The 124,206-nt window shown below is 49.5% G+C and overlaps 5 protein-coding genes, 2 long non-coding RNA genes and 3 pseudogenes across 29 annotated transcripts; 8 read left to right on the top strand and 2 right to left on the bottom strand.

The window, feature by feature from the left end:
- The first annotated feature begins 2,669 nt into the window (after nucleotides 1–2,669).
- On the top strand, nucleotides 2,670–3,608 carry LOC127487424 (olfactory receptor 6C2-like; annotated as a pseudogene).
- An 11,109-nt stretch (nucleotides 3,609–14,717) lies between these two features.
- LOC100345228 (olfactory receptor 6C4) lies at nucleotides 14,718–20,528 on the top strand. Of its 2 annotated transcripts, XM_089307420.1 has the most exons (2): nucleotides 14,718–15,635; nucleotides 17,673–20,528. In XM_089307420.1, the coding sequence occupies exons 1-2, from the start codon at nucleotides 14,718–14,720 to the stop codon at nucleotides 17,691–17,693; spliced, it is 939 nt and encodes a 312-aa protein (XP_089163546.1). In that variant the 3' UTR covers nucleotides 17,694–20,528. The 2 variants fall into 2 exon arrangements, with proteins under 2 accessions (XP_089163546.1, XP_008254937.1); XM_008256715.5 differs by lacking the exon at nucleotides 17,673–20,528 and having other exon boundaries at nucleotides 14,718–15,684.
- Nucleotides 20,529–22,695: 2,167 nt separating this feature from the next.
- On the bottom strand, nucleotides 22,696–44,969 carry LOC149123485 (uncharacterized). Of its 5 annotated transcripts, XR_016216782.1 has the most exons (4): nucleotides 44,836–44,958; nucleotides 33,044–33,188; nucleotides 24,579–24,857; nucleotides 22,696–23,048 (listed from the first exon to the last, which is right to left on the bottom strand). It is a non-coding gene; the product is annotated as an uncharacterized LOC149123485 (long non-coding RNA). The 5 variants fall into 5 exon arrangements; XR_016216781.1 differs by lacking the exon at nucleotides 24,579–24,857; XR_016216779.1 differs by lacking the exon at nucleotides 22,696–23,048 and having other exon boundaries at nucleotides 24,250–24,857.
- Nucleotides 26,270–27,903, top strand: LOC100339975 (selenoprotein T pseudogene; annotated as a pseudogene).
- LOC127491031 (olfactory receptor 6C4) lies at nucleotides 37,583–43,612 on the top strand. Its single transcript, XM_089308453.1, has one exon. It carries the CDS (start codon nucleotides 38,868–38,870, stop codon nucleotides 39,795–39,797), a length of 930 nt encoding a protein of 309 aa, XP_089164579.1. The 5' UTR covers nucleotides 37,583–38,867; the 3' UTR covers nucleotides 39,798–43,612.
- LOC149123486 (uncharacterized) lies at nucleotides 44,766–48,956 on the top strand. Its single transcript, XR_016216784.1, has 2 exons — nucleotides 44,766–44,905; nucleotides 48,137–48,956. It is a non-coding gene; the product is annotated as an uncharacterized LOC149123486 (long non-coding RNA).
- Nucleotides 48,957–49,317: 361 nt separating this feature from the next.
- On the top strand, nucleotides 49,318–51,504 carry LOC127491026 (large ribosomal subunit protein uL3 pseudogene; annotated as a pseudogene).
- A 7,931-nt stretch (nucleotides 51,505–59,435) lies between these two features.
- OR10P1 (olfactory receptor family 10 subfamily P member 1) lies at nucleotides 59,436–60,390 on the top strand. The gene has a single exon (XM_051845628.3). It carries the CDS (start codon nucleotides 59,449–59,451, stop codon nucleotides 60,388–60,390), a length of 942 nt encoding a protein of 313 aa, XP_051701588.1. The 5' UTR covers nucleotides 59,436–59,448.
- Nucleotides 60,391–90,691: 30,301 nt separating this feature from the next.
- TMT1B (thiol methyltransferase 1B) lies at nucleotides 90,692–97,990 on the top strand. Its single transcript, XM_002711054.6, has 2 exons — nucleotides 90,692–91,235; nucleotides 96,861–97,990. The coding sequence occupies exons 1-2, from the start codon at nucleotides 90,738–90,740 to the stop codon at nucleotides 97,095–97,097; spliced, it is 735 nt and encodes a 244-aa protein (XP_002711100.1). The 5' UTR covers nucleotides 90,692–90,737; the 3' UTR covers nucleotides 97,098–97,990.
- ITGA7 (integrin subunit alpha 7) lies at nucleotides 97,583–121,115 on the bottom strand. Of its 18 annotated transcripts, none has more exons than XR_016216785.1 (27): nucleotides 117,534–118,696; nucleotides 112,883–113,010; nucleotides 112,705–112,784; nucleotides 110,488–110,743; nucleotides 109,920–109,997; nucleotides 109,470–109,589; nucleotides 108,554–108,761; nucleotides 108,253–108,446; nucleotides 107,855–107,943; nucleotides 107,638–107,765; nucleotides 107,439–107,534; nucleotides 107,212–107,273; nucleotides 106,882–107,051; nucleotides 106,350–106,499; nucleotides 105,675–105,790; nucleotides 104,312–104,504; nucleotides 104,148–104,231; nucleotides 103,978–104,057; nucleotides 103,804–103,878; nucleotides 103,568–103,670; nucleotides 102,872–103,048; nucleotides 102,559–102,690; nucleotides 100,823–100,936; nucleotides 100,526–100,624; nucleotides 100,316–100,441; nucleotides 98,363–99,526; nucleotides 97,583–98,246 (listed from the first exon to the last, which is right to left on the bottom strand). XR_016216785.1 is itself a non-coding variant. In XM_008256601.5 (27 exons), exons 1-27 carry the CDS (start codon nucleotides 117,737–117,739, stop codon nucleotides 98,186–98,188), a joined length of 3,435 nt encoding a protein of 1,144 aa, XP_008254823.1. In that variant the 5' UTR covers nucleotides 117,740–118,696; the 3' UTR covers nucleotides 97,583–98,185. The 18 variants fall into 18 exon arrangements, 16 of the variants coding, with proteins under 16 accessions (XP_008254823.1, XP_008254822.1, XP_089164580.1 ...); XM_008256601.5 differs by having other exon boundaries at nucleotides 99,414–99,526; nucleotides 104,148–104,228; XM_008256600.5 differs by having other exon boundaries at nucleotides 99,414–99,526.
- Between the last annotated feature and the right edge of the window lie 3,091 nt (nucleotides 121,116–124,206).

A 124,206-nucleotide genomic window follows, 5' to 3' on the forward strand; every position in this document is an offset into this window, starting at 1 on the left:
ACAGACAATGCCATGGCTGAGAAAGAACTTCTAGGATAAATCCCATTAACAATAGCTACAAAAAAATAGATTTCTTGGAAAAAAATTAATCAAGGATGTCAACGATCTCTGTGACAAAAATTATGAAACATTAAAGAAGTAAAAGACATAAAAATGGAAAAAATCTTCCATGTCCATTATTAGAAGAATCAATATAATAAAAAATGTCCATACTACCAAGAGCAATACAGATTCAGTGCAGACCCAATCAAAATATCAAGGACATCCTTCTCTGATCTAGAAAAAATGAGGATGAAATTCATATGGAAACACAGGAGGACCCGAATAACTAAAGCAATCTTATACAATAAAAACAAAGCCAGAAGCATCACAATACCAGATTTCAATTCATACTACAGGGCAGTTACAAGCAAAACAGCCTGAAATTTGCAAAAAAATGAGACATGTAGATCAATGGAACAGAACAGAAACTCCAGAACCCAATCTACTCATCTACAACCATCTAATCTTGGACAAAGGAGCTGAAATCAATCTCTGGGGAAAGGACAGCCTCTTCAACAAACGGTGCCTGGAAAACTGGATTTCTGCATGCAGAAGTATGAAACAAGACCCGACCTTACACTTTACACAAAAATCCACTCGACATGGATCAAAGACCAAATCTACAACCTGGTACCATCAAATTACTAGAGAATATTGGGGAAACTCTACAAGACATTGGCATAGGCAAAGACTTCTTGGAAAACACCCCGGAAGCACAGGCAATCAAAGCCAGCATTGACAAATTGGATTACATCAAGCTGAGAAGCTTATGCACTGTGAAAGAAACACTCAGCAAAAAGTGAAGAGGCAAATATTTACAAACTATGCAACTGATGAAGGAATCAAAATAAACTGATGAAGGAATCCAAAATAAAGAGCTCAAGAAACTCAGCAACAACAAAACAAACAATCCAGTTAAGAAAAGGGAAAAGGACTTGAACAGGATTTTTCAAGAGAGAAAAATTCAGCTGCCCAAAAGGAGAATGAAAAAACACTCAGGACCACTAGCCATCAGAGAAATGCAACTCAAAACCACAATGAGGTTTCACCTCACCCCAATTAGAATGGCTCACATACAGAAATCAACAAACAAAAATTGCTGTTGAGGATGTGAGGAAAATGTACCTAAATCTACTGTTGGTGGATTGTAAACTGGTACTGACACCATGGAAGATAGAATGGAGAGACCTCAGAAATCTGAATATAAACCTACCATAAGACTAAGCCATCCCACTCCTGGGTATTTACCCAAACAAAAAGAAATCAGCATATGAAACAGTTATCTGTACCCCCATGTTAACTGCAGCTTAATTTGCAATAGCTAAATATAGAAACAACCCAGATGTCCATTTCTGAAGATCAGATAAAGAAACTATGGTGTGTGTGTGTGTGTGTGTGTGTGTACACTATGGAATACTACACAGCAACAAAAATCCTGTCATTTGCAACAAAATGGATGCAACTGAAACCTTTACACTTGGTGAAATAAGCCAATCCTGAAAAAGTAAATACCATATGTTTTCCCTGTTCTTTGGTAACTAAAAGAGTACCTAAAGGGTAGTCTATAGGAATGAAGCTGACACTTTGGAGAAATGACAATTTTGAACAGCCCTTGTCTCTACTGTTGAGGAACAGTGCATTTTTTTTCTTCATACTATTTGTTGAACTCTTTACTTAGTTTAGGGTTAATCTTATGCATATAAGATTAACTGAAAATAGATATTTCAAAAAAAAATGGGAATAGGAGAGGGAGGAGGAAGAAGGTTGGAAGTGCAGGCTGGAGGGAGCATGGTGTGGGAAGAATCACTGTTTCTAATTTTCTATATGTGAAATGTATAAAGTTTGTATACCTTAAATAAAATTTTTAAAAAAAGAGAAAAAAGAACATAGCGTCTTCATGGAACAGAAGACTAGCACAGCTGGACAGATGAGAGACAAATTAGTAGCATTACACAGAAATGTGATCACCAACGACCTCACAAGGCAAAGTGGGTAGTCTGCATGTTATTTCAAGGGAAACAGAACCATGGCTTTCACAGAGTAGTCATCTCACATGTGATTAAAAGATCACTCTAGTTCTGCATTTACATTGACTTGGGAGAGTGTTTTGCATACTTTAGAAAAGGAAGAAAGAAAAAAGACAGGAGATGCTCTATATTTCGATATGGAGTTATCATAGAGAGTGTGGAAAGAGCTGAGAGCAATTTTCTTTAAACTTCACAACCTTAACTAAGTCAGCCCTGTTTACTTTGCGTGAAACCAAGACAATGAAAGAGTGTTTTTCTGTACATTAACACAGATTATGTAAAATAGCTTCATTTCCAAGGAGGTGTTAATCAATAAATGCCTTTCCTCTTAGATGAATACTACGTCAAGACACTGGCAAAGAGGCATTAAAAAGGACCTCTGCTTGATCTTTAGCGTAGCACTCAGCAGTGGCAGTCCTGGAACATCACTGATTAACCTAACACTCCACTAGCATTCTTGATTAACAGGTAACAAAATAAAATGGTGGCTTGACTAACATGTTCACTCACCCTTCACCCACACTAACTCATGTTGACATTTCCTTTCCCCAGTCTAAGTTATCTCATATTTTTATAGAGAGACATACTCAAGAATCTGTGATGAGAAATTACACAACATTAACAACATTCATCTTGGCGGATCTAACAGATGATCCAGATCTTTAGATACCAGTTGCTATCTTTTTCCTTCTAACCTACTTGCTGAGTATTTTCAGGAACCTGGCCATCATCGTTCTCACCTTGGTGGATTCTCACCTCCAAACACCCATGTACTTTTTCCTCCGGAATTTCTCTGTGCTGAAGGTCTCTTTTACAACTCTCTCCATTCCCAGATTCCTGTATGCAATGACAACTGGGAACAATACTATAAGCTATAATGCATGCTTCACTCAACTGTTTTTTGTCTTCTTCTTCAGTGTGACTGAGTTCCTTCTCCTGACAGCCATGTCCTATGACCGCTACGTGGCCATCTGCAAACCCCTGCATTACATGACCATCATGAGCAACAGAGTCTGCATCAGGATCCTCATGGGGTGTGTCATGCTCACTCTAATCATCGTCATCCCACCATTTACTCTGGTCTTTGATCTCGAGTTTTGTGACTCTAACATCATAGATCACTTTGGCTGTGATGTAGGGCCCATGCTGAAGATCACCTGCAACGACACAGAGTTTTTGGAGCACTTTGTCTTCATCTTGGCTGTGCTGACGCTTCTGTTCACATTAGGGTGTGTGACTATGTCCTACACACACATCATCAGGACCATTCTCAGATTCCCTTCCGCTCAGCAGAGGACAAAGGCTTTTTCCACTTGTTCTTCTCACATAATTGTGGTTTCCATCACTTACGGAAGCTGCATCTTCATCTACATGAAGCCATCGGCAAAAGAAGGGGTGGCTATGAATAAGGTGGCAGCAGTGCTCATCACCTCAGTTGCCCCAGTTATGAATCCTTTCATTTACAGCCTGAGGAACAAGCAGGTGATACAAGGTTTCAAAGACATGACCAAAAGGATTGAGGCCATCTCAAAGAAGTAAAGGCCTACCAGATGCAAAAGGACAAATCACAAAATAAATCTTTATCTCTATTTTATTTCTCCCTAGTTCTATATTAGTCATGTTTTTTATGTATCACTCCCCAGTTTGGTTAAACCCAGAGTACACTTTGAAACAGACGTTAATCTTCCTTGGTGCATTATATTCCTTGAAATTCATACAAATGAATCTTCATTAAACACATATAATAATATACCTGTTACTACTTACATAACCAAGAAACGTAAACAGCATCACTTTACTCTCATATTGGTTCTCATTGACTTCTCTTGCACTGACTGATACGGCCTGATTTGAGTCCCAGTTTTCACAGGAACAACAGCAATGATGATCTGTGTCTACAGGAATGACCTTGTGGTCACCCTGTTTGATAAAATTCATTATTCTATGTCTCCTGCTTTCCAGGGAAGTACAAAAGTCATCTAAAATTTTCCTTGACTTCATTTCCTTAGAAGTTGTACAACTTATTTTGATAAAAGCCCAATTCTGTGTAAATAGAATTTCATTTTCCCTTCATCTGTGCGTGTACCTGTGTATGCCTGTGCATTTGTTGCTCTTTTTGTATCTATTTTCAATTTACTTCATATTCAAAAGATTAACCCTAAACTAAGTAAAGAGTTCAATAAACAGTATGAAGACAAATAAAAGCACCGTTCCTTAACTGTAGAGATGGTGCTGCAAACTGTCATCAAATCTCAAAATGTCATTTTTCACCCCAATGCCTTACTTTTTAGGTACTCTATTAGTTACCAGAGATCAGGGGAAACATATGATACCTGTCTTCTTGGGACTGGCTTATATCATTAAGTATAATGGCTTTCATTTGCAACCAACTTGTTGCAAATGATAGGATTTCATTCTTTTTTGGAATAATAATACATCATGGTGTATATATACAATATTTTTTTCTGTTTTGAATTCTTTTTATTACTGTGATGTCTATAATTCTTTTTCACATCCATAAATTTTTATCTATGACATAATTTATGAACACTATAATACTAATGTAAGAAAAGTTAAACAGAAAAAGCATCCAGAGAATGATGCCACTATACAATTAAAGATAAATATTACAATCTAAAGAAGAGATAAGTTATTTAATACTGATTTTGAGACTTTTACAAGTACATGGAAACATATATTTTAATCTTGGACTCTTTGATCTTTTATATCCCACAGGTTTCCAAAATTATGAATGGCTGTTTTTATGCATTTGTATCTACAAACTGGAGTACAATTTATTGAAAAACATATTGAGATGGGGGCTGGCGCTGTGGCGTAGCAGATAAAGCCACTGCCTGCAATACCAGCATCCCATGTGGGCTACAGTTTGAGGCCCGGCTGCTCCACTTCCAATCCAGCTCTCTGCTATGGCCTGGGAAAGCAGTGGAAAATGGCCCAAGTCCTTGGGCCCCTGTACCCATGTGGAAGATCCGGAAGAAGCACCTGGCTCCTGGCTTCGGATCTGCGCAGCTCCAGCCGTTGTGGCTGTGAACCAGAGGATGGAAGACCTCTCTCTGACTCTACCTCTCTCTGTAACTCTGTCTTTCAAATAAATAAAATAAATCTTTAAAAAAATATATTGAAATGAAATAGATATGAACTTTTCAGAGAGAAAATTTTAAAAATGCCCCAATCACTCAAATAAATAATAAACAAGTTCTATTTCCTGACTTTAATGATAGCATAAATATAATATTATATGAACATTCAAAAGATAATTATAAACATACAACACAGTTAACAGCTAAGGAATTTATATAGAATCAGCTTATATAAGATAATGGAGAAACTCCTAATATTCAAATGGAATATGCTGTAAAAAGTCATGAGTATGCAATATTCCTAGAAGAGTTAAATTCAACTGTAAATTAAGAAACAAAATTAAAACACAAAGCAATACTGCTTCATCTGAATACTCTCTCACTGTGTGCTATGACACACAGCCACTGATTGACAAAAGGATCCTTATCTATAGTGATGTTTCTCTTCTTATTCCTGCTACACAAAATCAAGCTCGCTTCTCTTTTTTTCTAGTGCTAACTTTATTTTGATTTTTTAAATTTTATTTAAGTTACACACGTTTCATGTATTTCAGATATACAGATTTAGGAACATGATGATACTCCCCACCCTATCCTCCCTCCAGCACACGCTCCAACCCTTTTACTCCTCTATCATTTCTACTCTTAATTTTTTTTTATTAAAGACTTACTTATTTTACTTGAAAGAGTTACACAAAGAGAGAAGGAGATGCAGAGAGAGACGGTGTTCCATCTGCTGGTTCACTCCCCAATAGGCCACAACAGCCGGATCTGCGCTGATCCGAAGCCAGGAGCCAGGAGCTTCTTCTGGGTCTCCCATGCAGGCGCAGGGTCCCAAGGGCTTGGGCTATCTTCTACTGTTTTCCCAGGCCACAGCAGAGAGCTGGACAGGAAGTGGAGCAGCCAAGACTTGAACCAGTGCCCATATGGAATGCTGGAACTGCAAGCGGCAGCTTTACCTGCTACGCCACAATGCTGGTCCCTCCACTCTTAATTTTTACATACATCTACTTTCAGCTTACTTAATTATCGTAAAGTTAACCCTACTCTAAGTAAAAGGGTTCAACAAATAGTATGAACAAAAAACCCTGTCCTCAACTGAATAGACAAGGGCTGTAAACAATTATTGAATCTCAAAATGTCCATTTCACTCCAATTTTAGGTACCCTATTAGTTATCTTGGATCATGGAAAACATATGGTATCTGTCTTTTTCATATTGGCTTATTTCACTAAGTATAATGGTTTCCAGTTCTGTCCATTTTGTTGCAAATGAGAAGATTTCATTTTTTACAGTTGAGTAGAACTCCATAGTGTATACATATATGTATCATAACTTATTTATCCAGTAAACAGTTGATGGACATCTGGGTTGATTCCATATCTTAATTGTGAATTGAGCAGCAATGAACATAGGGTACAGATAACTCTTTCATATGCTGATTTATTTTGTTCTGGGTAAATTCCCAGGAATGGGATGGCTGGGTCGTATAGTAGGTCTATATTCAGATTTCTGAGGTATCTTTATACTGTCTTCCACAGTGGCTGCACCAGTTAATATTCTCACCAACAGTGGATTAAGGCACCTTTTGTCCCATATCCTTGCGAGCATTTGTTGTTTGTTGATTTCTGTACGAGAGCCATTCTAACTTAGGTGAGGTGAAACCTCACTGTGCTTTCATTTGCATTTCCCTGACTAGTGATTCTGAACATTTTTTTTTCTTGTGTCTGTTGGCCATATTAATTTCCTCTTTGAAAATTACCTATTCAAGTCCTTTGCCCATTTGTTAACTGGATTTTTTTTGTTTTGTTGTTTTTGTTGAGTTTCTTGAGCTCTTCATAGATTCTGGATACTAATCCTTTACCAGTTGAATAGTTTGCAAATATTTTCTCCCATTTTGGTAGTTGCCTCATCACTTTGCTGAGTGTTTCTTTTGCAGTGCGGAATCTTCTCAGCTTGAAGTAAACCCATTTGTCAATTTTGGCTTTGATTGCCTGTGCTTCCAGGGTCTTTTCCAAGAAGTCTTTGCCTATGCCAATGTTTTGCAGAGTTTCCCCAATGTTCTCTAGTAATTTGATGGTATAGGTCCTTGATACATTTTGAGTGGATTTTTGTGTAATGTGTAAAGTAAGGGTCTTTTTTTAACTTTTATTTAATGAATATAAATTTCCAAAGTACAGTTTATGGATTACAATGGCTTTTTCCCCCATAACTTCCCTCCCACCCACAACCCTCCCCTCTCCCACTACCTCTCCCCTTCCATTCACATCAAGATTCATTTTCAATTCTCTTTATATACAGAAGATCAATTTAGCAAATATTAAGTAAAGATTTCAACAGTTTGCTCCCACACAGAAACACAAAGTGTAAAGTACTGTTTGAGTACTAGTTATAGCATTAAATCACAATGTACAGCACATTAAGGACAGAGATTCTACATGAGGAGTAAATGCACAGTGACTCCTGTTGTTGACTTAACAAATTGACACTCTTGTTTATGGCGTCAGTAATCACCCTAGGCTCTTGTCATGAGTTGCCAAGGCTATGGAGGCCTTTTGAGTTCACCAACTCTGATCATATTTAGACAAGGTCATAGTCAAAGTGGAAGTTCTCTCCTCCCTTCAGAGAAAGGTACCTCCTTCTTTGATGACCTATTCTTTCCACTGGGATCTCACTCGCAGAGATCTTTCATATAGGGTGTTTTTTTGTTTTTGTTTTTGTTTTTTTGTTTTTTTTGTTTTGTTTTGTTTTGTTTTTGCCACAGTGTCTTGGCTTTCCATGCCTAAAATACTCTCATGGGCTCTTCAGCCAGATCTGAATGCCTTAAGGGCTGATTCTGAGGCCAGAGTGCTGTTTAGGACATCTGTCATTCTATGAGTCTGCTGTGTATCCTGCTTCCCATGTTGGATCGTTCTCTCCATTTTTTATTCTATCAGTTAGTGTTTGCAGACACTAGTCTTGTTTATGTGATCCCTTTGACTCTTAGTCCTATCATTATGATCAATTGTGAACAGAAATTGATCCCTTTGACTAGTGAGATGGCATTGGTACATGCCACCTTGATGGGATTGTATTGGAATCCCCTGGCACGTTTCTAACTCTACCATTTGGGGCAAGTCTGATTGAGCATGTCCCAAATTGTACATGTCCTCTCTCTCTTATTCAAAGTAAGGGTCTTGTTTCATACTTCTGCATACAGAGATACACCATTGGTTGAAGAGGCTGTCCTTGCTCCAGGGATTCGTGGATTGATTTTAGCTACTTTGTCAAAGATAGCTTGGTTGTAGATGCATGGAAGGGAAAGGAGAAGGGAAAAGGAAGGAAGGGAGGAAGGAAGGAAAAGAAACATCAGCAGAGGTCTAGTTCTCTCCAAGTCACCTCCATTCAGTAACCTCTCCCAGGACTGCTCCCCAGATGGAATGAGTGAGATGCAAGTACAAACTTCCCTAGGAGGCAAAAAGCAAGGGCAACCGCAGCTAGTGAATCACAAACTGAAATAATGTTTTTGGATCATCTTGGGTATAGAAACGTATAGAGACAAATCAGGAGCAGGGGCTTGCAAAGTCGGCGCTCTGCACTAAGCCGGAGAGTTATCAGCTGCAGAGTGTGAATTGCCCTGCTCACAGCAGTGTGCAGGCAGTGATGCCCACTGAGTAATTGCAGCAATTAATAACAGGTAGTGACTGAGGTTATAGTAGTGTAGCATTGATTGATAAGCATTGCTCAAAATCCCATCATTTGACAGAAGAGAACAGAGAATCTATTAGCATTATAACCATAAGTCATTACCAAATCCAGCCCTTTCACAAATTAATTCCTAATCATAACATTTTGATGACATTTCATTTTTGTTTAGGTGTCCTTGATGCGATTTCTGACCATTGGCAGAAGGATTCATTTTCTTTATGTTTGGAAAACTTTTGATTAATTTTTTTCTCCAGCTTTCTGACACTGCTTTTGATTCTTGCTTCCCTTTTATGCTTTTCCAATTTTTGACAGACTCAACATTTCTTTTGTTTTCCATTTCTCTTCAATCTGTTTGCAGAGATCAAGTTTTCTTCTTCTGTGGTCCCAATGTCATCTTTCTTATTTCTTCATACAAATTACATTCTGCTTTTCTGCTGTGTGTTTAGCCTGGCCTAATGTCCTGCAAATCATACATGCACATCTGTGTTGTAGTAACAGTAACAGCTCCTGTTCCAAGGTTTTTGTTTTTTTTTTTTTTTTTTTTTTTTTTTTTTTTTGGACAGGCAGAGTGGATAGTGAGAGAGAGACAGAGAGAAAGGTCTTCCTTTGCCATTGGTTCACCCTCCAATGGCCGCCGCGGCCGGCACACTGTTCTGATCCGATGGCAGGAGCCAGGTGCTTCTCCTGGTCTCCCATGGGGTGCAGGGCCCAAGGACTTGGGCCATCCTCCACTGCACTCCCTGGCCACAGCAGAGAACTGGCCTGGAAGAGGGGCAACCGGGACAGAATCCGGCGCCCCGACAGGTACTAGAACCCTGTGTACCGGTGCCGCAAGGCAGAGGATTAGCCTAGTGAGCCGCAGCGTCGGCCTGTGTATCTTCTTGAAATGGCCATTCTTGGACTTGGGCAGCCTTATCGAATGCTCTGCTTTCATGCAACTTATATACTTCTTTTTCAGTCACTTTTTGTTCTCTTGTAGTGTTTCTTTTAAATTCTATCTTTAAACTGAGCAGATACTCCTGTACTTACTCATTGCCTTCAAGAATATAACGTCTTTCCACATAAATGTGTGGTGTAGAATGCAATGCGACTTCCAGGGATATTAGGCAGCTTGGCCCCAAGAGGCCGGTGCTCCTGCCGCTGGAACGAGGTTTCCCTGAAGGACGCTACCACGCTCGGAGCATGGCCGTCTCACGGCAGCTGGTGGGGTACAGCGCCACGGCGGCCACCGTCGGCCCTCAAGGGGCTGGCTCCTGGTGTAGAAGGCAGTCCTAATTTCTTCTCTTCACAAACTACCTGTGGATCAAGTCTGCATCCAAGACAGTGGTCGCCGGGCGTAACTCGTCCTCCAGGCCACGCCCCCTCATAGTACTGAATTCTGCACTGCAGAGCTGATGTCATAAGGGTGTACCTGTAGCAGGCATCACCCCAGATCTTGAGCTATTTCTTATAAATGCCTATATCAAAGAAAACCAGAACTTAACCAATCAGAAGCAGCCAACACATTTCTATAACTGGGGACTTTCCAATGGGATATAAAAAATAAAGCATCTGCATAACTGACCAATAAAATACTGGCTTTGGTTTACTTCTGTGTTTACCCTTTGAAAGTCTCCCCTTGGCATTTCCTCTGTGAAGTTTCAAAACCACTTCTGATTTAGAGCAGCCAATCCATGAATCACTGCTCAAATAAACATTTTCTTGTGCCTTAGTGCAAGAGAGAGAAGTTTACTTTGGTGTAAAAGAATTTTGAAATCTACACAGGCTTTTTCATAACATACATTTCCATGAAGTTTTTTAAGACCTTGTCTTATGAAGGGTTTAAATATTTTTACACCAAAATAAACATCTTTTAATTCTATTTTTCACAAATTTTTGGAAGTACCTTCATATTAGTCTGCTGTTACTATAACAACAAAAACAAAAAAAATTTTTTGAGGCAGGTTAACTTTATAAAGAAAAGAGGTTTCTTTATCTTTCATTTCTTGAGACTCAAAGGCCTGGCCCTGGTACTAAGTTGGCTCTGGAGAGGATCTCATGGAAGCTGTCACCACAAACGTGGACACACACATAGCAGGAAGAGACCACATCTTGAGGCAGGAAACTAGACAGGGCTTTAAGGAACAGGCTTGCTTTTATAAAAACTCACTCTCACAAGAATTCATTCAGGCTCCCATTAGAACTAAGGTTAGTGCCCACACGACCCAGGGAACTCCCTCTGGGCCCACCTTCTAAGGTCCACATCCACTCGCAACATCACTAAACGAGGAACCAAGCTTCCAACACAGGAACCCTTGGTGGACAAATCACATCCAAAGCATAGCAAGCCTGAGTAGGCATTTCTCAAAACAAAATTATAAATGGCTAACAGTATGTGACAAAACAGTCAATATTTCAGTCATCAAAGAAATGCAAATTAAAACCACAATGAGATATCATCCCACTCCAATTGGAATAGCTAGCTGTTGGAGGCATTTGGAGAATGAACCAACAGATGGGATATATAGAGAGAGATAGATATAGAGATAGATATATATCTTTCTCTATGTCCTTTACTAAGACAATAAAATGTTTATTTGAGCAGTGATTCATGAATTGAGCAATCATTCATGAACGGTTTAGAAGCTTCACAGAGGAAATACAATGCAGAGACTTTTACAGGGTGAACACAGAAGTAAAGCAAAGCAAATATTTTATGGGTTACAGTTATGCCATTGCTTTGTTTGTTATATCCTCTCCATAGCCCCTAGTTATGTAATTGTGTTGGCTGCTTCTGGGTGATTGACCTTCAGTTCACTAAGCTTGGGTTTATTAATATCCACATTCTTAATTACTTATTCCACCCAGTTACCAACTGGAAAATTGAAAGTAAGCAATTTAGACAGATTCTGTCATTGAAAGGTCCATTCTTAGTGAGACGCACACAGATCTAAATAAAATTTGTCAACGCGGAACATATTACCTTTGGAATTCAAATAAACACCATAAATGTTGATCCCTCTATTTAGTGAGTGCTGATGAAAGTAGGGAATTCATTCCTTACCGCATGAGGTCCAACTCATCCCTGGGCTGATTAGTAATATCCAGGAATTTTTCTGAAGTGACAAGGCCTTGAATTTTATGCAATGCAATGACCCAATCCCAGTTGAAAAATCCTATGACAAATCTTTGTATATCCTTCAAATTTGCTCACATGAGGATATTATCAATACAATGTCATATCTGTGTTCCTGAAGAAAGAGTTGGATGTAGTTAAGATTTAGTCTGCAAAGACTTCGTACACTGACATAGTTCTTAAGATATCCCAAGGGATACTTTCAATATCCCATGAAAGTGTATTGTTCCTTCAAAGGTAATGGCATGGTCAGAAGCATACATTAGGGGCTGGTGCTGTGGCACAGAGGGTTAAAGCCCCGGTCTTCAGTGCCAGTAGCACATATGGACACCGGTTCAAGTCCCAGCTACTCCACTTCTGATCCAACACCCTGCTAATGTGCCTGGGAAAGCAGCAGAGGATGTCCCAAGTCCCTGGGCCCCTGCACCTATGTGGTAGACCCAGAAGAAACTCCCAGCTCCTGCTTGGCTCCAGCCGCTGTGGCCATTTAAGGAATGAACCAGTGGATGGAAGATTCTCTCTCTCTCTCTCTGTCTCTACCTCTCTCTGTAACTCTTTCAAATAAATAAAATCTTTTTAAAAAATCAGCATACATTAAATAGGACAAATTACTTGAATCTATAACAGCCAACTATTTTCCAGTTGGAAATCGGATGGATTAAGCAATTAGGAATGTGGACCTTGATGAAGGATACGTTGACCTTAAGGTTGGCATATTTCACTATGAAGTGTCATTCATTTATATTAGATATGAGCACAAATCAAACAGCATTATTAAAGGGAGAGACAATGACTAGGCCAGGCACATCCATTCCCAGGAGTCTCACTGCTCAAACCCATCCACAAACCACAGGCTAGGGCATATTCTCATGGAATTTTTATCTCGTGTTATCCGTGGGGATTTCTCTTTGAAGGCCTCTAATTTATTCTCTTTGGAGGCCTCTCTTCTCAACCATATGTTTTCATTTTGGTCTCAAAGTTGTCAACAATTGAGGTTCATTAGTACCATTTGAACTTGAATTTGTAGGGCATCTTTAGTTTCTTAAGAAAATTGATCCCCATGTGCCTGCTCTAAAAAGAGCAGATAAAAAAACATGTCACTCTAGCTAACACAGAAACTGCAAGAAAGCCCGTGCACTGCCATCTTAAAGATTTCCACGTAATTTCTCTTAGAGCAAAAATATTATAGAATTTTCAGTGTATTGAAGTGTCTTCTAATTCTGTAGCTGTTGGGTGGGGTATCCCTTTTTCTTTTTTATTGCACATGTAAAGGATTTGTATCTCTCAAGAACTGTGATTTCTTTCTACTTGGATTCTTATAACAGAAGATATTGTACTTTTTTCCTAGTTAAGTCCTACAATCTTGGATATTTCTGTTAAGAAAAGGAAAGAATGTGAATAGGAAGCCAACAATAAATGTTAAACTTTATACTTCTTGGCGATTCACATAGTACATCTCATTTTTTATTTATCCCTTAGAAACAACAAGGTACACAGCCCACCACAGCCTTTGTGGTTGTCCAAATGTGAGTACTGCGTTTTTAAAATCACTGAGGTTCTAAAAATATGGATCATTAAACCAATCAGCTGCAAAATCTGGAGGAAAATGCAGTTCCTGGAAGAGACCACAGGTTAGTACAAGCAGGGAAGTGAGGGAGGGCTGTGGGACATCCAGGTCAACGTTTCACATCACCTAGTACCCCCAAAAGGTACCTGGAAAAATGGGGCAGTTGACAAGCATGATTATAGTTATGTGATTTCTCTAACTCATGTCCATGTGAATTAGAAAAGCCCTTCTATACGACCTTTACCTCCTCATCAGAAAAATGCAAAGATTCACACGGGATACCATCACTTTAGTTTTTTCCAGGAATTACCAAGTCATCTACAAAGAGCTGGTACTGAGTAACATGTAGGTGCTTCTCTTCTGGGTTCCTCTAAGCCAGGAATTGAGAACAAGAAAGTTTGGGTCATGATGAGCTGTTATTTTTCATTACCATTGAGGACTCTTTAACACTTGGAGCAAAATCCTCCTATGGCTCTCTCAGGGATATATCCCAACTCAGTGCCTTACAAACCCTAAATGTGGCAGAGAAACATATGAGAAAATACTAGTTAATATGACTTATCAGTGTCTGCAGTTTTTTTTATGTAGAGGAAAAAGCCACAATATAAAATGAGACTGTCTTTGGCATTGCCTTCATGGGGTAATTTCTCCTTGCTTGTGAGTCAAAGATGTTAGATGTGTGGGCAGTGACAGAGATGGGAACCTGCAGCAGGCATCCATGAAGCATTGCATAGTACAGGAAAAGAAAGAAAGAGATAGGAGAGCACAGAAAACAGAATCATGCAGAGATATTCCCACCAAGAGCAGAGAAGCAGGAGCGATTAATAGAAGAAGCATTTTAAACGTAGAGATTTCAGGAAATTTTGAGAGGAAAGAATAGAGTTCGATACGTATTCTTCTGGCAAAAATGTTGAGTAATTATTGTATATTACATTTTGCTAAATGCCAAGGAATAGATCAACTTGAGGAGTTGGAGAAACCTTAGGAATGAGGTCACTTTCGATGCAGGCTCCCATGGAGTCAGGTGCAGCCCAACAGGACACTGTTTGGGCTAATTGAAAAAAGTGTAATATATGACCTGATTCTGTTGATTAAAATAAGATTGATCTCTTCTACTATGAGAAATTCTCAGTTTTCACTGTTTTCACCTTTCTCTTTAGATCTACTGGAGGCAAACAATGAAAAACAGGACCATGCTTTCCGAGTTTATTCTGTTGGGGCTCACGAATCAGCCTGAACTCCAGGTAGTGATATTCATCTTTCTGTTCCTCACTTACATGCTAAGCATCCTGGGAAATCTGGCTATTATCACCCTCACCCTTCTAGACCCCCACCTCCAGACCCCCATGTATTTCTTCCTCCGGAATTTCTCCTTCTTAGAAATTTCCTTCACATCCATTTTTATTCCCAGATTTCTGACCAGTATGACAACAGGTAATAAAGTCATCAGCTTTTCTGGCTGCTTGACTCAGTATTTTTTTGCTATATTTCTCGGGGCAACTGAATTCTACCTGCTGGCATCCATGTCCTATGACCGCTATGTGGCCATCTGCAAACCCCTGCATTACCTGACCATCATGAGCAGCAGAGTCTGCATACAACTCGTGTTCTGCTCCTGGCTGGGGGGGTTCCTAGCCATATTACCACCCATCATCCTGATGAGCCAGGTAGATTTCTGTGCCTCCAACGTGCTGAACCACTATTACTGTGACTATGGGCCCCTCATGGAGCTCGCCTGCTCAGACACCAGCCTCTTAGAACTGCTGGTCATCCTGTTGGCTGTTGTGACTCTGGTGCTTACGCTGGTGCTCGTGACGCTTTCTTACACACACATCATCAGGACCATTCTGAGGCTCCCGTCTGCCCAGCAAAGGACAAAGGCATTTTCCACCTGCTCCTCCCATATGATTGTCATCTCCCTCTCTTATGGCAGCTGCATGTTTATGTACATTAACCCCTCTGCAAAAGAAGGGGGTGCTTTCAACAAAGGAATAGCTGTCCTCATTACCTCCGTTACCCCCTTGTTGAACCCTTTCATTTATACGCTAAGAAATCAGCAAGTAAAGCAAGCCTTCAAGGACACTGTCAAAAAGATGGTGAAGTTTTAAAAAAAAAAAAAACACAGAATACATTTCGATGAGAAATACTTTTTTATTTAATAAGCCTGAATTGAATGTCTGCTATATCTCAAATGCCAAACTGGCCTGTGAGGAAACAAATGAAAACCATATGCCCTAATTTCAAGGAACCTATAATCTAGGGTGAAAGAGAAAAAAGTAAACTATAATTTTTATGTGATAAATTTATCAAAAAATAAAATAACATGGCAAGTATTATTACATAGGGTGAATGAAAATCCATAAAGAGCAGCTGGAAACAATTAACTCTTCTTTCCTGAAAGGATTTGAAATTTAAGAAGCAAAACATATCACTTATTGAGGAGAGTGGTAGGGTAAGAATTGAGAGTGGAAAAGGAGGCCAAAGTATGGAATGACAAACTGTGGAGTTTGTTGTGCATTCGCTAGTCGAGAGAAGTTCTGAGAAGGGCAGTGTTGCAGGGAATACAGTATTGGTGTTGCTCCAGGGCTCTGTCTCCAAGGAGCCATCAGCAGAGTAACCTACACTGGTCACCAGGCTTCCATCAAGGTGTCAGCAGTTGTAATTCTCCACCCTGTCTCCACTTCCATTTCAAATGGAACCATCACAACTTTCATCATTCAGTAAGAAGAAATTAAAAGAATACAGTCGTGTAGTCCACTTTTCTCCAAATGAGGAGAAAATTCTCAAGAGTTTGCTTACAACTGCATTTTCTACAGGTTATTATTAGACAAGGTCTCCAGAGGCAAGGCTGGAAGCCACTCACATCCACAGGCAGGATCTTTGGTTTATTTTCTTAGCCAACATCTGTTTACGATAATGGCGTGAGATCTGCTTTCTCTCTCCCTTTGGTGGGTTCTGATGACTTTTTTCTTCCTCTTGTAATTCTCTTTTCATCTTTTTGTTTGCTGTCATTGGATATTAGAAAAGACAAATTCTATGACCTGACTCCACTCCTTTAACTTTTACCCCAAACTTTTGCTTTTGGTTTTAATATAAACTATGGATGACTATCTGTAAAGTAAAAATGAATGGAAAGTATCAACACAGTTTTATGTCTGAGATGATCCAAATTATGAGTCTTGGAAACCATGTGGGAGTAGGTTACCCCACCAAAAACTCTACACAGGTGGATTCAAGGTTGCAGAAACTTGGATTTGAACAGGTAATGATAGAGCTCAACTTCAACTCAAGCAAAGGCACCTGTTAACGTCTGACTTGTACATAGTTTAATAATATCATAATGCATTGTAGGATGTTGTTTTTTACTTGAATTCCAAGTGAAACATAACCTAATTTGTATACAGTAATGAGTTGGGTGAAATAGTGGTTCTCAAACACATAAGGAACAAACTAGATTGTACGAAAAATGAGAGAAAATTTTCAGAACAAGAGAAAAATATTGAGATTGTATAGTATTTTTAAATAAAGACTCTTTTATGTAAACCTGCTGCTTTTTGGAATATTTGATTGTCTCTGATGACCAGCTAGAGATTAGTGATCAGTTTCAATTTATTCCAAATTCACTGAGATATTTTGGATACTTTTCAATTAGTAGAAAAATGTTCTTGAACAGCCACAGCTAAATTATTATGTTCCTCCACATCCACATTTCTACCAAACCTTATTGCAAAGTGGAAGCAAAGACAGAATCACAGAGGAGGGGCCGGCACTGTGGCCCAGTAGGTTAAAGCCACAGCCTGCAGTGCCAGCATCTCATGTGGGTGCCGGTTCAAGTCCTGACTGCTTCACTTCCGATCCAGCTCCCTGCTGATGTGCCTGAGAAAGCAGAGGAGGATGGTCCAAGTTCCTGGGCCGCTGCACTCACATGGGAAACATGGAAAAAGCTCTGGGCTCCTGGTTTCAGCCTGGCCCAGCTCCAGCCTTGCAGCCATCTGGGAAGTGAACCAGCAGGCAGAAGATTCTCTCTCTCTCTCTCTCTCATCACTCCCCATGTGTCTCTCTGTAACTCCAACTTTCCAATAAATAAATAAATCTTCAAAAAAAATCACAGAGGAACAGTTATTTACCCTGAGGCTTACCTTTCTCAACTCTAAAATAGGATAATAATAATAATAATATCTCTCTTATAGGGTAATTTTGAGCATTGCATGAGATCATAGATGTTAAATATTAAAAGCCAGCCAGTACTTATTAAGCTTTAAATGATGATCTCCTTTACAGCCACACAACAATTGTAAGTAGTATCCTTTTCAAGGAACTAACTATAGCTTAACTAGATTGAATATTTATAAAATGATTGATTTAATATAACTGGGACTGCAAAAATATGGCTATGTTATCTGGGATCAATTGGCAACAACACCAGCATATTTCCACACCCCTTGTGTCCGGTTGCTTCCTTGAACAACTAGGTCAGTGACGGTCTTACCTAAACTTCAGATGAAGCCCTCAGAATACTTGGCACCAGTATCAGAATTAGAATTGGTAGTTAGAACGGGGTCAACATCACCTTCACGTGCCCTGGAGATGAAGGACTGTGCTGAAACAGAGGTCAACGCCTTGTATAAGCCAAAGTTTAAGGGCACTAATTAAGACTTCACCCATCCTTCTTAACCTTAGCATTTAAAAATGAATTTGGGGCCGGCGCCGCAGCTCACTAGACTAATCCTCCGCCTGCAGCGCCGGCACACCGGGTTCTAGTCCTGGTCGGGGTGCCAGATTCTGTCCCGGTTGCCCCTCTTCCAGGCCAGCTCTCTGCTGTGGCCCGGGAGTGCAGTGGAGGATGGCCCAGGTGCTTGGGCCCTGCATCCGCATGGGAGACCAGGAGAAGCACCTGGATCCTAGCTTCGGATCAGTGCGGTGCGCCAGCCGCAGCGCGCTGGACACGGCAGCCATTGGTAGGTGAACCAACAGCAAAAGGAAGACCTTTCTCTCTCTCTCTCACTGTCCACTCTGCCTGTCAAAAATAAAAAAAAAAATAAAAAATAAATTGAACTATTTGATATTTTAATTACTAAATAATTCATTAGATATTCCATCTATATCTAACAGTAAATAAGAATGTGTCATTTAAAAGCCATTGAAGCAGCCGGCGCCGTGGCTCACTAGGCTAATCCTCTGCCTTGCGGCGCCGGCACACCAGGTTCTAGTCCCGGTCGGGGCGCCGGATTCTGTCCCGGTTGCCCCTCTTCCAGGCCAGCTCTCTGCTGTGGCCAAGGAGTGCAGTGGAGGATGGCCCAGGTGCTTGGGCCCTGCACCCCATGGGAGACCAGGAGAAGCACCTGGCTCCTGCCATCGGATCAGCGCAGTGCGCTGGCCGCGGCAGCCATTGGAGGGTGAACCAACGGCAAAAGGAAGACCTTTCTTTCTGTCTCTCTCTCTCTCTCTGTCCACTCTGCCTGTCAAAAAAAATTTTTTAATGAATTTGGGGGGGCTGGCATTGTGGCACCAGCACACTAAGCTGCCACCAGCAGTGCCAGCATCCAGTACCAGTTTGAGTCCCAGCTGCTCCACTTCTGATCCAACTCCGTGTTAATGTACCTGGAAAAGCAGAAGAAGATGGCACAAATGCTTGGGCCCCTGATGCCCACATAGGAGACCCAGATGAAGCTCCTGGCTTCTAGCTTCAGCGTGTCCCAGCCCTGGCTGTTGTGGCCATTTGGGAAGTAAACCAATGGATGGAAAATCAATCAATCTCCCAACCTCAATCTCTTCTCTCTCTCTCTCCCCCCGCACCCCGCCTCCTATAACTCTGCCTTTCAAATAAAGAAATAAACCTTTTTAAACAAAGAAGAAGAAAAAATTGACTTGGAAAGGAACATATCGCCTTCTAAAGAGCTCATTCCAAAAGAAAAAAGGAGATAAGTCATAGGCTTTTGAAACTGTCCCTCCAGCTGACGTTACATTAATGCAAACTTACAATATGACCTAAAGCATAAACAATCAAAAGGAATGGCTTCTGTCATTGTGAGGCTCAGCTTCTATAGTGTTCCACAGCTAAATACATGAACTGGGGAGTTTATTCTTCCTGTCACTATCATATAGACAAGTCAAAAGACACGCCTTTAGCAACCTAATATCATAGCAGTGCAAACATGAAATGTGAAATCATGAAAATGAGTGAGCCCTTTAGGCCACACCTGGTGTTCCTTTTTCCATTGCTTCTCCTTGAAGCAATGAAGCTTGTGGAATTATAGATTTCAAATCCAAAGAGGTTAGTCTTCTCCCAAGACCACTTTCTTACAAAGTGTTTAAAACAAAATTCGAAAGAAAAAAAGTGGGGTGGGGGCCTATTTTTAAGAAGTGAAGTATGTCGTTACAAAGAGGAGCAATTCTGCAATGGCCTGGGCTCTCTGGCCTGAGGATCATTTCTTTAAATTTATTCAGGTCATAAACCAGGACGCAGGCTTTCTCCCCGTCACTAGACAGCATAGTTCTGGATCTAAAACAACCACCCATGTGAGCAACTAACCCACTAGGACACACTGGACAATTTATTAATAAAAGGTACTTTGAAAGTTTGGGTGGCAGGAAAGGCATCTGTCTGTCTCCCAGTGGCTAGGAAGCCTGTGTCCCACATCAGAATACCAGGGTTCAATTCCCAACTCCAGCTCCTGATTTCAGATTCCTGCTAACATTGATCCTGGGATGCAATAGTGATGACACTAGTAATTTTGTTCCTGCCACCCACATGGGAGACCTGATACTGCTCTTAACAGCCCCAGCCACTGTGCATATTTCAGAAATGAACCAGCAGATGGGAGCACTCTCTCTCAAACAAATAAGCAAATAAATCATTAAAAATATAATTGGGAGATAACTATTAAATAAAAGAGAAAACATTAAAAGTAATGAGGTATGCTCTGGTTAGAATGGTTGTCATATAGAAACGAACAAGCAATAAATGCTGGCAAAAATGTGGGGGAAAAGGTACCCTAATCCACTGTTGATGGGAATGTAAACTGGTGCAGCCCCTGTGGAAGACAGGATGGCGATCTCTTAGAAATCTAAATATAGACCTTCCATATGACCCAGCCGTCCCACTCCTGGGAATTTACCCAAGCAAAATGAAATCAGCATATTAAAGAGTTATCTGTACCCCCAAGTTGATTGCAGCTCAATTCACAACAGCTAAGATATGGAATCAACCCAGATGTCCATCAACTGATGACTGGATAAAGAAATTATAGTGTATATACACTATGGAATACTACTCCGTGATTTTTTTAAAAGTGAAATCCTGTCTTCTGCAACAAAATGGACACAACTGGAAAGCATTATACTTAGTGAAATAAGCCAGTCCCAAAAAGACAGACATCGTATGTTTCCCCTGATCTGGAGTAACTAATAGAGTACTTAAAATGTAAATATGTTGGAATGAAATCGACATTTTGAGATTCAATGATTATTTACAGCCCTTGTCTCAACTATTGAGGAGTAGTGGTGTTTTTTTATTTCATACTATTTGCTGAACTCATTATTTAGTGTAGGGTTAACCTTATGAGTATAAAGTAAACTGAAAATAGATCTTTGTAAAAATTAGGAGTAGGAACAGGAAAGGGAGGAGGAAGAGTTGGAGCATGGGTGGAAGGGAGGGTAGGGTGGAGAGTATCACTGTGTTCCTAAATCTGTATATATGAAATACAAGAAATTTGTATACCTTAAATAAAATTGTTTTTAAAAAGTAATGAGGTTTTTAAATGTTTTAAAAAGTAATGTTAAAAATACAATAAAGAATAGGCCGGCGCCGTGGCTCACTAGGCTAATCCTCCGCCTAGCGGCGCCGGCACACCGGGTTCTAGTCCCGGTCGGGGCGCCGGATTCTATCCCGGTTGCCCCTCTTCCAGGCCAGCTCTCTGCTGTGGCCAGGGAGTGCAGTGGAGGATGGCCCAGGTGCTTAGGCCCTGCACCCCATGGGAGACCAGGAAAAGCACCTGGCTCCTGGCTCCTGCCATCATCGGATCAGCGCGGTGCGCCGGCCGCAGCGCGCCAGCCACGGCGGCCATTGGAGGGTGAACCAACGGCAAAAGGAAGACCTTTCTCTCTGTCTCTCTCTCACTGTCCACTCTGCCTGTCAAAAAATTAAAAAAAAAAAAAATACAATAAAGAATAAAGCAAAGGAGACTAATAGCAGGAGATATAAATCAAAGCAAAAATAATAAACTGGAAAATTAGATCTGATGAACTTTCCTATAACACAATAGAGAACTATAAAGAGTTCAGATGGGCCGGCGCTGCGGCACACTAGGCTAATCTTCCACCTTGCGGTGCCAGCACACAGGGTTCTAGTCCCGGTCGGGGCGTCGGATTCTGTCCTGGTTGCCCCTCATCCAGGCCAGCTCTCTGCTGTGGCCAGGGAGTGCAGTGGAGGATGGCCCAAGTCCTTGGGCCCTGCACCCCATGGGAGACCAGGAGAAGCACCTGGCTCCTGCCATCGGATCAGCACGGTGCACCGGCCTAGGCAGCCATTGGAGGGTGAACCAACAGCAAAGGAAGAACTTTCTCTCTGTCTCTCTCTCTCACTATCCACTCTGCCTGTCAAAAAAAAAAAAAAAAAAGAGTTCAGATGGATAGGAAAAGAATAAATAATAATGATTGGTTGATTGATAGCTAAACTACAACTTCAGATACTAAAGTAAATCTAGATAATCAAAATCACAGGTGAAAAGAAAGGGAAAAAAGAAAAAGAAGTAATGTTTCCTATAATGTGGAAAATGGCAATTGAAAACTTACAGCACACGGGATTTATTAAATATACACCTTAAAAATCAGGCATTTCCACTTGAAGTGAAACTAGTCCAAAAAAAGGTGTAAAATACTTATACATAGCAGATTACAATGATCACATGTTAATACTTTGGATACATTTTGGATACATTGGGTTAAGATAAATTTAATCTGTTCTTTCTTAAAGAAAAAAATTAGGCATTTAAATATGATAGTAAAACAAAGGAATACCTCAGAATGCTTGTAACACAAAGTATGCATTTGAAAACATTTTTAAAGGAATTATTCAAATAAGAAGAGAAGAAAACCCAGAAAATGATGCAAATAATATGAAACATTAAAATAATAATATAATTTGTATTAACTATATAAAGTATATTTTTGTCTTTTTATTTTTTAAGATTTATTTATTTACTTGAAAGTCAGAGTTACACAGAGAGAGAAGGAGAACCAGAGAGAGAGAGGTCTTTCATCCGCTGGTTCATCACCAAAATGGCTGCAATGGATGGAGCTGCACCGATCTGAAACCAGGAACCAGGAGCTTCCTCCAGGTCTCCCACGTGGGGGCTGAGGCCCAAGGACTTGAACAATCTTCCACTGCTTTCCCAGGCCACAGCAGAGAGCTGGATTGGAAGAGGAGCAGCCAGGACTAGAACCAGAGCCCATATGGGATGCCAGCAGAGCAGGCAGCGGCTTTACCCACTATGCAACAGCACTGGCCCCTTTTAAAAAAAAAAAAAGTAAGACTCAAAGAAGAAAAAAAAAAGAAAATCTACATCCATATCCAAAATAAAATTTATAAAAAATATATTCATGGTTTCATAGGGAGATCAAAGAAGCACACAAGAAAGATAATGACTTATGGTTGAAGGAAGAAATAAAAATTTATAAATTTAAGAAATTAACAGATTAAAATAGACAAGCATGAGTGTCAAGTTTAGGTATCCATTGTGAAAATATGTCAAGTTTAGGTATCCATTGTGAAAATAAAATAAAATGGAATTTTTTTTTCCCTGTACTATTTATTGAACTCTTTAGTTACTGTAGGGTTAATCTTATGAGTATAAAGGAAACTGAAAATAGATCTTTGTAAAAATTAAGAGTGGGAATAGGAGAGAGATGAGGAAGAAGGTTGGGAATGTGGGTGGGAGGGAAGGTAGGGTGGGAAGAATCACCATGTTCCTAAATTTGAATATATGATATGCATGAAGTTTGTATTCCTTAAATAAAATTTAAAAAAAAGAAAAAATTCAAAATCTGTATTTGGAAATAGTTTATTTTTTCAAATATGTCTACAGAGAAGAAAACCAAAGTTACTAGTGGAAACTATTAGTAGAAGACAAATTATAAATGCCATTTGTTTAAAGACCTCTCTTTCCCCAAGATTATTTAAAATTTCATAGATATATAAAATTTATTTATGGGATCCTACATGCTATTTAATGTTGAATCAGGGTAAATACATTTATTTCTTCAAACATTTAACATTTCTTATGGTAAAAAATTAAAACTCCAATATTTTTGCTTTTTTTTTTTTGGTAGAGAAATATATATAAATAAATAAACATTTTTTAAAGATTTATTTTATTTATTTGAAAGACAGAGTTACAGGGAGAGGTAGAGACAGAGAGAGAGAGATCTTCCATCCTTTGGTCCACTCCCCAATTGGCCACAATGGCCAGAGCTGCACCGATCTGAAGCCAGGAGCCAGGAGCTTCCTTCAGGTCTCCCATGTGGGGGCTGGGGCCCAAGGACTTGGACTATCTTCTACTGCCATCCCAGGCCATAGCAGAGAGCTGGATCGGAAGAGGAGCAGCCAGGACTAGAACCAGCACCCATATGGGATGCAGGCACTTCAGGCCAGTGCTTTAACCTGCTGCACCACAGCGCCAGCCCCATAAACATGTTTTTTTTAAAAAAAAAAAAAAAAAAAGTATTTAATCCTAACTTAAAGTAACTAGGCACAACTTTATAAAACTAAATTTGAGACACTAAAAACCATTTTTTCACAAAACATCTTGGAGTTTGCCCCTTCAGTCTTTTCTCCTAACTTCCCACTTCATTCCTGCAACAGTATGAGTCATAGTAATTTCAATTTATCATCTGCTCCCAGAATAGCTCTTGCGCATGAAAAGAGAATTGGTTTTCCAATTATGACTTCATCTCTGTTCTCTTAGATCTAATTTTTATCGAGTTTCTACACAAAATGTCATATCCAGCCCCAGACCACTCTAAGAGACAAATACCATTACCCCAACGTTGGGAACCATCCCTTGGGGGTGCTCCTGCCACATTCTTCTCCATTCTCCCTGGAACTTCTCTCCCCTGGCAACTGTTTTAGTTTATTCCTAAACAGTCATCAAAGGAATGTCATTAGAGTTCTCTGTCGCTAGATCACAGAAAATCCGCTGTTCATTTAATTACTCTCTTGTGCTTTCTCTGAGCAAAGCAGATGGGAACGGTGTCACTGTGGAGTTGCATCCAGGCTCCAGTGGGGAGAGTGTTCCTGTGGTGGCTCAGCCTCCACTGCTCTGTAAACGAAACCGAGACAGCAAAAGTGGGAAATTGTATAATTCTGGACTCCTCTCTGTGTTTCTAACACCAAGGAAAATGACTAAATCACGACAGAGACTAGAAGAGACCCATGTGTGCTGTTTCTTGTCACGTGGTGCCCTGGGCCACCTCAGCATGCTGCCAAAGGCGGCCCTCAGCACATGTCACTCCTCACGCTTTGACCAGAAGCATGGTTGAGAGAACACACTGTGAGATTTCCAACTTGAGACTGGCACTGTGGCTCAGCACATGTTCTCTCACAGTGTTGGGGGCATTTGAGGACGTGGCTGTGAACTTCATGTGGGAGCACTGGCAGGACCTGGACAGTGCTCTAAGGCTGTGCGGGGCTGTGGTGCTGGAGGGCTATAGCAGCCTGCTGGCCTGTGAGCACTGCATTACCAGACCTGAGGCGATCTTCAAGTTGGAGCAAGGCACGGAGCTGGGATGCTAGAAGGATCCCTAAATCAGAGGCTCCCACATCAGTATGCTCCCACTAAGCAGGAGACAAGAACAGTCTCTTCAACAGATGTTATTGGGAAAACTGGATCTCTGCATGCAGAAGTATGAAACAAGATCCCTACCTTACACCTTTCACAAAAATCCACTCAACATAGATCAAAGACCTAAACCTATGACCCGATACCATCAAATTATTAGAGAACATTGGGGAAACCCTGCAAGACATTGGCACAGGCAAAGACTTCTTGGAAAAGACCCCAGAACACAGGCTCTCAAAGCCAAAATGGATAAATGAGATTATTCAAATTGAGAAGTTTCTACACTGCAAAAGAAACACTCAGCAAAGAGGCAACTGACAGAATGAGAGGAAATATTTCCAAACTATGCAACTGATGAAGGATTAATCTCCAGAATCTTTAAAGAGTTCATGAAACTCAACAACAACAAAACAAAGAATCCAGTTAAGAAACAGACAAAGGGCTTTAACAGGCATTTTTCAAAGAGGAAATCCAAATAGCCAACAGACACTTGGAAAAAATGTTCAGGATCACTAGCCATCAGGGAAATGCAAATCAAAACCACAATGAAGGTTTCACCTCACCCCAGTTGGAATGGCTTTCATACAGAAATCAACAAACAACAAAGGCTGGTAAGAATGTGGGGGAAAAGGTACCCTAATTCACTTTTGGTGGGTATGTAAACTGGTCCAACCCCTGTGAAAGACAGTATGAAGATACCTCAGAAATCTGAATACAGACCTACCATATGACCCAGCCATCCCCCTCCTGGAAATTTACCCAAACCAAAAGAAATTAGCATATGAAAGAGTGATCTATACCCCCATGTTTATTGCCGCTCAATTCACAATAGCTAAGATATGGAATCAACCCTGATGTCCATCAACTGCAGACCGGATAAAGAAATTATGGGAGCTGGCTGCAGTCTGTCTGAGGGCGGCCAGAGCAGCTGGCTTAATTAACATGAGGCTTCTGGCTGGCACCGCGGCTCACTAGGCTAATCCTCTGCCTTGTGGCGCTGGCACACCAGGTTCTAGTCCCGGTCGGGGTGCCGGATTCTGTCCTGGTTGCCCCTCTTCCAAGCCAGCTCTCTGCTATGGCCAGGGAGTGCAGTGGAGGATGGCCCAAGTCCTTGGGCCCTGCACCCCATGGGAGACCAGGAGAAGCACCTGGCTCCTGGCTTCGGATCAGCCGCGGCGGCCATTGGAGGGTGAACCAACGGCAAAAGGAAGACCTTTCTCTCTGTCTCTCTCTCTCACTGTCCACTCTGCCTGTCAAAAAAAAAAAAAAAAAAAAAAAAGAAGAGAGATGAGGCTTCTGCTTCTTCTCCTGGTGGTGGCGTCGGCAGTGGCCCAAAGCAAGGCCTCGGCCAACCAGGGCGGTATGCCCAGCAAGAGATTGAAGCTGCAGTTTGCTGCTGAAGTTCCAGATCTGTGTTTCCTGAGGGTATAGGCCTGAGGGTGTTTGAGGAGTACCTGCGGGTTATTAGCCAGCGGTACCCAGACATCCAAATTGAAGGAGAGAATTACCTCCCTCAACCAATATACAGACACATAGCATCTTTCCTGTCTGTCTTCAGACAACTATTAATAGGCTTAATAATTGTTGGCAAAGATACTTTTGCTTTCTTTGGCATGCAAGCTCCTAGCATCTGGCAGTGGGACCAGGAAAATAAGGTCTATGCATGTATGATGCTTTTCTTCTTGAGCAACATGATTGAGAACCAGTGTATGTCAGCAGGTACATTTGAGGTAACTTTAGATGATGTACCTGTATGGTCTAAACTGGAATCTGGTAACCTTCCATCCATGCAACAACTTGTTCAAAGTCTTGACAATTAAATGAAGCTCAATGTGCATATGGATTCAATCCCACACCATGGGTCACAGCCCCACCTATCAGCACTGAAAACTCTTTTACACTAAGGGATTTTGCAAGAGCAGCGTGACTGACGTTATGAAGGCCTGTACTAAAGACAGTTAGTACAGACCAGATGCTTTTTTGGCAGGCTCTTTGTACCACTTGGAAAACCTCAATGCAAGATGGTTTTTCAGTGCTAGCACATTTTGGAATTCTGCACATTTCGTGGAGTGCAATAATACTGTATAGTTTCCTCCCCCTCCCAAATTCACCCAGTTGAGTTTTTTTTTTTTTTAATGTAGACATTGCTTGTAACTTTCTTAGTCATACTTGAAAAAGTAGAAAATTGAGTTGCAATTTGATTTATTTTAAAGATGTCTGTTAAATCTGTTGTGCTTTTACATGAATTTTCATTTTTTATGGTTTAAAAAGCAGTCTTTTGGGGAATGTAGCTGAAGTTCCCAAATACTTTATAAGACTTCAGTCAGACATCTCTAATTTGGCCATGTCCAATTTACGTAGTGTTCAAAACACTGCAAATTGTGAATGGTGCATTATACAAGATTACAGGGAGAAATCTAATATCCAGAGTACTCTACCAATTTGTGTGTATGTGTGTGTGCATATGTGTGCGTGATTACCTGAGAACCACTATAACACCAACTGCTTTTAAAGTCCTATGATATAGCTGGCGCCGCGGCTCATAAGCTAATCCTCCACCTTGCGGCGCCGGCACACCGGGTTCTAGTCCCTGTCAGGGCGCCGGATTCTGTCCCAGTTGCCCCTCTTCCAGGCCAGCTCTCTGCTGTGGCCAGGGAGTGCAGTGGAGGATGGCCCAAGTGCTTGGGCCCTGCACCCCATGGGAGACCAGGAGAAGCACCTGGCTCCTGCCATCGGATCAAAGCAGTGTGCTGGCCACAGCGCACCGGCCGCAGCAGCCATTGGAGGGTGAACCAATGGCAAAGGAAGACCTTTCTCTCTGTCTCTCTCTCACTGTCCACTCTGCCTGTCAAAAAAAAAAAAAAAATCCTATGATGTAGTTCAAGTGTCTTGCCTTGACCGGTCTAATGACTTGATTGATTGGGCCCTTGTACTTAACTAAATAAAAAACTAAGCAGATATCAGTTAAATAAAAAGTTTCAATTTATTGTTCAGTATACCTATTAACTTTGTATTTAACTATTGTCTCTCCAAATTTTTGCTTCCCACTCTCAGATAACTTCATAAGGTACACCCTTTAGGTTCACTTACATTTTTAGGATAATTGAAACTCACTCAATTGAATCTCTTTACAACACTGATATTAGTTGTCTAATAGTTTAGTTTGTCTAATGCATCAGAATTGTATTTGAGGAACAGAATTAGAAACATTTTAAATTTAATAGCATTTTAGAGTTCTATAAAGACAGTTAAAACAACTTAAACTGATAAAGACTGTAAGAATGACTTAGCAGAAATAAGACCATAGTGTGGAAAAATAGCCATATCACATCAGTGATAAGATACCTCAGCTTCTAAATAGGAATAAAGTGGTAGAGCCAGTGGTAGATAGGCCTAGATTTGTTAGTGGAAATAAAGGGACTTAAGGAAAAATTATGAGGTAATTTTGGCATTGGTTTCACCTAACACTTAGGTATTTTTAAGAGCTTATGTGAGGACACTTTCAAAAGGTTCATGGAAAGTGGAATTAAAAAGCTGTTTACTTTGATGCAAAAAATTGAAATACAAAATATGTATCCATGAAGGGTCTGCAAAAATTCATGAAAATGCATATTATGAAAAACCTATGCAGATATTATGAATTTTTTTGCACCAAAAAAAACACTTTTAATTCTATTTTCCATGAACTTTTGAAATATTCTTATACTTACTTACATGTTGTATAATACTTTATGTTATAATTTGTCATTGAATATTTGTTGAGGGTATATCACTTAATGTTCCTGATTGTGACAGCCTGAAGTTGGAACATGCTAGAACTTCCAGATGATAGGAAATTAGTCTAATAACTCACTCCACAAAATTAAGGATTATCCTTTTTATTAACCACATAGACCATTTATTAACAATGTAGACTTCTTCATATAGTGATAAGAAATATTACGATTTAAGCTAAAATTTCATTAGAGATTATTATTTGGGTATAATACCAATTTATATTTGAGAAGGTTTAACACTTTGTTAATTTGATCGTGTACCACTCCAGACTTCTCATCTTCAGCAAGTTGAAATGTCCTGTTGAATGTTTCCAGAGGTCTTTCATCAGCTAACACACATTCCACTAGTGACACAGTTAACTTTATAGCATGTAAGTGTTCACAACTTGGACTTTTGACATCCCATCGTCCTGACAGGCCAAACTGTGAAGAACCTAAGATTCAAATACAACTTTCTTCATGTTTGCCTTCGGTTGAGTAATATGTCTTTTGAAGAATAGCTTTAAGAGACTTACACACTGACAAAACTCAGCTGTTTTGTTGACACCCATCTCTTATGTTTAGCCATACTTAAATCTAGAGTTTAGTGAAGAAAATGTAGTGGGAGACATGAATAAAAAATAATGCTGAGGAAACATGGAAAGTAAACTATTTATAATATAGTTTTATTATATTCCTAACATTTTAAATTTATTGCTTATAAATTGATATAATATTTGAATTTATATTCCTAATAATTTGAATTTGTTGCTTATAAATTGATATGGATGTATGGTTTATACATGTCTATGCACTAGTATATTAATTAGAAGACCATAGAACATGCCAGCAAGTTGGCTGATGGTATTTGACCTTTTTTTTTAAGATTTTATTTATTTATTTGAGAGGTAGAGTTACAGACAGTGAGAGAAAGAGACAGAGAGAAAGGTCTTCCCTCTGTTGGTTCACTCCCCAGATGAATGCAATAACTGGAGCTGTGCCAACCCGAAGCCAGGATCCAGGTGTCTCTTCTGGGTCTCCCATGCAGGTGCAGGGGCCCAAGCACCTGGGCCATCTTCTACTGCTTTCCCAAGCCACAGCAGAGAGCTGGATTGGAAGAGGGGCAGCCAGGACTAGAACCGGCACCCACCTGGGATGCCGGTGCCGCAGGTGGAGGATTAACCTACTGTGCAACGAAGCCGACCCTGGTATTTGACTTTTTACTACAATAGCCATTATGGAAGAAAGTATTCATTATATTAATAAAAAATGTTAGTAAAGCATGGCTTAATACCTCAATGCATAAGGTGTGCAAGACAAGTATATTTTTAGAATAAAAATGGTATTATATGCATTATTAGTGATATCAACTAATCAGCCTTTACAGTGTTTTAAAATGTAACAGGATCCCAGCGATAGTTCTTTCTTATTTTGAATGTTAGTTTGGAACCTTGACTAACTGGCAAACATTCCACCCTTGTCATAATTTAAAGTAATTCGGATTTTAAAATTAGCCCAAAGGATTTTTTTTTTTTTTTTTGACAGGCAGAGTGGACAGTGAGAGAGAGAGAGACAAAGAGAAAGGTCTTCCTTTTTGCTGTTGGTTCACCCTCCAATGGCCGCCACAGCCAGCGCGCTGCGGCCAGCGCACCGCGCTGATCCGATGGCAGGAGCCAGGAGCCAGGTGCTTTTCCTGGTCTCCCATGGGGTGCAGGGCCCAAGCACCTGGGCCATCCTCCACTGCACTCCCTGGCCACAGCAGAGAGCTGGCCTGGGAGGGGGGCAACCGGCACAGAATCCGGCGCCCTGACAGGGACTAGAACCCGGTGTGCCGGCACCGCTAGGTGGAGGATTAGCCTATTGAGCCCCGGCGCTGGCCAGCCCACAGGATTTTTAAACATAGTTTTTTATTCTGACACTTTTTATTATTTACCTTTTAATGTGTTTTGGGAGAAATAAATGAGGAATTTAAGTTTGGGAATTTACCTCGTTAGAATTGTGAAAATAAACTTTTATAATGCTGATATGAAAAAAAAGAAATTATGGTATGTGCACACCATGGAATATTACACAGCAGTAAAAAATGAAATCCTGTCATTTACAACAAAATGGATACAACTAGAAAACATTATACTTAGTAAAATAAACCAGTATCAAAAAGACAAATACTATATATTCTCTCTGATCTGTAGTAACTAATAGAGTACCTAAAAGGTAATTTATAGGAGTGAAATTGACACTTTGAGATGTGATGATTCTGAACAGCCCTAATCTTGACTGTTGAGGAACAGAGATTTTTTCATACTATGTGTTTAATTCTTTACTTAGTGTAGTGTTAATATTATGAGCATAAAGTTAATTTAAAATAGATCTTTGTAAAAAAAAATAAGAATGGGAATAGGAGAGGGAGGAGGAAGGAAGGTGGGAGGGTGGGAGTGTGGGAGGGAGGGGAGGGGAGGGAAGAATCACTATGTTCCTAAATTTGTACATATGAAATGGATGAAATTTGTATACCTTAAATAAAACATTTCCAGGAAAGAAAGAAAGAAAGAAAGAAAGAAAGAAAGAAAGAAAGAAAGAAAGAAAGAAAGAAAGAAAGAAAGAAAGAAAGAAAGAAAGAAAGAAAGAGAGAGAGAGAGAGAGAGAGAGAGAGAGAGAGAGAGAGAGAAAGAAAGAAAGAGAAAAAAGGAAGGAAGGAAGGAAGGAAGGAAGGAAGGAAGGAAGGAAGGAAGGAAGGAAGGAAGGAAGGGAGAAAAAGCAATCCTAAAAGTCATATGGCAGGGCCAGCGCTGTGGCATAGTAAGCTAAGGCTCTTCCTGCAGCACTGGCATCCCATATGGGCGCTGATTCATGTCCTGGTTGCTTCTTTTCCAATCCAGCTCTCTGCTAACGACCTGGGAAAGCAGTGGAAAATGGCCAAAGAGCTTGGGGCCTCAGGCCCACCGCCCTCTGCTCTCTTCAGCCACTGATGTGTCCTTCCAGCTCAGCTTCTGATTTGGTGACAGGAACGCCAACAGCATTGGGGTCGCCCTGTGGTATAGCTAAGCTGCTGCCTGAGGTGCAGGCAGGCTGGAGTCCCAGCGGCTCCACTTCCTATCCAGCTCTGTGCTGTGACCTGGGAGGGCAGTGGAAGATGGCCCAAGTCCTTGGGCCACTGCACCCGCATGGGAAAACCCGGAAGAAGCTCCTGGCTCCTGGCTTTGGATGGTGCGGTCATTTGGGGAGTGAACCAGCGGATGGGAGACCTCAAATAAATAAATAAAATTAAAAAATTTTTAAAGATGTATTTATCTGAAAGTCAGAGTTACACAGAGAGAGAAGGAAAGACAGAGAGAGAGAGGTCTTCCATCCAATGGTTCACTCCCCATTCAGCCACAAAGGCCGGAGCTGCTCTGATCCGAAGCCAGGAGCTTCTTCTGGGTCTCCCACGTGGGTGCAGGGGCCCAAGGACTTGGGCCATCTTCTACTGCTTTCCCAGGCCACAACAGAGAGCTGGATTGGAAGTGGAGCAGCCGGGACTCAAACCAGCACCCAGATGGGATGGCAGCATTGCAGGCAGCGGCTTTACCCACTATGCCACAGCGCCAGTCCCAATAAAATTAAATTTTAAAAAATGAGACAGATGGACACCCTGGCCACCAAAAAATTAAAAAAAGAACCTGGGATCCCTGCGCCAAAAGTGGTGCTGCTCTCTCGGTCGTCTGCAGGGACTGAGAAAGAACTCGGTGTGCACGGCAGATCCCCGAAGCTGGAGGGTTTGGTTCCCTGCAGGCTGCTGCACTTTCCCACTCTCCGTCAGGACCACTAAATGCTGAAATGTGGATATATACTAAAATAGAAAGCAAGTCAGGGTGTCCTAAAGGTGTTTTTTTTAATTTAGTATTTATGTAAAAAAAAAAAAAAAAAACCTACCTTTTGAAACAGCAAGTCTGAAAAGCAATTGTTTCCATTCACATTTTTCTGGGGCAAACCTTTGTTCTAAGGAGGTAATATCGTGCCAGTACAGTCTAACAGAGCAGTGCTCCATAAGCAGACTTTCCGTTGTCAGACCACTGCCCTATTTTAATATAATAAAATGTGCGTTAATATTTGAAAAGAAAAAATAGCCTGCTGTAGATGTATTGAATTTTGACTTCCTCCTGCAGTCGTCATGGCAGGGTGAGGCCAAATGATTTAGCCACAGATGGGACATTCCCCACCCCTGCAAAACAGGTCAGGTGATACTCTTTCCCACTGGGGAAGGTGATCTGCTCCACTTACTCTTCACTTTAAGTTTTTTTATTTTAATTTTTAATTAGTGCTTAACAGATTCAACATAGTTCATAGATACAATTCTTTTACTTTTTTTTTTTTTTTTTTTTTTTTTTTTTTTTTTTTTTTTTTTTGACAGGCAGAGTGGACAGTGAGAGAGAGACAGAGAGAAAGGTCTTCCTTTGCCGTTGGTTCACCCTCCAATGGCCGCCGCGGCCGGCGCACTGCGCTGATCCGATGGCAGGAGCCAGGAGCCAGGTGCTTTTCCTGGTCTCCCATGGGGTGCAGGGCCCAAGCACCTGGGCCATCCTCCACTGCACTCCCTGGCCACAGCAGAGAGCTGGCCTGGAAGAGGAGCAACCGGGACAGAATCCGGTGCCCCAACCGGGACTAGAACCCGGTGTGCCGGCGCCGCTACGCGGAGGATTAGCCTAGTGAGCCGCGGCGCCAGCCTACTTTGTTTTGTTTTGATTGAGAGGTAGAGTTATAGTGAGCAGGAGAGGCAGAGAGAGAGGTCTTCCTTCCGTTGGTTCACCCCCCAAATGGCCACAATGGCCAGAGCTGAGCTGATCTGAAGCCAGGAGCCAGGCGCTTCTTCCAGGTCTCCTACATGGGTGCAGGGGCCCAAGGACTTGGGCCATCTGCTACTGCTTTCCCAGGCCATAGCAGAGAGCCAGATTGGAAGAGGAACAGCCAGGACTAGAACATATGGAAACAAGTGCCCATATGGGATGCCGGCACTGCAGATGGGGGCTTTACCCACTACACCGCACCCACTACACCGCAGCGCCGACCCCCATAGATACAATTCTAAGAACATGATAGTCCCTTCCTCCCTCCCCCTCCACTCAGTCTTCTGATACAAATGCTGATCTCATCCAGAGACATCCTCACAGACACACCAAGAAATCGTGTTTAGCTAAATACCTGGGAGCCACATGACCAAGCCAAGTTGATCCACACGGCTGACCAGCCTATCCAGGAGGCCTGGGCAGGGCTGTTGCTTCCTCTCACCTACAGCACTGCTCTTTGACCACAGTGAAGCTCGGGGTTAACTTTGGACAAACCCCCTTTCCTCCACACTCACCCATTTTCCTGGGGTTTCTACTCCTTGTCCCTCAACACATTTCCTCTACAGACCTGAACTGCATCCCCCTGAGGACCTCTCCCAATTCTTTCTGATTGTACATCTGCAAGCTCCCCATATCCATGCACTTTGCAATCCCTGAATCGTTTATGTGTAAATGTCAACGGATCTCCAAGGGCCCTGGGGTCTTTGGAAGGGAAATCCACAGTTTTGTGTCAAGATGGGCTTTTTGCCAAGAAAGTGATGGTTCTTAGGGTTCCTCTTGCAGGGTAAGTTCAATGTTTCAGGTATCAGGATGGATCCAAGGTAGATCAGTGCATTCATGAAGCTTATCTTGAATTTCCTACGGTGAACAAATTTTTACTCTTTATCCTCACGCATACAGACCTACAGAATGAAAGCTGTGAATACAGGTTTCCAGAGGCATGACGTGTCATTAGCCAAGACAAAACTCTCAAGTTCACAGTAGAAAAGACAAAACAAGTCCATGGAGATGCCTCATATGTTCTTAGTTTAACATCGTAAAAGGAATGAAAATTGAAAAAAATCTGCACAGCTCAAATAAAACCTTCAAGAAAGTGATGGCGCGAGCCGGCGCCGCGGCTCACTAGGCTAATCCTCTGCCTTGTGGCGCGGCACACTGGGTTCTAGTCCCTGTCGGGGCGCCGGATTCTGTCCCGGTTGCCCCTCTTCCAGGCCAGCTCTCTGCTGTGGACCGGGACTGCAGTGGAGGATGGCCCAAGTGCTTGGGCCCTGCACCCCATGGGAGACCAGGAGAAGTACCTGGCTCCTGCCATCGGATCAGCGCGGTGCGCCGGCCACGTTGGCCATTGGAGGGTAAACCATCGGCAAAGGAAGACCTTTATCTCTGTCTCTCTCTCTCACTGTCCACTCTGCCTGTAAAAAAAATAAAAAAAAAAAAAAACTGATGGCGCTGCATTTTTACTCTCACCATTACTGCATCAGGCCCCAGTGGACTTTCATCCTGTCACTGAGGCGCTTTGGCTGCTTTCTCATGGGTCTGTTGGGAACATCTCCTTTAGTCACCTGCTGAAAGTCAATTCCCAACATCAATTTCAGAAAGGGAAAGGGACTAATTAACTCCTCACTATACTAAGCGCCAGGGAATAACTTGTTCCCCAGTGTCTCTGTGGAGTAAACTACACAAACTCAAACTGCAGTCAGATTGCAAAGACTCCCTTAACCGCCTTCAGAGAAACCTGAAGAGTCCGTGGTCCTCTCCCTCTTCTCTCAGTTTAAATAAGGCAGCTTCCCGGGCAGTAATGAGCTCAGCCCCACTTTGGGCCCATTGGAGAAAGGACGCTGACCAGCAGTCGGTTAAGGCAGGGAGAGCTGGAGATCTTTTCAAAGCACTGCCCCAGAAGCCTGCAGGCGGTGCGAGCAAGAAAACGCGAATTAGTGCTAGAAAAGAAGTTCCGTGACCTTGTATTCCACCTTCTCATCCCTGCCTGACTCCTTGGTGCTGACGCACCACACATGGCATCCCGAGGTAAAACCCCACATCGTTTTCTTCTAAGGGCCAGATAGTAAGTATGAATAGCTTATCAGTGTCACCCTTCCATGATGACAGATTCTGAAATACACCCAAATGTTAATTTCTACTAGCCTTTGTGTTTTTTGTTAAATTCTTTCAGCAATTTTTATTCCTTTCACTATTTTATGGCTATACCATGTGAGGCACTTATAATTACTAGGTGCTCAGCTCATCCGTTATTAGATTGAAATGGACACTATTGGAAACGGTGACTTGATCAGCATAGCCCTGACTGTTAATGAACAACTTAATACATTATCCCTCTTAGTAGTTTTTTTGTCTGCTCTACTTAATATGACTGGTTTAATTCTGTAATTAATACACAGTTATTCTTAAGTGTTGAAATTTAACTGAAATGTGATCCCTGTTAAACATAAGAGTGGGAATAAGAGAGGGAAGAGATGTACAATTTGGGACATGCTCAGGCTGACTTGCCCCAAATGGTAGAGTTAGAAACATACCAGGGGACTCCTATTCAATCCCATCAAGGTGGCATGTACCAATGCCATCTCACTAGTCCAAGTGATCAATTTCAGTTCACAATTGATCATAATGAAAGGACTAAGAGTCAAAGGGAGCACATAAACAAGTCTGGTACCTGCCAAAACTAACCGATAGAATAAATAAAGGGGAGAGTGATCCAACATGGGAAGCGAGATACACAGCAGACTCATAGAATGGCGGATGTCCTAAACAGCACTCTGGCCTCAGAATCAGCCCTAAAGGCATTCCGATCTAGCTGAAAAGCCCATGAGAGTATTTCAGGCATGGAAAGCCAAGACACTCTGGCAAAAGATCTCTGCGAGTGAGATCCCAGTGGAAAGAACAGGTCTTCAAAGAAGGAGATACCTTTCTCTGAAGGGAGGAGAGAACCTCCACTTTGACTATGAGCTTGTCTAAACAAGATAAGAATCGGAGAACTCAGAGGGCTTCCATAGCCTTGGAAACTCATGACCGGAGCATAGGGAGACTACTGATGCCATAGACAGGAGTGTCAATTGGTAAAGTCAACAACAGGAGTCACTGTGCACTTACTCCTCATGTAGGATCTCTGTCCTTAATGTGCTGTGTATTGAGATTTAATGCTATAACGAGTACTCAAACAATATATTTCACTTTGTGTTTTTATGGGGGTGCAAACTGTTGAAATCTTTACTTAATATATACTAAACTGATCCTCTGTAAAAAAAAAAAAAAAAAAGAAATTATCAACTCCCAACTTGACTCTCACTGGGATTAAACATGACAATAGGTCTGATCTGATTTCATCATCATTTAAAAAAAAATCATCTATTATTTTTCACTTTATGTTTCTGTGTGAGAGCAAACTGTTGAAATCCTTACTTAATGTATACTAAGCTGATCTTCTGTATATTAAGATAATCGAAAATGAATCTTGATGTGAATGGAAGGGGAGAGGGAGTGGGAAAGGGGAGGGTAGTGGGTGGGAGGGACGGTATGTGGGGGAAGCCATTGTAATCCATAAATCGTACTTTGGAAATTTAAAAAAAATAATAATATTTTATAAGCAAAGATTTTCAAAATATGTTTAATTAGGGAATCTTTTTTGTTTGATAGTTTTCTTCTCTTGTTGAAAGTATATAAAAAAAAAACACCATTCAACTCATTGCAACCCAAAAAAATATATATTTTTTTTTAATTTTTAAATAATCAAGATAGGCATGAACTCATATAATTCCAGGAATAAGTTAACAGGCACTAAAAGGTCAGTTCTCCCCTGCATCGGTGGATTGGGGATTATTATCAGCCCCCAAAAATGGGGCAGTTGTCCAACATGTTGGAGAGAGCAATAGTGAAGCTGATAGGAACCAGGATCCGAGGGGAGGGTTTTCCTAGATCCAAGAGGAGAACAACGGGCTGGCGCTGTGGTGCAGTAGGTTAATCCTCCGCCTGCAGTGTCGGCATCCCATATGGGTGCCAGTTCTATTCCCAGCTACTCCACTTCCGATCCAGCTCTCTGCTGTGGCCTGGGATAGCAGTGGAAGATGACCCAAGTCCTCGGGCCCCGGCACCGGTGTGGGAGACCTAGAAGAAGCTCCTGGCTCCTGGCTTTGGATTGGCCCAACTCCAGCCATTGCAGCCACCTAGGGAATGAACCAGCGGGTGGAAGACCTTTCTCTCTGTCTCTCCCTCTCACTGTCAGTAACTCTACCCTTCAAATAAATCTTTTTAAAAAGAGAACAAAGCAAAGTGAGGAGAAAGAGATGAGAATAAAAATACAGAAGATGATTTAAGGAGATCTAGGGACCATTATGCTCTTCTGAGAAAAACACCTCAGAGGGGCAGGCACTGTGGCATAGTAGGCTAAGCATCTGCCTGCAGTGCTGGCAACCAGTTTGATTCCTGGCTGCTCCACTTCCAATCCAGCTCTCTGCTGTGGCCTGGGAAAGCAGCTGAAGATGGCCCAAGTGCTTGGGCCCCTGCACCAGCATGAGAGACCCAGAACAAGCTCCTGGCTCCTGGCTTTGGATCAGCCCAGCTCCAGCTGTTGCAGTCATCTGGGGAGTGAATCAACAGATGGAAGACTTCTCTGTCTCTTCCTCTCTCTTTCTATAACTCTGCCTCTCAAATAACTAAATAAATCTAAAAAAAAAAAAAAAAAACTTGAGAAACAAAGGCTCCCATGTAGGGATGTAAACAGATTTTGTGAAGGGCCAGATTAAGACAAAAAGACAGTTCTTTTTGGGTCAAGTAGCCAAAGGAATTCCAATGAACACATTTCAGGGGACTGCTACAGCTCACTCTCAACATTCCCCAGCTCTGTTCCCCTTCTCATCACTCACTTTTCTCTTCCTCAGCTTCGCAATCAGCCAGCGTCAGCGATGAGAAACAACACTTTGAGTGAATTCATCCTGCTGGGGCTCACAGACACCCCAGGGATTCAGATGTTCATGTTCATATTTCTCTTCCTCGCCTACGTCTTCAGCATCATTGGAAACCTCTTCATCATGGCCCTCACGCTCCTGGACGCCCGCCTCCAGACGCCCATGTACTTCTTCCTCAGGAATTTCTCCTTCCTGGAGATTGCTTTCACAACCACGTTCACGCCTAGGCTGCTGTTCAGTATCTCAACGGGAAATAAGACCATCAGCTTTGCTGGGTGCTTCACTCAGTACTTTTTTGCCATTTTCATCGGGGCCACTGAGTATTACCTGCTGGCCGCCATGTCCTACGACCGCTATGTGGCCATCTGCAGACCTCTGCACTACACGGCCATCATGAGCCCCAGGGTGTGTGTCCAGTTGGTTCTCTGCTCTTGGCTGGGGGGATTCCTCATCATCTTGTGCCCAATCATCCTCACCAGTCAGCTGGACTTTTGTGCATCCAATAGACTCAATCACCATTTTTGTGACTATGGTCCCCTCATAGAGATAGCCTGCTCAGATACAAGACTCCTGGAACTAATTGACTTTATCTTAGCCGTCGTGACCTTGGAGGTCACGCTGGTGCTGGTCATTATCTCCTACACACACATCATCAGGACCATTCTGAAGATCCCGTCTGCCCAGCATAGGAAAAAGGCCTTTTCCACCTGCTCTTCCCACATGATTGTCATCTCCCTGTCTTACGGAAGCTGCATCTTCATGTACGCAAAACCCTCAGCAAAAGAAGGAGTTGCCTTCAACAAGGGGGTGTCTGTACTCAATACCTCGGTTGCTCCTCTGCTGAACCCATTCATTTACACCATAAGGAACAAACAAGTAATACAAGCCTTCAAGGATGTAGTCAGAAAAGCAGCAAAACTTCATTAGTTTTAATGGGCTCTGAATAAATGGAAATTTTGAGTGACGGTCATGAAGCTGCTCCAACGGACACGTGAGCTTCTGCCCTGTTCTTCTGTTCGGGAATTTCTCAGACAAATGGAATGTGAGCCCACGTCAAAACTTTGTTTCGAATTTGCTGCAAAGGAGGGCATTTGCATAGTAGCTAAGACGATCACTCAGATGCCTCAGTCCCCTATTAGAGTGTACGTTTGATTCGTGGTCCTGGCTCCTGAGTCCACATTCCTGCTAACACAGAACCTGGGAATAAGCAGTGATGCCTCAGATGATTGGGTTCCTGACACCCACATGGGCAGCCAGATTGAATTCCCTCCTCCTGGCTTCTGCCCTGCCCACCCCCCTCCCACAGCAGTTGTGGGCATTTGAGGAGTAAACCAGCATGGAGGAGTTCCTTCTCAGGGGCTGGCGCCATGGCACACAAGGTTAATCCTCTGCCTGCAGTGACGGCATCCCATATGGGTGCCGGTTCTAGTCCCGGTTGCTCCTCTTCCGGTCCAATAGTTGTGGTCTGGGATGTGGAGATGGCCCAAGTGCTTGGGCCCCTGCACCTGCATGGGAGACCCGGAGAAAGCTCCTGGCTCCTGGTTTCAGATCGGCACAGCTCCAGCCGTTGCAGCCATTTGGGGAGTGAGCCAACAGAGGGAAGACCTTTCTCTCTCTGTCTCTCCCTCTCACTGTCTGCAACTCTACCTGTCAAATAAATAAATAAAATCTTTAAAAAAAAAAGATTTTCTTCTCTGTATCTGTGTTTTAGTGTGGATGTGGGGGTATGGGGGTGTGTCTGTCTTCCTGACTCTAGAAAAAAAATCTGGCAATAGAAATGTATCAAAAGGCAGCCAGCGGGCTGGTGCTGTGGTGTAGCAAATAAAGCCACCACCTGCAGTGCCAACATCCAATATGCATGCAGGTTTGAGTCCCAGCTGCTCCACTTCCAATCCAGTTCTCTGCTATGGCCTGGGAAAGCAGTAGAAGATGGCCCACATTCTTGGGCCCCTGCACCCATGTAGGAGGCCTGGAAGAAGCTCCTGGCTCCTGGCTTTGGATCGGCGCAGCTCTGGCAGTTGCGGCCATTTGGGGAGTGAACCAGCAGATAGTAGACCTCACTCTCTCTCTCCGTCTCTCTCTCTCTCTTCCCTCCTCCCTCTCTCTCTCTGTAACTCTGCCCTTCAAATAAATACATATATCTTTTAAAAACATATTTATTTTAGTGCAAAAAAAGTCTTAAATCACCCATATGAGGGATCTTCAAAAACTCAAGGAAAATGTATATTTTGGAAAAACTGCATGGATTTCAAAAAAATGGCACCAAGATCAACATCTTTTAATTCCATTTTTGCATGAGCTTTTTGAAGTCCACACGTGTAACTGACTCTATAGAAACACAACAGAGGGGTAAACTGTGTGTTATAGGGGCCAGGAGGAAGAGGCTAATCTAGCCAGATCCTGAAGAATAAACAAGTATTTCCCAGCTCTCAGGAGGACTGGGGAGGGCAGCAGAGGATTATCTGTAGGAGAAAAGGGGAAAGAATAAAAGAAAGGCAGAGAGAGGATGGGTGTCTGGCCTCTGGTTAAGCCACCAGTTTGGACGCTTGCATCCCATATCGGAGTGCCTGGTTTAAATCCCAGCTCTGCTCCTGATTCCAGCTTCCTGCTGATCACCCTGGGGGGCATCAAATGATGGTTCAAGTAGCTAGGTTCCTAACCCCACAGGGGAGACCCACTGAATGTCTGGCTGCAGGCTGGCCCAGCCCTAGCTGTTAAGGGCATTTGGGGAATGAACCAGTGAATGTAAAATCTATGTATCTCTCTCCCTCTCAAGTAAATAAATAGATAAATTTTTTAAAAAGTAGAAAGAAGTGTGGGGAGAGCAAAATCACCCACACTCAGTAATTCTGTAGAGATTCTAGATGTAGTGACTGCTGGCCAAGGGAGAGCGACTGCAGTGTCTGCTATGCTCCCTGCATCCATGAGGGGGCAGCAGAGGTAAAGCAATGCTGGGCTGCAGGAGCCCTATTCCCTCTCCCCACCCTCACGTCTGGAGGTCCTTTGGGCCCAGGCTTGTGCATTTCTGCAGAGGGCCTGAGGTCTGAACAGCCAGTCAGACCTCCGAGGCCTGACAGATACCGAAGGGCTCCCTGCAGGTGGCCATCTTCCGGCTCCTGCTGCTCCCGCGCCTGACGACAGTCGACAGTCGCTGCAGACCTGTCGTTCATCTGCCTGACCTGGCCCGACACTCGCCGCTCACCCCCGCATGCTCCTCCATCCGCAATGTGTCCTGCTTAGAGATTCTCTCCCACACCATCGCTGTGCCCCAGACGCTGCTCAACATCGCCCTGGGTATCCAGCTTTGCCGGCTGCACCACCCAAGACTCGTCCCACATCTTCCTGGGAGCCACAGGGTTCTTCCTCCTCGCAGCCACAGCCTGCGACAGGCACACTGCCACGGGCAAGCCCCTCCTTTACCCTGTGCAGTTTGTGCATGCACACGGCTCATCCTCAGCTGCTGGCTGGCAGGGATCTCCTTCATCTCCACCATCAACCCTTTGTTCTGTAGCTACACACCTCTGATGGAGCTGGCTGCTTGTGGGCCTCTGATGGAGCTGGCTGCTTGTGGGCCAAAGGTGCTGGAGATGGTGAATTTCACCCCAGCCTTGGTGGCCTTGCTCAGCACCTTGGTCCTGATCATCCTGCCTCATATGTCCAAATCTGTTGTGAGGTCCTCCCATTTATACACAGCAAGGTGCAGGCTTCCCACAGGCCACGAAGACACCTTGTCATCACAGGTGCTTTGCACCTGTTGTCAGCACTCTCCCAACCGCAGAAATGACAACAGGAACTGCCTATGCCCCCAAGCACCCTCACCTACGCCCATGACAGCTGAGATCCATCATCACGCCATGGTCATTCCACCGCTAGAACGACTGTAGAGCGACTCATTTCATCTTCACTGAATCCATCTACTCTTCACAATAACCCTGTGAAATAGCTGGGAAAGTTATTGTTTGCATTTTACCTAAAGAAACGGATGCTCAAGCAGACTAAGTGCATTGCTGAAAAACAGGATTTGAACGCAGGACTTCTGGATCTAAATTCACTGATACAATGTTTCCCACACACATGAAACACAGGATTTTACTTGTCATCTATTATTGCATGTAAACTATTCCAAAACCTGGCAGTTTGAAACAGCAAGTATTTCTTTTCCCAGTTTCTGTGAACCAGCAAGCTGGGTGCCGCTTTGCTGGGTGTCTCTAGTTCAAGGCTTCTCAAGAGGTTGCAGTGAACCTTTCAGAGCTGTCAGAGCTGTGAGCTAGGGGGAGCAGTCACTCCCGAGCTCACTCCAGTGCCTGCTGGAGGCCCTGGTTCCTCAGTGGCTGCTGCCCCGGGGGCCACCCCACAGGACAGCTCACAGCACGCAGACTGGCATTCCACAGGGCAAGCAAATGAAAGGATGCCAACACATGAGTGGTTTTGTAACCTAGTGTCAGAAGGGACATCACATCGTCTTGTCAGATTTTATCTGTTAGAACCAAGTCATCCACCGCTTCTCCTTGGCACCACCCAATACGGTGAGCGGGGCAAAATTCAGGTGGAGAAAACTTCCTACAGCACAGACAGCTTCCTGCCGGCCTGAGGACTCGATCATGACCTTGGGATTCGAAAAGGACGGCCTGTCGGAGCTCACGAAGCCTCAAGCAGGAGCTTCAGATCCCGAAGGCAGCCTCCTGTTTCCCGGGAGCGAGGGGAAGCAGGGGTAGGGGGAAAAGAGATGACGCTTCAAGCACCTGCTGGGAGAGAGGAACTTGAGTTACCCAACTGTATTTTGTCTTGTTTCCCAAGTGCAGACAACTGGGGAGAATAAAGGATTAATTAACTCAGTTCACGGGAGAGCAAGAGGAACACGTATTATTTCAGTAGGTCTTCAGGTTGCTGATTTGCCAGTGTCATTGAACTCTAGTTGTTTTGGGGGTGTTACCCAGTCTGAAGGCTGATGTGGGGGTTCGGTTTTGAGCATGTTGAGGAGCTGCGATCTTGGGTGCACCAGCGTGAGGTTTGGAGAAGAGTCATACACTTGAGTTCCTGGGCTTTGTAAGCAAGACACTGTGCTGTCCCCTCAGGTCTGGAGGGACACGGTGTGTGCCAAAGAAGAGTTATCGGGGCTGGCATTGTGGCACAGCAGGTTAAGCTGTCAACTGGGACGCTGGCATCCCAGATGGGTGCCAATTTGAACCCTGGCTGCTTTGCTTCTGATCCAGCTCCCTGCTAATCCGCCTGGGAAAGCAGAAGAACATGGCCCAAGGACTTGGGTACCTGCCACCCACATAGGAGACCCAGATGGAGTTCCAGACTCTTGGTGTCGGCCTGGCCCAGTCCTGGCTCTTGTAGCCATTTGAGGGGTGAACCACTAAATGGCAGATCTTTCTCTTTCTCCTCCCCCCCCCAACCCTGCACCCGTCACTCTACATTTCAAAGAAATAAATTAAGTCTTAAAAAAAAAAAAAAAAAAGCAGCAGCAAGGCTGGCGCCGTGGTGCAGTAGGTTAATCCTCCACCTGTGGCGCTCGCATCCCGTATGGGCGCTGGTTCTAGTCCTGCCTGCTCCACTTCCAATCCAGCTCTCTGCTGTGGCCTGGGAAAGCAGTGGAACATGACCCAGATGCTTAGGCCCATGCATCCACATGGGAGACTGGGAAGAAGCACCTGGCTCCTGGCTTCAGATCAGCTCAGCTCCGGCCATTGCGGCCATCTTGGGAGTGAACCAACGAAAGGAAGAGCTTTCTCTCGGTCTCTTCCTCTCACTGTCTGTAACTCCACTTCTCAAATAAATAATTTTTTTAAAAAAATGTTGTTAAAAAAAAAAGCAAAGCAAGTCTTCAAGTCCCACCCATTAGGGAGGAGATTATACATGAACAGCAGGAGGCAGGGCGCTTCAGGCTGTGTTGCATGGTCTGCCTGCTGCCCTAATGATGCAGGCCCCTCCCGCAGACATTCACCCGGCTCAAGCTCACCAAAGGTTTCCTGCGGTTACGGCTTCCACTCGGACTCCACAGGGTCATCATGTGCACCGGCTGCACCAGGGTAAGCACAGCCCCTCAACTGCCGCTCCTCGCAGTCCACACAGCTGTGACACGGGCCAACAACGGGGCAGCAGCTACAGCCACGGAAACCGCGAAGCAATCACTACTCCCAAATTCTGAAATTCAGATGGGGATTATAACTCCCAGATTAGTTCTCAAGGCCCAAGAATGAGCCGACGCCGGTGTCCAGCCCAGCGTCTGGCCCTTGGTTCTGCCCCCTCGGTCATTCTTCCGTCCTCATGAGCGGCAGATTGTGGGTGCGGCTGGAGCACGTCCTCAGCCTCCTCCCTTCTAGCAGTGTTTCGGTGAGCCAGCTGCCTTTCTTTATCTTGTGCCGCCTCCCTTGTAAACCCAGCTGACAAAACTTCTGTGGATAGAACTCACCTGAGAACCTTGTGCATCCCTCACGTAGCTTGACGTTTGCTTCATTAGAAAGACTCCATAGTCACAGGTCTCGTTTTGATAAGCTCTGCTCTGCCGTGAGCTCCTGCCCAAGGCCTGAAGACCCATTATTTTATTACAAGGATCTGCGGAGCACATTCTGACCTTAGGTCACGGGCCTCTTGTGTAACTGAAGAGTCCTCTGGAACACCACCTTGGTATTTCTGAGATCTTAAAGTTATTACCCTCATACCCATGATTCCATCTTTCACTAAGTGTTCCTGACAGTGCTCTGATTTCAATCCTTGCTCCAAATCTATTCCTGAATTTTGGCATCATTTGCCACTAGGAGAGAATTTCCAACATCATAATCAAGGCCCGGATCTTTTCTGTTTAACAGTCCTCACTTCAACCCACCTCTCTCCTCTTTCTTTAAACTTCAAGAAGAAATCAGGGGCACCTTTGACATTTTGTTTAGAAACCTCTCTAGCAGGCTGGCACTGTGGCGCAGTGGGTTAAGCCACCGCCTGTGTTGCCAGCATCCCATATGAGCAGCAGTTTGAGTCCCCGCTGCTCCACTTCTGATCCAGCTTCCTGCTAATGCACCTGGGAAAACAGTGGAAAATGGTCCAAGAGTTTGGGCATCCATGTGGGAGATCCAGATGTAGCTCCTGGCTCCTGGCTTCAGCCTGACCCAGCCCCAGCCACTGTGGCTATTTGGGGAGTGAACCAGCAGATGGAAGACCTCTCTCTCTTTCTGTAACCCTGCCTTTCAATAAATAAATAAATCTTTTTAAAAAGCCCTCCCTAGCTAGATTACCGAGTTCACTGGGCACATTTCCCATTTCATGAATAACTGCAGGAGACAGCTGTGCTACCCTTCTCCAGTACATAACTAAGATCCGCCTCCCAGTTTCCCATAAGATTCTCCTCGCTTTCGTGAAAGAGAGCGTGGGCTGTGCTCATCCATGGTCCTAGGCCGTAGGAAGCTGCAAGGAATCAGGCCCTAAACAGCAGGCATATGGGGCAGGGTTATTTCCTCTCCTCTGAATCCCTCAGTGGTCTCTTCACTGGGCATCTGGTCTCGGAGGCAAATCTCAGATGGGCAGACTGACCTGGCAAAATGTTCACTGTTGTCCCTGTGCGATCTGTCTTGAGTGTTTCTTCTCCAGGAAACAGGCTGTAAAGGCTCCCACAAAGCCCCGCAGCATTTCTAGGCCCCCCTTCTCCCTCACTGTGTCCCCTGAGCATAAAGTCTCAGATGATGGTGCAGCCCGCTCTTTTTTTTTTTTTTTTTTAAATATTTATTTGAGAAGTAGAGCTATAGACATACAGACAGACAGAAAAGTCTTCCATCTACTGGCTCCAAAAGGCCACAACGGCCGGAGCTGGGCCAATCTAAAGCCAGGAGCTTCTTCCGGGTCTCCCATGTGGGTGCAGGGGCCCAAGCACCTGGGCCATTTTCTGCTGCTCTCCCAGGCCACAGCAGAGAGCTGGATTGGAAGAGGAACAGCCGGGACTAGAACTGGCACCCATATGGGATGCCAGCGCTGTAGGCAGGTGGAGGCTTAGCCCACCACGCTGCAGCACCAGCTCCAGTCACTTTTCTTTTTAATCTTTTAATTTATTTGAAAGGCATAAAGACAAATAGACTTCTTCCATCTGCTGATTCATTCCCCAAATGCTGCAACAGCCAAGGCTGGGCCAGGTCAAAGCCAGGAGCCAAGGATTTCATCCAGTTCTCCCAGGTGGGTGGCAGGGTCACAACTGCATGAGCCGTCACCACTGCCTCTGCTGGTGCACATTAACAGGAAGCTGGGGTCAGCACCGGGGCAGGACCCCGGGTCAGGCACGCCAGTGTGGAATGTGGGCACCGCAAGCAGCGCCTTCAGCCAAGCGCCCAACCTGAATCAGTCCCTGATTGAATGTTTCTCCTCCCTCTCCCCACCCTGGGAAGATACACAACTTATGAGCCAGGTTAAAGTAAACAAATGCCATTTGCATCAACAACTTCCAGTTTGCCACTAAGGACTAGCAAGCCACGTTAGTAGCTAGAAAATTCATTCTATCTTGCGTTTCAAAGTTATTATGGTGTGAAAAAAATTTCTGTGTGAGGTCCCTGTGGGATCAGTGGCATGAGGACCTAGGATATGGCGTTTAGCCCCTGTTCCTGTAGAAAAGACTCAATTCCCAAGGCATGCACTTGAAAGCCTGAGGAAATACATAAGTAAATGGCTCCCTCTAGTGGAATATTATGTTTTTACACTGTCACATGCACCGAGTTAGGAAACTACTGCAAGGATCTAAAATTCTCACACAATGGAATCAATGTCCCAGGAATGATCTAAGCTAACACTTCCCTCTAATGGAGTGTTTGTTTGTTTATAAAATATCAAGCACTGAAGAGGACTACTCACAGATTAAAGGAGTCTGCTTGGATGCAATTCTCAAATAAAAGCCTTACAGTCTTGATAAATATTAATAAAAGACCAGAGACAGGCATTTGGCCTAGCAGTTAAGCTGCCAGATGCGATGCTTGCACCCCATATCAGAGTGCGTGAGTTCAAGTCCTGGCTCTGGCTCCTGAATCCTGCTTCCTGGGAGGTAGCAGACGATGGCTCTGGGCTCTGGGTTCCTGCCACTCATGTTAGGAGACCCAGATCCAGCTCCAGTCCAGGGCATTTACAGATATTTGGGGAATGAACCAGAAGATGCAATCTCCCCCCCCCCCCCCGTCTCTCCCTCTATGTCAAACAAATAAATGAATCATGTTTTAATCCAAAGGCCAGGAATTTTATTGGGTATCAGTGAGACGCTGACTGAAAGCCCCTTGCCCTTACCCCATACACAGACACAGGAATGAACACCATGTTCTGATGGAGACGGCTAAAGGAGACCACCGGAGTCCATCAGGGGAGTAGCAGAGCGCCCGTCATGCACAGAAACCTCGGATGGGCGGAGAACAGAAGGAAACGCCTCACCACAGTACAGAAGGAGCAGGGACCCTTCCCTGCAGAAGAAAGGGAAGCAAGAGGACCCCAGTCCCCTTGCCTCGGGCACCTGCAGTCCTCTCCACTGGAGACCCGGGGTCCACAGGCACTGAGCTCAGTGGAGGGGCTGCAGGAGTCCACACAGCTGCATTTCCCGCAAGGAAGGCGGCGACACGGTGCCCCTGCCCCATGTGGCCTTTGTGACCACTGCCCTGGGACTGCTGCCAGGGTGTGTCCTGCTCCAGGGCTTCTGGTACCCACCATCACTGTTCCACTCTCTGAAATCTCAAGGAAACGTGCAATCAAAAGGCAAGTGCTTTTCGGTGAGTACAGAGAGAGGCTCGCTAGTTTGCGGGTAGGGACAGAATGTGTTGCCTTGAGAGTCGTGGTCCCATGTCGCTGGGACCACAGAACAGGGCTCCCGTGTATGCTATGCACACCCTGAAATGCATTTTTCATGAACTTTCTGAAGTATTTTCATACAGTGTACCGTAACTTATTGTATACTTCAAAATAGCTAGAAGAGAGGCTCTTGAGCTTTCCCAATACAGGGAACAATAAATGTCTGGAGTGATGATAGAAATGCTAATTGCCCTGATTTGGCCATTATATTTTGCATACATTTATCAAAATACCACCGGGTACTCCATAAGTATGTACAAGTATTATCTGCCAATTTTTTTTTTTTTTTTTTTTTTTTGGACAGGCAGAGTGGACAGTGAGAGAGAGAGACAGAGAGAAAGGTCTTCCTTTGCCGTTGGTTCACCCTCCAATGGCCGCCGCGGCCAGCGCGCTGCGGCCGGCGCACCGCGCTGATCCGATGGCAGGAGCCAGGAGCCAGGTGCTTTTCCTGGTCTCCCATGGGGTGCAGGGCCCAAGCACCTGGGCCATCCTCCACTGCACTCCCTGGCCACAGCAGAGGGCTGGCCTGGAAGAGGGGCAACCGGGACAGAATCCGGCGCCCCGACCGGGACTAGAACCCGGTGTGCCGGCGCTGCTAGGCGGAGGATTAGCCTAGTGAGCCGCGGCGCCGGCCTTATCTGCCAATTTTTAAAAATTAAATCTTACCTATGCGATGATAACTGCGTAGAGATAATAATATGTTAACTAGCTAGATTGTGGTGATCCTTACAAAATGCATACACAGACTCCACCGGCAGATTCGGCATCGAGATGTCTCACCGGAAGTTCCCCCAGACACGGGTCCCTGGGCTTTCTGCCAGGAAAACGCAGCTTCCCCAGGGATGACTCATGCAAGCCCGGACACCTCACTGCCTTCCTGGGCCACGAGGACGGCCTGACTCACATCATGCCGGACGACGCCAGCCGGGCTCCAAGGGGAGCAACAAGGAACTTGGAGAGGCTCCGACCACCGTGGAGACACCGCTCACAGTGCTCATAAGCATCGTGGGCTGCGTGGAAACCCCTCGAGGCCTTCACACCTTCGAGACCCTCTTTGCTGACCATATCAGCCTGAGTGCAAAAGGTGCTTTTACAAGAACTGGCAGAAGTGGAAGAAGAAAGGCCTTCAGACAGCTTTGGCAGCATGAAGGAGGACTGCCTGGTCATCCCCATCACAGCCCATGTGCAGATGCACCTGCTGCCTCCACAGCAGGGGACGGCCCACCTGACGGAGATCCAGGTGAATGGCAGCACCATGGCTGGGCCAGCGAATGGCTGGAGCAGCAGATCCCGGAGAGCCAAGTGGTCAGGACGAGACGACTGATGTCATTGGCGTGACCAAGGGCAAAGGCTACAAAGAGTTCACCAAGAAGCTGCAGCACCAGACCCAGCTAGGGCTGTGCAGAGTCACCTGTACTGAGGAGTGGCACCCTGCACTGGGGGCCTTCTCCATGGTGTGGGCTAGGCAGGAAGGCTACCATCAGTGCACAGAAATCAACAAGATCTACAAAATCGGGCAGGGCTACCCCGCTGTGGACAGCAGGCCGATCAAGAACACCCTCCACCCACCACGACCTGTCCGACAGGGGCATCGATCCTCCGGGTGGCTTTGTGCATTACAGTGAAGTGACCAGTGACTTTGTCGTGCTGAAAGGCTGTGTGGTGGGACCAAGAAGCGAGTGCTCACCCTCCGCAAGTCCCTGCTGGTGCAGACCAGGTGGCAGGCCCAGGAGAAGATTGACCTTAAGCCCAACGACACCACCTCCAAGTTTGGCCATGGCTGCTTCCCGACTGTAGAGGAGAAGAAGGCATTCATGGGACCACTTAAGAAAAATAGGATCTTGGGGCCGGCACTGTGGAGCAGCAGATTAAAGCCCTGGCCAGAAGCATCGGCATCCCATATGGGTGCCAGTTCTATTCCCAGCTACTCCACTTCTGATCCAGCTCTCTGCTGTGGCCTGGGATAGTAGTGGAAGATGGCCCAGGTTCTTGGGCCTCTGCACCCACACGGGAGGCCTAGGGGAGGCTTCTGGCTCCTGGCTTTAGTTTGGCGCAGCTCCAGCTGTTGCAGCCATCTGGGGAGTGGACCAGAGGATGGAAGACCTCTCTCTCTCTCTGTTTCTACCTCTCTCTGTAACTCTGTCTTTCAAATAAATAAAATAAATTTAAAAAAAAAGAAAGATAGGATCTTAAAGGAAGAAGGAGGGTAATATTGGGAACAGATTGTGCTGCTGGTGGCATTGCAATAAAGTGACTTTCCAGTGACTATACACACACACACACACACATAGATAAAAATATCAAGTTGTGGGGCTAGCATTGTGGCATGGCAGATTAAGACACTGCCTTATTTCGTATGGGCACCAGTTTGAGTCCTGGCTGCTCCACTTTCAGTCCAGCTCCCTGCTAGTGCACCTGGGAAAGGAACAGCTAATGGCCCCAGTGCTTGGGCCCCACACCCATGTGGGAGACCCAGATGGAGTTCCAGGCTCATGGCTTCCACCTGGTCCACCCCAGCCAATGAAAACATTTCAGAAGTGAACCAGCAGATGAAAAATAAATCTCCCTCTCTCTCTTTCTTTCTCTCTCTCTATCTCTGTAATTTTGTCTTTCAAAAAAACTAAATAAATCCTTTTAAAAATATATCAAGTTGTACCCCTTGGTACCCCTTGTACCCCTGGATAGGAAGTAGAGCAGCCAGAACTTGAACTGGATGTCTGTGGTGCTGGCATCCCATACAGATGCTGGTTTGAGTCCCAGCCGCCCCACTTCCCATCCAGCTCTTTGCTATGGCCTGGGAAAACAATAGAAGACGGCCCAAGTCCTTGGGCCCCTGTACCTGCTTTGCAGTCCTGGAAGAAGCTCTTGGTTCCTGGCTTCAGATGGGCCCAGCTGCAGCCATTGTGGCCATTTGGGGAGTGAACCAGTGTATGGAAGACCTTTCTCTCTCTCGCTCTCGCTCTCTGCCTCTTTGTAACTCTGCCTTTCAAATAAATAATTAAATCTTTTTTAAAAAATTTTTAACATGTAAACATAAAGTGAGTTGTGTTGAAATCACTAACCTTTGATTCCAGGCTTGATATCCTTTCTCAATAAACAGAAAAAGTACTCTCTGTATGCAATGGCTCTGGCAGGTTAAAGCAATCACCGGTCAAAGTCAAAGACATTTAAGTTACCATGGGCCAATAATCAATAGCCATTGAATGTTCTTAGAAGAATATTTCAAGTCTCTAAAACCAATGTACTTTGAGGCCTTAGCCCTTCTGTTCTATATATTCTAGAAATTTAGTCTTAGAAACACTAAACTCTGGATATTTCTGTTCATCAGATTTGACCCAGTATCAGTCTTCTGGCTGCTCAGACCACATCCATGTGTTCATCTACTAAACAGAAGTTTCTAAAAAGATTTTTGAACTTTTATAAATGAAACTCATGCATCAATAAAGTACTTTTAAAAATATAAACTTAGAGGCAGAGGTTTGGCCCAGCAGTTAAGAAACCAGGTAAATGGCCAGCATTGTGGCATGGTGGATTAAGCCACACCTGCCACACCAGCATCCCATATGAATACCAGTTCACAACCCAGCTGCTCCACTTTCAATCCAGCTGCCTGCTAAAATGCCTGGGAAAGCAGAAGATGGCCCAAGTACTTGTGCCCCTGCCACCCACATCAGCAAACCAGGTCTGGCTTTTGGCCCAACTCCAGTGGTTTTGGCCATTTAGAAAATGAACCAGTGGATGGAAGATCTTTCTCTATCTTTCCCTCTCTCTCTCTCTCTCTCTCTTTCTCCCCCCCCCCGCCCCTTTTAAAATAAATTTTAAAAGACACTAGTCTCCATATCAGACTACCTGGATTCAATACGCACCTCGAGCTGCGACTACGTTTTCTGCTAAGGCAGAGCCTGGGAGGCAGCAGGTGATGGCTCACATAGCTGAATTCCTTCTACCCACGTGGGCGACTCAGACTGAGCTGCTGGCACCTGTCAGGGGCTGCTGCAGGCATTCATGGAGTGCTTGCCTCTCTCTCTCTCTCTCTCTCTCTCTCCCTCATAAGCCATTAAATATTAATAATAATAATAATAATAATAATCTTTAAAGAAAATAAAAATGTAAACTTAGAAATTTCCTGAGAACCCATCCTTTGAAGAACTTAAAATTTATTTGCACACAAGCAGTTTAAAAATTACAGCTCCTCTCTCTCGCTCTCTCTCTCGCTCTCTCTCCCTCCCTCCCTCCCTCCTTCTCCTGAGAAATTTTTCAACAGTTTCTAAGGTGAAAAGGGACAAGAAATTTCTGCTTGTCTCTGATAAAAGCAATGTGAGTGCGTTCGAAATGACACGTTAGAAACGTTCCTACGTGTGTGCCGTGCTCAGCTGGTGTTTGTGTAAGAAAACTTCATATTTACATTCCAAGAGCTCCAAATATTAACAGCACACTGTGTGGTAAAAGTCTTGGGTGACTTCCTAAATACACAGAGAGACGTTTGAAGTGGGCGTCGCGAGAAGGAATGTGGCCGTTGGGTGCTGCTGTGCAGAAGAGAGGCTGTGTTGCTGCACACAGGGCACTTCCTTGTTCACAGCCACATTGGTGGATGATCCCAGTGATGTTGTAAGCATTTTATATCCTAATATGATAGCATGTTGTTTATAGATAACATCTTACTGTGTTTGTCATGTTTTAGGCAAATTTGTTAGAGGTTTAGAGGGGATATGTATCATATAATACTTTTTCCCATTTAAACTGACTTTCACAAGCAGATTATTGAACTTAAACAAAAAATGTCAGTGTAAAAATTCAAGCAGGAGCCAGCATTGTGGTGCAGTAGGTTAATCCTCTGCCTGCAGTGCCAGCATGCCATATGGGCACCACTTTGAGTCCCAGCTGCTCCACTTCCAATCCAGCTCTCTGCTATGGCCTGGGAAAGCAGAAGAAGATGGTCCAAGTCCTTTGGTCCCTGTACCCAAGTGGAAGACCTGGAAGAAGCTCCTGGCTCTTGGCTCCTGGCTTCGGATCATCTCCAGCTGTTACAGCCATTTGGGGAGTGAACCAGCAGATGGAAGACCTTTCTCTCTCTCTCTCTCTCTCTCTCTCTCTGTAACTCTACCTCTCAAATAAATAAATAAAGTCTTTTTTTAAAAATAATAATTCAAACACCTCAGGGCCACGTTATGACACAATGGGTTATCCAGTCCCTCTCTAATGTTCCTGGGAAGGCTGCAGAAGACAGCGCAGGTGCTTGGACCCCTGCCACCCGCATGGGTGACCCAAAATGGAATACCACATTCCTGGTTGTGGCCTGGTCCAGCCACAGCTGTTGCAGCCATTTGGGGAGTAAACCACTGGGTGAAAGATTTCTCTCCCTCTGTCTCACTCTCCCTCTCTTTCTGTAACTCTGCCTTTCAAATAAATAAAATAAATCTTTAAAAAAATAATCCAGAGGCCAGCACTGTCGTGCAGAAGGTTAAAGCCCCAATCTGCAGCTCCAGCAACCCATATGGGTGCCGGTTTGAGTCTCAGCTGCTACACTTCCGATCCAGCTCCCTGCTAATGCGCCTGGGAAAGCAGCAGAGGATGGCCCAAGTCCTTGGGCTCCTGCACCCACATGAAAAACCCAGAGGAGGCCCCTGGTTCCTGGCTTCAGATCGGCTCACCTTCAGCCGTTGTGGCCATTTGGGGAACTGGCGCCCATATGGGATGTCGGCACTGCAGGCGGCAGCATTACCTGCTACGCCACAGTGCTGGCCTCTCCTAATTGTATTTTTCACCTGTTATCAGACCTCTCTATCCTCCCTGCTCCCTACCTTTCCTAGTTTCTGGCGATCGCTATTCTGTTTTCTGTCTTTACGAGCTCAACGGTTTTGGCTTCCACAAATGAGGGAGGACATGCAAATATTTCTCTGTCTGTGCCTGATGTATTTCACTGAACATGATGTCCTCCAGTTCCATCTACATTCCTGTAAACCACCGTTTCATTCTTTTTCAGGGCTGAATTTTATATATATATATATATATATACACATATATATTTATAATTACATATATACATATATATATATAATGGAATTCGTGTGGGCTCGGCAACACAGCTTTAGCAGTCAGAGAGAGCTGGGGCACAAAGGGCCATGCAGGTTCCATTCTCACATGGTATCCCGTGGTCAGATGTTTAGCCCCTGCCAGAGTCCGAATAACAAACGAGGAACCATTTCTCGAAGTTGCGGTGGTTGTTAACGGAGGAGGACGTGGATTTCCTCTGACTCCATCGGGACTTCCACCATCGCTTCCCCAGGCCCCAGCAGCACCAGTTGGGCCACCGCCCTCCAGCACCTTCAGATCCCGTAGCAGCAGAGCTATCTGTGTGGCAGGCAGGATCCACCCAAAGCCCCCTTTTACTCCAAGCTCTTAGCAAAGCTGATGGTTTTATGTATTTATCTGAAAATCTAAAAATCCTAACCTGTCCATTTTTTTAAATCTGTTCAGAGAAGTTAAGGAGCAGCAGCCAACCCCACTCTAACTGAACCTCTGTCCCCATAATACTATTTTCAAGTTCAGTGGCACTTCATATAATAATAATGATTATTATAATCATTCATGCAACTGTTTCATGACCGAAAGCCAAAGCCCACCCGTTTTCCATCCCCTTGTGGCACCTGGATCATCAACATCTTTCAACGCAATGAGAAAAAATGATCAACTATGGATTCTCACCCTTTCAGTCATTTCTGGTACTAAATACCACATCAGTGTGGCAGCCAGAATCCAATTGCAAATAACAGATGCCACCCTAGTTCGTTCAAGCAGAAATATGTTTCAAATAATTAGGAACTTACAAGACAAAATTAATGAGATGACTGGAATAGCAAATACTCAGCTAAGTCTCTTGGAATGAGTTTTTGAACAACACTGTGAATCAGGCCTGCCAAGGAATCTGGTATCACGGCCAAGATCAAGAGTGGGGCATTAGGGGGCCGGCGCTGTGGCATAGCAGGTAAGGCCGCTGCCTGCAATGCCGGCATCCCATATGGGTGCCAGTTCGAGTCCCGGCTGCTCCACTTCCAATCCAGCTCTCTGCTACAGCCTGGGAGAGCAGTAGAAGATGGCCCAAGTCCTTGGGCCCCTGCACCTGCGTGGGAGACCCGGAAGAAGACCCAGAAGGAGACTCCTGGCTTCTGACTTCGGATCGGCCCAACTCCAGCTGTTGTAGCCGATTAGGGAGTGAACCAGCAAATGGAAGACCTCTCTCTCTCTCTCTCTCTCTCTCTCTCTGCCTCTCCTTCTCTCTGTGTGTAACTCTTTCAAATAAATAAATAAATCTTAAGGGGGTGGGGGGGCACTGGGAAGTCATTTCCTTAACAGTGACTCCAAAACCACCTCTCTTCCACCTCTATCCGTGCTTTGTAAAATGGATGGGTCACACTTCATTATTACCACCAATGCTGTCCAGAATTCCACTGTATGCATCAACTGTAGTTGCCTAATTGCTTCCTATTCCCTACTATTAGAAACAGAACTATTAAAAAAAAAAAGCCTTCACTGAAAAAAAATGTTAAGTATGTGAGGTAATGAGTTTGTTAATTAGCTTTATATAATCATCCCATAATGAAAACATATATTACGATATTATATTTTATCCCATAAATGCATAATATACACAAGTATTATCTGACAACAAAAATCTTAAATTCAAATATTTTTTAAAAAATGGATGCTTCAGAAGTGCTGAGACTGCTGCAGCCACTGGCGTGGAAAAGCAGACTGACCTTGTCGGGAGAGACAGGAAGCAGGAGAACCACAGCTTCTGCGCCCTTCCTCTCCCGCCGCTTCCTACCCCGGGGCCAGCAGCTTGCAGAAACTAGCTTATGTCAGGGAGTTTGAGAAATGCTGTCTTATCTTTCCAGATGACAGGAGATGGACAGGCACACTCTGACAGAGTGAGAATGGAATTAAATGAGCAATGTGTAAGACTTATCCAAGCATCTGCGACAAGGAGACCCCCATGAGTGGGATGGTGACAGTGACTCAGGAAAGGCAGCGCAGTGCAGGAAATGAGGAGGCATTAGTGGACCGTGAGAAATGAGCTTAGGGAAAAGAAGTGGATACAGCAGACTCTGGGGAACCAGCAAGATTATCTGGCCCATAGCACTACCTGAGTTCAGGGTTACACAGGGAAACCCCAAGAGTCAGGCCTCCCCGGTGCCTGGCGGAGGCGGAGGCTCAGGCTCCACCCCGGCTGCAGAATAAATGTGGGTGCCACAGAGAGTGGGACTTCCGGGAGACAGGGGAGCAGCAGAGCCTTGCCTGTGCCCCACAGCCCCTGCCCCGGCTGGGTGACCACCGCCGTCTCTCCTCCAAGTAAGTGCCCTACCCAGTGCTGGGCAGCCTTGAGCCAAGGGCAGCTGCCAAGGACAAGGAGCACTGAGGAGCAGGGGCAGATCGGGTCCACGCAGGGTCCTGGAGCCTCTGTGAGTGTCGGCAGCTGGTTCCTGGCCCTGGGCGTAGCAGGAAAGAGTCCAAGGATGTCCACTGCTGCCTTTGCAGAGACGGGATCCCGACGCAGCCAGCCCAGCTGGACAGGGAGAAGGGCTGGGGAGGGGACAGGGGACAGGCGACAGCTTCTGCCTCAGGGAAGAGCCAGGCTGGTGTGCGAGTAGCTTTGCTGTGAGGGCTGTGGGGATGGTACCGCATGCATGTTTACAATGTGTCTGACAGGACGGGTGTGTGGGGAGAAGTGTTAGAGTGAGGGGTGGGTGGCGTGTGCATCAGTGTGTCCGCGTGTGGGGTGTGAACAGGTGGACGTCACTGTGGTCAGGGCCTCTCAGGTTCACGTCTATGTGGTCCCCATCCCAGAACACACAGGTGCAGCTACCAGCATCCTCCTTTATGGCTGCCGTCTGCCCGGCGCCCACACACAACATATAACACACATACACACGCACACTCACGCACAGGCACACACACTCTAATCAAAAACAATAATAAACCATTTCTGGAAGGCCAAGGTGAGCTGTCTGGCCACAGTCCCAAACCTCCGTGACTCAAAAGACTGCCCTCCTAACTTCCCCAGCCCCCACTGGGCACCAGCCGTGTCTTGGGGGAGCACAGACAAAGACGCCTTCTCATGCGGTGCGCGAGAGGTTAGAAATTCTGAGAAACATGCACACACTTACCAAGACCAAGATCATCAAGGCTTTTCCTATGAACAGAGGAGGCCAAAGCTGGGAGGGGCTACCTCAACAGGTGGTGAGTTCCCCATCACTGCAGCTACTCAGACTGCCCAGCACCCTTCTAAAATGTCAGCCGTAAGACCCAATCCTTGTCATATCCACATGTTGGTCACTGTCCCACCCTAAATGTCACTTTGAATCCTGACTCACCACAAGTTTCTCTGAGCAAGGGCAGCACAGGGAAATGTCATAGAAGGAATTCAAGCTGAGGCTTGCAAAATACAACATGGTTTGTTTTTAACTTTTTATTTATTTTCAATTCATTTCAAAGGCAGACAGACTATCTGCTGGTTCACCTCGCAAATGTCCCCAACAACCAGGGCTGGGCCAGGCTGAAGCAGGAAGACCAGAACTCCATTCAGGGATGCTACATGGGTAGCAGGGGTCCAAGTGCTTGAGCATCACCTGCTGCCTCCCCGGGTGTGCATTAGCAGGAGGCAGAGTAGCCAGGACTCAAATCAGGCATTCTGATACGAGCTGCAGGCATCCCAAGTGGCATGTTAGCCACTGCATTCGGCACCTACCCCTGAACGAGGCTGTAATAGAATGAGTAGAAACATCCCCTACAGCGGTGCCCCATGGCCACACACGGAAGCCAAGGGAACAGGGTGTACAGAGGCAAGCCAGCTGGGGTACCCAATCACAGGTGCCCAGGTTAGGGAAAAGAAAGCAACTGGTGCAGGTGCCAGGATCCCAAAGCATGATGCACGTAGGCAGTATTATCACGAGTAGCCCTGTCACTCTGTGGCATTCCAGCCCCACCACTCACCGTACTCACCGTTACACAGCAGCTCGAGACAGTCCCTGGTGCTGCCCGGTCTCCATCTAGAGGGTACAGAGGGGTCCACGTCCCAGCAGCTGCTCAACCCCTCACTCTGGAGAACAACCCAAAGTGCAGACCTGGTGTCTCTGCATGGGAGGGAGGCTCCAGAGACAGGGCCAGAGCATTGGAAATAGTAGGGAACCCATAGAATTTGGAGTCAAGAGCCAAGTCCCTCAAGTCCAGGGACTCAGTCCTGCCACTACCTCAGTATTACTTTAAACAGATTACTTCATCTCCCCGAGCTTCAGGCTCATCTGTAAGAAGAAGATTCAGGGCTGGCGCTGTGGCATAGAAGGTAAAGCCACCGCCTGCAGTGCCTGCATCCCATATGGGTGTTGTTTTGAGTCCTGGCTGCTCCATTTCTGATCCAGCTCTCTGTTATGGCCTGGGAAAGCAGTGGAAAATAACCCAAGTCCTTGGGCCCCTGTACCCATGTGGGAGACCCAGAAGAAGCTCCTGGTTCCTGGTTTTGGATCGGCACAGCTCCAGCCATTGTGGCCATCCAGGGAGTGAACCAGCAAATAGAAGACTTTCTCTCTCTCTCTCCCTCCCTCCCTCTCTGTAATTCTGCCTTTCAAAAAAATAAATCCTTAAAAATAAAAAATATACTCTCTCCCTTGATTTTAGTATAGGCTGCACAAAAAGTGTTTTGCTTGACTACAGAAATGTTGGCTATTCCTAAGTAATTTTTCTGTCTTGGCTGTGCCACTGGATCCAGCTTGGAGTGATGACTCTGGACAACCAAACCGCCCTGCCTGAATTCCTCCTCCTGGGGTTCTCCGACCTCAGGTTGTTGCAGGGCCCCCTGTTCTGGGTGGTGCTTCTGGTCTACCTGGTCACCTTGCTGGGCAACTCCCTGATCATCCTGCTGACTGGGGCCAGTCCTGCCCTGCGGGCGCCCATGTACTTCTTCCTACGCCACCTCTCGCTGGTGGAGCTCCTCTATACCACAGACATTGTGCCCAGGACTCTGGCTGATCTGGCCTCCCCGAAGCCCCGAGCCATCTCCTTCCAGGGCTGTGCAGCCCAGATGTATGTCTTCATCGTCCTGGGCATAGCAGAGTGCTGCCTGCTCACGGCCATGGCCTACGACCGCTACGCCGCCATCTGCCGGCCCCTGCACTATGCCACCCTCATGAGCCAGCAGGCCTGTGTGGCCATGGTGGGCATCTCCTGGCTCATGGGCATCATCACGGCCACCACCCACTCCTCCCTCATCTTCACTCTGCCTTTCCCTGGGCACCCGGTCATCCCACACTTCCTCTGCGACATCCTGCCAGTACTGAGGCTGGCGAGTGCCGGCAAGCACAGGAGCGAGATCTCCGTGATGACAGCCACTGTGGTCTTCATCATGGTCCCCTTCTCTCTCATTGTCACCTCCTATGCCCGCATCCTGAGAGCCATCCTGGCCATGGCCTCCCCCCGGAGCCGCCGCAAGGTCTTCTCCACCTGCTCCTCCCACCTGCTTGTGGTCTCCCTCTTCTTCGGGACAGCCAGCATCACCTACATCCGGCCCGGGGCAGGGTCCTCCGTGACCACAGACCGCGTGCTCAGTCTCTTCTACACAGTCATCACACCCATGCTCAACCCTGTCATCTACACACTCCGGAACAAGGAGGTGACAGGGGCCCTGCGCCACATAGTGATGAGGCCGACCCCCCTACCCTGATAGGCTCCAGGGTGTCTCCTCACTCCCTGACCACTCCTCCTCCCAGCCTTCTGGTGCTGGACTTAACCTCAGCCTAATAGAAACCATGCAGAAAGTGCTGGAGTTAAAACAAATACTCTGTATCTTACTCCATAGTCCACACCTCAGAGCATGGATTATTAGGACAGGAGTGGAAGCAATGCTGCTTTGGGGAAAGGACATGCAGTACCTTCTAGATTGTTCTGGATTCCTGAGAGAGGTGGCTCCCATGACTACTCCAAGGTGGTAGCTAGAAGACCACATCTGTCAGGAAGGCAGATGACTGTGACCTTACAAACCAACTAGGTGACCTACCCAGAGCCTCTGGGGAGTTCTGCCTGGCCCTGCTCTCCCACTTTCTTCACCTGCGCCTGAGTCTTGCTCTGCCCAGTGGCACATCTGGTCAGCTCTTAGGCTTCAGGAAAGGCAGTGCCTGAGGGTTCTGATCAGAAGGTTCTCTCTTCCTGACAACTCCCATGCAAAAGGATCCGGGTTAGACATGAGGGAAAACTGTCAGGAGATCCTATGACCTGTCTCCCAGAAGCCAGCAGCAAGAAAGCGTGAGAGCAAAGCACGCTCACCCTCTGCACTGAGCTGCCTGCCCCTTGCCCACAGCTCCTCCACCGAGGTTTCTGCTCCCGGATTTCCACGAGCATCTTCCTCTTCCGTAACTGGTGAGCAGCAGGTGGGTGGTGTGAAAGGACAGTTCTTCGCGGCCATGCCCCTCTGGGCACACCGCACACCGTTATCACCTCCCCGTTCTCCAGATAAGCACTCTCAGAAGCTCTGGCTCCCAGTGAGGATCCACAACACCCCACCAATGACATGAGCCACTCAGGAATCAGTGGAGACCCAGTCTTCTTCCCCACATTCCCTCTGACCTCAGGCAGTTCTCATCCCTCAGACACACTGCTCTTGTGCTCAGGAGTGACTCAGTCATAGGAACCAACGTGTCCCCTCTAGCCCACCTCTGCCTCCCCTTCTCAGCTCAGTTCCCCGCCCCCAGGCCTGCCTTTTCACAAGCTGTTCTGCCAGAAACTCCCCATGCATCTTACCCAACATGCCCACAGGCAAACTCCTACTCATCCTGTAAGACCTAACTCAAGAAAATCCTCTGAAATGTGTTGTCTGATACATCCCATTACTCCTCCTTTATGCCACCACTGTTACGAGGAATTACAATTCTTCCAGAGTCATAATTCTCCAGGTGTCTTCACTCACCTGAAGGTGGGGAAAGAGGCCCCCGCTCCCATCATTCCCGATGTAATTTCTTTGACGTGTCACTAAGTAGGATCATGGTCAGAGTCATTTCATAAGCCCTTGTTCTGACTCCTGGTGAGCTTCAGAAATACCAGTCCAGCCAAGGCTGCCTAAGCCATGGAGCCTGCTCCTCCTTTGAAATGGTCTTCAGGAATCCTCTTCCCTGCACTCCCACCTCTGAGTTCTGATGGCGCCACCGTGGCTGAGTAGACAGGAGGGCTCCTGGGGCATCACCGTCCTCCTCCCAACCTGTGCCATCAGCATGGTTCCCTACAGCCTTCACCACACCCCAGACCAGGCGAAGCCCTCAGCCATCTGAGTAGGATGGGTGAGTCCTGGAGAATGGACACTTGACCCTCACTGTGGCCACCCCGCCTCTGACCCTCTTTCAATGTTTGGAGAACTCCCCACTTTAGGAGGATGGTGTGGGGGCAGGAAATTGGCCTAGCAGTTAATTCTCTAGGTGGGACAGCCATAACCCATACCCGAGTGTCTGAGTTTATTACCAGCTCCAGCTCCTGACTCCAGCTTCCTTCTAATGTAGACCCTGGGAAGCAGCACAATGGCTCCGCTAGCTGGTCTCTTACCCATGCCCGGATGTACTTCTTGTTCTTCACTCCTGCCCAGCCCAGTCCCAACCATTGCAAGCACTTGGAGCATGAACCAGTGGATGGAAGATATTTCCCCCTCTCCCCTCTCCCCTCTCCCCTCTCCCCTCTCCCCTTCCCCTCTGCCTCTGCCTCTCTCAAAAAAATGTTTAAAAGAACAGGGAAAGGGAGGAGGAGAAAGAAAAATGGAAGAAGCACCATGCCCTGGAGAGAGACCACATTACCTGGAGGGGCTAGGAGTGCTTCCCAGCTCCCCAGATCTGTGCCTGACTGAGGGGCTGGTGCCCAGGTGTGGCAAGGGGCAGCAGGCTCCCTCAGGCCACAGCAGAGAAAGCTGCAAGGACAAGGTGCTGGCCTAGCAGTGGCGTCTAATCCTGCTGGCTGCACTAGTGTCCTCCTGACTACCCAGCCACATTGAGGAGTTACTCCTGGAAATTCAGCCCCTGAATAGTCTCCAGCCCTCCCAACCACTCAGTGAGCTACCCCATATCTAATTATTTTTCTGCTTCGTCATCTAGGCAAGGATTCTGCTGCTGACCAGAACTTTGACTGATCTAGGTGTGGTGGCTGGGGTCCCCAGAGGAAAATCCTAACCCTGGTGTACAAGGAATGAAGTGGTCTAGGCCCTGTTTGGAGAGATGAGCTAAAGGGAACTTGGGGTCAGAGAGCATCCCCAGACCACACAGACAGGGTCAGGCAGCCCAGAGCTGCATGGGTCTCCACACTCAGAAAATAACTGGTAACATCCTTGTCCCCATGGGACTCACGGTCTGCGGCAGGTGGGGGTGAGGGAATGGCATGGAGAGAAAACCAACCAGTAGAAAACAGATGCGAGCAACGATAAAGATGGGTAGACATGGATTTGGAAAGTTAATAATACCAATTCGAGGGACCCCTGAGTTACAGCCCAGCAGGTTAAGCCACCACCTGTCATCCCAACATTCCATATGGGCCCCTGCATCCAGGTGGGAGACCTGGGGGAAGCTCCTGGCTCCTGGCTTCAGCCAGGCCCAGCCCTAGTTATTGCAGCCATTTGGGGAGTTGACCAGCATATGGAAGACTTCTCTATGTCTCTCCTCTCTCTGTAACTCTTTCAAATAAATAAGTAAATCTTTTTAAAAATATATTTTTATCGATAATTGGCACACAGTTTTTTCTGTATTCATAATGTGTACACAGTATTAGGTTGTGTGTTTGAATAATGGCTCAACACCTCTTGATCAAGACCTTTAGTACTGGGGCCCACGCTGTGGTACAGCAGGTTAAGCTACCGCATGCAATGCAGCATCCCACATCAGAGCACCAGTTCAGGTCCCAGCTGCTCTGCTTCAGATCCAGCGCCCTGCTACTGAGCCTGGGAAAGCAGCAGAAGATGGCCCAAGTGCTTGGGCCCCTGCCACCCACAGCAGAGACCCTGACAGAGTTCCAGGCTCTAGGGTATAACCTGGCCCAGAACCAGCTATCGTGGCCTTTTTGAGAATGAATGAGCAGATGGAAGATCTCTCCATCACTCTGCCTTTCAAATAACTTAAAAAAATCTTTAGCACTGATTTCTTAAAATGACTCATGGTTAATATTTTTTTTTGACAAGCAGGCAGAGTGGACAGAGATAAGAGTCAGAAAGAAAGGTCTTCCTTCCGTTGGTTCACCCTCCAATGGCCGCTGCAGCCGGCGCACCACGCTGATCCGAAGCCAGGAGCTTTTTTGAAGAAGGGGATTCTATCATTTGGGACAACATGAATGAACCTAGAGGACATTATGTTTAGTGAAATAAACTGGATACAGAAAGACCACATGGTCTTCCTTATATAAGGAATTGGAAAAAGTTGAACTCATAAAAGCATACAGTAGAATGGCGGTTACCAGAGACTGTGGAGGGAAGTGGGGGAATTGAGGAGATTTTGGCCAAAGAATACAACACTTCAGTTAGAAGTGTTGGGGTGCAGGGCCCAAGCACTTGGGCCATCCTCCACTGCACTCCCGGGCCACAGCAGAGAGCTGGACTGGAAGAGGGGCAACCGGGACAGAACCCGGTGTGCCAGCACCACAGGTGGAGGATTAGCCTAGCGAGCTGCGGTGCTGGCCTCATGGTTAATATTAAGAGAACTACTCATAGAAGTAAGCAACAAACATGTAAAACTTTTAAGATTTATTTATTTGAGACCTTTCTGTCTCTCACTGTCCACTCTGCCTGTCAAAAATAAAAATAATAATAAAAGATTTATTTATTTGAAAGAGTAACACAGAGAGAGGAGAGGCGGGGGCGGGGGGAGTCTTCCATCCACTGGTTGGTTCACTCTCCAACTGGCTGCAACAGCCAGAGCTGCGCCCATCTGAAGTCAGGAGCTTCCCATAAAATCTGTTTCAAAGTCGTTCAGTTTTCTAACAGTTGAAATGATATATAGGAGCCAGCGCTGTGGCACAGCAGGTAAAGCTGCCGCCTGCAGTGCCAGCATCCCATATGGGGACCAGTTGGAGTCCTGGTTGCTCCTCTTCCAATCCAGCTCTCTACTATGGCCTGAGAAAGCACTAGAATATGGCCCAAGTCCCTGGGCCCTTGCACCCACATGGGAGACCTGGAAGAAGCTCCTGGCTCTTGGCTTCGAATCAATGCAGCTCCAGCCATTGCAGCCAATTGGAGAGGGAACCAGCGGATGGAAGATCTCTCTCTTTCTCTCTCTCTCTCTCTCTCTCTCTCTGCCTCTGCAACTCTGCCTTTCGAATAAATAATCTTTTAAAAAATGATACGTAAATAATCCACCAGTTCTTCCTTTTCTCTCCCTTAGACAATGGTGCTGTTTAAAACTCTTGAATTAGTGAAAGGATTTCATATCCAGTCTGAATTTTCATGTCAAGTATTTCATAATACAGTACTCCTTCCTGGAGCTGTAAAGTGCAGGTCTTGCCAGAGCAGTCAGCAGCTAGGGCTAGGCCAGGCCATAGCAGGAGCCAGGAACTCCACCCACATCTCCCACATGGGTGGCAGGGACCCAATTACTTGAGCCATCACTCCTGTCTCCCAGTGGGGCACATCAGCAGGAAGCTGGATCGGATGCAGAGGTGGGGCCCTATTCCAGGCACTTACGTGAGCTGCAGGTGTCCTGAGTGTGGTTTACCCCAGGGCACCACAGTGCCTACCCCTAGACTCCATCTCTTGATAGAGGTGAATAGCAAGAGCATATTGTCAAGTGCATGTGGGATGGGAGGGATCGTGGCAGAAACCTTTGGATAATACTATCAGAGACAGACTGTCACATTCACATGTCCGAGTGCCTGGTTCAAGTCCCAGCTCTGCTTCTGATCCAGCTTCCTCATTCCCCAGTTCTTTCCTAACAGCCTGTGGATCAAGTGTATGGAGTGGCAGGAAAGGAGACTGCGCACAAACCAAACAACAGGGGCTTCCGCTCACCGCTCACAGTCAACCTGGAACTGACTCTGCCATGTGGTTAAGGGCTCTGTCGGGGAGAAAGCTTCTCCCCCTGCTCCAGCGGCCACGCGGCCCACATAACTAGCTTCCCTAAACCCTAACAGCCAAGATACAGGCCTGTGACCTCTTCCCTAAACCCTAACAGCCAAGATACAGGCCTGTGACCTCAGCCCGACCTGGCAGTGGCGGCTTTCAATCAGGTGCAAGTGATGCAAAGAAGTTGGTGATTCACACTGAAGACGCCGGGGGGCTGTCAGGTCCCAGAAGCAGCAGCAGCAGCACAGTGCCCAGGAAGCCGCCAGCAGCCCCCCAACCAAACTGCCCTTGTGGGAGGAGCTCAGCTGCTTCTACAGGTTCCTAGGACTTCTCTGAGACTGTTTCTTCGGGACTCCTTTCAACTCTGTGAGCAGCCACGGTCAGCTCTTCTTCGCCCAGGATCATTCACCTGGCTCAGCCACGGCCCTAGACAATGGCCCATCTGACCCTTCCCGACCATCACCCTCACAGCCTGCACCAGGATTTCCTCTTCCAAATGCCCTCTCCCCCAGGCCCACACCCAGCTTCTCCCTCACCTCTCTCCCATCTGACACATTTTACACTTCCCAGCAACTTTAAGGGGTTTTCCTAGGGAGGAAGTCCTAAATGTTTGAGACATCTAAAAATCTCCGTGACAGTTACCACTGACGTTCACAGATAGTAGTGGCAATCACAACAGTGATGGAAATAGACTCCTTAGCCCTTCATTACCATGCGCTATGATAGTTTTTTATTTATGTACATATGTATTCAATAAATATTTACTAAATATCTATTATGTCCCAGCCACTAGCCAAGGCACCAGAAATACATTGGAGAATGAGACAGGCAGCATCCCTGCCCTGATGAAACACCACTGTTTGGTGAAAGGGAAAAAATTGCAAAGAAAGAAGCAAATTCCAGATAATGCTGAGAGATTATGTAGTAATGACTGGAGAGGGAGCAGGCATCCAGCCTCGCACTTAAAATGCCCACATCCCAAATCAAGAGATGCTGACCCCCCTCTCCTGACTCCGGCCTCTTGCTAACGCACACCCTGGGGGGCAGCAGTGATGGCTCAAGTTCTTCAGCCCCTGCCAGACACAGTGACGTGCTAAATGGAGTGCCGCTCTCAGCTCCGGCCCAGCCCATCCCCAGCAGCTGGAGTGCTCTCTCTCTACCTTGCAAATAATTTTTTTAAGATGACTAGGAAAGGCTATATTTAATCATTACAACAATTTTGTGCAACAGAGACTACAACGATAGCTTTACAGGTGAGGAAACTGAGGCATGGCCATGGCAAGAAACCTCCCAGGATCTCACAGCTGGCCAAACCCTGGGCCAAGTCAGCAGCCACTGTGCAACGTTGCTGACTACAGGCCAGCCTCTGGCCAGCCAGCCCCAAGAACTCCTTATTCTCTACTCCTACACTTCCCACCATGAGAAGGGACCCTACTAGACGCTTACATGCCCCCTATTCCCAAGGATCTCCCTCCCCGCCTTCCACATCCTCTCTGGCACTTACAGGTATGAAGGGTGGGGCTCTGCCCTACAAGGGCCCCCAGCACAGGAAACCACCGGGTCTCCCCAGCGGCTGCCTTCTTCCTGAACGGAGGTCACTGGAATTTTCTACTTGGATGCTCCCCTCTCCCTGCAGTTCCTGCCCTGCTCAGGCATCGCTGGGGTCAGGGTTGCCAGCTTTAACAAATGGAAATGCAGGACACCCGGTCAGATTTCAATCTCTGATAAATAACTTTTTAGTCTATGTCCCAAATACCTTCCCCAGGAAGACAAAGCAGTCTAGATCTCTAGCTGAATATTCCAAAGGACACCCTTGTACTAGAAACTGCCTGAAACTCACAGGTGTGCCCTGTATCTGCTTCCTCAGCTTAAACAAAACCAGAGTCTCGCCCTGTTTGGATAAAACACACTGGGAAGTGGGTGCCTCTTCTCAGAGTCCTCTGCCTCCTGAGAGCATGGCTAGCAACCCCCACCCCTACCCTTACCCCCACCCCTCCCTTCCCCACGTCACAGACCCCAGCCCTAAAAATTGTAGGGAAAAGGCATTCAACTGGGCTGTAAAACAATAAAAATTCCTGTGGAGGGCAATTTGGCAAAATGTTTCAAAAGCTCTAAAACCAGGCACACACTTTGGCCCAGCAATTCCATTTCTAGAAGTTTGTGCTAGGAAAGCCTGAGATATACAAAGGCACCAGTGCAATGATTTCTATTTCAGCAATATTCACAACCAAACACTCAACAGGAGACTGCTCAAAGTTATGATAGACCCCTAAAGTAGGATACCAGATAGATATTAAAATTGTGCTTTAGAAGTGGACTGATAAGGTACAACATTACAATGAGGTCTAACAAACTGGGGGAAAGCTACTGGGGGAAAGCTATTATGAAGCAGTTTGGGCAGTAAAAGGCCATTTTTAGCCTTTTTAAATCTGCTTGTATCCAGATACAGAGCAGAAAACAGGCCACGATAATTTCCCAAGGACATTATTCACACCCAAAGTTGAATGTTCTTTCCTTTTTTCTGGATGCAAAATTCTGGGCAATTCATAGTGTTACTTTTGTAAACTGCAAAAGAAAACCAGTGCTACTTTGCACCAGTGCTACTTTGCAGGCCCTCACTGACTGCACCCTGAGTGCTGCTGCTCCTCTTGTTCTCTCCCCTCCTGCAGCTTATGGCTGCAGGGGAGTTCATGAACAAACGTTGGCTTCCAGGGCAGGGGTGCATTTGGCGCAGTGAAGATGCCGCTTAGGTTGCCTGTATCCCACACTGGAGTGCCTGGTTTGAGTCTCAGCTCCTCCACTTTTTATTGTATTTAAGGTAAACAAAGTCCATGTATTTCATACATACAGTTATAAGAACATAGTGATACTTCCCACTCCACCCTCCCTCCCACCCACGCTCCCACCCTTCCCCCTCCTCCCTCTCTTAATCTTTACAATGACCTACTTTCAGTTTACTTTATAGTCATAAGAGTTCAATGAACTGGAAGAAAAAAAACACCACTGCTCCTCCCACTCCAGCTTCCTGCTAATGCACACCCTGGGAGGCAGCAGATGGTAGCTCAAGTACTGGAGTCCCTGCTACCCATGTGGGAGACCGGGGTTGAGTTTCTGGGCTCCTGGCTTCAGCCTAGCCCAGTCCTGGCTGTTGCAGGTATTAAGGGGTGAACCAACTGATGGAAGATATCTCTACCTCTCTTTCTCTCTCTGCCTTTCAAATTCTCTTTGCCTGCCTTCCAAACTAAAAAATGAAAACAGATAAATAAAAACATCTAGCCAAAAAACAAACTGACTCCCTGATAAAGTAAAATGGTAGGGATCCCTCTGGCCTGCAAACTAAGGTACAAACAGGGGACAGTCTGCAAGGCACGGAAGTGTCATTTTGGTCTTCCGAGGGCCAGCTCGGGCCTTCTGACCAGAGTCAGGAGAAAGAAATGGTGGTGTTATTTCTACGCTAGGACCGGAGGAGGAAATGAAGAGAGAGTGGGGGGTGGGGCGAGTTAGAGAGACCCCAGCCTCTCCGGGACCCCAGGTGAGTTGTCCATCAGGGGCTGAGTAACTGGGCAGACACCACCAAGCTAGAAGCAGCAACAAGTTTGCCCCCAGACCGTCCCCCGCCCCGCGGCGGGGGTGGACATTGCACCTGCCAGGAAGGAGCACCCACTGCAGCAGGAGCGATTGATGGGTGAGAAAGGCTGCACCCAGGAGGAGTCTGTGGGAGGAGGAGGAAGCCCCACGTCTCAGGAGCCACCGCCCCCCAGGCAGTCCAGGAGTTGGCGAACCATGGCAGGCACAAAATTATGCCAGCCACGCTCCCTCCTCCACCTCCCTCCCAACCCACAAAAGCAGCCAGGCCAAGGTCATGGCAGCAGGCCCCAGAAGTGACATCTCCGGGCAGCAAGTCAGTGGCCCCGGGGGCCCTCGAGCCAGGCGGGGCGAGGGACCCCCACACTCGCACCCGAGCACAGCCAGGTCCCGGCTTCCCCTTCCTGCTTGTCGCCAAGAACTCCAAGGATCCACAGCCGCAAAGGTGTCTCTCCCTGTGACCTCTGCGGCCCTCGGGTGTAGACAAAAGGGTTGAATCCGGCCCGGATCTGGTCCGAGCCTGCCCGAGGCCTCGGAGCGGCGACGGCGCCGGCCCTGAAAAGGAACACGAAACAGGCGGGAGGAACAGGTAGCGAAGTAGAGGAGACTACTTCGGGGCAGCCTTGGGCTGCGGAGAGCCCCCGAGGGCGGCGGCAAGGCCGCAAGCGTAGGAGGCCACCCTCAGCGAGCAGGGGGTCGAGATGGAGGCGACGGTGACGGCCAAGTTCCTCACCTGGCGCGCACCGGCCAGCCGCAGCCCCTGGGGAGCGTCACGCAGGCGGCGATGGACGCCAGGGAAGGGCAAGGGGACGATGAGGACGGAGTGCGCGGCGGCCTGGGGCGACGCCCGTGAGGCAGGTGGCCCTCGCCACGCAGGCCCCGCCGCCCCGGTTCGCCCGTTGGCGGCGTTAACGGTCAGCGCCGGGGCCGCGAGGAGGCCGCGACGCCGAGAAAGTAGATCCGGGCGCGTGAGCCGGGGGGCGGGGCGGCCAGCATCCGGGTCTCCGCGCGGAGGAAGACAAGTCCGGGCGCTGGGGCAGTGGGCTCCGCGCTCGCGGGGACGGGGGGTATGCGAAGTGGGTGAGCGGCCAGGACAGACGAACCTGGCGGGAACGTGGAACTTCCCGGAGGCCGAGGGTGAGCCGGTACAAGAGCGAAAGAGAGAAGACATAGGCCCGAGGCTTCTGGGAGGATGGGGGGTGGGGTGCGGGGTAGGGTGGGCTCACCTCTGGTACCTCCTGATCCAACGCGGTTGTTCCTGATTGGCTCGGACCCAGGGGGTTCCCTTATATGGTGAATGCTAGAGCTGTTCCTGCGTAAGTTTGGGTCTCCCCAGAGTGATGCTGCTTTTTCCGGAAGTCGGGCCTGCCTCTCCGAATGGAGGCACTTTTTCAAAATGGAGTTACTCTGGCCCTTCATTCCCCCCTTGTTTTTGTGCATATTTAAAGACCCAATCATGGGTTGTGGACTGACATAAGTTTCAGTCGTATTTAAAGGCTTATATTGGGACCCTTGGACCATTAACTGAATGGTACCCAATCTCTGCTTCATGAACTGCACAAGTCTGTTCATAATGTAAGGGCCAAAGGTTAAGATTAGAATTAGGAGAACAAGGGGCCCTGTGAGTCCTGTTAGTAGGGTGGTTAGCCATGGAGATGAATTAAACCAAGACTCGAACCACCCCTGAGAGGTTTCCGTTCTTTTTTTCTGTTTTGCCAGCCCTTCCCTGCCTTGAGCCATGTTATCTTTTATTAGGCCCGAGTGATCAGCGTAAAAGCAGCATTCTTCCCCAGACCAGCGCACAACCCCCCTTGTTGCAAGAACACTAGGTCGAGTCCCCACCTCATCTGTAACACAACTTCAGCCAGAGATGAGAAGGCGTTTTCTATGCGTTCTATGGCAATATCTATAGCTGCACTTATTTTGGAGTAATGCTGATTTTGGGTAACTAGGGCCAATACTCAGGTGCCCAGCCCCCCAGGCTGGCTCCTATTAGTAAACTCAGAGTTAGGGCGGTTATGGGCTCCCTTTTATATCTGTGGGTTTCAGTCATTTCCTGTTTGTCCTGGACTCTATTTAAGAATTCATTATTTGTATGATATAGAATTTTGGGGACCAGTCTAACAAGTATGCAATAATCAGTGTGATTTAAGACGTGGAGATGGGCACAGGGGTAAGGCCGGTAGAACAAGCCTACCAGGTGTCATTGTGAGGTATGATATACCGGTTTGCCGGGTATACCTTAAGAGTAGAATTACAGAGATGCTTTTTGCTGTGGGGGACCTGTCCCAAGCAGAGTCTCTGCCCCGTAACCTGTCCCAAAGTTAAACCCTGGTTACCGCTTTTCCATCTACAGTTAGTGGAGGAGGTAGAGTTAGAAAACGTGGCAGTGAGGCCGGCGCCATGGCTCACTTGGGTAATCCTCTGCCTGCGGCGCTGGCTCCCTGGGTTCTAGTCCTGGTTGGGGTGCCGGATTCTGTCCCAGTTGCTTCTCTTCCAGTCCAGCTCTCTCCTGTGGCCCGGAAAGGCAGTGGAGGATGGCCCAACTGCTTGGGCCCTGCACCCACATGGGAGACCAGGAGGAAGCACCTGGCTCCTGGCTTTGGATCAGCGCAGTGCACTGGCTGTAGCGGCCATTTGGAGGGTGAACCAACAGAAGGAAGACCTTTCTCTCTGTCTCTCTCTCTCTCACTGTCTAACTCTGCCTGTCAAAAAAAAAAAATAAATAATAATAATAATAATAATAAATTTAAGAAAACACAGTGGTGACCACATAAGCTTCAAAATGGGGGGGTGGGAGGGAAGCTATGTCATAGCAAAGCCTACAAGCCATTGTTAAATTTGGGCTGGTAGCATTTAGGACCTGGAAAGACTGGGCAAGCAAATCTAATGGCAGGTGTTTTACAGGAAATTGAGGATCAAGGGTGTTGGGGGCATTAGTAACCCTTGTGAGTCCAGAGAAAACGGTAGGGCTTATTGTGTCAGGTTTAGAGTCAATAATGGGGCCCACCGTACTGAGGGTCAGCTATTGTGTTGGTTGAAGATTTACTACCTTATTGGGGCCTATTGCCACTGACTCCTCTGCCAGAAACCTCTGAAAGGAAAATATCCCTCCTGGATCCGTTCCTTCCTTATAACATCTAACACCCCAGCTCCTTCCCTAGGCCCATTTAGGGTCACTGGAGTTGGTTATATTAATTTGGATTTGTTCACGTAGTCAGTTGTTGACCTTATGATTTTGTTTCCATCCACCACTCCCGAAAGGGCTGTTAGGTATACAATTTTCCGGCCACCATTGTACCTTGATATTTGGATCTTTTCCTGGTTTTAGTATCCAGTTAGATGCTATTGTTTCACACCCCCAGTAGGCACAGTAATAGTGACTGGGATTGTTACAATATGTTGGTCCTGAAGCAGGGCACATATAAAAGTTCCTAGCATTTAAGCAGCAACCGAGAGGGGCCAGAGCACAAAGGGTCATTACAAAGGACACCATTGCTGGCCACCAAGTGTTCCGGTCCCTGATTGTAGGACTTTGCCATGTCTATTCAGCACCCACTGGTACGGTTGATGAAGGTTACTTACAGCCGAAGCTTGATGGAAGGAAAAGAAGAACAAGAGCAAAAGCAAAATCAAAGCTAGCTGGAAGGGTTTTGGGATTGGGCCCCATCTCTGTGCAATTTGAGTCTCAGTGGGCTGGATGGATGTTTGAGGATGTTCCAGGTTTCTCCTCAGGGCTCCGTTGTAGGAGGAGTGGCCAGGTCTGTCAGTCGGGCGTGAGAGTAGTGGATCCATGCAGCGACCCCGTCTGTTTTGAGAGCTGTGGGAGTTGTCATGAGGACGACGAAGGGGCCTTCCATCGAGACTCAAGAGTCTTGTGATGATGTCTCCGAACCAGAACCCAATCCCCCAGTCGGAATCTATAAGGGGTAGGGGGAGAAGCAGTTTTATATACAGCTTTTAATTTAGGCCAAATATCCTGGTGGGTAAGTTGGAGCCGACGCACAGCATCCAGGACATCCTGGTCATCTAAAATAGCAATCAAATCAGACTGTAAACTAGGGGAGGGGGTTTCCCATACATAATTTCAAAAGGAGTAAGGCTTAGCTGGTAGGGGGAATAGAGCAAAGGGAAGGAAAGTTACCCAGTCCATGCCAGTCTCTAAGGCCAATTTAGTTAAGGTCTCCTTTAGAGTTCTGTTCATTCTTTCTGCCTGTCCTGAGCTTTGGGGCCTGTTTGCACAATGTAATTTCCAATTTTCCCCCAGTGCAGTGGCTATTCCCTGGCTTACCTGCGAGACGAAAGCCAGGCCCTTGTCTGACCCGATCATGGTGGGAAATCCATACCTGGACGCGATCTCTTCAACCAGTTATTTTGCTACCACATTGGCAGTTTCATGTTTTGTGGGGAAGACTTCAATCCATCCAGAAAAAGTATCCATGAACACTAATAAATATTTATAGCCAAATTTTCCTGGCTTAATTTCAGTAAAGTCAACTTCCCAGTATATAACCCAGTGTACTGGGGGGTCTCTGGCAAATCTCACACCCCTGGGTCCACCAGGACAGGAGTAATTTTCCTGGTTTCAGCTATTTCTTTGACAACCTTATCTGCCAAGTTATTTCCCAGGTGGATAGGCCCTAAGCCTCTTTGGTGGCCTGGGCAATGAATGATTGCCAGTTTCTTGGGCCCCCTACAGGGCTGTGAGGAGACTCAGGATCTCTTGTTTGTTTTTGACAGTCTTTCCTTCTGCAGTCAACAGGCCCCTCTCCTGATAAATAGCCCTGTGGACATGGGCAGTGGTGAAGGCATACCGGCTACCAGTTTAGACATTTAACTTTTTGTCATTTAGGCCAATTCCTCTGCCTCAAGGTCATAGGGCATATATTGGTGAAAAGCCTCTAACAGCCGTTCTAGATAAGCTGCAGGGCTCTCATCTGCTCCCTGCCTGATATCATAAACTTTGGCCATATTGGTCGACTTGCGTGCCACCACTTTGAGACCCGCCATCAGAGCCTGGCGATAGACTTGGAGTCTCTCCTTACCTTGTGCTGTATTATAGTCCCAATCAGGGCGGGTGGCAGGCAAATAAGCATTAATGGTCACCAGATCTGTCAAAGGGGCCCTGGTCAGTCCCGGCACTGCTTTTCGGGCTGCCTCCAGAATCCGGTTCCTCTCCTCCATGGTGAAAAGGATACTTAAAAGCTTGTTACAATCATCCCAGGTAGGCTGGTGGGTGAACAAAACAGTTTCTAAAAGGTTAATAAGTTCTTGGGGATTCTTAGAGAAAGGGGCATTTTGCATTTGCCAGTTGTACAGATCACTGATTGCAAACGGCCAGTACCAGAGGAGCTGGTTGCCATTGGCGTCCACTGGTCCTGCCGGTCTTAGGGGCAGCGTTACCGTGGTGTTGGGCTGGGGAGGGACTCCCCTGCAGCTCTGAGTGGACTGAGCCGGCCCCTGGGGGAGTTCCTCTCGCTGCCCTGCCTCCTCCCATGGTGGGGTTGCATTCCCCGCCAGAGGGGAATAGGGCAGGGGAAAAGTTCAGACTCATCCGTCCCTCCTTAGAGAACAGGTGGTTTTTGTTCTTTTTCTTTTGTTTTCACAGGGAGTAACTGAGGGAGTAGACGGATTAGAAACTGGTATTGGGGAATTTGGTAAAAAGGATCAGACCCTGGGGAGGGGTCCATCTACCCGTTCGAGACTCCTCCAGGTTACAATGTAGGGTACCTGATCCAGATGTCCAGTTCGAGGCTGAAAGATCAAATCTTCAACTTTAGAAATAATAGTCAAATTAAATGTTCCTTCTTGGGGCCAGCCCACATCAAAAGGGAGCCATTCCAAGGTGCAGAAACTAACCTAATTGTTTTTCTTAACATTTACACTGTTATGAGCCACCTTTTTAACATCTTTCCAATGTACAAGGGTCAGTCTAATGGAGAGGATGGAGTCGCCCCCATTTTCCGTCCCGTCAATTCAGTCATCAACAGAAATAGAATGAGGCCAGTGCCGCGGCTCAATAGGCTAAACCTCCACCTGTGGCACCAGAACCCCAGGTTCTTGTGCCAGTCGGGGCCCTGGATTCTGTCCCGGTTGCTCCTCTTCCTGTCCAGCTCTCTGCTGTGGCCTGGGAGTGCAGTGGAGGATGGCCCAAGTGCTTGGGCCCTGCACCCGCATGGGAGACCAGGAGAAGCGCCTGGGTCCTGGCTTCAGATCAGCGTGGTGCGCCAGCCGCAGTGCGCCAGCCTCAGCGGCCATTGGGGGGGTGAACCAATGGGAAAAGGAAGACCTTTCTCTCTGTCTCTCTCTCTCTCACACTGTCCATTCTGCCTGTCAAAAAAAAAAAAAAAAAGAAATAGAATGAGACAAACACTAATTAGCAAAAAGACAAGCAGACACTGGGCCTGTACTGAATTTCCACAGACAGATACAGATGGTCTTATTACAGAAGATCTCAATCACTCCGAGGGCAGACCTCTGGGAGCCACCAAGGGCGAACCTCTGGGAGTTTGATGGAGACCAAGGACCGTTTGGATGGGATGAGAACTCTGCAGCTGCAACAAAGTTTCCTCTTCGTCCCCAGAGTTACAGATTAGACCTTCCCAGGTCCCAGACAGGAGGATTTCGAGATCGGAATCCTCACCCAGATGAGGAATCAGGACATCTCCCATTTCCTTCAAGGTTGCCCCACGAGCGCGTCTGCTTGGGCAAGACCCTCAGATTCAGACTTCAGATGCAATGGCTGCACTACAGAACAGTTAACAATCAAATACACTCGGACAACAAAGAGACTAATGAATTCACCCAGTTGACTGGAGCAAACCTTTGGGGTCAAGGTCGCTGGGGGGCTTTTGGGGATCCCGGACAAGCCCCCAAGATGTTATGCCCAGATCGTTGGATCCCCAAATGCCACCAGACACTCAAACACAACGAAATGGAAAAGCAAGGTTTATTTCGGAAGTACAAGCCATGCCAGGGACCCCGTCTAACCAACCACGCAGCAGAGGGCAGAGGGAGGCCTTGAGCTGTGCTCCGGAGCATCTTTTAAAGCAGGGTTACGTCATCAAGGGGTGCAGGGTAGGGTGGATTGGCTGGGGTCACCTCTGGTATTTCCAGATCAAAAGCGGTTGTTCCTGATTGGTTCGGACCCAGGGGATTTTCTTATATGGTGAACTAGAGCTGTTCTGTTGTAAGTTTTGTGTTCCATTGTAAGTTTCGGTTTCCCCAGAGTGACCCTACTTTTACTGGATGTCAGGTCTGCCTCTCCGAATGGAGGCACTTTTTCAAAATGGAGTTACTCAGGCCCTTCACCATCAGCCTGGGTCTGGGGGTAGGGGGGTCTCCACCCCAGGAACAATGGTGAGATCCCACATGGAGGGAATGGGGGTGTGTGTCCAGGGTCCCTTGGGAATATCTAACTGGAGCTGAGCTCAGCAACCCAGCTCCCTGGCCATTAACCGTCGGTAGATTGGCTCTGCCCATCCCGCCTTCTCTCCAGATGCGAGCATGTTGCCCTCTAGTGGTGAATCTCTGGATAGTCGGGTGCCCTGGACCCTTTCTCCCCTGCGCTGTGGGATGCAGAGTCCAGGAAAGGAAGGGGTTTTGCGGCTCTATGAGGTCCAGATTCTTGAATCCACAAAGGAGAAGCTGAAGTTGTGTGATTTAGCCAAGCTCTTTCAGTGAATGAATGGCAGAGCTGAGACCAGCAACGATGTTTATGGACAAGTATTGTGCGAGACACAGCACTGGTGCCTAAGTCACCCTACTTAGCCCTGACACTAGGAGCTTGGGCTAATACCACTCTGGAGTGATGGAAACAGGGAATATCACTTTTTTAAGATTTTTTTTTATTTGAGAGGCAGAGACAGGTCATTTTTTTTTTAAGATTTATTTATTTTACACAGAGAGAGGAGAGGCAGAGAGAGGTTGTTTTGTTTTGTTTTGTTTTGTTTTGTTTTGTTTTGACAGGCAGAGTGGACAGTGAGAAAGAGAGAGAAAGGTCTTCCTTTTTGCCGTTGGTTCACCCTCCAATGGCCACCGCGGCCAGCGCGCTGCAGCCAGCACACTGCGCTGATCCGATGGCAGGAGCCAGGTACTTCTCCCAGTTTCCCATGGGGTGCAGGGCCCAAGCACTTGGGCCATCCTCCACTGCACTCCCTGGCCACAGCAGAGAGCTGGCCTGGAAGAGGGGCAACCGGGACAGAATCTGGCGCCCCAACCAGGACTAGACCCGGTGTGCCAGCACCGCAAGGCGGAGGATTAGCCTAGTGAGCCGCTGCACCGGCCAGAGAGAAGTCTTCTGTCCACTGGTTCACTCCCCAGATGGCCAAATGGCTGGAGCTGCACCCATCTGAAGCCAGGAGCTGGTAGCTTCTTCTGGTCTCCCATGCAGCTGCAGGAGCCCAAAGACTTGGGCCATCTTCTACTGCTTGCCCAGGCCATAGCAGAGAGCTACATTGGAAGAGGAGCAGCCAGGACTTGAACCGGCACCCATGTGGGATGCCAGCACTGCAGGTGGCAGCTTTACCTGCTACACTACAGCACTGGCCCTGGACGTCACTTTTGAGAGCAGCTTAACCAGAATTCAAACTCAGTCCACCTACCTCCAAAACCAGCTATAAACCCAGCCTCCAACCCAACGCCCACACCACATGTTTCTACACCCACATCACAGAAACAAGATGCCTTGGCAACTCCTGCTGTAATTCTATCATGTTCCAGAAGAAGAAGTGAAGATGGCGAGGGAATGGAATTTATCCACCGCCCCCAGGAGTCAGGGTTAGGACCAGAACCCAGGTCTTCAGGCTCTTGGTCTAACGCTTGTGGAGGCCCCTGTCCCACCCATCCATCTCCTGCATCTCTCTGTGTACTGTGTATGCATGTATGTGTGTGCAGGCACAACCCTACTCCTATGCAGAACATGCAGGAAAGCTCCAGAGTAACCCCTGGCAGGAAGAGGAGACCCTGCGATCTGCCACATGCCATCTCAGCCTTGAGGTCAGAGACAGTGATCAGTGTAATGCAGGTAGGTGGTGTAAGGTACCACAGCTAAGGTCTGAGAGACTGAAGGTGCCCCAGAGAGTGCAGAATCCCCGGGATGCGCTTCCCTGGACTCCAGTGTACAAGTCTCCGAGGCCCCGACAAGGTCAGATGCGGTACAAACAGGCACAGCTCAGGGCACAAGTCCCCCACCTGCCCGTGGGCATAGACCCCTGCACACTCCTGCCTCCGCAACAGAACGCCATGGGTGAGCCTCTCTGTGGATCCCTTGCAAGTGAGGAGCTACTGAAGTAGGAGTAAGGATGGTACAAGACATGACAGTGGCCAGAGAGGAGAAAGGATGGCCAGAGAAATGTATACCCAGGCACAGGACTCCACTCTGTGAGAGCGAGAGCTGATGCAGTAGCTGGCATATGTGGTGATGGAGAGACACGGGGGAAGCCAAGGAGTGGGGAAATGAACTGAAGAATAATGGGGAAAGAGAAGAAAGAGCCAGTTTCACCAAGATGGTGCCAAAGACAAGGAAAGAAGCCCCTGCCTTCCCCAAGCAAAGGCTTTGAAGGTCAGAAGGGCAGTGCTGGAAGGTGTCCTCAGCCACAAAACAGATCTGCTCGTCACCCACCTTTCATGGGCCCAAAATGCTGCAGCTAGGGAGGCCGCCCGGATATCCTCAGAAGAGGGCCCAAGAAGAAGCAAGCTATACTGCACCATCATCAGGTGCCCCCCGGCCACAGAGTCTGCCAGGGAGAAGCCCAGAGACAGCCACACACCTGTGTTCATTGATGCCAAGGCCAATGAGCACCAGATCAAACAGGCTGTGAAGGAAATCTGTGACACTGACGCCACCAGCATCAACTCTCCCATCAGGACTGGTGGACGGAAGGAGGCCCATGTTCGGTTGGCTCCTGACTTTTATGCTTTGAACACAAGACTAGGACCATCTGAGTGTGGCTGGCCAATTCTACATTTGTTTTCACCATTGAGAAAAAAGAAAGAAAGGGGACAAGTGGCCACTGGCCAACGTCACCAAAGTTGGAAGAGAAAACACATCAGCTCATATGCAAGGACAGTGCAAGAAACTGGAGCTGTGGCGCCCTCTTCCCTAGAGACCCTGAATGAACGTGTGAGGCCTGGAAAGCTATTTTCCCTGAATCCCAGGACGAGTTGAATCTCCTGGGCCAGACTTTGTTAATGGAAAATGGATGAGCAAAGGTCTTAACAGGTGCTGAGAAAGAGAACTTGGACAAGGACTGGCCACCCCAGGCCCCTGAGAACCTCTTCACCCTGGAAGTCTGAGCAGTAATTTGCATACATCCAAATGCAAATTCATGATTAACACTTTCTCCCCTCAGGGCCTGGGTAAGTTTTAATTAATTCCCTGGGGCCACTCAAGTCTTCCCATTTCTAACAGTAATTACCTACTTCTGAGGCAGCCCAGCAGTCATTATGGTGACTCCACAATCATCTGTGTCCCTCAGCATCTAAAGAAAGAAAAAGTTTGCAGCCTAGAAATGAATGTGGCATTATCTCACTTGCTCCCAGCAACAACCCCAGAGGAAGACCCATCTTGCTTGAGCAACAGGAAACAAGTCAGCCACTCGGCCAACAAAGGTGGAACAGGGACTTGAAACCTAGAAGCCAAATTCCTGGGTCCCAGGCCAGGGCACACCCAAGACATCCGCGCCCCCATTCTGCTGAGCGTTGGGTCCCCTCTGTTACTCTCACTGACATCTGTCACTTGTCCCTTGAAAGCCCAGCCTTTCTGACAGCCAGGGGCCACAGTGAACACAGCAGCCCAGGAACAGCCGCCGTCCTGGAGGAGCTGCCTCCTTCCTCACACCCTGCTTCTGGCCCACCCACCAGGCCTCTGGAGCAGGAGATCATGTACCCTAGAGCGAGGTCATTGGTGCCTGCCTGCAGTGTCCACCATGTCTCTGTCACACCACCCTTGGCTCTGCCTAATGACCTGCCACCACCCACCCCCACTCCCAGCTAGGAAGACATCTGCTGCTTATATGCATGCATTCAAAGTGCTGGGCTCAGCATAAATAACTTACCACACCATATAAAATACACAAGATGGGGCCAGCATTGTAGTCTAATGGTAAAGCTACCACCTGCGGCACTGGCATCCCATATGCGCACTGGTTCGAGTCCCAGCTGCTCCACTTCCAAGCCAGCTCCCTGCTGATGTACCTGGGAAAGCAGTGGAGGATGGCCCAAGTCTTTGGACCCCTGCACCCACAAAGGAAACCTGGAAGAAACTCCTGGCTCCTGGCTTCAGATTGGCTCAACTCCAGCCATTGCAGGCATTTGGGGAGTGAACCAGCAGATGAAAGATCTCTCTCTCTCCCCCTCTGCCTCTGCCTCTCTGTAACTCTTTCAAATAAATAGACCTTAAAAAAATAGGGATATACAATATAAATTCAAGAATGAAACTTTAAAAGGTAAGATGTAAGACCTATGCCTTTTGGATCATTGGTTTGCTTTAAAACTGTTGAGCAGTCAACCCAAAAAGGGGAAGTGTGCTCTGGAGTTCAATGTCCAAGAGATAAGGCAAAGAGAGAGAATACTAGGAAGCAAATCTATTCTTGGAAATGAGACCAAACCCAAGGACACTCCTTGAACACGACTGTGGTTCCCAGCCTTGCTGTTGCCTTGATGGTGAGTTTCTTAGGCTGAACTCTAACACTGCATCGACACAGGGCTGCCATTGCACCGCAGGGCCTCTGCTGGTGAGAGAGGCAGGAGGCACCGCCTCCCCTGTTCTTACCTGGGGGAGCTTGAACTAAGGCAGGGTTTCTCAGCTGTACTATTCTTAATGTTTAGGGCCAGTTCATTCTTTAGTATGGGTGCTGTTCTGAGTGCTGGAGGTCCAGCAGCATCCCTGGCCTCCATCCACTACATCTTCAAAAGTTGCCAGGTGTTCCTTGGGGAAAAAAATCCCAGTTGAGAACCAACGATGCAAAGGTAGAAATCATTGCCCCTCTTTTTAATGTAGGGAGGCAAAGAAAGGACATTTGGTTTTATTTTTATTCTTTTACAGCTTCACTGCCATAAAATCTGCTCGTTTAACAGATGCAATTCAGTGATTTCTTCACAGCCTTGTGCAGTCACCGCCATCATCTGATTTTAGAACATTACTCCAGAAAGCGTGAACCCCTTAGCGATCATTTCCAATGCTCATGACCCCTGCACCACAGCAGGCACAGCCTACTGCTTTCTCTGTGGCTTTGCCTATTCCAAATGTTTCCTGTAAACGGAATCAAACATGATCTTTTATGATGTGGTCCGCCCATGTCATGGCATGTGTTGGCACTTCCATCCTTCTTATGGCCAAATAACATGCGTGATATCTTTCATTCACCCACTCACTGGTTTATGGCATTTGGGCTGTTTGTACTTCAGGCCCATTTTGAATAATTCTACCAGAAGCATTTCTGTAGCATTTTAATATGGACATGCGTTTTCAGTTCTCTTGGGTATATGCTTAGGGATGAAATTGTTAAGTCATATGACAACTCCACATGCAATATTTTGAGGAATCACCAAATAGGTTTGTTTGTTTGTTTGTTTGGACAGGCAGAGTGGATAGAGAGAGACAGACAGAGAAAGGTCTTCCTTTTTGCCATTGGTTCACCCTCCAATGGCCGCCGCAGCCGGCGCGCTGTGGCTGGCGCATCATGCTGATCCAAAGCCAGGAGTCAGGTGCTTCTCCTGGTCTCCCATGCAGGTGCAGGACCCAAGCACTTGGGCCATCCTCCACTGCACTCCCAGGCCATAGCAGAGAGCTGGTCTGGAAGAGGGGCAACCAGGACAGAATCCAGCACCCCAACTGGGACTAGAACCCAGTGTGCCGGTACCGCAGGCGGAGGATTAGCCTATTGAGCCACGGCGCTGGCCAAGGAATCACCAAATAGTTTTCCAAAATGGCTACCCCACTTTATGTTCCCACCAGCAATGAATGAAAGTTCCAGTTTCTCACAACTACATCAACACTGGTTTTCATCTTTATTTTAGCCATCCTAGTGGGTATGAAGTGATATCTCACTGTGATTTTTATTTTCATTCCCCAATGGCTAACACTGTTGCGAACCTTTCAAGGTGCATATTATTCATTTGTATATCTTGTTTAGGGAGATGTCCAAATCCTTTTCCTGTTTTTTAATTGGATTCTTTGTCTTTTCATTGTTGATATATAAGACTGCTTTATATATTCTTGTACAAGTTTTTTATCAGATATGTCTTACAAATATTTTCTCCTGTGAGTTTTTCATATTATGGATGATGTCTTAAAAGAATAAAAACTTTTTGAATTTTGAAGGCATTCAGTGTATAGGAGTTTTCAGTAATAAATTTTATTCATTGGCCCATTGATTAATTGGTAATATGTAATTTAATTTATACATATTTGTGAGCTTCCCAGATATCTTTCTGTTATTGATTGCTTGTTTAGTTTCATTGTGCTAGGGGCCAGCGCTATGGCATAGTAGGTTAAGCTGCTGTCTGCAGCACCAGCATCCCATATCCGTATAGGCACTGGTTTGAGTCCCAGCTACTCTACTTCCAATCCAGCTCTCTGCTAATGTGCCTGGGAAAGCAACAGAAGATGATCCAAGTGCTTGGGCCCCTGCATACATGTGGGAGACCCGGAAGAAGCTCCTGGCTTCAGATGGATCCAGCTCTGGTTGTTGCTGCCATTTGGGGAGTGAACCAGCAGATAGAAGATCTGTTTCTCTCTCTGTCTGTAAATCTGCCTTTCAAGTAAATAATAAAATAAATCTTTAAAAAAATTTCATTGTGCTCAGAAAACATAGGAGTGTACTTCAAAAAGTCTATGGAAAATAAAATTTAAAGATGTTTATTTTGATGAAAAATTTGAAATCCATGCTTGATTTTTTCAAAATTTAAATTTTCCATGAACTTTTAAAGACTCTTCATGTGCATCAATTTCAAGATTTATTTATTTATTTGGAAAAGTTACACAGAGAGAGAGAAAGATCTTCATCCACTGGCTCACTCCCCAGATGGCCAAAATGGCCAGGGCTGGGCCAGGCTGAAGCTGTAAGCTAGGAGCTTCCTCCAGGTCTCCCACATGGACAGCAGGGACACAAGCACTTGGGCCATCTTCACTACTTTTTCCCAGGCCATTAGCAGGGAGCTGGATTGGAAATGGGGAGCCTAAACTCAAAAAGCAGAGCAAAACAAAAGAGGGGGAGACAGCAAGGAAAAAAAAAAAAGTGATCTTCCATCCACTGGTTCACTCCTCAAATGGCCACATCAGCCAGTTCGAGGCCAGGCTGCAGCCAGGATCTAGGAACTCCATCTGGGTCTCCCACATGGGTGGCAGGGCCCAAGTGCTTGGTTCATCTTTTGCTGCCTCCCGGAAGGCTGGATCAGAAGCAGAGCAGCCAGGACTCAACCCGGCACTCCACTGTGGGATGCAGGCATCACCAGCTCCAGCCTAACCTGCTGCACCCAGTGCCCACCCTGAGAAGAACATTCTGAAATAAGAGGTTCAGTCATTAACTGGATAAGTGAAGTTAAAGAAAAAGGCATTCCAGTGGTGCGATTGGTTAGAGCATGGTGCTTACAAAGTTAAAGAAGAAATGAAAGAGAAAAGAAAATAAAAAGTTGATTCTTTGGAAAGATTGACAAAATTGACAAACATTTAACAAAGGGAAAAGAGACCAAGAAAAAGGAAGCCAAGTTACTAAAGTCAGGAACGAGAGAGGGACATCACTGCTGACCTTACAGAAGTAAAGGAGTGAGAAATGGCTGACTTGGCAGCCCAACATCTGGGCCTCTGCAGGGAAGCACCCGCTGGGATGTGTTTGCACCCTGTGTAGGGGCCACATTCTCTTATTTCTTTGCTTGCCTCATAATGTGTTGTTGACTGTCGGACATTTTAATAATGCAGCGTGGCAACTTTGGAATTCAGCATCCAACTCCCTCGGGATTAGTTGTACTGGCTGCTGCTAGTTTGTTTTCCTTACTGGCCCCTGAGACTAATTGCATGAGGTCCGCATTCTTTGTCACGTGTCACCACTACAGTCTCTGCTTGGCTGGCTTAGCAGTCAGCTAGCAATGGAATGGAGGTTTCCTGAAATGCCTTCGACGTCTCCCACCTTTTTACTGTGCATGTGTGTGGGTGTGAGTGGGTGTTTGTGTGAGGGTGTATGAGGTGTGTGGATGTGTGTGAGTGGGGGGGGGGGGGTTGTGAGTGGGGTACTGTAAGGGGCGGGGGGGCAGGAAAGGGAGTATATGGGGATATAGTTGTGTGGGGAAGGGTATGGAACTGTAGGGGATGTGGGTGGGCAGGCTGTGGGGATGGTTTGTGTATGTGTGTTTATGTGGGGGGTAGAGTGTAGGTGTTTGTAGGGTGTGTATGGTAGGATGGTTTTGTTGGGGGAGGTATGTGTGTGGCAGTATGGAAGTGGTTGTGTGGGGTAAGGGTGTGTGAGTGAGTGGGTCAGGGATGGGGGCAGAATGGGGGTATATGGGGATATGGTTGTGTGGGGGGGTATGGAACTGTAGGGGGTGTGGGTGAATAGGTGGGGGGGCTGTGGGGATGGTTTGTGTGTGTGAGTTTGTATGTGGGGGGTGGAGCTGTGGGGGGGGTGGAGTGTAGGTGTTTGTGGGAGGTGTATGGTGGGATGGTTTTGTTGGGGGAGGTATGTGTGTGGCAGTGTGGAGGTGGTTGTGTGGGGTGAGGTTGTGTGAGTGTGTGTATTTCAGGGTGGGGTGATCCCTTCAACATTCCAGCTTTGATAACTGACCTAGCCTCACTTTCTGCTCGCACTTCCTGCTTCTTCAGGAAGAGGTGAGAGATGCACATTCATACACCGGTGTGTTGCCTTCTAACCCTCCTCCCCTCCTCCCCTGGGGAACAAGAACTTTTCAGAGCTCCCTCTGGACATCCTCGGATCTCCCTCAGACCTCAGCCAGCCTGCTGCTTGTCCCAGTACGGATCACTGACTGCTAAAGGCAGTGACAAGTTCGAGAATTGCCACTGATTGACCAACGCCCAGAGGATAAGGTTTTCCTTGATGACCAACTGAGATAAGCCCTGTGGACGGGGCATTTCCAGGGCTCCTCCAGCCAGCTCAGAGGGTGACGGCTCCCTAGAGACCTGCTCTTTGGGGAGTTCAAAATCCATTCTGCAGCTGCTGGACTGGGTTTATTGCAAATACCACGGTTCTGAGACTGCTGGTTCCAAGGCTACCACAGGCTAGGAAGAGGAGTTGAGAAAAGGACCAGTTAAAACACCACAAATGCTCCTCAGATTACTTTAAGCCTGTAGTTAATTCCTAGGGTTCTGAAAACTGGTTGCTGAGCATTTTTCCAGCGTTCTGGTTGTCTTCATGGAGCAGCAGGTCTCAGAGAAAGGGCCTCCTCCTGCTCTGGGTTAATCACATTTCCTTAATAGCTTCCTGGGGTCTCAGAGACAGTGGGTAGGTCCCAAAGAAAAAAAACAACGTGGGAATGTAGATTGGTGCAGCCAATGTGAAAAGCCAGCATAAAGGCTCTTAGAAGAATTACAACTAGAACAACCATGTGATCCAGCGCTCCCTCTGCTGGACACATGCCCAGAGGAACGGATATCACCGCTTCATAAAGACAAGTGCACTTGCATGTTTATTACAGCACCATTCACGGCAGCCAGGATACAGAAAAACCGCAAGTATCTGTCACCAAGCAAATGGACAAAGAAGTTGTGGTGTGTGTATACGATGGAACATTATTCTGCCTTTAAAAAAATTAAGATTCTGTCATCTCCCACACCCTGAATGAACTTCGAAGACATCGTGTAAGGTGAAAAAAATTCAAACACACAAAGAATAAAGCAAGGGTTACCAGGGGCAAGCTAGGTGGGGAGAAGTGGGGAGATGTAAGTTGGAGGACACCGGTGGCAGATACATAGGATAACTATGTAGGGCTGGAAATCCAATAGACAACACAAGGTCTGTAGTTACCAGGGTCGTATTGCACACATGACTTCTGCTAAATGAGTAGATTTTAGCAGCTCTGGTCACCAAAAAAAATGAGTAACTGTGAAATGATGAGAATGTTAGCTTGCTTCCCTCTAGTACTCATCTTACTGTATGTATCTCATAACAGCATGCTGTATTCCTTAGACACAATACACTTTCTATTTGTGAAAAGAAGGAAGAGAAAGGCGTTTGTCCTAGCAGATACGAAGGCAAGTGCCCGGGCTCAATGTCCACCTGCAGTTCCTGTCTGCAGCTTCCTGCTGATGCAGACCTGGGAGGTGGCAGTGATGGCTCAGGCGGCTGGGTTCCTGCCGTCCTCTCAGCTGTGGGAGACCTCGATTGAGCTCTGGTTTCCTGCCAGCACTGTCCCCCTTGAGCTATTGGAAATGCAAGCAGACCTCACCAGAGCAAGGGGAGCAAGTCTGCAGACCCTGGCTTCATACTGAGAAAACATTTCTGTCCCTGACGTTAAGATTTGCTCCACCAGATTCTGGTCCACAACTCCCTTGCAGAAGGAAAAGGGGGGGGGGGGGGTTGCAGTGCTGGTTGAGACATGTGACCATTCACGTTCTACCTCATCGCCGGTGGCTTCAGACATTTTTGCTGTGAAATAGTTGAACTGCACTCAACAAATACACAGAACAAGGAGAGCACCCAGGGGCACCTGCTCTTCTCTCTGGCCCCCCAGGACAGTGAGCTGTCCTGGGCACAGGAGACCCAAGTCTTCCAGCTGCTGTAAAAAGCTGAGTGTTCCAACAGCCACACCTTCCAAATGTGGAAATGCGGCTTTGGATCACTGAGAACCATGTTTGCACCAGATTTCTGACCCTTACCCCAACCCTGAGCCTCACCCCATTCCTAAAGCTTGCTCTACCCCTGACCTGAGCTCAAGGCCCAATCCCAGGCCCTGTTCCAGCTCTAGGAATTGCCTCATCTGATTCTTTGTCCCTGACCCGTGCTCACTGACCAGGCCTCTGCATCACCTACAAATTCCACCCAGGTCCTCTTCCTGCTGGGTTCTGACTAGATCCTATTTTTCCAACACAGCCAAGTCCAGTCCCAGTCCCCAGACAGTTCCTATTTGACCCAGTGTGTGAGGTGCTGAGTCTCTAGCCCTACCCATCCGACACATCTTACCCCTCCTGCAGATGCAGAGCTCAGCTTCCTGAGAGGCAAAAGAGACCAAGGTGCCCAAGCTCACAGCCCCTTCGCCTTTCCCAGGCAATATTTTCTGGGATAGTGCTTCTCAAACTGGAATGCACATAGGAGTGACCTGGAGATATTAAAAGTGCAGATTCAGGGGGCAGGCGTTTGGAGCTGCAGCTTAGATACAGCCTGGGGTGCCTACATTCCGGGTCAGGGTGCCTGGGTTTGTGTCCCTACGCTGCTCCCATTCCCAGCTTCCTGATAATGCACAGGTGATGGCTCAAGTACATAGGACCCTGCCACACACATGGGAGACCCAGACTGGGTACCCAGCTCTTAGCCTCTGCCTGGCCCAGCCTCAGCTGTTGCAAGCTCCCTCCCTCCCTCCCTCCCTCCCTCCCTCCCTCCCCACCCCACACACACACAAAGTATCATAGATAATAGATCTGCCTCTGCATTTCAAACAAAATCTAAATAAATAATGTTTTAAAAAGAACTGCAGAGGGATGGACATTGTGGCACAGCAGGTTAAGCCACGGCTTGGGACACCATATTCCATATCAGAGTACCAGTGCAGGTCTCAGCTCCTCTGCTTCTGATCCAGCTTCCTGCTTATGTGTCTTGGTGGCAGGAAATTCTGACCCAAGTACTTGGCTTCCTGCCATCCACTGGGAAGACCCAGATGAGTTCCTGGCTCCTGGCTTTAGCCTGACCTAGACTCAGCTGTTGTGCACATTTAGAGATTGAACCAGAGGATGGATGGATCTCTCTCTCTCTCTCTCTCTCTCTCCTTCTCTCATTTCTCCCTATCTCTTTCACTCTTTCAAATATATAAATCATTGTTTTAAAAAAAACTAGAAATGTTATTTTCCTATTAAAAAAATACAGGGGCCAGTGCTGTGATGAAGTGAGTAAAGCTGCTGTCTGCAGTGCCAGCATCCCATATGAATGCCAGTTCAAGACCTGGCTGCTCCACTTTCCATCCAGCTCTCTGCTATGGCCTGAGAAAGCAGCAGAAGATGGCCCAAGTCCTTGGGCCCCTGCACCCACGTGGGAGACCCAGAAGAAGGTCCTGGCTCCTGGCTTCAGATCGGCCCAGCTCCGGCTGTTGCAGCCATTTGGGGAGTGAACCAGCAGATGGAAGACCTCTCTCTGCCTCTGCCTCTGCCTCTGCCTCTCAGTAACTGTGCCTTTCAAATAAATAAATAAATATTTTTAAAATTTAAAATATATATATATACAGACTCAGATTCATAAGGTCTTGGGTAAGAATCTGAACCTAGGTTCAAGCGAAACTGTTGGTCTGGGGAATGCAGTGTGAGCAGCAGGTTTCTAGGATACTAATTACTGCAGTTTTGCAAAAATTAAAAAAGCAGTTCACAGTAACAGCCCCAATTTCCACCAAGGGAAGAGGGGAACCTGTTCCTTTGTGGGACACTCCCACCCACAGAACCTGGAGCCTGCTCCACGGATCTTTTGCACTCAGCACCAGAAGTACCCATCTGAACTTCCCTTAATAATTTCCTACTCATGTGTCTTGCTTACCAATCACCCATGTGGTTCCTTTCGAGCATTCATTCATTCATTCTGCACATGTTACTGATTCTTACTCTGTTGGGGCTATAGGAATACAGCAGGCATTGTCCCTGTGGTCAGTAAGCCGACTGGCCACTAAAGGAGACAGATGTGCAAATGAACCTTTTCAGCACGATATGGTGAGTACAGTAGAGCATCTGTGTGTAGTGCAGAGGGAGAGCAGTCCATCGCCCCCGCAGGGGAGCCACCAGTAAGCCACTCTGAGCTAGAAGGAGCCCGGACTTAAACTAACCAAGAAAGGGAGCAGGTCCGTAAAGCACAGGGTACCTGCAGTGTGGAAGAGCAGCCTGGCAGAGGTGCCAGTGAGATAACAGCTGGGGGGGGGGGAGTGCTGTACACACCTGGGGTTGCTGGAGGACAGTGAGCAAGGGAGGAGGTGTCTGGGAGGAGTCAGAGGCTGATCCCAGAGCACTTCACCTGCCACGCTAAAGAGCTTGGACTGTAGCCTAAGGATTATGAGGAAGCCATTTAGGGTCTTAAAAATTCTGACTGGTCATGTTTGGACTTACATAAATCATGTTGGGTAGCTACGTGGAAAAATAGAATTGAAAGAAGCCAAACAAGAAACAGGGGGACCCATGAGGAAGCTGCTTCCACGACTCAGACCAGCTGATGTGGACCTGAGTTACAGCACTGGGGGTTGGTGTAAGAAGGAGGGGACAGGTCCAAGTGTTGTTCCAGAAGTATTTGGAAACACGTGCCAGGATCTCAAGATGGGTTGAAGGGGGTGGGCAAGGTTAGAGAATAGAGAGTGAAGATGGCCCCCGAGTTTGGGCTTGGGGAACACTGATGCATCAGCCAAATCGTAGCAAACAGGATGAGTCTCCGGTTGGAGGTGTGGGACCAGATCCCACCCCCTGTGCTGACGGAAGCACTCTGCAAAATTCCAGACTCATCTAATTAGCTGCTCCCTGGACATATCCACTCTGAAGTCAGCATGCCAAAACCCACAGAACCATATTTCCAAAAAGCATCTCCATAGCCTGGGAGATTCCATCCATTGGCCAGAGCGAGAACTGTCAGAGCACTCTGCTAAGAACAGAACCCAGGTCTCCTGACTCCTCCACTCTGCCTTATTTTCCCTGTTCTTTCTCTTCTGTTTCTGAGCCCTTGAGGCCTTGAATCTGATCATTAGCACCAGTCTGTCCAGAGAGTGCCTGTCCTTTGGCCCGTACCTGCTCTCCTTCCAACCAGTCATGCCTAACCCTGAACATTCTGTTTGGTTTCCATGTGAGGCAAAGGCAGGGCACAGTCCACAAAGCCCTGGAGCTGTGCTAGGAGAACCCAACCAGAAGTTCCAGCTTGCATAACCTGAGCAGACCTGAGGGCCCAGTGAAACCAGGGCACTCCACATGAGTCAGCACTCAGCCCCGTGAGGCTGAGACTTGAGACGTCTCCCTCTCCCTCTTCTTGCTCACCTCCGAAATAAACCAACGCATTCCTGCCCTGTTAGCTGGGCAGAGGCCCCAGAGTGCAGGAACAAGGGCACCATCCACCCCTTCACCCTGCAGCTGCGCCCTCTGGAGGGATTCCACACACCCTACTCCACCCTGCACTGGGGACGCTGTGGAGCAGGAGCCAAGGAGCAAAGTCCTACCACAGGAGGCCAGGGCAGCCGTGTCTGCAGAGGCAGAAGGCCAGGGCCACAGCAGAAGCGCCACTCAGAGCCGCACCGCCATGGATGCCCTGGTGCATCTCCTGCAGCTGCTGGTTCTGCTCCTGACCCTGCCTCTGCACCTGATGGCTCTGCTGGGCTACTGGCAGCCGCTGTGCAAAAGCTACTTCCCCTACCTGATGGCCGTGTTGGCTGAGAAGACCAACCACATGATGGAGAGCAAGAAACGGGAGCTGTTCAGCCAGATAAAGGAGCTAAAGGGGCCCTCCGGGAAGGTGGCCCTGCTGGAGCTGGGCTGCGGCACAGGGGCCAACTTCCAGTTCTACCCTGCCGGCTGCAGGGTCACCTGCCTGGACCCAAACCCTCACTTTGAGAAGTTCCTGAAAAAGAGCATGGCCCAGAACAAGCACCTGCAGTACGAGCGCTTCGTGGTGGCCGCTGGAGAGGACATGCGCGAGCTGGCCGACGGCTCCATGGACGTGGTGGTCTGCACGCTGGTGCTGTGCTCCGTGCAGAGCCCAGAGAGGGTGCTGCAGGAGGTCCGGAGAGTGCTGAGGCCGGTGAGCAGGCGTGGGCCGGGCAGTGCAGCTTCAGTGGGGGGCCCCCAGGGTGGGGGTCTAACAACCAGCACCTGAGACACCCCCATCTACCTCCACCTGCTGGTGAGTGGGAGATACGTCCAGTGCTACGAGGGGGTGCAACAGGACGGGGGGAGGGGCAGGCAGCAAGAACATCTACGGAAGTGAGGTTTAAAGGGGGTTCAGGGGCAGGCATTCAACCTTGCCCTTAAGACGCCCATGCCCCACATACGGAGATCCTGGGTTCAACCCCGCCTCTGACTCTTGTGGCAGACCCTGGGAGGCAGCAGTGATGGCTCGAGTAATTGGGTTCCTGCCACCCACACCGGCAGCCGGAATTGAGCTCCTAGCCTCTGGCTTTACCCTCAGCCCAGTCCTGGCTGTCATGGGTATCTGGGGAGTGAACCATCAGATGTAAGCACTCACTCACTCACTCTCGCTCTCGCTCTCGCTCTCTCTCTCCCCCCATCTCAAACAAGAATAAAGGAGTAAGCCATGGATGGAGAGAGTGGGAAAATAAAAAATGTCCTAGGTGGAGCTGTCAGGGGAATGTGGGGAGCAATCCGGACTAGACTAAGTTACTCGAATTGGGACTTATTCTATGCATCTGCTCTCCCACAATATGGCGCTGGGAGAGAAGTAAACAGCTTCCGCACAGCTGCCTCCAGTTCAACTAATAAACTGTAGGACTTGCTCCTGATTGGAGGAGAGCAGCGTACTCGGCATGTGGGCAGCCGAGTTGGGATTGGCGGAGGAGGACTATAAAGGAGGAGAGAGACGGCATGCACCAGGAACATCTATGGGGAACATCTAAGGGAACCCGTGCAGCCCCCGAGAAAGCCGGCCGGCGGTGTGCCGCTCCCCTGCGGAAGTGGGGAATGCGGCCAGGGGGAACTGCCCTTCCACGGAGGTGGAAGGGATAGTAGCCAACCCGGGAAGAACCAGCAGCAAACCCGGGGAGGGCCGAGCAGACGAAAGAACAGCGCAGGGTCCTGTGTCGTTCCTCCACGAAGAGGGGGAGCGACATAATGGTGCCGTGACTCGGATATGAAGCCTAGGCAGGGTTCAGTGTCGTTCCTCCATGAAGAGGGGGAGCGACATAATGGTGCCGTGACTCGGATAGGAAACCTAGCTCGGATAGGAAACCTAGCTCGGATAGGAAACCTAGGACGGATAGCAAACTTAGGAGGGAAGAAACGGGAAGAAACGGGAAGAATTGGGAAAATATCGGAGAGAGAGACTAGCAAACAGCCTAGGGAAAAGCCGGACGAAAAAGGAGCCGGAAGAAGCTATTGAAAGCCTAGGCATAGACTCAGATACGGACTACGGGGGGAAGCTGGGAGAAATCTCTAAGGTCGAAAGCGAAAGTGAAAGCTAGAACAAACAGACTCGGATGCGGACTGTGGGGAGAGGCCAGGAGAAATGAGGGAGGAATATCGTTGGAGGAAAGCTTGGGGAAACATACCGGGTAGAGAAAAATGTTAGGGAAATTGAAGCCGCGGGGGGCAGGCCAAGGCGGACACGAAAGCCACTTTGGGATTCTCAAGTTAGCCCGGGAATAGGGGGCGAAAAGTTGAAACCAGAAGCTGAAACGTGAGCCTGGTTGGGATCCGTCTGATTAGCCCGGGGAGCAAAGGACGGGAAGCCAAACCGTGGGGCGGAGACGTACGCTGGGTTGAATTCGCCAGGCTAGCCCGGGGAACTTAGATTGAATGCTAGTGGCGGACACGTAAGCTACGCTGTGTTACTCGCGGAAGCCGCCGCGTGCAGAGAGAGCACGGGGCGTGAATAGATAGGGAACGGGGCTGGCGTAGGCCGTGGTGCAGACGCGAAGGGCGTGGAGACCGCGGAGCGCGCGAAGCCAAGCCGCGCAAAGCCGAGCCGCGCAGATGAGGCGCGGGCTGAAGCCGCGCAGAGCCGGGAACCCGCCGGCGGGGCGAGGCGCCGGGAAGCTGCGGGGATAAGAGAAACAGAAGTTTAGAAGTAAAAGAGAAATAGGAATGCTGGAAGATAGAAGTAAAATGGGAGAAATAGGAATGCCCGGAGATAGAGAAATAGAGAAAAATAAGGCCTCCCCTCAACATGGCAATGAGAAAGCTTGGATTCGGTCTGCCTGATTAAGTGAGGCGATGAGCACCTGGGCGGCTAGCAGCTTATGCGCCGCAGGTCACGGAAGACAGGCACGAATTAACATCAGTAAGGCTTCCCCACAATACAACCATTAGGAGGCTTGGATTCGGTCTGCCTAATTAAGGCGGTAAGCGCCAGCAAGCAGCTCGACCAGAGTATGAGCTGCAGGTCACCGAAGATAGGCACAAACCAACACTAATAAGTCTCCCCCACAATACGGCAATGAGAAGGCTTGGATTCGGTTTGCCTGATAGGTTTTGTAAACACCTGCAGGCAGTTCTAGCAGAGCAGAGCATGCGCTGCAGGGCACCGAACACAGGCACGCATCAGCGCCTAAAAACCTCCTCACAACATGGCGAAGAGAGGACCCGGATTCGGTTTGCCTGATAGGACTTGTAAGAGCCTGTGGCAACTCTAGCAAGTAGAGCAGAGTGTGTGCCGCGGGACACTGAAGACAGGCGCGTATCAACGCTAAAAAATAAAAAGAAAGGGGGATCTGTGGGGAGCAATCCGGACTAGACTAAGTTACTCGAATTGGGACTTATTCTATGCATCTGCTCTCCCACAATATGGCGCTGGGAGAGAAGTAAACAGCTTCCGCACAGCTGCCTCCAGTTCAACTAATAAACTGTAGGACTTGCTCCTGATTGGAGGAGAGCAGCGTACTCGGCGTGTGGGCAGCCGAGTTGGGATTGGCGGAGGAGGACTATAAAGGAGGAGAGAGACGGCATGCACCAGGAACATCTATGGGGAACATCTAAGGGAACCCGTGCAGCCCCCGAGAAAGCCGGCCGGCGGTGTGCCGCTCCCCTGCGGAAGTGGGGAATGCGGCCAGGGGGAACTGCCCTTCCACGGAGGTGGAAGGGATAGTAGCCAACCCGGGAAGAACCAGCAGCAAACCCGGGGAGGGCCGAGCAGACGAAAGAACAGCGCAGGGTCCTGTGTCGTTCCTCCACGAAGAGGGGGAGCGACATAATGGTGCCGTGACTCGGATATGAAGCCTAGGCAGGGTTCAGTGTCGTTCCTCCATGAAGAGGGGGAGCGACAGGGAAGATTTTTGACCTGTGTGTAGAGAGAAAAGTAGTTCAGGATCTTTTCCAAGGCTCTCGCATGCATGGCTGAGGGGGGAATGGAAGGAAGGGCCACTTGCTGAAAAAAGAGAAACCTCCGTTGTGTGGGCTTCTGAAGCCCAAGGTGCCACCAAGACAACAGCACAGAAGCCAAACAGGCAGGCAGGAGTCGTGATGGGAGGTGGAAACAGATGAATCCTGGAGCTGCAGATGCAGACAGCGCCAGCGTGGGCTGACAACTCAGAGAGTCGGGGTGAGTGAGTTACCCAGGGAGAGGAAGCCCCACACTGGGCAGGAGTCAGGGCTGAGGTTTCTCGGGGATGTTCGAGGAGATGTCCAGGAAGGAGTTGACTACAAAAAGTTCAAGAAAAGTGGAATTCAAAGATAAGTTTTGGGGCCAGTGTGTGAATCAGTGAGTTAAGCCTCCCTCTGCTGTGCCGGCATCCCAGATGGATGCCAGTTCCAGCCCTGGCTGCTCTGCTTCCAGTTCAGAGCCCTGCTAATGTGCCTGAGAAAGCAGCAGAAGATGGCCCAAGTGTTTGGCCCCCTGCCACCCACACGGAAGACCAGGAGGAAGTTCTAGCCCAATCCTGGTTGTCACATGTTGCTGTGGATTCATTCTGAGAGGAGGAGCGTGGGGCAACAGGTGCAAAGTCACAACACAGACCCCAGGAGTTGGGTGAAAGCAGGCCTGAGGTGAGCAGCCCACAGACTCATTTATTTCAGTTGGTGCAGTAGCTTACATAGCTAAGGCAGCCAATCCAGTCAAGGGGCGGTTTATCCCCCAACCAATCACAGCGTGTTGCCAGGCAGGCTCTGTTGCCAGGTGGGTTCCAAAGCCATTTCCTGAGTAACTGACACTTGCTCACCAGCGGCCATCTTGGCACAGCCTTCTCATTCCTCCACAGTTGCAGCCATCTGGGGAGTGAACCAGTGGATGGAAGATTTCTCTGTCTCTCCCTCGCTCTTTAATTCTGCCTTTCAAATAAATAAATAGTTAAAAAAAAGAAAAAAAGATAACAGGCTGGCGCTGTGGCGTAGCAGGTAAAGTTGCTGCCTGCAGTGCCAGCATCCCATATGAGCGCTGGTTCTAGTCCCAGCTGCTCCACTTCTGATCCAGCTCTCTGCTGTGGCCTGGGAAAGCAGTGGAAGATGGGCCAAGTCCTTGAGCCCTACACTCATGTGGGAGACTCAGAAGAAGCTCCTGGCTCCTGGTTTCAGATTGGCCCAGCTCCAACCATTGTGGCCATCTGGGGAGTGAACCAGTGGATGGAAGACCTCTCTCTGCCTCTGCCTCTAATTCTGTCTTTCAGATGAATAAATAAATCTATTTTAAAAAATAAAAAAGATAATTTTTGGGTACAAAAATTTTGCAATCCTTGCATATAAGAAGTCTTCAAAATCTTTGTGAAAATGCATATTATGAAACAACTACATGCAGATTTCAAGTTTCTCTGTACCAAAATAAAGTTTAATTTCTTTAAGAGGGAGAGAGACAGAGCTCCTATCTGCTGATTCAATTCTCAAATGCTCACAACAGCCAGGGGTTCAATCTGGGTGTCCCACGTGGGTGGCAGGAAGCCACTTACTTGAGCCATCACCACTACCTCCCAGTTGGCAGGAAGCTGGAGCCTGGAGCTGGAGCAGGGAATTGAACTCATGCCCTTCAATACGGGACACAAGTGACTCGGTTGCAAAGCTAAACACCATCTCCCAAACTTATCTTTTCATCCATCCATAATTCCACAAACACTTTTGAAATACCTTGTTTTTATTTTTTAAATTTATTTTAATTAGTTTGAAAGGCAGAGTTTTGGTGCGAGGGGATAAGTGGGGGAGACAGAGAGAGAGAGAGAAGTCTTCATCTGCTGGTTCTTTCCCCAAATGGCTACAATGGCCAGAGCTGAGCCAATCTGAAGCCAGGAGCCAGGAGCTTCTTCCAGGTCTCCCACATGAGTGCAGGGACCCAAGCACTTGGCCATTCCCTGCTGCTTTCCTGGGCACATTATTAGGGAGCTGGATCAGAAGTGGAGCAACCAGGACTTGAACCAGTGCCCATATGGGATGCCGGCACTGCAGACAGCTGCTTAACCTGCTATGCCAGAGCGCTGGCCCCTGAAATTCCTTTGTATGCCTCTGAGTCTCAGGAGAGAGTTCAAGGCGCGTGTCCCTGTATGGGATGAATCAGCCCCTCCTGTCTTCCAGCGGCCATGCTGCCCTGGCCACCTCATAAAGCTCTCACTCTCTCCTCCACCATCCTGAGCGGTCTTTTCCTGCACCTCGAGGGAGGAAGGCGGGAGCAGGGAGTGCTGGCAGGTCAGGTGCCCCACCAGGGCTTCGCCAGGCTTGATCCGAGGGCCTGGAGGGGCGCAGCAGGTGAGTGACGCCCACCCTCCTCCCCTCCCAGGGTGGAGTGCTTTTTTTCCTGGAGCACGTGGCTGAGCCGCGCGGAAGCTGGGCCTTCATGTGGCAGCGAGCCTTAGAGCCCACCTGGAAACACATCGGGGACGGCTGCCTGCTCACCAGAGAGACCTGGAGGGACCTGGAAAAGGCGCGGTTCTCTGAAGTGCAAATAGAACGACACCCCCCTCCCCTGAAGTGGCTCCCTGTGGGCCCCCACATCATGGGGAAGGCTGTGAAATAAGCTGGCCCTGGCCCCCACCCCAGGGGTCCCTGCTCCCTCCCCTGCCCCCGCCCCGCCACTCACCCACCAGCCCAAGCCACCTTCTATGAAAGGGAGCTCCTCTCCTCCCAACCTCTGACCTCTGACCTCTGACCTCTGGCAGGGACAAGCTCTGGCTTCCATCCCCTCTTCCGCAGAGAAAAACTCCCAGTTCCTAACCTGGTCAGACAGGAAGCAGCTCACCCCCTTCGTGTCCTTGACTGCACATCCCTGCACTGCTCTCCCCGCTTCTCCAGCTCGCCACCCCTTTCCCTTGTCCCCGGGTGAAGTCCCTCTGCCTTCCCTGGGAGGCTGCAGCTTTGTGCCCCTCAGCCAGGTGCACCCCAGCCAGGTCATCGGGTCCTCCCTCCCTCCCTCTCTCTGGCCACCACCTCTGTCCACAGCCATGGAGGAACCAGAAGCAGACCCTGGGATGAGGCTGCCAAACTCAGTAAAGAAGCCAGAAATGTTGTCCTCAATTTTTTTTTAATAAATAGACAAAACCCACCAGACTGATGCACAGACTACAATCAGAGGAAGGAGGAAATGGGGGGAGCCCCTGAGCGAGCGACACAACCCCTCTCCAACCTCCAGGCCAAGGCACTTTTGGGGAGACAGGTCCTGGGGTCCTGGTGTACAAGGTGAGAGCCCCACCCTCACCTCAGCATGAGGACATCCCTGCCCTTCTCACCCTGCCCCCCCAGCCCTGATGGGCCCCCTCGCATCTCACAGCATTCTAAGGAGGAAGTGTTTGGGGGCAGGGGGTCGGTGCCCCCAGGAAGCAAACCCCTGCCCAATCCTGATGCAGCACCAGCAACCCACTCGGGCCCCTCCACCCCAAGGAGTCCCCTCTGGGGAAGCAGCAGGGGATACCCACGGGCAAGGCTGGGACAAAGGAAGCTAGGCAGTGGCTGGTGCCGGATGCCCATCGTGGCCCGGCTCGGGGTGCCCATCGGCAGCCAGGATGGGGTGGGCGTCGGGGCCCTCCCGCCGGGGGCTGCCCCAGTGGCTCCGCAGGATAGTACCCGTCTTCTCCTCCTTGAACTGCTGCCGGTCTTCCCGAGGGATCTTCACCGCGTGGTACTGGGGCACGGCGGCCTCGGGGTGCTTCGCCCGCCGGAAGAATCCCATCTGCAAGAACAGCCAGCCGAGGCCGTGAGGAGCCCGCGGGGCTGAGGTCCCTGGAGAGGACGCCCAGCTCAGCCCCGCTCCCTGCCCTCACCATCCCCGGAACAGGAAGGCCTCACCACAGCTCACCGGAGACAGGCAGGCCCGCACCCTGGGCAGTGGGCAGCTCCCAGAGGCCACCCTCAGTGCTGGGCCCTGGGTTCTCACATACAGCAAGACAAAAACCAGAGGGGGCCCAAGGTTCAGGACAAGGGCTTTGAAGGTACAGCCCAGGATCTTGGGCTCCCAAGGTCTCCACCCACCCTGCCATCTTGAGAAACTCAATAGAATCTCCCAGAACACAAACAAGAACTGGAGAGCAGGGGCCAGTGTTGTAGCAGAAGCCGCCACCTGGGATGCCAGCACTCATATGGGTGCTGGTTCAAATCTCAGCTGCTCCACTTCTGACCCAGCTGCCTGCTAATGCCCTGGGGAAGCAGCGGTGGATGGCCCAAGTGCTTGGGAGACTCCAGTGAAGCTCCTGGTTCCTGGCTTTGGCCTGATCCAGCCCCAGCCATTGCAGCCATTGGGACAGTAAACCAGTGTATGGAAGATCGTTTCTCTCTCTCTCTCTCTCTGTATGTGTGTTTGTGTTTGTGTGTGTGTGTGTGTGTGTGTGTAACTTTTTCAAATAAATAAGTAAATCTTTTTGAAAAAGAAGAGGTGAAGAAGAAAACAGCTTTCTGGACCTCTGCATATCTTAAACAGTGCATCACATGCCCCTGCACACGATGTAGGCAGCATGCCCAGGGCCCTGGCATCCGTGGACTAGGGGCACCTAGCCCCTCCCTAAACCATGACCCTGCTGGCTCTCACACACCAGCAATGATAATGTGCCCCTTGCACACTCACACTTGGAACTGCCCAAGACTCCTACATGCTCAGGCTGCTTAGAAAAGACATGCAGAGCTCACACCCCGCAAGCCCACCCGACACATGGAGCATGCGCCGGGCTATGCGCACTCACCGGTACAGCCTCAGCCCTCTGCTGGCATCTCACCTCAGCTCCTAAGACTCTTGGCACGCCCATGCAACCTCCTGTCTCTGCCTCACACATTGCAGATCCCCTGAATGCTGGGAATCTACACATACTCACACATGTGCATGCACACACACACTCACAACAGTTACCCCACAGTCCCTGGGCCCCCTGCTTCCATGGCCGAGGGCTGCACGGCCAGCTGGGCCCGGTAATAGTTGGTGGGATAAGATGAGCTCTGGCTGCTCCGCCGGAAGAAGCCACACTGGGATGTCAGGGGAGGGAGGAGGCAAAAGAGGCGGAGGATGGAGACAAGAAGGGTAGGGGCCCAGTCTCTGCTCTGTCTCCATGCTGCGGGAGCAGGGAACAGGCAGCCTGGCTCCCTGCAGGGTGGGCAGGTGCCCCCGCTTGCAGCCTGGCCCAGCCATGACACGGCCGCAGGAGGCTGCACTCAGTCTGACAGGGCTCAAGGAGCAGCTGGGGGGAGAGGGAGTCTTCCATAGAGCCCCAGGGCTGTGCCTGGTTCCCCACCCAGCCCCGGGTGTGGCAGGTGGCTCAAGGACACCCCTGCTCAGGGACATCATTCCCTGCACTGACGCGCACGTGTGTGTGTGTGTGTGTGTGTGTGTGCGTGCTTCTTCTGTCGAGCCCCAGATGCCCGCATGATTCTGTCTGCAGCCGTGAGTGTGCCAGAGCAGTTCAGTGGCCGGTCCGGAGACTGTCCCCACTGCTGGGCCTTCCTGGTCAAGGTTTCCATCCCAGACGTCACCATCCTACTCCGGTCGAATCAGCCCACACTCCCCGGCCTCCGTGACTGTGCCTCCCTGGCCCCACATCCCCACACCCTGAGCTTCTGCACCCCCTCCTTTTGGGGCCTGCACCCAGGGCCACATCCTCTCAAGCCTGCCCTCCACTGAACCCCACTGCACCTCCTCGACTCAATACCCCTGCCTTGTGCTGCAGCCCCACCTCACTCCAGCATTCAAGGTCTGCCTCTGGCGGGGACCCCCGGGGTCAGGCAGAGCCCCCGCTCCAGGCCCTGCCCGAGGCTCACCTTCCACAGGAGCAGCACCAACAGCGCCAGCACCAGAAGCCCGGCCAGCACCGCCAGGAGAATGACCCACCAGGGGACTCCTCCAGCCACCACAGCCACAGGATCCAAGTAGACCATCACTGGGGTCTGGAGAGCGAGGGGCACTGAGTGGGGGGTGGGGAGGAGAAAAGGGGGTGCTCCCACCTGCCCCCCAGTCCTGCGGCAGCTCACCACAGTGGATGCATCTCTAAGCAGCAGGTTCTTGATGGAGGACTTGACCGTGATGTTGGCTCGGACGATCACTTCCACAGACTTCACAGCCGAGTACTCCTAAAGGAGCCAGAAGCAGAGCCCCCTCCTGAAGGCCACGCCCCCTCCTTGCCCCGCCCCCCCATCTGGGAACTGGAACCCCGGAATGGTGCCCAACACAGAGGATGCCTCTGCCTGGCTTGGGTTAGGGCAATGCTGCCTCAGAGCAGAAGACATGAGCACGGGGGGACTTTGCAGGGTGCCCGGCGCTTCCCTCACCTCCAGGAAGGTGCTGTTCCACAAGCGGCCCCAGACGTGCAGCACAGCTGTGCGGTCGAAGCTGTAGAGCGGGCATCTGAACACCACACAGTTGGCCGTGCCCCGCGCACAGTCCTGGGGACCAGGACAGATGGGCTCTGAATGGTTTACTGTGAGTGCGTGTGCGTGCACACACACGCACACACACACACACAGACTGAGCCTGACATTGCCTCCCATTTTCTCTTCCCAACTTCAGACTCCCCTCCTCCAGGAAGTCTTCCCAAGCTACCCCTTTGATCCAAAGGAGCTGCTTACTCCAAATCTGAGCCATTTGGGTTGGAAATGCAAAGGCCTCTCCCTTGACAGTAGCAACACAGTAGCATCCCCAACAGATGCCTATGTCACCCAATGACCACCCCACATATTGGGCACCTACTGTATGCCAAGCACTTATCTCAGTTAAGCTTCACCATGGTCCTGGCACAGTGCATGCTGTCATTTCTCAAGGGAGGAAATGGAGGCCCCAGGAGGCCAGGTGACCTGCCTCAGGTCACAGAGACAGCAGAGCCAGTCAGTGTAGAGAGGTTGTCTGAACTCGGGCCCACGGTCAGCAAAGAGACCGCCCCAAGAGCTTCTGGGGACAGCTGAGGGGTTTGGTGCCTGCTCCTCCCAGCCTGACCCTAACGCACCTGGCCCAGGTGCGCACCTTCCTCATGACCCTCGTGCCTGAAAGTTCTTCTATGTCCATCACGTCATCGTCCACACACGGAAGATGTCTTTGAAAGCCTTTACATTCTGAGTCCTCTTTTATTTCGCTACTTTTGAGCACATTTAAAAACTCCATGGTTGTGACATTGTGAAAATCAAGCAGATATGCTTACACAAATTGACTAATCTGTTCTAAAAGACTTCAAAAGAATACCAAGCAAATCTCACAGGTGGCCATTACGTCTCCATAAAAATGCAATATTCTATACAAACATGAAAATGACTTGCTTGGCTGGCTGGCTCTGGGCTCCGAGGGCGCTGGGTCCAGCAAAGCGAGGAGTTAAATTTAAGGTCATGGCAAAACATCTGAAGTTCATCGCCAGGACTGTGATGGTGCAGGATGGAAATGTGGAAGGTGCATACAGGACCCTAAACAGGATCCTCACTATGGACGGGCTCACTGAGGACATTGAGCGACGGCGATACTATGAGAAGCCTTGCCGCCGGCGACAACGGACTCTGCAGGGAGCAGCAGGGGGAGGGGAGTTCTCGCCTCACAAGCAGCCCCCTGGCCCAGGGCTGCCCACCTGCCGCAGGTCTTGCACCATCCCATGGCTTTTTCTCCCATGGGTGCTAACAACATTGTTCTTACTCATCTGGTTTTCTACTTATCTGAGAGACAGACAGACTCAGAGTGCTCTCAGCTGCCAGCTCACTCACTCTCCAGACACCACAACGGCCAGGACTGGGCCAGGCAGGCCAGATGGGGAGCTAGGAACCCCACCCAGGCCTCCCACGTGGGTGGCAGGGTCCCAACCACATAAGCCATCACCTGCTGCCTCCCAGGAGGTGATCAGGAGTAGAGCTGGGACTAAAACCCAAGTATTGGAATGCGGGCCTCTCAGCTGGCAAGCCAACACCCATGCCCACCACAGGTGCTGGAGGTCCCCTCCCTGGACGCCAGCACCCTGAAGCTCCATGGTCCACGGCGGCCGCCAGCCCCCCACGCGTGGTCACTCCTGTGACGCCACTTGCCCTGCCCTTACCAGGGTGATGTTCTTCTTCTTCTCCAAGGAAGACACTGGCCACCACGACGTGCTGGGCTCCGGCGGCTCACGAGGCTCCTGCTGCGCCGGCTGCTCCAGCTCCCGCCGCCTCCTACCCCTGCTGCCTGCTTTCTGGACATGGGGAGGAGGTGCCCAGTGAATGCCCCTCCAGACACAGCCATCGGGGTCACATCTCCCCCCTCCACCTTCCTCCTGGCCCAGCCCCTACCCCCGGAACGCTTCTCTCCTCCCTACCCCCCACAGTAACCACCTCCCCTCCTAAAGTCTCCCCTCCACCCTGCCTGAGCCTCACCAGGCCGAGGATGTTGGGCCTGGGGGAGCAGAGCCCCTTCCGCCCAGGCCCCTGCCCGCCCTCCAATTCCACGCGCATGGGGTAGAGCAGCCACTTCCCATTGGCGATCTCGTGAGGCCACATGATGTTGAGGAAGGCGGAGCCCAGCGTGTTGAGCGACTGGCCTTGGTTGGAGACCTGCGGGCAGCAGATGGGAGGGAAGGAGCTCACTTTCCGAGCAGACTGCACCTCTGCACAGAGGCGGAGGGGACGAGCCTTGCCTCAGGAAGCAGAGTTCCCAAAAAGACTTGGGATCTGAGGTCCCCCCCAGCTGCCAATCGCTCCCCACACAAGCTCCAGAAAACCTAGGAGGGGTCAGGTGTGCAGGCAGGCACCAGCCAAGCAAAGGCAGAGTTCCGGGAAGAAGCTTCACCCCTGACCCACATGCCCGTCCCCTGGCTGGGGCCCCCGGCACAGGAGCTTCTTGGGCTCTCCTGGCCACTCAGACCACTCAGAAGTGACCAGAGAAGTGCCAACCATGGCCCCAGCACCAACATCAGCCCACAGCTAAAGTCCACGTGCAGGGCGGAGGCCTTGAGCTCTCTGGAGCACATGGGAGAAGTGCCCGCCTCGGCAGCAGCCCATGGGGCACGGTTCAGCCTGTCTTCTGGGTCAAGGGAGGGGGCCCATGGAGGGACCACACACCAGGACACCTACCGTGACCTCATACTTGACCTCGCTGCCCACATCCTCTTCAAAGCGCATGGCGCTCTCCCCCCTCACCACGCCAGAGAAGAAGAGTTGCTGAGGAATGGCCACCCTGGAAGAGATGGGTCAGAGCAGAAGCTAAGGAGGCCCAGGGCCCAGCTGGACGGAGGGTCAGGAGGGCAGGGCGGTGAGGCGGAGCCAGGCCGGGGTCCCGGAGTGGCGATGCCCCCACCCCCTGAGCTTACCCTGCAATGGACAGCGGCAGCTCGATGAAGACACGGGCGCGAACAAACTCTGGAGACAGCAGCTGCTTACTGATCCTAGCGTGCGGAACAGACACACACACAGCAGGGGTCAACGGGGCCAGTCCAACTGCCCCAGCCTCCACCCCTGCCCGACCCTGGCGCCACCAGGCTTACGTGGCCAATAGCAGCCCCACCTCCAGCTCAGTGGTCTCGATGGTGATTGCGGAGGTGCTGAGGATGAGGTAGAAAGTGACCTAGCCAGGGTGGAATGAGGGGAGGGTGAGGGGAGGGCTCCGGGGCTCAAGGGCCAGCCACTCAGAGCAAGACGAGGGCAGACTGCCCACCTGGGCACCTCTCTTCATGGGGTTCCCCAGCTCACACTCGACATGGGACGCATTCCCATCGGACAGGCAGAGCGGCTTCTCCTGCTGTGAGGAGGAGAGGAGAGGTTGGTTTGTGTTACTGGGGCCCTTTGAGAGCTCACCCCAGCTCGCCCCGGGAGACTCACCGCAGGGTCCAGCGCCCGGACTCCTGAGTAGCGCAGAGAGGCAGGGAGGGTGACGAGGAGCTGGGCTTCGTGGGCATCGTCCCCGTCAGCCTGGGGCTGGGCCGGGTCCGAGGGCAGGTTGGTGACCATCAGCTCCAGACCGATGACCGGCTGCCCACTCATCGCGAACAGGGCTGTCTTCCCGTCAGCCTCCCTGAAAGTCAAGTCCCTGCTCATGCTGGGCTGTGACAGCCCTCCCCAGCCTCCCGCCCACGCCCATTTCCCAGGTTCTCTGACCTCCCCAGGCCCCCCAGATCACATGCCAGCACATGCCCCGCATCTGCCCATGATGACTAGGAGAGAGGGACCCTCCACTCTCAGCCCAGCTCCACCCAGCCTGCTAGTCCTTGGCTCTCCATCCATCACACAGGACTAACAAACCCTACCTCGCCGAGCTGCTACTAAACCATACCAGGGACTTCGACAAGCTCGTGGAAACTGTGCATTACTGGTTAATTCTGTTTTTAACCTTTTGTGGGACTCCAAGTTATGCTGGGGCAGCTGTTTGGCTTAGCAGTTAACTGCATGAGCTACCTGCCTGGCTCCATCTCCGATTAGCTTCCTGCCAATGCGTGTGCACCCTGGGAGGCAGCACTGATGGCTCACATGGTTGGGTCCCTGCCACCCATGTGGGGGGCCAGGGTTGAGTTCTTGGCTCCCAGCCCACCCAGCCCAGCCCCAGCTGTTGCAGGCATTTAGGGGGTGAACCAATGGAAGGGAGTTCCCTCTCTCTCTCTCTTTCTTGGATACACTTCAAGATTTTTAAAAGATTATTTATTTATTTATTTAAAAGGCAGAGTTAGAGAGAGAGAGAGAGAGAGAGAGAGAGAGAGAGAGATCCTCCATCTGCTGCTTCATTCCCCAAATGGTTGCAATGGCCGGGGCTGGGCCAAGCTAAAGTCAGAAGCCAGGAGCCCCCTCCAGGTCTCCCATGTGGGCCCAGGGGCCCAAGCACTTGGGCCGTCCTCCACTACTTTCCCAGGCACATGAGCAGAGAGCTGGATAGGAAGTGGAGCAGCCGGGACTCAAACCAGCAGCCCTATGGGACACTGTACCACGGCGTCAGCCCCAATGTGTTTTAAGATAAGTTTATTTTGGCACAGTTTGAGACACACGCATATTTTTTCACAATCCCTTTCCCATGAACTTCCCAAGGACCCCTGGCATGTGACGGGTTCTGTGAGGTGTTGCTACTCGTCACCACGGGCGCACTGCTGTGCCGTCACTGACCCCCGTCTCCCCCTCCTCTGAATCCTCAGCAGTCCCCCAGCCCCCGCCCTCCGCAGGCTCACTGCTCTCCCCGCCTGCTCCCTACCGCCCTCACATGGGCAGAGGCTGGAACTCGGCGTCGCTGATCCGGGCACAGAAGCGGGCACGCACCAGCTGCAGGTTACTCTGGCAGATCTTGTCTTCACCACAGCCTTGCTTCAGGAAGACGATCTGGGAGCAGATGTGAAAAGAAGTTCATTCCAAGGGGCGAGGCGGGGGGGGGGGGGACGACCGTGTCCCCAAGGCACACTGTGAACCCGATAAGAGGACCACAGGGCTCGTGTGTTCTACACTCAGATCTGCCGCTTACTCGCTGTGTGATATCGGGCTGGTCACTTAGCCACTCTGAGCTGTGCCCTCATCAGTAAAATCGTGGGCATATCGCCACACTGTGGTGTGAACTACCAGGCTAGTCCCCAGCCTCACCTGGGTGCAACTGAGTTCCAGCTGCAGACAGGAAGAGAAAGAAGGGTGCCATCTCTGGGCTGGCCCTCGCAATCACGCCTTCCCCTCCAAGCCCAGTGGGATGAAGGCAACTTGAGGACCTTGGAGGCCACATATGAAGATGGCAAAAGCCCTGGGTCACCCTGGGTCCCCGAATGCCTACAAGGAGGGAGGAGCTCTGGCCCTCTGACTAGGAACACACGAACAGGTGCCACTGCGGGGAGGATGACAGTGACGGTTGCTCCTCCCAGCTCCTCTTCCTGAGTAAAACCAGAACCATGCTCACCTCTGACCGCTGGCTGCTGGGCTGGTGGGCGTTGAGGATGGGGGCCACTGGGGGCAGCCCCTGGCCGGGAGCCTGCCGCCGGAGCCGTGGGCTCTGCAGCCTGTAGGACAGGGTCACCACAATGGCCCGAAGCTTGTCTTTGACGTTCTCCTGGGAAAGAGGAAAAGCTGCTCTTCCCTGGAATGACGCCCGGGCCCCAGCCCTGCCCACCAAAGCCTCAGCCGGGCCCAGGGCAGACTGTGACACGTGGGCAGCTTCGGGAGATGAAGGAGAGCCATGTGGAAGTGGGCAAGGGCGAGGGAGAGGCTGCCGGAGGGACGGGAGGAGCCCCGACCCAGGGCTTCGAGGATGGAGCCAGCCACCTCCACCTCCAGGGAGACACAAGGGGCCGCCCGGTGGGGAGGAGCGTGGCCCAGAAAGGCAGCTTCTCCAAGGTCTAGAGCTTGCAGGGAGGTGTGAGTGTGCTGAGAGGCATGGAGGAAAAGAGCGCACACAGCCACAGCGACCCTCGGGGCCCAGGGCCCGGGCACACCTGCAGCTGGAGCATGTTTTCTTTGCAGACCCGGTCGCGTTGGTGCCTCAGCCACACGGTGCCCGACGCCTGGTGCTTGGGGTCATCCAGGCCACGGCTCAGGAAGGTCACCCGGGGAACCCGGCCTTGGAGCCTCCGGTCTGTGTCACCATCTAACGTGTAATCCAGGGCTGTGCGGTGCGGGGGACAGGAAAGCAGCCGCTGAGCAGGGCACTGCTCCAGCCCCACCCTGTCCCCAAGGCGCCCTTCTCACCATGTTGAAAAGATCCCCTCCCCCAGTCCCAGTCCTGCAAAGCGGACAGGGCGGTTGGTGGGAGGGGCCTCACTCACCCACAGTGGGGCTGTAGGTGCTAGGGGTGGCCACATAGCTGAAACAGATCCTCAGGTCCACACTGTAGGGGCCAAGGGTGACTCCTGAGCCAATCCATGCTCACAGGCCAAGGGTCGACCCCTGCTACCGCCCAGCCCCCAAACTGGGGAGAGAAAGGGAGCGCAGAGGGAGAGTGGGCCTCTGGCGGCTCCGGCTCCTGGCGCCTCTCCCTCGGGCCCAGCCTCACCAGACGGACTGGCCACCGGCACAATTGGGCTGTTCGAGGTCTATGGCTTCGGGGGCAATGAGGACCTCGTGAGAGACGTGAAGGACAGGTCTGGCCCTGAGGGAGAACAAGAGGCCGTGAACCTGCAGCATCCGGTTTGGCGCTGGAGGGGGCGGGGCAGGGGCAGGGCTCAGGGAGGCAGACACCCAGGGGCCCTCACCTGAAGAGCACAGCCGTGTCTGCCAGGGAGCCCACCAGCAGGTCTGGGTAGTGGTTCCCGTCCACGTCCAGGCCGCCCGACAGGGAGTAGCCGAAGCTCCTGAGGCCCACGGCCTCGCCCTCCAACACCTGGGGACCAGCTGTCAGCCTCCCCAGCCCTTAGCCTCCCTGTCGCCCCCACTCCCTTATTGCACCGGCACCCATCCCCCATCGGTCACCTGCGAAGCTTTGACCACAAGCCCCAGGCTGCTCCCGTGGTAGATGAAGACTTTGCCGTCGCCATCAAAGGGAGCACCCACGGCGATATCTGCGGGCGTGGGGCACAGCGTCAGGCTGGCGGGGGCGGGGGGACACTCAGCCCAGGCCCCCACTTCCCTCGGTCTCCCAGGTCTACGTGATATGCTTTCATTCTCACCAACAGGCACCCAACGCAAGCCGCGTGTATCCCTCTCAGACACTCCCTGCAAATACTTTCAGCTCAGAAAGGCCAAGCGACTTGCCCAAGGTCACACAGCAAGAAGCTGCAGTTCCTGAGCCTCCCAGGGGCTTCTCCATCTCTCCCTCACACCCCTCCCCACCCCACCCCCACCAGAGCCATTCCAGCTCCCAGTCACACCTGGGAAGCCATCCTGGTTCAGGTCCCCCAGGACAGCCAGGCTGATCCCGAACATGGAGTCGGGGGAGCCGCAGAGCCGGAGCGAGGGGATGTCGGCCCAGTGACCCCCCTGGTTCAGGTACACATACACAGCTCCCCCCAGCTCTTCCTGGCGCTCGTAGAAATAGGGGGCTCCCACGATCAGGTCTGGCCAGCTACGAAGAGAGGGAGACCATCGGTGCCAGCCCTCCCCAGCCAGGGGACTCGGGCACAAGGAGCCACTGCCGGCTGCCCACAGTCCCACCCCCTCGCCCTCTGTCACCCGTCGTTGTTGAGATCTGCCACGGCCAGCGAGTAGCCAAAGCCAGAGGTCAGGCGCTCTCCGGACAGCAGGACTTCGGGCACCAGGCGGCTGGCGCTGTCCTTGCGTAGAATGACCACGGCACCCTTGTGGTTGGCACGGGGGGCGCCTGCCACAAAGCTCAGCTCCTCTGCCCGCACCAGCCCCTTCCCCGAGTCGATGGAGAAGCCTGGGAGGGTGGAGTGGGAGGGCAACTTAGCAGTGAGCGTCTCCCCAAGGCTCAGAAGCCAGGGTGGGCCACAGCTCCCCCAGCCCGACTCTAGTCCCCTCCCAGCCACAGCCGGCCAGATCGCTCCTTCTCCCCCTCCAGGGGCCTGGCAGCCCTCCCACACCCGCCTCGCCCAGAGACTGCAGTCTGGCACCGGAAGCGTGATGAGGTCAGCCTCTGAGATAGATGGGGAGAGAGAAAGGCAGTGACCGAGAAGCCAGGTGGCTCGGCAGGGGCTGGGCACCAGCCTGTACCCATTCCAGGGCCTGGAGGAGAGGGCCAGCCCCTCTCCCACCACCCTGGCAAGGGGAAAAAGGCTTCACCGGGGTGGGTGGACAGCAGGGAGGCGAGGGCAGCCGGGAGGAGCTGGAGCCAATGAGAGGGACACCCCGTCCCCAGCCCCACCCACCGCCAGGCCGGACCTCTCTTCAGCAGGTGCCCTCCTCACCCTTCGGGGAAAGCCCCCCAAAGGCCGGGATTGCACTTCCAGGGACAGCCCCCCTCCACTCGCTCACAGCCCCAGACACCATCACCCTCAGGCCTCCTCATCAATGATGATCAGCTCCTCTGGGTAATCTGGGCCCAGCTGGTGTTGGGGCAGTGGGGGGGACAGAGCAGGTGAGAACCTTCCCTGGGGCAGGAGAGGAGGCTGGGGCCGAGCTTACAAACCTAAGTAGCTATTCCGGGCCAAGTCTCCGGCTGGTCCTGGGAGCCGGTCAGCAGGGTCCAGAGTTTTATACACGAGCTGGTCGGGGTCTGAGCTATCAATGTTGGTCACAAAAAGCAACCCTATGGGGGCCGGGCAGGGTAGGAGGAGACACCAGGGAAGGGACACCCAAAGGAGGTGCCACAGAGCAAGGAGACAGAGCCAGGCAGAATGGCCAGGAGGAGGTAGGAGAGGATGAAGTAGAGAAAGAAAACCAGAGAGAGATAGACGAGACCAGGGAGATACAAGTCAGAGACACAGACAGAGACGAGAGACAGAGACAGGAGGAGGGGATGTGTGGAGAGGGAGGAAGAGAAGGAGCAGAGGGTTAGAGACCCTGGCCAGGGAGGGGTCCCTACCAAAGTAGCTGTTGGCAGGGACCGGGATGAGGCGGGGGTCTTGATCCTTCTCACCCCCCGCCTCGTAGGGCCCGTCGTCCAGGTGAGCCAGGTCCGCCGAGCTCTGCACACAGAGCTCCACCCTGGCCGTGCCTGCAAGGACAGTCGAGTTAGTGCCCAGGGTGGGGAGCGAGGACACTGAGTTAGACGGGCACACAGGGAAGCCCCTTGCCTCCTTTCCAGCCCCGCCTCCACCCTCTCCCCAGCCCAAGCTTCCTGGGGGCCCCTGGCCCCGGCATCACACTCACCAAGTGGCAGCTCAGCCAGCGGCAGCGTGCAGAGACGGGAATGGCAGTGATGAGGTGGAGGTGCCACATGGGAGCGTGCGAGCCCCCGCCGTGCGTGTGGGGACCCATGCCAGCGTGCAGGGGGGCGGGGCCCTTGGCCATGCAAAGAGTGAGGCAGTGCCCCCATCTGTGTGTGTGTTCGAGCAGCATGGAGGTGGAGGTGGAAGGCGGGGCAGGGCCCAGGACTCCATGAACTTGTGGTCATGCCTGGCCAAGTGCTGCCCCCCAACCCCGTGCCATCTCTGGGGTAAGAGGAGGTCTTAGTCCCTTCCTCCCCTCCTTGAGGGGCAACTCACCCTTCCAGTTAAAGGTCCCTGGTGCCCCAAACAGGAGGTAGTGGCTGTCAGGAGAGAAGGCAGCGGCTGTGCCCTGCTGGCAGAACCCAAATTGTTCGTGGCCTTGGGGGCGCCCCTCACAGAACTTCCACTCCCCGCCATCCAGCTCATCGCGGATGCCCAGGTCCTGGCTCAGCACAAAGCAGCGTCCAATCACGTCCCGCGTCTCCAGGATCTGGTCCACCCGCTGCCGCGACTCATACCGGTGTGCACAGGTCTGTGGAAGGGACAGGATGGGAGGGGTCATTTCCTGTGTGGACCAGGGACCCAGGTGAGGCACACTGGCCACATGCAGACATTTGGCAGACACTGGTATGGGTGTGCGCACACACACACACACACACGTGTACACACCCCTACACCATATCACTGGATGCCCAGCATGCTGTCTTCAACCACTTCCACAGGAAGTCATCCTTGTTCCATGGTCTGCCTGGGCACCCAGAGACACGGGCCCAAGCCAGCGCACAGGACGTGTGGCTCCCTGTTCATGGAACAGTCCTGCAGCACGCCAAGCTTGGTCTTCTCTCAAGAGCTCCGTAAGTGCTACCATCTCATCTGCACAGGATTTCTCCACTCTCTGAGCATTCCCTATCCTGTGTACCTGGCTCGAATCACCCCCATTTACAGACATCTTTTTCTCTCTGTGGCCCACGACTTAGAGACTCGGGGCTGGACCCTTTGCTTAATGTTAGCCACCTGCTGCCCTGCAGTGGCTTGTGTCAGTCACTGTGTGTCATGCATGTTACTGAAAGACACAGAGGGAGAGAAACAGAGAGACACAGAAAGCAAAAGCAGGAGGATCTCCACAACCACCTGGCGAGAAGCAGGCCCCCCTCTGTCTTTGCAGAAAATAGCACAGCGTCCAATGCCTGAAAGGTTCTTATGGGTGCAGCATCTGGTCTAGCGCCTAAGATGCCAATCAAGACACCCACAAGCAAGGGGTCCAGCCTCCCACACTGGAGGCCCTGGGTTTGCTACGAGCCTCCAGCTTCCAGCTAATGCAGACTGTGGGCAGCAACAATGGTGACTCAAGTAATTGGGATCCTACCACCTACATGGGAGACTGCATGGCATTCAGCCCCAGCCTAACCCTAGGGCATTTGGGGAGTGAGCTAGCAAATAGGGAAGCACTCCCTCTCTCTTTCTCTCTTCCTCTCTCTCTCTCTCTAATAAAAAATTGTGTTGCGGTGCCACGTGGAACGCCTACATCCCATATCGGGGTGCCTGGGATCAAAACTTGGCTGCTCCATTGCCAATCCAGTTTCCTCCTAATGCACCTGGGAGGCACCAAATGATGGCCCAAAGTACTTGGGTTCCCATCACCCAAATGGGAGACCCAGATGGAGTTCCTGGCTCCTGGCTTAAGCCTGGCCCAGGCCTTCCTTTGGGGAAGGAACCAGTGGACAGAAGATCTCTTTTTTCTGTTTCTGTCTCCTCCTCTTTCTCTCACCCTCTCTTTCTGTCACTCTGCCTTTCTTTTTTTTATTTTTTATGTCACTCTGCCTTTCAAATAAATAAATACAACTTTTTAAAATTAATTTTAACAAGATCTGCAGTAAGAGTTTAACAAAATGATGAATGGATGGTCAGATGTTTTTGAACTTGGAAGGAAAGGGGCATGTCTTATACTTTTGTGCATCTCCCCAAGGTCCTGGGAGTCACATCCCACACCCAGCTTGTGCTCTGAAAGCACACATGGTATACACGCTGTGCACACACATAAACGGTACACAAGCTTTGCACACATAGTACACATGCTGTGCACATGTACACAGAGTACACATGCTGTGCACACACAGGTACACACGCTGTGCACATGCATACATGGTAATAGGCTGTTTGCATGCAAATATGGTACACATGCTGTGCACACACACAGTATACATGCTGTGCACACATACACGGTACACACGCTGTGCACATGTATACACAGTATACATGCTATACACACACAGTACACATGCTGTGCATATGCCCACATGGTACACAGGCTGTGCACACACACGGTACACATGCTGTGCACGCACACACAGTACACACGCTGTTCACATGCACACACTGTACACATGCTGTGCACATGCACACATGGTACACATGCTGTGCACATATACACAGAACACACAAACAAACATACACGCATCACCCCTGAATTCATCCACAATAAGTAGTACTCACAACAATCTTGCCCCCAGGTCCCTGGCTCCGAACACTGACTCCCAACCACTGGTTCTCCTTGCTCTCCTTCTGCACATCAGCTGGAGGCAAGACACGAAGAATCAGGGAACAGAAGGGGAGGCCACGGCCTCTCCTCTCCTCCTCCTATGCTGCGCCACTGCGTCCCCCGAGATCGCACCTCCCCGGTCGATGTCCAGTCTGTAGCAGTCGGTCTCCTCCAGGCTCAGGGGGCAAGCGAAGAGGCCTCCGGTGCGGTTCGCCTGCTGCCCAGGAAGAGCCAGGGCCTGGGGAGCGCCCACCAGCAGCCTGCACGATGGGGCAGGGGCAGAGGTTAGAGGTCACCAGGCTCCAACCTCCCCAGAGCTGCCCAGGCCCAGCCCCTTGTTACCAAACCAAGCGTTCAGGGGCTCAAGAGGCAGGCAAAAGTCAGTTATCTCTAATTCTGGCAGGAAACATGAATGCAGCAGGCGCCACAATCATCATGTGACACATGCATGAGGGTCTGCCACGCACAGCAACTACGCACACAAGTGCCCAACCGCACCAACCCAGCAGCCCCGCCAGCACCGCCGGTTTGAAAGCACCGCCTGTTCCCAGCACCTGTTCCCAACCAAGCCTCCCCCACCCAACTGCTTGGCCTCAGCCCCAAGCTCTGCCCTCCTTCCCAACCCCTGATCCAGTTGCAACCCTGCCAGAAATGCCAAGAATTCTGGGAGCAAAAGTAACAGGGGCCCAGGCTGGCACCGCAGCGGAGCTCAGGGGCCAACTTCAAGACCAGGCGAGAGGCTACGCAGAGACCTGCTCCCTGTCCTCGGGGACACAGCAGGGACCCCGCCCTCGGGCAGCTCCCACACTCTGGCTGGCATGGAGGCAGGGACAGTGTCTCACTCTGTCTCCAGCCCTCCCCCTGCTCGACCGCACTGCCTGCAGCCCCTTCCCCATCCTCCCTTCTCCGCCCCCTCCCACCTCCACCCAGTTTTCACTCCTGCCTCCCCTCAGACTCTTTCCCAGCTCCGGCTTTCTTGGCAGGACAATTTTCCATGATCACAGCCAAGGCGCCTTCCCCCGAGGAGGACTGAGCTGGGAACGGAGGCCTCCTGGGTCCCCGGAGGCTGAGCCCCCAGGCCAGGGGTGAAGCAAGGGGACTGATGCACAGCTGGCCACACGGGTGCTCTCTTTGCAGAGGAAGAGACGCAAAAGTGTCAGCAGGCCTCCCTCCCACTCTTCCTCCATCTCCTTCCTGGAGGGGGTGAGGCCCCAAACCGAACCGGGCAATGCCACAGGCAGGCATCTGTGGGGCACTGGGCCAGGTCTGACGGGGAGCGGTGGGGGAGGGCTCAGAGCCACTCTCCCTTCCCGAAAACGCCTCTTCCTCATCTCTGAGCAGCTGTCATCCCATGTCACAGCCAGTGGTAAGAGCAAGAAGGGGTAGGGAGTGGCAGGGAAGAGAGCGCCCATTCAGCATCCATTTAACTACTGCTTGAGAAACAAGGATGCGATGCTTCTTCAGCACCTACAATGGGGGAGGCCGTGGGCCAGACTCCAGGGACAGGAAGAACTAACGTCCATCACTCTCCATATACATGCAGGCACCAGGCCAGGACAAGTCACAAAGTCACACCCGTGGTCCCATCTGGCGCTCTCCACGTGGGAGAAGGATTCTGTTCTCGTCTATCAGGTGACACGAAGCCAGCATGCTGGAAATCACAGCCGCTGCTGCTAACTCTGGTTCTTTGTCATCCCCCCAATGACTGGGCCAACACTGAGACCAGAAAAGTAAAGCGGGTAGGGAAGGAACGGAAACCAGGTGACACGGCCCAGTGCAAGTCCTCAGTGCCCCAGGCTCCGCACTCAGGACCACCGCTGCTCCTGACTCAGCTCTGTGCTTGCCCTGTGGGAAGCGACAGGACGCATTTGCTGAGTCCATGCGCTATGCGGACTGACAGAGATGACGCCCGTGCCCCAGCGGGTCAGTGCACAGCTAAGCACTCAGAGGAGCTAACAGTGTCCCTTGCTCACATCTTCCCTGGAGGCCAGGAGTAGAGAAGAGGGGAGAGGAACGATGCTGACTGCATCAGTGTGCCCAGCTGCATCCCTAGTGGATCCCTCTGGGAACAAGCATCCCCACATGCAGCCTCTCCATCTCTGCCCCAGCCACACACTCCTTCCTGGCTCCCGTCCCATGAATTCAGCCACCCCAGGCCTCCGGACGGAATAGTAGCCACAACTGCAGCCGCTGCAGGGAGAAAGGCAAAGCAGAGCTGGCAGCCGGGGGCAGAGGGACTCCCTGGGAGCACCGCTAAGTGCAGACGAAGGAGGAGCCCACAAGTCCTGCACTCCCCCACTGTCCACGCTCTCCAGGGCTCCAGCCCAAGTCCAGCCCTTCTCTGACCCCTCTTCATCTGAGTGGCCCTCTGGGAAAGACTCTTGGCCTGGAAGGCTGGCTCCGGCAACGGGGCCTAGGAGCCCAGTCTTTGGATCTAGGATCATCGGACTACTCTCTACCCCTGTGAATCACAATACAAGAAAACAGCACCGGGGCCGGCGCTGTGGCATAGCAGGTAAAGCTGCCACCTGCGAAATCAGCATCCCATCCACGTCCGAGCCAGCTCCCTGCTAATGGCCTGGGAAAGCAGCAGAGGACGGCCCAAGTGCACCCATGTGGGAAACCCGGATGAAGCTCCTGGCTCCTGGCTTCAGCCTGGCCAAACCCTAGCTGTTGCAGCCATCTGAGCAGTGAACCAGTGGATGGAAGACTCTCTCTCTCTCTCTCTCTCTCTCTCTCTCTCTCTCTCTCTGTGTGTGTGTGTGTGTGCTGTGTGTGTGTGTGTGTATGTAACTCCTTCAAATAAATAAATATTTTAAAAATAACAACACTACTACACTTCCATGGCACTCACTATGAGTGGAGCACTATTCTAAGCATTGCACTTATATTAAACACACCATAGCAACCCCAGTTTACAGCCAAAAGAAATAAATGAGACCAAAACCACAGAACAAGGTAAGAAAGCTTGACTTCAATGTCTCATCTTGGGGCTAGACTGAAAGATATCAAAAGAGCCAGCATTGTGGAGTAGCAGGTTAAGCTGCCACCTGAGACAGCATCATCCAATATGAGTGCCAGGTTCAAGTCCCAGCTGCTCCACTTCCAATCCAGCTCCCTACTATTGAGCCTGGGAAAGCAGTGGAGGATGGCTCAAGAACATAGGCCCTTGCCACCCACATGAGAAACCCAGGCCTCAGCCACCCCACCCCACCCCTTTTTGTTGTAGCCATCCGGGGAGTGTACAGGTGGTTGGAAGATCTCTCTCTCTCTCTCTCCCTCTCTCTCTCTCTCTCTCTCTCTCTGCCTTTCAAATACATTTTAAAAAATAAATCAAGAAAGAAGAAAAGAGGTTTTTTCCATCAGTGAGTGCTAAAGAAGGCAATCCAGCCACCCAAAAGCTAGGGCGCCCCCTGTTGGAGTAAAAGCAGGGTTAGTCAGGCCCCTCCGGGAATACCCCCAGCTTGGCTCTGGGAGACAAAATCAGGGGCCACCTTCAGAGAGGAGGGGGAAATGACAAGAGACCAAGCTATTAAAAATAACCTAGAATTTGCCTGGAAATAGCTCAGAGGGTTCAGCATGTCCTAAAAAGGCCTCCAGTCCTGGAATTCTGGCAGAGGGGGGAAAGAGGGAGGGAGGGAAGGAGGAAGGCAGGGAAGGAGACAAAGAGGGAGGAAGCGGATGGCAGGACCAAGAAGAGGTGAAGTCAGTTGTTTTCTATCTCCCCCAAAGTCTTGGGGACCACTGACACCACCCCCAGATGACAACGATAATGGGAAAAAATCAAAGCCAGCCCCCACCTGAAGGGGGTGGGAGGGGAGGAATGACTCACTTCCCTGCACCCTGCCCCCGGGCCAACGGTAGGAAAAGACAGTCCCAGTGGACAACATTGATCCCAGTAATGGACACTTAGTGTGGCTCAGACACTGGCCAAGGATGGAAGAGCCCCCTCAGGAGGGGGTGGGAAGCTTTCTTCCTTCCCTGCGGCTCTTTGTGCACTCACACCTGCAGCCAGAGTGAAGGGTACAGGATTCACCGCCAGCACCGGCTACACACGCGGGGGGCGGGGGCTGAACTGGTAAGAAAAGAACTAGAATTGGTCTTCCTCCTCCCATCTCTACCTCCCGAGTCGGAAATTTCCTAAGGAGCAAGGGAGGCAGCAGGTCAGCATTCGTTCTGCATCTCCCCGGCTGCTGCTAAGACTACTCTGGGGACTTCTGTTTTCTGGCGCCCTCGACCCCCAAACCCACTCCTGCACTTTGCCAGACCCTGGCAGGTCCCCCCACACACACACAACCTCCTGTGACACTGGTCCATGGAAGTGGCAGCTCTCTCCCGGCCTCCCAGAGCCCTGATGCCCTCCCTACATCCTGTGGCCATGGTCTGGCAGGAGGTTAGGTCCTCGGTCCTCCCTCCATCTCTCTGCCTCTCTCCTCCCCTCCTACCCTGAGCAGAGACAGAAGGGACAGTGTCCCTCCCTGCGGGAAACCTGTCCTCTAAAAAGAAGGGGAGCCAGAGACCCTGGGGCTGGAGTAAGGATGTGCGGGGTGGGGGTGGGGGCATCAGCAGGAGATGGGCCCCTCCAGAGGCGAGAACCTGGCCCTCCAACTCATCCCCAGAGCGAGATCTTGGGTCTCGAGGCCTGGGAGTACCGGACGCTACCCACCCGAGACAGATGATGTGGACTGGGGCGTGGGATATCTATCTGTGGGGCTGGAAAACTGAGAGGAAGAGGCAGAGGGTGGTCTGAGGCTCAGGCGGGCGGGAGCGGCGACTCACTCACCAGCTCTGGGGTCGGGGCTGCAACTGCCGGTGCAGGGCCACAGAGAAGCCGAAGAGGCTGCCAGGCTCGCCCTCCTTGCGCAGGGCGCCCATCACGTCCAGGTTGAAGGCGACAGCCCGTGGCGGGAGCAGGCTAATGAGCAGAGAGCCAAGAAAGCAGCAGATCCCGGGGACCCCCCAAGGATCGCGGCGCCGAGTCCCGGCCATGAGCTGAGCCCCGCGCGCGCTGCCCGCAAGCGCGAGGAAATTCCCGCGCCCGAGCCCCAGCTCTCGGCAGGCGCGGCTTGGGTCTCCGAAGTCTCTCTGCTCTCTGGGGGGGTCTCCAAACTTTCGCCCCGCCACCCCTTCCTATCCTGCCCCTTTGATGTCCCAGCACCCGCTAGGGCAAATGCCGCAGCCGCAGCTCCAGCGTCCGCGCTCTCGCTCCCGCCTCCCCTCCCAGGGTGCCGCCCAGGCCCCGCCCAGGCCCCGCCCCTCGCCCCAGCGGCAGGTGGAGGAGCGGGGGCGTGGCTAAAGGATGCCCAGGCCCGCAGCTTCGGAGAGAGCTGGAGCTGGCCTTCCTGCCCCTGCTGCCCCTGTTCCTCCGGGTCCAGCACCGGCTCCGGCCCAGTCACGCAGTGCCCTCGACCCCTCCCCACATCGACCCCTCGCCCCTACCCTAGCGGTGGGGGCGGTGCCTAGGAACGGGGAGGGAGCGAGAAGTGCCCAGGAAAGAGTAAGGAGGGTAGCAGGAAAGTGGCGGAGACTGAAGAACAACCTGGGAGGAGAGAGGCGGACAGAGAGAAGAACGATGAGCAGTCCTGGGCCCCACACGAGGGAGCCTCCAAAAAGTTAACGGAAAATGGTTATTTTGGTGCAATAGTATTTTCTGAAAGCCATGCCATGATATGCATTTCCCATGAACTTTTGCACCAAAGTGAACTTATCTTTTAATTCTATTTTCCGCCAACTTTTTGAAGCATCCTGGTACAGCACCTCATCCCCGCCCCCGCCCCCGCCCTCGCCCTCGCCCCCAGCCTGGCTATGACCAGGCCTTGCTAGCACTGAGGTCAGCATTCACAGGAGCAGAGGATAGGGTGTAGACGAGGAGAAGACAGGGAGGGGAGCAAGTGGAGAGCTGGAGAAAGAGAAGCATGACAGAGGCAGGAGGAAGGCCAAGAGTCTGACCAACAAGGGGCAGGATGAAGGCAGAAAAGACAGAGGGTGACACAGGAAGAGGAGATCAAGCTGCAGGGGTGAGGGGGTGGGCTCATCCAGGAACCGCAAACACTGGACCCAAGAGGCAGAGGGATGCAAAGGAGCCTGCAGCCACCAGACTGTTCCCGGGACTTTGCGGCTCCCATGGGGCAGAAGGGGCGGGGCAGAGCCCTGGACTGGCTCAGCAGGATGCGGGTGGGGCACAGAAGGGATCTCCACGGGGACCCAATGGCCTGTCCCTCTTCCTCTCCCTTCCCCCAGGCTGGGACAGAGGCAAAGGGAGAGGGGGACATTTTCCAACTTTCTGCTATTTATAACTCTAATCCAGAGGCTGGGCCATGGGGAGAGCCAGGAAACAATTCAGCACAACTGGGACCTCTCTGGCTCCCATGCCCTCATCCTCCTCCTTGTTTTCACTGGCTATTGGTCCTGTGCGGGTCCATCTGTCCATCTTTCCCTTCTCTCTCCCTCTCTCCCCCCCCCATCCCAAATTCTATTTTTGTCCCTCCCTTGTCTCTGTCACACTTGGAATCTTAGACTATTTCTCAATGTCTCTAATGTCGTTTCTGCCTGTCAAATGCTGGCACATTGTATGACTCTCTTCTTCCTTCTTCTCTGAAATATTCAGGTCTGTGTCCTACCTATCTCCTCTTCCCATGATCCTCTGTCTCTCTTCCTTCTTTGTTCAGGAGTGTCCGTGGGGCCCTCACTCTGCCAGCCCTGGGACAATCCTTGACCTGGGTGTGTTGCCACTTGAAGGTCTGGCCTCCTTTTTTTTTTTTTTTTTTTTTTTTTTTGTACAACTACACCTGTGGACACCCCATCCAGGGCATCTCTAGACAGGGGCTAAGAAGGAACCCTGCACCAGCATTCTCCTTGCACTCTCTCCCAGAGATGTCCTGTCCATCTCTGCTGTCTCAGAGTCCCAGGCAGTGGAGAAGAGCTGACAGGACAGAACCCAGGCCTCCTGAGTCCCCACCCGGTTCTCCAGCTGCTGCCTCTCTGCACCTGCAGCCTGTCAGCCCCCTATGTGCACTCCACCAGCTTCGGAGAAATCCAAAGCTGAAATCAGATGCCAAGAATCTGTGTCTGACCTCTCTGCCCAAATATTTCAGAAGTCACCTCACCAGCCACAGGAGGAAGGAACAGCAGAAGAGAGAGAGAGGCCACCCAAAATTAGCCTAGCTATAAATAGTGGGGCAAGGGAGGGCAGGGAACACGCAGGAGCCCTAGGACAGCCTAGCAGATTTAGACAAGCACCGTCTCCCTAAAGGAGAAGTGAAACCCAAATGCCAGAAAGGTGAAGCGGGAAGAGAGGAAACTAAAGGGATCCAGAGAATGGAAGGGGCGCAGCATTGTAAAAATAACCCACCAGAGGATTTCTTGTGCTGAGGTCAAGAGCTTGAGAATTCATTAAAACCTAACACAATGTTGGGGCTGGCATCGTGGCACAGAGGGAGAAGCTGCCACCTGTGACACCAGCATCCCATATGGGCACTGGTTTGTGTCCTGGATGCTCCACTTCCAGTCCAGCTCCCTGCTATAGTCTGGGAAAGCAGCAGAAGATGGCCCAAGTGCTTGGTCCCCTGCACCCGTGTGGGAGACCTGGAAGAAGCTCCTGGCTCCTGGCTTTGGCCTGGCCCAGCCCCAGCTGTTGTAGCCATTTAGGGAGTGAACCAGTGGGTGAGGATGGAAGATCTCTCTTTTTCTCTGTAACTCTACCTTGCAAATAAATAACATTTTTTAAATACTGAAACCATATTAGTCCATTCACATAACATTTTCAAAATGGTAAACTAGAGATATAAAGAACAGATTAGTGGATGTCAGGGGACAGATGGGGACAGCACAAAGGAGTCCCTCATGGTAGTGGGTATCTTGATTATGGTGGTGGTTATCCAAAGCCAAACATGGGAACCAAATGCACAGAAGTATATACACACATCGTGCACACACACACTTCCACATACATACATAGACACCCACACCACACACCTCACATACACACACACACACACACACACACAGATGAATACCTGAAAAAAGTGATGAGAACTGAAGGCTTGTCGCTGACCAATAGCACTGTGCCAGCATCAGTTTCCCAGTTTGGGTCCTGCGTGACAGTTACAAAAGATGTCGCCACTGGGGGATGGTGAACACAGGGTCCACAGGACTTCTGGTTCTACTTTTGCAACTTCCCCTGAATCTGTCATTATTTCAAACGAATTCCAGAAAATGCTAAGCCTGAGAAATGTCCAGGCTCGGCAAAGATGTTGGCTCCTATCTGAGTGGAAGTGAGGCTCCTGCAGCTCCTTCTCCCTCCATCAGAGAGCCCCACATTTTAGCTCCCCAGAGATCACATCTTTGCCAGCTGTCATCTCTAGCAGACACGCAATCCCTTCCAGAACCCACACTCAGGGTTAACTCCTCCTCCACCTCCTCTGGCAACAGAGGCTCGGAGCAGGGTCAGGCGTTTCCTCTACAACACACAACACGAGAACTTCTCACCCCACCCGCCTGCCCAGCACTGAAATCCTTCTGCTCGCCTCTGGAATCTGGCCACAGCCATAGCTCAAACTGTGGGAGTGGCTGGAGGAGAAAGAATAGACATGTAACGGACAGGAGGCAGTAGGGAAATGGTTTGGCTACTCTGGTCTTTGAGGGTCCAAGAGAAAGTCTTGTGTCTTAGGGAGAGGACTGGAAGGTCACTCCCCACAGGGAGCCATTTAGACTGCCCTGAGGGCCCCTTTTCTTCAAGCACTGGCCTCAGGCCAACATCTGGAACTTGGCCACACCACCAACAGCCCCCACTCTTGAAGGGCAGCCAGATTCCCCCGTCGTGAAGCCTTCTCCACTCACTCCATGTCCTCCCTCAGTCCTCAACCAGCCCCTAGCAATTCAGTAGCTTCCGGCCCTACTGTTGGGCCCAGCCAGTCCGTTTGGAGTTTGCTAATTAAAGCCAACTCTGAAAGAGCCCTCAAAAGAACAGGGAACTAAGTGGAGAAAAGCAGTGTGGGGTTGTATTCCTTCATTCTAAGGGAAAAATCACCTGAGCGGGATCTTGGAAGGAGAGGCGGGCAGTAAAGAGATTTCAAGTTCCTAGAGTCCCTGTCTACCAAGGACAGGTGGACCAGAGCGTCCAATGCAGTTGAGCTGGACAGTGAACCATGAGGCTAAACAGAAAAAGAACAAATGGAGGATGACCCTGGAAAGGTCAGCCAGGGTCCCCAGACACAGGTTCCCCATGTCCTCTGCCCAGCTGCAGGGCAAAGGAACAACCTGCGTATGGGAAGGAAGGGCGGGCAGGGGCCAAGCCTGCAGAATCCTGGCACTGTCTCTACACTGATTGTGAAAATGTCAGGCAGTTATGCCAGGGTGGGAGGGCAGTGAGGGTGATACAGGATGGGCCTCTCTCCCTCAAGTCAGCCTAATCTTAACATTCCCACACTTTACCCCTGAAAATCCCAACACCAATCCGCTCACCAGCCCCACCCATTCCACTTGCCCCCTGTCATCATTCTCTGTCAATGTCATCATTCCCTTCCAACTCCTGCCCTTCTGTCCCAGGCCCCATAGCTCTGGCATCAGTCATCTTCCAATCTGCCTCCGTTTTGCTTGCTCACTGCAGTTGGAAGCTGGAGCCAGAGAGGGGGGAGGACTGGGCCAGGCTGCCCTGTGATGCTCTCACTCTTACCGCTTCTATTGATCAGCCCTCCCTAGAGCCAAGCCTCTTCCCAAACACTCCTCCCCTGCCAGGACTCCCTTCAGCTCATGCCCAGCAAGTGAGAGGGGCACGGTGACAACACGAAAAGCACCTTTGCCTCCTCCTCCCTGAGGTCTCTCCCATGGTTTCGGCAAGACAGACGGGTTTCACTCAGGCTCTGGTATCAAAAAGCCTGGATTTGTATCCTAGCTCTACCACTTGGGAGCTCTATTACTTAATGGCTTTGTACCTCAGATTCTTCCTCTGCAAAGCAGAGATAAAAATAAAACTTCACAGGATTGCTCCAGGGGTTAAATGAATTCATACACGCTTGACCCATTGCAAGCACTTAGGCGATGTTGGACAAAGCAGTTGTAGTGTATATATGTGAGCATAGACACACACACACACGGCATCCAACTGTTCTGCTTGGAATTTTCATCATGCTACTTAACGTTCTGCTTGATAACGCCACTTAACCACTTCATGGGCTTCTTCTCACTCATCCTTTGATGTTTGTACATGCGCCAGCATTTAGGATACTAGTCCATAAGTAGCTGAGTAAACTAATGGGTCAATCATTCTCAACTCTTATTCAGAAAAATTAAAGAAGAATGTTTTATTCTACCTCAATCAGCACACAGTTCTCTTCTTCTTGCAAATAGAATGAAGTCAGTTTCAACTATGCCACTAAATCATTCAATGACAAATGTCAGAGTTGGAAATGGTCTTAGATAAGGTTTAGTCCAGTGATTTTCAACCTTGAATGCACATCGGAATCAGCTAAACAGCTTCTTAAAAAATACCCACATCCGGGCTCCACCTCTCGAGACTCTAGTTATGTGATCTGGGGCCAAAGCGTTGGTGCACAGTGGATTAAGCCTGCTGGGGATGCCCACATCCCATTCTGGAGTTCAAGTCCCAGCACCTTCACTTCCAATCCAGCTTCTTGCTAATGCATCCTGGGAGGCAGCAGATGTTGCTTCAAGCACTTGGGCCCCTGCCACCCACATGGGAGACCTGGATGGAGTTCCTACATCCTGGCTTCCACCTGGCCCAGCCCTGGCTGTTGCAGGCATTTGGGGAGTGAACCAGTGGATGGAAATTTCTCTCACGCCCTCGCTCTTTTCAAGTAGATGAAAATAAATAAACAGATAAAATAAAACCTCACCCATGAGATTCTAATAGCCAATCCCCTTTGTTGACTTAATCCAACCCCTTAGTTTCCTAATGAGAAAACTAAAATCCAGAGATGTGAGCAACTTGCTTGCCCAAAGTCACCCAGTATGTCAGGGCAAGATGCAAGAGAAAGTGTAGCAGTGGCATTACGTTGGTAATGTTTATAATTTTTCCTGTTGGAGTTAAGCCCGGAAGCATTCCTCTTTGGTTGAGAGAGGTGTTATATAATTTACCTTTCACTTTGGCAGTGGCATTAGGCTTCTGCTAAGACCAAAATGGGTTCGCATTCCCTGACCACAAAAGGACAGAGACGGAATTGTACATTCACCGCACACAGCCCGCCACATTTGCCAAGCTCCCTAGAAGGCTGCTTGAAGTGCCTCAAATGCTTCTCCACAATAATCACCCAGAGCTGAGTGAGGGACCTCGCTGGGGTGGAGAAGAAAGCTGGAAAGACAAGAAGGCATTCTCCCCTAGTCGGGAGAGGGGGAGGGGGAGGCAGGGAACCAAATGAGAGCCGACAGGCTCTGCCAGGAGGTAAGGCCAGCGAAGGGAAAGAATTTCAATGAGTCCAGGGAGTCTGCACACAACCGTG

Source organism: Oryctolagus cuniculus, chromosome 11 (assembly GCF_051225735.1).
Source record: "Oryctolagus cuniculus isolate XC-2025 breed Fujian yellow rabbit chromosome 11, ASM5122573v1, whole genome shotgun sequence".
NCBI classification, from domain to species: Eukaryota; Metazoa; Chordata; class Mammalia; order Lagomorpha; family Leporidae; genus Oryctolagus; species Oryctolagus cuniculus.

Excerpts from the sequence above, each read along its gene's own strand:
- LOC100345228 (XM_089307420.1), top strand. The coding sequence starts at position 14,718 with ATGAAAAACAGGACCATGCTTTCCGAGTTTATTCTGTTGGGGCTCACG. Across the intron at positions 15,636-17,672 it reads AGGACACTGTCAAAAAGATG|GCTTACCTTTCTCAACTCTA; the intron begins GTGAAGTTTTAA and ends ATTTACCCTGAG.
- LOC127491031 (XM_089308453.1), top strand. The coding sequence starts at position 38,868 with ATGAGAAACAACACTTTGAGTGAATTCATCCTGCTGGGGCTCACAGAC.
- OR10P1 (XM_051845628.3), top strand. The coding sequence starts at position 59,449 with ATGACTCTGGACAACCAAACCGCCCTGCCTGAATTCCTCCTCCTGGGG.
- TMT1B (XM_002711054.6), top strand. The coding sequence starts at position 90,738 with ATGGATGCCCTGGTGCATCTCCTGCAGCTGCTGGTTCTGCTCCTGACC. Across the intron at positions 91,236-96,860 it reads TCCGGAGAGTGCTGAGGCCG|GGTGGAGTGCTTTTTTTCCT; the intron begins GTGAGCAGGCGT and ends CTCCCCTCCCAG.
- ITGA7 (XM_051845622.3), bottom strand. The coding sequence starts at position 117,739 with ATGGCCGGGACTCGGCGCCGCGATCCTTGGGGGGTCCCCGGGATCTGC. Across the intron at positions 104,505-105,674 it reads GAGTTCCAGCCTCTGCCCAT|GGAGGCTGACGGGAAGACAG; the intron begins GTGAGGGCGGTA and ends CTTGACTTTCAG. Across the intron at positions 100,625-100,822 it reads GGAACAGCACCTTCCTGGAG|GAGTACTCGGCTGTGAAGTC; the intron begins GTGAGGGAAGCG and ends TGGCTCCTTTAG.